At 45.2% G+C, this 144,179-nt stretch overlaps 1 protein-coding gene across 1 annotated transcript; it reads right to left on the bottom strand.

The window, feature by feature from the left end:
• Positions 1–56,360: 56,360 nt before the first annotated feature.
• Positions 56,361–122,932, bottom strand: GFRA2 (GDNF family receptor alpha 2). Its single transcript, XM_040414852.1, has 10 exons — positions 122,733–122,932; positions 104,996–105,211; positions 70,593–70,886; positions 68,968–69,051; positions 66,916–67,255; positions 65,348–65,457; positions 65,124–65,264; positions 61,558–61,733; positions 61,364–61,411; positions 56,361–57,944 (listed from the first exon to the last, which is right to left on the bottom strand). Exons 2-10 carry the CDS (start codon positions 105,051–105,053, stop codon positions 57,822–57,824), a joined length of 1,374 nt encoding a protein of 457 aa, XP_040270786.1. The 5' UTR covers positions 105,054–105,211; positions 122,733–122,932; the 3' UTR covers positions 56,361–57,821.
• Positions 122,933–144,179: the final 21,247 nt, after the last annotated feature.

Here is a 144,179-nt window from a genome sequence, read left to right as displayed (position 1 = left end):
CAAAGACGTTTCTGAACAGCCTTGTAGGAAGTGTAAATGTACGTTAATTGTGCAGTTGCTAAAGCAGGGATCTCACTGTCAGGAGAATGCAGGGATGTATTTTTTTTTTTTTTACCTTCACTGCCTTTTACATCTCTGAATGTGTGCAATAATGTGATAAATAATAAATTCTAAGTAAAAAAAATTGCCAGGGTCTAGGAGTCTGCACAAACGGCCACAATGCCAAGCTGCAGCCAAAAGCCAGTCTACAAATAAATTAACTAATTAACTTGTTATGGACTAGCCGTTATTTTTGCAATTTGTTGCATTAAAAAACCTTTTTCAAAGGAAAAAGTGCTTTTTTGACCCCTTAAGGACTGAGCGATTTTTTAATTTTTACCTTTTCCGTTCTCATAGTCGCATGAGAGCTTGTTTTTTTTTCTTCTTTTTTTTTTTGTGCAGGACCAGTTGTACCATGTAGTGGGAATCTGGAAAAAAAATTCCAAAGGGGGTGGTGTGACGGACCACCTGGTACCCCGACTGGGTACCTCCGTCAGAAAACAGCTTCCCCTCCGCTGGAACCCGAATTCCAGTGTCCTCAGCCCAAACCTGCCTAATAATTGGACAGAGCCAATATGAGGACGCTAAACTCCTCAATCATCAGGCAACACCAATGTTGAAGAGTAAATTGACTTTATTGAAGTTCAACTCAGTATATATACAGTTCAAGAAGTCTAACAACATAACTCACTCAAACACGAACAGCATGCAAACAGACCCCCCCCCCCCCCCCCCCCAGTGTCTTAATGAAAGAATAGGGAGAGAGAAGACACATGTGATGGGATTATCTCCTGAGTGTATCCTAGGGTGAATTACTCCTCGACACCTGAGTCGGCTACTTCTAGAGTCAGCTATCTTAATCCTATCACTAACACAATAGAACAAAGGGACAAATAAACTAACACATTCATTGGGAGTCTCAATGCAGAGTTAACCCTTTTTGTGTTGCGGGATTCACACTCTGCACCTTTAATGGGCAATAGGAAAGATGTGGCCTATAATTCCACACATAAATCAGGGTTAATAGTTCCTTGTAACCCCAAGAGGTCTGAGGGGAGGGGGGTCTCCATAGTTCTGGGTCCATAGTCCGTAGGATGGAGGCTAGCCCTCAGGATTCTCCAGCAGCCCCAGTGACGGTTTAGTCCATCAAATTTCTCCCCTCCCAACAGTAGACTAACCAGGTACCATACCCCCAACTGGTCTGGACCTGTGGTAGTCAGACAAGATAAATCCAAAACCTCTTCCAACTGGTCTGCTTGACTCTGCTGCAAGAGAGTGATGCCACCCACCTCATCTCCTGGGTAAACATACTGCCACTGGGGAGAGAAGTCGGCTACTTCTTCTCCCTGGGTCTCCATCTGCCGCTGGGGAGAGAGGTCGGCTACCTCTCCTCCCTGGAAGGCCCTCTGCTGCTGGGGAGAGAGGTCGGCTACCTCTTCTCCCTGGAACGTCCTCTGCGGCTGGGGAGAGATATCCGCTACCTGATCTCCCTGGGTCTCCATCTGCCGCTAGGGGGAGAGGTCAGCTACCTCTTCCCCCTGGAACGTCCTTTGCCGCTGGGGAGAGAGGTCAGCTACCTCTTCTCCCTGGGTCTCCATCTTCTGCTCGGGAGAGAGGTTGGCTACCTCTTCTTCCTGGAACGCCCTCTGCTGCTGTGTAGAGAGGTCAGCGACCTCTTCGCCCTGGGTCTCCATCTGCCGCTGGGGAGAGAGGTCAGCTACCTCTTCTCCCTGGAACACCCTCTGCCACTGGGGAGAGAGGTCAGATAACTCTTCTCCCTGGGTCTCCATCTGCAGTTGGGGAGAGCGGTCAGCTATCCTCTCTCCCGGGAACTCCATTTGCCATTGGTGAGAGCAGTCGGCTACCTCTTCTCCCTGGAACTCACCAGGCTTCTGGGCAGAGAGGCCGTCTGCCTCCTCATCCTGGAACCCCAGGGCTGTACCAGGTGCTGGGCAGAGGCTTGTGGCACCCTGCCCGGTTGTCAGCGCCTCACCTGGGGACTCAGCGAGCTTTACAACTTCCACAGAGAAGTCAATTAAATCCACACTCTCTGAGCATATGACTTCCACTGGGTCTGAGACACTCTGCTGGATGCGTTCTAGCAGCTCCTTATATGCCTTTCCCAGTAGCCATTCTTGTTTTACCACATACTCCAAATCAGCTCTCAGCTCTTAAACTCTCTTCAAACCAAGCAAGCCTTCCCGATATGCAAAAAGGTCCTCTAGGGCAGAGTCCCCCTCATCCCCAACCTCAAACATATCCACCAGGGTGTCCAACAACAGTCCAGGGTCATAAAAGTTGTAGCCCTCTGGATATTCAGCTGTAAATCCTGGCTGTGTTTGTTCTGCATACCAACGCAGGGCACGATACCATTCATCCAGCTTTACCTTTTGCTGAACCAACTTCAGCCACCCAAATCAGCCACCCAATGCTCCTGAGGCTGCTCACCCAGGATACCCATTCGAAGGCCCATCTGATCCCGAACCCTTTGTGCTGGAAATGGATGAAACTGGGCCCGGTGTGCCTTTGGTAATATTCCATAGAGCTGTCCGTGTCGTCTGCTTGAGGGCGAAGTAGTCTTCCATAGACAGACCCTTTTCTCCCTTTGGACAGATGATCCACAACAATTTGGAGTACTCCACTGCCAGGGTCATGGATGCTTAGAAACATAAAACATAGAATGTGTCGGTAGATAAGAACCATTTGGCCCATCTAGTCTGCCCATTATACTGAATACTTATAATCTTATATGAAGGATGGCCTCATGCCTATCCCATGCATGCTTAAACTCCTTCACTGTATTTGCAGCTACCACTTCTGCAGTTTTCCTCAGCCAGCTGAGAAATAAATCCCAGTGGTGGTTTGGACTGCTCCGTCAGAAAACAGCTTCCCTTCCGCTGGAACCCGAATTCCAGTGTCCTCAGCCCAAACCTGCATAATAATTGGACAGAGCCAATATGAGGACAGGACGCTAAACTCCTCAATCATCAGGCAACACCAATGTTGAAGAGTAAATCAAGAACTGACTTTATTGAAGACCAACTCAGTATATATACAGTTCAAGAAGTCTAACAACATAACGCAATCAAACATGAACAGCATGCAAACAGACACCCCTCCCAGTGTCTTAATGAAAGAATAGGCAGAGAGGAGACACATGTGATGGGATTATCTCTTGAGTTTATCATAGGGTGATCTACTCCTCTACACCGGAGTCGGCTACACCTTTAATGGGCAATAGTAAAGATGTGGCCTATAACTCCACAGATAAATCAGGGTTAATAGTTTCTTGTAACCCCAAGAGGTCTGAGGGCGGGGGTCTCCATAGTTCTGGGTCCATAGTCTGTAGGAAGGAGGCTGGCCCTCAGGCTTCTCCAGCAGCCCCAGTGATGGGAAAAAATGCTATTCCATCATAGTTTTATGAGTTTTGTGTTTACAGCGTTCCCTATGAGATAAAACTGACCCGTTCTCTTCATTCTCCGTGTCAGTACGATTACAGCGATACCACATTTATATAGTTTTATGGGTTTTGTTTTTACGGCGTTCCCTATGAGATAAAACTGACCTGTTCTCTTCATTCTCTGGGTCATGAAAATTACAGTGATACCAGATCTGTATGGTTTTTCTTGCCTTTTAATATAAAAAAAAATGAATAAAAACTTTCCATCACTGTATTTTTTTGCATTTATGTCTATGAAGCTGTATGGGGGCTCATTTTTTGAGGAGTCATGTTGGAGTGTGTCCTTTATATTAATATCATGTTGGAGTGTGTATGACTGGTTTAGCACTGTTTATTCAATTTTTAGTAGCGGCAATTGATGGCCCACATCATAATTGTGCCATTAAATTACAGCATGTTTCAGTATGGAAAACTACAACTCCCAGCAGGTCCTGAAGGTTTGCATCTGACAGGACATGCTAGGAGTTGTAATTTCCAGAGGGGAAGGCAGTAAAATGTGAAAATAATTGTATTTTTTTTAAACAGTAAATACCTTTATGGGAGGAATCTGGTCTTGGGGACTGGCCTGCCTGAGAAACTTTTCTTAGCCTGTGACATCCACCTTCTCTGTCTTCCTCACAGGCAGCTTCTGGTTGATGGGGCACCTGCAGCATCGTCGGGCGCACTACCTGGGGTTTCCTAAAGTGCATATTTGTCGTGACGCCAGTTGCAGTGAAGCAACAAGGGCACAGGACCCCTTTTAGTGATATGGTAGTTCATGGTACCCAGGTGTAGGAATGCCAGAGTGGTGTAAGGTGGCCTAAATGTCCCTTAATGGTGTTACACGTGTCACCGTGCTCCAACTGGATACTCTGGACCCCAGGCCTTCCGAAAGCAGAAAAAAGAGTAGTTGAATTAGGGGATGAAGAATAAACTCGAGTTCAGACCTTGCGATGAAGTTGGGAATAGCTTTACTTGAATAAACGTTCATCAGAAACAGTCTTAAAACTTTGTCTTGGTTCCAGCAGGCATTAACTGTGGCAGGCAAACTCTGCTCTGCTGCATCTGCTGCTCTCTGGCCCTGCTGTACTGACAGGCTGGCTATAGAACTCAGCTTCTGCTGTATGCTGCAACTTAACTTTGTAGTCTGGTCTGTCTCAACGACTTCAGGACTGCCCTAGTTCTGCTCTAGGCTATCCCATGCATCACTGAGTTCTGCTGCTGAATTATCAATGTGGACAGATCTGAGTCTCTTGACACCTTCTGTAGACTGTGGGTTGAGCCATCTGACCAGCAGGTCTAGCTCTTCAGCAGCTTAAATGACAAAGTCACCAATTGCCATTCTGAAGGCACATTTTCAGCCCTGTAGTTCTCAGACTCATCGCCAATCCTTGTGAGGCCAGTTTTACTAAGGCGGACCATATTCTTTGCAATCTCTGACATGTCTGTTTTTTCTGATTTTGGACAGGAAATTGCTGGCTGAGTGGTGCTGATATGGGGCTAGGATAGGCATTCAGTCAAAGAGTTGGTTTACGTCCATAGGTCTAGACACACATGGAATTGGAGCGGTGAGGTAGCCAGGGGTTTGGTGACTTGTTTGCATATTGATTCACACCCGGGCTATTTGTATTATGTGTGTAGGTACGGGGCTATGGTGCACTGTGGTGTGTGATGAAGGGTCAGGATTAGAGATGAACAAATTAATTCGTCTCATTGGCAAAGGTTCTTCACCCTTGAGGGGCTGTCCCCGAAGGTAAAGAAGTGCTTAGTGCAGCGGCGCAGGCATGAGATTGTCAGGGCCAGGTGAGATGTCCGGCCTGGTCAATCAACAGGCAGGTGGGACAGCCCCTCAAAGGTGAAGAACTCTTGTTAATGAAGGTAGTCTGTAAAAACCAAGCATTCCCATACCGGGAGTCGAACCCGGGCGAAAACCAGGAATCCTAACCGCTAGACCATATGGGAAACATGGGTCTTTAGAGATGGCGCCCGCTTATGAGCGCAGTGGACGCCATAGGCGCAGGGTAGCTGGTGTTTTAAACAGCAGACACATAGGGCTAATGTAAGCGATTAATAATAACGTCAATCTCACACATTTAACTCCTCAGATGCCGTGGTCTGGGAGCCATTTGGGAGCTCCTGGACGTTCGAAAATATAAAAATTCTAATCACTCCCCTTTTCCCCAAAATTAAAATAAATGTAAATAAATTAAAATAAATTCAAGAAATAAACATCAAAGGCATCACTGCATGCAAAAATATCTGTACCATTAAAATATAAAAATATTCATCCCATACGGTGAATGGCATTAATGGAAAAAACACATCAAAATTAGTGATGAGCGGCAGGGGCAATATTCGAATTCGCGATATTTCACGAATATTTTGTAGAATATTTGTCATATATTTGCGAATTCGAGATTATATTCTTGATAGCGGAAATCGGCAATGTAATATTTGCGTAATGTGTGCGAAATACGGGCGTGGGTGATTTATGCTACATTTTTCAAGCTGCTAGAAGTTTCCTGAGATTGGAGAAAATGGTTGGCCCGGCAGAACATTACAATAGCTTTATATGCAGATAGAGTGCGCCAATATATTTGCGCCTGCGAATTTTCGGCAATAGTAAATGTTGTTAAGCTGTGATAAAGCCTTTTCATTGGCCCACAAGCTAGAAGAAGGGAGGGATGATCACCTGATGTGTACTGTGTAAAAAAAAAAAAAAAGAATATTCGATTTTACGAATATATAGCGCTATATTCTAAATATTCGCGAATTCTCAAAGTGCCGATATTCGCGATTAAAATTTCACTAATATTCACGCTGAACACTGATCAAAATCACAATTTTTTTTTGTCACTCCACTTCCCAAAAAAATTTATAAAAAGTTATCAAAAAGTCATACACACTTCCAAATTGTATGAATAAAAACTACAGGTCGTCCTGCAAAAAAATGACCCCTCCCACAGCTTCATACACGCAAAAATAAAAAAAAGTTATGGGGCTCTTACTATGGCGATGGAAAGAAAAAAGTTTTTTTTTCAGTATTGAAACCCAGAGAATGAAGGTAACAGGTCAGTTTTACCACATATAAACGCTGTAAAACAAAACCTATAAAACAGTCCCAGCTTCCCACTACATTGTACTGTATGTAACATTAAATGGAAAGCACTATAGAAGAGGAAGAAGGGAGGGCTTGATGATATCTGGGAAAGACAACAGGGAGATCGCAGGGGCAAACTGCACAGTCGAGTCACATTATTATGACCACCTCCTACTTTCGTCATCGGCAGCGTGTAGCTCGTGAAAGAAGCCCCGTGTGGTGAGCTGGCTCGGTGGGTGTATAAAGCGTGTGATAGGCTGTTTGCACACATATACCTCGTTGTTGCCATGGGTAAAAAGGACAATTTATCAGAGTTGCAAACAGGGACACTTATTGGCTTTTGGGCCAAGGGTGTCAGGATTTCTGAAACTGCGCAGTTTGTGAACTGTTCTCGTGCTGCTGAGGTGAAAGTGTATTGTGAGTGGTCAAATGACACCACTGTGAATAAGCAATGTGGAAACTACAAAGGACCACGTGCCATTGATGTGACAGATGAATGTCAACTACGTAGGTGCCTGAGGGCAGACCGACAAACTTCAGTGGAGCAGCTCACCTCCAAACTGAACCGGGAACAGACGGATGCACCGGCAGAAAAGGATTCCATTTTCATGGCAGTGTCAGAATTAGACCTCTGCTGATTGGTTGTCTTATCTGTTTTCTGCTTCATCGAACGTTGGCGTGTCAGGCAAGAAACATCCGAGAGCAAACACCCTGCAACCATTGCTGGAAGAAGACAAGTTGGTGGTGGGTGGCAACGTTATTCAGTTGTGTGCCCATCTGCGCCCCAACTGCCATCTCCTAGTGCCGCCCAGCTCATTAGTATTCACTGCACTGGGCGGCTTTTTTTTCTCCCGACGCGGTGAAATCCCGCGCATGCCCAGTACTATCTTCCTGGCATCAGCCTCATCTTGTCGCTCCGTGCCTGCGCCGGATAAGGTCCCCGGCACCCTCCAGCTCCAGTAGAAGATAGTACTGGGCATGCGCGGGATTTCACCGCGTCGGGAGAAAAAAAAGTCGCCCAGTGCAGTGAATACTAATGAGCTGGGCAGCACTAGGAGACGGCAGTTGGGGCGCGGCTGGGCACAGAACTAAATGAGGGACAGCCCCTTGGGCGCAAAGTAAGGAAATTTGCATATTGATCAAAACACTTTTTATAAGTAAAGGAAAGGCAGCGAGGGGTGATAATGGTATAGTTTAATTTATCATATTAAGACCAATAGAAGAATATATGTCACTTTATAGGCTCTAACGGCCTGTCAGTGTCCCTTTACTGGGGAGGAGGGGGGGCACACTGCCCAACAATGATTTTAATACTGGGGGGCGGGGTGCACTGCCCCCCATTGTAAACATTGTAGAAGGCACCTGACCTCTGACAGGGAGCTGCCGTCCGCGCAATTAACCCCTCGGGTGCCGCAGATGGAAGCGCCCTGTCAGAGGTGCGTCCCCATCACCATAGGAACGCCTCAGGTTTAGAATATACCATCGGATCAGAGTTTTCTCCAATATGATGGTATATTCTAACTTCAAGCCCTGGCTGCACAGGATCTAAAGGGAGGGCGCACGCAATGCCTGCTTGTACATCCTCCGTCTTCTCTATGAGGAGGACACATAGCAACGGGGTTTTCAGCGCAGGTATTAACAGCCAGGAGAGGGAACAAAAATGCAGAAATTGAGAGTTATTGAATACACAGTTAAAAGTTTAAACAGGGGCACCGAGGTGATATTAATCAGCCACATCCTATGCTACAAAAAAATAATAATTGACAGTTATCCTTTAAGAAATTTGAGTTAAGAGCTTGAGTGCTAACCCTGCTACATCTGTAGGTTGGAAGACCAAGACCAAGACCAAATAGTAGTCCCATAAAAAAAAAAATGTAAATACCAAAAATAAAAAATATATATTTACTGTCATTTTCTAATAGTACATTCTATCCAAAGCTTTCAAGTTTAGAGATTTCTATTGACCAAAAAGTAGATGAGTGAATGAAAATCTTGAAGTCTTAGACATGAAATAGGGCACACATAAGGCACACAGCAATACTTCCCCCATATCTGGCATTGAAGTCCTCCGTGAGTGCAAATTCTGCTCATTAAATTGCACATGGATCACACCTAATGTGATCAGTGCAGGGTAACGTCTTCTGTCACCACACATTTGCTGTCATTTTGTCACCACAGTTTAGCCCTGGGCTCCGACGGACCAAATATCTCACCCTGGACGTGCAGTCTAATCAACTGTCCATCTTGATTTCATCCATTCTCCTCTGAAGTCTCCACAACCAATTTCACAGGCTTCAAAATTAAAACCCAGCTGCTTATTTTTCTGGTTTTACAAGATTAAAATACGTATGACCTACTACAATGCATACTAGGGGGGTGGGGTACGGGTGGGGTACGGGTGGGGTTCCCTCCCTCCTCCCTATCATAGCACAGGCACAGCAATGGAGAGCGTGTAGTGCTTGGCTCGCCTCCTCCCTCTTGTGAGCTTGCAGCCCACCTCCTAAGCCATAGATTGTAAAGGAGCCTCACCCCCTGACAGGTTGGTGCAGGGATGCAGTGTATCAGTGTCACTCTGAGGCTGCTATCCAGATAATGGGTGGGTGGTTTATATCTTTACACTAGGTACTATAGTAGGATAGGGTAACCTGATATAGGCCCCTGATCTGCTCCTCTGCAAGAGCTCAGATATATTCTTAGGGGTGTATCCGTCACACACTGTTGTCCACTGCCTCTAATGACAATTGGCTGAATTATGATTTCAGCTCTGGATGACAGTTCAGGATCAGTGTAATAAGCAATGCAAATGTATACACAAAGTTACTCAATGTTGACTAAATTGTCAACTGTGCCTTAAGGTGAAATGCCCAGAATCTCAATGTGTGATGCATGCTTGGATGATAACGCTGGGAGGGTATGGGTTGTCGGAGCATTTTGTGATGCCGGGCAGCCTGCCAGATCTAATATTAGGACATCACTAATAGGCCTTCTGCACTACTACAGTTTAGTGTACTGTCAACACAGTTGGGAGCCTGCCTTTTCTTAGGGGGCTCTGTGAGTTAAAAGGAATCTGTCAGCAGGAAAGTCACTGATAAAACCAGGCACCATGCCTTGTAGTTCTGGCTCAGCTAATATGAAACATTTCACTTAGCGATCTGTTGCTTCATTCTGGAGAAAAATAATCCATGTGTAAAGGAGCAGTTAAGTGCACCGAGGGCGGGCCCATCTCACTCTGTGCAGTCATGCTGCTCCCTCTCCTTCCAGATTGACAGAACCAGGTGAAATGGCTATGCGGGAACCTGGTCCTGTCTGTCAAGATGGAGAGGGAGGGGCTGCCAGAGGAAGCAGGAGGAGCAAGGGTGGCTTGGGTCCGCCCTCAGTGCACTTAACGGCTTATCTCCATACGGATTAAAGGTACTTTTTCTCCAGAATGAAGCAATCAATCACTAAGTGAAGGGCTTCATTACATGCAGTTGTGCCTTGTGCCTGATTTATCAGTGAATTTACAACCCTTTAAAGGGGTTGTCCCATGAAAAATATTCTACAGTTTTCAAACCAGCACCTGAATCTGAATACTTTTGTAAGTGGATGTAATAAAAAAATTTGCATAGCCACTGAGTTATTCAATAAAATGTATCTGTATAGCGCCACCTGCTGCTTGTTCTTTTCCTTATTTCTTTGTCCTGCTCACTGAGAAGGCCGCACATGCTCAGTTTCATCCTTCAACTGCCTCCTGAGCTGTGATAGGGAGAGCACAGACACGCCCCCTTAGCTACAGCAGAAAAGACACTCCCTCTGAGCTGTGAGCTTGGTAAAAATCTTGCAGAGCAACGTATGGGGAGATCTCTGGATCCATGTGAGGTACGGGGCTGGTTCTAGCTTTGTTCGAAAAAGGTTGTCATGTCCTATAAATGGCTGATTTTCACTGTTTACATTAGTGATGGGATAACCCCCTTTAAGGCTAATTTCACACTAGCGTTTGGTGCGGATCCGTCATGGATCTGCACAAACGCTTCGGTTCAGATAATACAACCGCATGCATCCGTTCAGAACGGATCCGTTTGTATTATCTGTAACATAGCCAAAACGGATCCGTCTTGAACACCATTGAAAGTCAATGGGGGACGGATACGTTTTCTATTGTGCCGTATTGTGTCAGCCATTGTGTGTCAGGACGGATCCATTTGCCTCTGCATCGTCAGGCGGACACCAAAACGCTGCAAGCAGTGTTTTGGTGTCCGCCTCCAGAGCGGAATGGAGGCGGAACGGAGGCAAACTGATGCATTCTGAGCGGATCCTTATCTATTCAGAATGCATTAGGGCAAAACTGATCGGTTTTGGACCTCTTGTGAGAGCCCTGAACGGATCTCACAAACGGAAACCAAAACGCCAGTGTAAAAGTAGCCTAAGCTGACCATACACATTTGAAATATGTTGGGTGCACCTGCCAATTTTGGTGGGACCAGCCGACCGTCTAATGTGGAAGGTGCCTTCCAACTTTCCTCTCTCCCATTCACAACACAGCCAAGTGTGCATATGTATGGCGGGATTGGGAGAGACCAAAAGTTCTCTCATGTGGTCAGTGTTTTTGACAGGGGTAGGGGTATATACCCCTGCTCATAGCTGCCGGGGTGGGGGGCAACAATCCACTCTACCTTCACACAGAAGAGCACAAAGTAGGGTCAAGAAAAGCCTCCGTTAGCCACTGCTCAGGTTTTTTGAAGCTATCACCCTACACTTCTAGCGTATAACATCAGCTTCTTCGCTTTCGCGCCCGACAAGCCGACCACATATGATTATACTAAAATGCATCCTCATAAGTAACGGTAGTATTTGCCAATCAGTGTCGGATAACTTGTTCACTTTTCTCCTGAATCTCCAGGAGCCTTTGATTTTTCTTTTTGCATCGAACTCTCCATCCATTAAACATATAATTATGATCAGATCCAGCAGATCCCGGGGGTACGTACACTCTTAGCGTTATCAGATACGAGCTGTGTCAGTAACCGTGTTATGTGGAGTCTAAACATTGCCAGAAATAGCCGTGTTCCTGGGAGTTAGCAGTGACATGGCGGCTGGGCGCGCACAATGGGGGACAGCAGGAGCATCGCTCCGCAGATCAGATGTCAGCAGTTCCCAGCAGTGGAGAGGAGCAGACAGCCGATCAGTGCTAACGTAGTTACATGGGGAGGGGGGGATCCAATGACTAGTAGAAGGTAAAGGGTTTAATTATAGAAGACAGAGAGGTGATTGCACAGGTATGGCGGTATTTCTCCAAGTGTGTGCGTGCAGAAAAGCCTCGTGCCCCATAGACCATTTTTAACGTTATTTTATTTATTATTTCTTGTGGCGTTGTCTCATTTGGGGCATACAGTATGAGCTCCCTGCCAATGCAGAGATGACACCTTAGGACTTGCTGCAATTACAGGGACGGATGCAGTGGACTTGATAAAACATCTTCTTTATTGCAGGTTTCACATTAAAAACCACACATCATCGAGCAGTGTTGACGCATTTCGACCGTACAACGGTCTTAATTATAGATCTATTGTACGGCTGAAACGCGTCAAGGCTGCTCCGATGATGTGTGGTTTTTAATGTGAATACTGCAATAAGGATAATTGGGGTAATTTATCAAACTGGGGTAAAGTAGAACTGGCCTAGATGCCCATAGCAACCAATCAGATTCCACCTTTCATTTTGGACAGCTTCCTTTGGAAAATGAAAAGTGGAATCTGCTTGGTTGCTATGGGTAACTAAGCCAGTTCTACTTCACACCAGTTTGATAAATGAGCCCAAATGTTTCATCAAGTTGTTTTAGACTTGGACCGGCCGAGGATCCATGATGGAACCTACTGATTTACTCCACGTTTAGGTGCTGGATTTTCCCTGTCTTCATTTCATCAAATGGTCACCAATTAATTTGAATGATTACCATGTAACGCTGCCAGGAACATAGGTGGCCCTCTCCATCTTGTCACGATCCTGGATAGCACTCTGTCTTGGCTCCTGGTTATCTTGACTCTGACAGACCATGCCTGACCTTGCCATGGATGGTGCCATATTTTGTTTTTATATATTTTTTTTATTTTTCACAAGAACGCTGCAGACTTCTTAACCTGTTACAGACACAGGGCGTACGCCCTGATTTCCCTGTACGCCCTGATGTCCCGGTACTTAAGGACACAGGGCATACAGGTACGTCCTGTGTATTTCCGATCACCGCCGCGCGGCGGGCGGTGATCGGAACAGAGTGCCTGCTGTAATCATTCAGCAGGCACTCTGGGACAATGCCGTGGGACAGGACCCAGTATCAGCGAATGCAGCAAACCGCAGTTCAATTTTAGACCTGCGGTTTGCTGCGTTTCCGGGTTATTCTGGCCCCCACCCCCTACACACACATTTTTTGGGGTGCAAGCACTTTTTTTTTTTTTTTGTGTGATTGTGGCCGGCACTCTTAGCGTCCGGCCACTATTAGCGCATCGCCCATCAGCGAGTTTGAATCGTAATTTTATTTTTCAGGGTAAGTACGTGAACACCCGTGCCCCCACACACACGCACACTAAATAAAGTTTTCCACACATGCACACACTCCCCTATGGCTCGCCAGACGTTCTCGGCCGAGGAGGCATACGCCCTGCTTGCCTCCGACTCCGAGAGCCCCAGTGAGGACGAGGATGACACCACTTTCCTCTTGTCATCCACGTCCTCCTCATCATCTAGTGATGATGAGCCCCCAAGGCAGTGTAGACGCCGCCAGGCGGAGCCAGGGGACCCCCGTGCTATGGACCCTGTGGCCCACACTAGTATGAGCAGCCATGGGGCTCGTACTAGTTTTCCGGCCCACCAGATAAGTCCACCTGAGCCCCCTACCGGTGAACTTGTCTGGTGTACCCCAGAGGATTTTGAGCCCGTGATTCCTTACTTTGTTGGCCAACAAGGAATCCAGATTCCCACAGTGGGCTTCACTGAATATGACTATTTTAGTTTTTTTTTTCAGTGACCACTTTGTGAATCTGTTGGTGGAGCAAACGAACTTGTTCGCCCAACAGTTCATTGCTCAACACCCGGGCTCCTTTTTGGCTAGGTCCGGTGGCTGGACTCCGGTCAGTGCAGCCGAGATGAGGATGTTTTGGGGCCTCGTGTTGCACATGGGACTAGTAAAAAAAAAACTGTGTCAGGCAGTACTGGTGTGGGGACATCCTCTACCAGACCCAACTCTACTGTATGGCCAGGGCCGTCTTTAATATTGATTGGACCCTGGGCAAAAATTTACTTGGGCCCCCTGGATCCCGCCTTCCCACACCCTAGCATGCAATCACAGCCTCCACCACAACACACACACACAAAAAACCCACTCACCTGGTAGAGTACAGTGATATAAATACTTCCAGTTCTGAAGACTCAAGCGGCTCAGGATCAGTGCTCTGGGCAGCTGGGCTCAGGCTGGAAGTGAGCACCGCTCTGCATGAAGGGGACCAGGGCTCAGTTCACCCTAGCGTTACAGTGCACTCCAGAGTATGCAGTATAGCACCCTATAGTATACAGCAATCCACAGTATGCAGCATAGCACCCTATAGTATACAGCACCCCACAGTAAGCAGTATAGCACCCCACACTATACAGTATACAGCACCCCACACTATACAGTATACAGCACCCCACAGTATATAGTAGAGCAGTATAGCACCCCACATATACAACACCTCACAGTATACAGTAGAGCAGTATAGCACCCCACAATATACAGCACCTCACAGTATACAGCACCCCAAACTATAATCTATACAGCACCCCACACTATACAGCCCCCCACACTATACAGTACAGGAGTATAGCACTCCACAATATACAGCACCCACAGTATACAGCACCCCAAACTATACAGAATGCCGCACCTCACAGTATACAGTACCCCACAGTATACAGCACCTCAAAATATACAGCCCCCCACAGTATAAAGCACCCCACAATATACAGTATACAGCACCCCACAGTATACAGTAGCTTACAGTATATTAGTATAACAGCCCCTGTGGCCTTTTCCTGATGTAATCTTCACAAAAAAAGCTCCACAATTATGGGAAACTTCTCCTGCAGCAACACTCCTGGTAGAGAGAAAGGACCTTTGATGACCTCATAGCCATGTGACCAGTAATATTGCTAGGTTATTGGTCACATGGTGATGATGTCATCTAAGGTCCTAGAAAATCACAGCTCTCACAGTACACTGCCTGGAGTGCCGGCAGGCAGGTAGGCATGGCAGCACCCCCCTGTGTAGCTGACAGCCTGATACCCGGGGCAGTGGCCAGCAGGGCTCAAGAGGCAGCTGCCTTGGGCCCCCCAGGAGCAACTGGGCCCGGGGCAGCTGCCTCTTTTGCCCCTTGTTAAAGACGGCCCTGCGTATGGCCATGTGTTCCTGTTTTGAGGCCATCCGGAAATGCCTGAATTATGCAGATAATGCAGCATGTCCCCCCCAAGGTGATCCTGCCTATGACCGCCTGTACAAAATCAGGCCGGTCATCGATCACTTCGGGGCCAAATTTTTGGAGGCCTATGTACTTGGAAGGGAGGTCGCTGTTGATGAGTCTCTAATTGCTTTCCCGTATTGAACCCCCAGAATGTCCCCCACTCTGGGTGTTAGCGGGAAACTTGTGTGGGACCTTATGCACCCACTGCTAGATAAGGGTAACCACCTGTACGTGGATAACTTTTATACTAGTATCCCCTTGTTCCAGTCCCTCGCTGCCAGATCCACATCCGCTTGTGGGACCGTGCGGAAAAATTAACGCGGCCTCCCTACCCACCCCGTCCAGGTACCTATGTAGTGTCCCACTATGTAAATGTGGGCACTACACAAGGGTCAATATGGCCACGTTATTCTCCACCTCCTGTGGAATATGGCCATTGTATTTTATATGATGTTTTATGTGATTTTCCTGTTTATTTCCTGTATCAGGCCTGTTAGGGGTAGTTCCTCCTCCTAGACAGTAGAGGGAGCTAGGGAACCCCTAGTATATATAGTTAGGCCCAGACTGGAAGGGGGAGGGCAGTGTAGTCCAGGAGGCTAGTGAGTGCAGTCTAGCCTGCCTGAGGTTCCTGAGCAAAGCAAGCTCAGAAGTTTGCCACCAGGAGAGGGTTTTACCTCCTGAGAAACCTGAAGTTCCTATAACAGAGGACAGTGCAGAGCCAAGGTGATTCCAGCCAAACAGAGAGCTGAAGGGCAGAAGTATCTATTTAAAGCAAGGAGACATATACCTGAGGAAGTTTCCCTAACCAAGGATAAAGCCAGCAATAGGGCATACGGGCCTTGGGATAAAGACAGACAGGATTCTGAGGAAAAGTGCAGCCTGATCTGTAAGTGTTTAACCCTCTGAGTATCTTGCAAGAACATTGTGCCTGCCAATTGCTATAAAGCCTAATTACTGCTTACATATGGAACTTTGACCAAAGACTGTAAATAGTTAACTGCTTCAGTAAAAGGAAGTTCACTGCAACGTGTGTTCCTCAATTATTCCTATCATAAATCGGTGTGCCACCGTTACCGGCACTGGCGTCACGAACTTAAAGGGATCTTGCCACCGGCACATTAAACCTGCAACACCCAGGGCACCTCACCTACCATCGGCCTGGTCCCTATATACAGAGAGTGCCCCAGAGGACTTCTGTGCCAGCCTCTCCATCACTGCTGTACGCCTGCCCAGGGTCTTTTTATAAACTGTGAGTAACCAAGAGCAACCCTTTTTTGCCTATTAACCGTGACCTCTCCATCGCAATACCCTGCAGGGCTGCGTACTGCATATTTTGGCATCACGATTAGGATGCGATCATTCCTACGCCATTGTGGAATCTAAACTGTGTGCCGTTATTGCCATAAAGTGATAAAAGCCCTATATGTTTATTTGCAAATTGTGGGGCCAAAGAACTGTGAAAAACCGCAGTGTGAAAATTGTATTGTTGTGGACTGTTTGCCGCTTCTTAAGTCACCGCTTGCTGTCAGTGAATGGACAGCGTTATACTTAACCCCTTAAGGACACAGCCTTTTTACACCTTAGGACCAGGCCATTTTTTGAAAATCTGACCAGAGTCCCTTTAAGTGCTGATAACTTTAAAACGCTTTGACTTATCCAGGCCGTTCTGAGATTGTTTTTTCGTCACATATTGTACTTCATGACACTGGTAAAATGAAGTCAAAAAAATTATTTTTTTTGCACCAAAAAATACCTAATTTAACAAAAAATTTGGAAAAATTTGCAAATTTCAAAGTTTCAGTTTCTCTACTTCTGTAATACATAGTAATACCCCAAAAAATTGTGATGACTTTACATTCCCCATATGTCTACTTCTTGTTAGAATTGATTTGGGAATGATATTTTATTTTTTGGGGATGTTATAAGGCTTAGAAGTTTAGAAGCAAATCTTGAAATTTTTCAGAAATTTACAAAAACTCAATTTTTAGGGACCAGTTCAGGTCTCAAGTCACTTTGCGAGGCTTACATTATAGAAACCACCCAAAAATGACCCCATCTAAGAAACTACACCCCTCAAGGTATTCAAAACTGATTTTGCATACGTTGTTAACCCTTTAGGTGTTGCACAAGAGTTATTGGCAAATGGGGAGGAAATTTGAGAATTTCATTTTTTTGTCTAATTTTTCATTTTAACCCATTTTTTCCACTAACAAATCAAGGGTTAACAGCCAAACAAGACTGTATCTTTATTGCCCTGACTCTGCCGTTTACAGAAACACCCAATATGTGGCCATAGACTACTGTACGGCCACACAGCGGGGCGTAGAGTGAAAGGTGCGCCGTATGGTTTTTGGAGGGCTGATTTTTATGGACTGGTTTATTTACACCATGTCCCATTTGAAGCCCCCTGATGCACCCCTAGAGGAGAAACTCCCTAAAAGTGACCCCATCTAAGAAACTACACCCCTCAAGCTATTCAAAACTGATTTTACATACATCGTTAACCCTTTAGGTGTTGCACAGGAGTTATTGGCAAATGGCGATGAAATTTGAGAATTTCATTTTTTTGCCTAATTTTCCATTTTAACCCATTTTTTCCACTAACAAAGCAAGGGTTAACAGCCAAACAAGACTGTATCTTTATTGCCCTGACTCTGCTGTTTACAGAAACACCCCATATGTGGCCGTAAACTACTGTACAGGCACACAGCGGGGCGTAGAGTGAAAGGTGCGCCGTTTGGTTTTTGGAGGGCTGATTTTGCTGGACTGTTTTTTTGGCACCATGTCCCATTTGAAGCCCCCCTGATGCACCCCTGGAGTAGAAACTCCATAAAAGTGACCCCATCTAAGAAACTACACCCCTCAAGGTATTCAAAACTGATTTTACAAACTTTGTTAACCCTTTAGGTGTTGCACAAGATTTAATGGAAAATAGAGATACAATTTCAAAATTTCACTTTTTTGGCAGATTTTCCATTTTAATATTTTTTTTCCAGTTACAAAGCAAGGGTTAACAGCCAAACAAAACTCATTATTTATGGCCCTGATTCTGTAGTTTACAGAAACACCCCATATGTGGTCGTAAACTGCTGTACGGGCACACGGCAGGGCGCAGAAGGAAAGGAACGCCATACGGTTTTTGGAAGGCAGATTTTGCTGGACAGTTTTTTTTTACACCATGTCCCATTTGAAGCCCCCCTGATGCACCCCTAGAGTAGAAACTCCAAAAAAGTGACCCCATTTTAGAAACTACGGGATAGGGTGGCAGTTTTGTTGGTACTAGTTTAGGGTACATATGATTTTTGGTTGCTCTATATTACACTTTTTGTGCGGCAAGGTAACAAGAAATAGATTTTTTGGCACGTTTTTATTTTTTGTTATTGACAACATTCATCTGACAGGTTAGATCATGTGGTAATTTTATAGAGCAGGTTGTCACGGACGCGGCGATACCTAATATGTATACTATTTTTTTTATTTATGTAAGTTTTACACAATGATTTCATTTTTAAAACAAAAAAAATGTTTTAGTGTCTCCATAGTCTAAGAGCCATAGTTTTTTCAGTTTTTGGGCGATTATCTTAAGTAGGGTCTCATTTTTTGCGGGATGAAATGACGGTTTGATTGGCATCTATTTTGGGGTGCATATGACTTTTTGATTGCTTGCTATTACACTTTTTGTGACGTAAGATGACAAAAAATGGCTTTTTTTACACCGTTTTTATTTTAATTTTTTTACGGTGGTCATCTGAGGGGTTAGATCATGTGATATTTTTATAGAGCCGGTCGATACGGACGCGGCGATACCTAATATGTATACTTTTTTTTTATTTATGTAAGTTTTACACAATGATTTCATTTTTGAAACAAAAAAAATCATGTTTTAGTGTTTCCATAGTCTAAGAGCCATAGTTTTTTCAGTTTTTGGGCGATTATCTTGGGTAGGGTATGATTTTTGCGGGATGAGATGACGGTTTGATTGGTACTATTTTGGCGTACATGCGACTTTTTTGATCACTTTTATTACCTTTTTTGGGAAGTAAGGTGGGCAAAATTTCAATTTCACCCTAGTTTTTTATTTTTTATTTTTATGGCGTTCACCGTTCGGGTAAAGTAACATAACCGTTTTATAGATCAGGTTGTTACGGACGCGGCGATACCAAACATGTGTAGGGAATTTTATTTTTTTCATTTTTAATCAGTGATAAATGTGTTTTTTGATTTTTACTTTTTTTTAACTTTTTTTAACTTTTTTTTTGACCCAGACCCACTTGGTTCTTGAAGATCCAGTGGGTCTGATGTCTGTATAATACAGTACAGTACAATATATATTGTTCTGTACTGTATTTTACTTACACTGAACAGATCTATGCTTTTAGCACAGATCTGTTCAGCACCATGGACAGCAGGACGCCTGAGAGGCGTCCTGTTGCCATGGGAACCTTCCCCGTCTGCTCAAAACTGCGCAGACGGGGAAGGGTAAGCACAGGGCTGAGGGGGGCTGAGGGGGGCTCTCTCCCTCTCCCATCGGGGGGCTGCAAAGGCACAGCAGCCCCCCGATGGGAGAGGGAGGGAGCTCCCTGCGCTGTTAACCTTTTCCATACAGCGGTCCGTACGGACCGCTGTATGGAAAGGGTTAACGGCTGACATCGCATCGCAGATGTCAGCCGTTTATACCAGGGTGCCAGCAATGTGCTGGCACCCTGGTATCCCCACTAGAAACCAACGATTATACAAGGCGAGGCGGGCGGGGGATCGCGATCCCGCCTGCCGCACCGCCCGCCTCCCGCACCGCCCACACTGCCCGCAACCCTCCCCCTGCACCTCCCACCGGGCTAAAATCACTCGGGGGGTGCAGGGGGAGGGATACAGATCTATTTTAGGAATACTAAAGTTTCTGATCCCCGCGGTCAGGGACCGCAGGGATCAGAAACTGCAGAAATCGCAGCAAACCGCAGGTCTGAATTGACCTGCGGTTTGCCGCGATCGCCGACATGGGGGGGTCACGGGACCCCCCCGCGCATTTAGCCTAGGTGCCTGCTCGATGATTTGAGCAGGCACCGGGTTCCGATCACTGCCGGCCGGGCGGCAGTGATCGGAACAACACATGACGTACCGGTACGTCATGTGTCCTTAAGTACCAGGACATCATGACGTACCGGTACGTCATGTGTCCTTAAGAGGTTAAAGATGGCCGCCTAAGCTGACTGGACTATCGGTGCGCCTCGTTATGTCTGTTTGGCGTGAAAAAAAAAAGAGAAGGTACCGCCCCCAGCCTGCGAAAGAAAGGTACCACCCTGTCTGTAAAGAAGATACCGCCTACCTTGAATCCCGGAGCTCAGATAGGCCGCGCCTATCTCCTGACGCTGGGCGTGGGACCTCCGCAAGACGTAATCCCGTGCCTCGCTAGACCTGGACTGCGCATCATCGGAGTAAGTGAACTTTCGGTACGAACCGATTCCTTTATATTTGAGCACCGGGTGAATTCCGATCTTGCTGGAAAGCTGGGGGGAGGTCCCTCCTTAGCAATAAGAGACTTAATCCAGGGGAGAACACATCCGATTCGGATCTTGGCCTGCTCCGCTGCTCCTTAAAGGGCCATACTCACCCCATAGTCACCCTTAGCAACGCTTGAGCCAGCGAAACCCAGCGTGTGTCTGCTTAAATAAGCTACCTCCAGAGACCACGCCATGTCCGCACCTGAAGAAGCGGGGCAGGTGGCCCCCGATATACCTTCTGAAGTGCACGCAGCTGATAACAGGGCGCCTGCCGCTACGGCAACATCTAGCCTGATGCCCCTGACCATGCCATATTATTTTGGGGCCCCCTGGTTCCCGCGATATTCCGGGGAAGCCCATAAATTGAAGGACTTTAGAGACCAGATCCTGGCCTTATTCCGGCTATACCCTATCTCCGCCGAGCAACAAATGGAGATCCTCTTAGCACAGTTAGAAGAGGCCGCCCGCAGGGAGGTCATGTCATGGCCCCGTTCTGAAAAGAATAGCCTGGAACAGATCTTTGATCGCCTCGGCACCACGTTTGTGGCCAGAACGGTGTCAGAAGTTAAGATGCGATTTTTCAGCAGGAACAACAGCCTGGTGAGTCACTCCGTGATTTTGCTTTGTCCCTGCAAGAGACCCTGAGGGCTGTGGTCCAGGTGGACCCCCGGGAGGCTGAGGACCAGGACCGGACTCTGAGAGAGCAGTTCATAGCGGGTGTAAACACTGAGCACTTAAAGGGCCAGCTGAGGATGCTGTCGGCCCAACACCCCAATTGTGCGTTTTTGGACTTTAAAGAGCTGGCCATCAGTATCCTAGGCCAAAACCCGCCCACGGGGCCAGCGGCCTCCCTCGAACCTCAGGCCTGTCAGTCAAAGACTATTAATATGAGGCTGTCCGGAGCCAGTCAAGCCACCCAGGCTCCAGTGACAGATGTGGTGGCGGCATTAATGGAGCAAGTTAACCACCTCACTAAGAGCCTGGAAAAGGTGTGCAGGAAAATAGAGGAATGGGAAAGACCATTGTTATTGGAAGACGAGAGCCCCTTACCTCAAATACTCCTCCCACCTGCATATAAAGAGGTATACTCCAAAGAACCGGATGGACGGCCGAATTAACCGGTCTAACAACCGCAAGCAGCCTGTCTGCCACTATTGCAAAAAATATGGACATACTGAATCAACGTGTTGGCAGTTAAACGGGCCACCCCCGAGGCCGAGGACCGCCCCTCGGGAGGTAGAACAGTAGGTCCAAAATATCCAAGTTGGATGCCTCGATACGTAGGATCTCGTCCAAAGATTAACATATGCATCAACGGGATACCTTTTGAAGCCCTGCTGGATACTGGGTCTCAGGTCACCACCATCCAACGACCCGCCTTTGACCCGCCATTCTCCTCACACAGCCACCGGAATCCTGGCTGGATATCATTGCGAGCAACGGCAAGCCGGTGAAAGTCCATGGGTACTGGGAACCTACCCTTCAGGTGGGAGAAGCCACCTTACCACAGCAAGGTGTGATTGTGGTGCAAGCCGTGATTTTAGGGACTAATCTCTTCAAAAATTGTTACTCCGAGGTACTTGAGGCATTGAACCAATCCATACCTTCAGCTTCACCTGCTTCCAAAAGAGTCATTCAAAAGACTATCAGTGTGCTGTGTGCTCAGCAAAGATTTGCAAATGGAAAAGGAGAGATCTGTACTGCCCGGATCCGGGATAACCGACCGGTAATCCTGCCACCGAATTCCCAGATTATTTTATGGTGCCGCGCTGTGCTAGGGATCCAGGGCCTGGACTATCAAGCCCTAGTGGAGCCTATACAAATTGAGAATCATCCCTTCGTGCGAGCAGCCAAGAGCCTGGTGACCGTATCTCAAGGTAAAGTGCCTGTCCGTTTGATTAATTTTGGTGATCACCCTGTTACTCTCTCTAAGCACTGCCCCGTTGCTCAGCTTTTCCAGGTATCCTTCCAGGATGTTATCCGTCTGCCTGCCAGGGAGACGTTCCAGACCGCACAGAGCAGCAGCGCGCCTGCCAGCGCCTCTTCAGTAACCTGGTGGGAGGAACTTCATGTGGGGAACGAATCCACCCCGAAGGAGCAAATAGAGGGAGTCCTGAATCTGGCGAAAGAGCACCACAAGGCCTTGTCACGACCCTTGGTCATGGTCGTGACTCCTGTAACCTCATGCAGTTGCCTGCGGTCTTGGTGTTGTTGTCAATCACAGGTGAGGGCTATAGTATGTTGCCTCATCTGTGGTTGCCGCTGGCAACATTGTGTATGTGGCAGCAGAGCAGCCTGAGCGGTGCTAGGCAGCTTGCTGCAGTAGGCATGCGGTTGCACCTGGCAACCTCTCTTTATAGGTGTGCCTTTTATCAGTGTGCACGGGGGTTATATGTGTTGTGTGCACTTCCCCTTTAAGTTGTTGTTTTCCCTTCCCTGGTGTTGGAAGGGTTAACCTCCTTCCTAGTGTGTGTGTGCACTGGGTGTGTCTGACTGTGGGTGTGGCTACTTGGCCCTATAAAGCCTCAGTGGAAGGCAGTAGTCAGAGAGGGTGCTTCAGCCATGCTTGCTGGAGACATCCTCCTGCTTATTTACCATCTGCCAGTGAGGGCCACCCTGGTTGTCATAAACATTATGTCTGGTGTTAGTTTATGGTTTATCTGTTATTGCAGCATATGGTTTACTGGGTTCCCGTGTGATTTCTATTGTGTGCTGTGTCCTTTATGTTGGTTGTGGATAGCAGCACTTGCACGTGGGTTCCAGGTTGTGTGTCTGTGGCAGGTAGGTGTGGAACTAGTCTCACTTACCTGTCATTGCCATATGTCTGTTTATGTTCCCCCTTTCTATGTAGCTTGGCCAGTGAGACTCCTGTTTCTCCGTGTCTAGGAGGAACGGGTCGTCTTACCCTGCTCCTAGTCCAGGGCCACCCTGAGGGCGAGCAGGAATATCAGGTTCCGGAGTATGAGCCCTCCTACCTTCAGGGTTGGCTCATATGGATAGGAGACAGGGTCAGAGTTAGGGATGTGTAGGAGGTGACCAGCTCCCTAATTCTCTGTCCTGGCCTTACAGCGACTCCATCTGCTGATACCGCACGGCTGAGGGTTTTCCCCATCCTCAGCCGTGACAGGCCTTCAGCAAGCACTCCACGGACTACGGAGAGGTCAGTGTAATCAAACACACCATACCCACTGGCTCTCATCCTTCTATTAAGGAGAGATACAGACCCATACTGCCCACTACCTATCAGTCCGTGAAGGAGATGATACAGGAAATGAAAGACTCTAATATAATCCGGGACAGTCATAGTCCCTGGGCTGCGCCCCTAGTTCTTGTTCGAAAAAAAGATGGCAGCATTAGGTTCTGCGTGGACTATAGAAAAATCAATCAAATCACCCATAAAGACGCTTATCCGTTGCCACGCATTGAAGAGTCCTTGACTGCCCTGGGGTCATCAGCCTACTTCTCCACTCTGGACTTAACCAGTGGGTACTGGCAGGTACCCATGGCCCCAGAAGATCGGGAGAAGACCGCTTTGACCGCTTCAAGACATTGAAAAATGGTGCCGGGAATGTACTGCCTGTGCCGTCGGGAGAAGTGAACGCCATGACCAGAGAGCGCCTCTCCATCCTATCGTGAGTAAAACTCCCTTAGAACTTGTTGCCATTGATCATGTGAAGTTGGAGCCAAGTCGCTCAGGTTATACTTATGCCATGACCATTATTGATCACTTCACTAAGTTTGTCGTAGCAGTACCTGTGAAAGACCTGACAGCCAAGACTGCGGCAGAGGCGTTCTGGAAGCATTTCCTCCTGCCCAGAGAGGATCCTCACCGACCAGGGGTCTGCGTTTGAATCACAGTTATTCCAAGAGATGTGCCTGCTACATAATTGCCAGAAAGTCCGGACCACCGCCTATCATCCGCAAGGTAACGGACTCTGTTAAAAGATGAATCAAACTCTCATTAAAATGTTGAGAGCAGTACCCCCTGAGACAAAGGGTAATTGGCCTACTCTGCTGCCACAACTAATGTATACATATAACAATACAATTCACTGCTCCACCGGGTACACGCCCTTCTATCTGATGTTCGGCCGTCAAGGGAGGCTACCTGCTGACCACTCCCTGGATGTACAGGTGCCTGATGTCATCAATCCACTACCAAAGACTGATTGGGTGATGGAGCATCAAAGACGTCTCCTTAATGCTAAGGAGATTGTTCAGGAGCGCATGGAAAATGCCCGAGAGCGACAGCAGAGAGACTATGACCTGGCTGCTCATGCGGAACCTCTAGCTTTAGTAGACATGGTGTGGCTGAAAAATAACCACTGAACCAGTAAATTGGACAGTAAGTGGGAAAGGACTCCCTCCCAAATTGTACATAGCAATCGTTTAAAACCCTGCATAGAAGAAGAAATTGCAGCAGGAGACATTGAGCCGGAGTCTCCTGAGCCCGAGTTGCCAGTCCAACCTGCTGATCCTATGCAGGCTGTTGAGAACCTGATACATGACAAATAGCCACTTCATTGGTTCCTCACACCCTGGTTGAACTTGGTGGTACCAGCTCCAGTTCCTGCTAGTCCTGAACCCCAGGGTGACCTATCCCAGAGTGTACCTGAAAGAGCTCCAGAGCCTGTGGACTCCTCTGGCCCTCCTGAACCAAGGCAGGAAGAACCTCTGCCAGTAAGAAGGTCCACGCGGTCTACTAAGGGGCACCCACCTGTGAGATTCGGAGACTACATTGTGGGCCAGAGTAGCCCCTCCCGGGAAACCCCTGTTTAATTATTTATAAGACCCGGGTACGGACTCATTTTGTTCTTTTGAGCCTCCAGGAACTTATGTTATTGTCATCATTTTTATTATTATGGACTATCCTGGTTATCTCTGATACGCTGTACAAGCTTAGCGCCCCTGTTCCCTATTCTATCCTGTATGAAGAGAACGACGCCCCTTTTCACCGCACTTGTTCTTTTGTCAGCGGAGCTGCCTGATATATTTAAACTGCAAAAGTTGTGTTTGTAGTGTATGCCTGTTTTCCATTTTGTCTTTCAGGTTGCAGTTTCCAGCTGGCGGGCCCTTTGTGTTGCGCCAAGGACGGGCAACGTCAAAGCAACGGGGTATGTAGTGTCCCACTATGTAAATGTGGGCACTACACAAGGGTCAATATGGCCACGTTATTCTCCACCTCCTGTGGAATATGGCCATTGTATTTTATATGATGTTTTATGTGATTTTCCTGTTTATTTCCTGTATCAGGCCTGTTAGGGGTAGTTCCTCCTCCTAGACAGTAGAGGGAGCTAGGGAACCCCTAGTATATATAGTTAGGCCCAGACAGGAAGGGGGAGGGCAGTGTAGTCCAGGAGGCTAGTGAGTGCAGTCTAGCCTGCCTGAGGTTCCTGAGCAAAGCAAGCTCAGAAGTTTGCCACCAGGAGAGGGTTTTACCTCCTGAGAAACCTGAAGTTCCTATAACAGAGGACAGTGCAGAGCCAAGGTGATTCCAGCCAAACAGAGAGCTGAAGGGCAGAAGTATATATTTAAAGCAAGGAGACATATACCTGAGGAAGTTTCCCTAACCAAGGATAAAGCCAGCAATAGGGCATACGGGCCTTGGGATAAAGACAGACAGGATTCTGAGGAAAAGTGCAGCCTGATCTGTAAGTGTTTAACCCTCTGAGTATCTTGCAAGAACATTGTGCCTGCCAATTGCTATAAAGCCTGCATGTTACTGCTTACATATGGAACTTTGACCAAAGACTGTAAATAGTTAACTGTTTCAGTAAAAGGAAGTTTTGGTTCACTGCAACGTGTGTTCCTCAATTATTCCCATCATAAATCGGTGTGCCACCGTTACCGGCACTGGCGTCACGAACTTAAAGGGATCTTGCCACCGGCACATTAAACCTGCAACACCCAGGGCACCTCACCTACCATCGGCCTGGTCCCTATATACAGAGAGTGCCCCAGAGGACTTCTGTGCCAGCCTCTCCATCACTGCTGTACGCTTGCCCAGGGTCTTTCTATAAACTGTGAGTAACCAAGAGCAACCCTCGTTTGCCTATTAACCGTGACCTCCCCATCGCAATACCCTGCAGGGCTGCGTACTGCACCTATCCCCAGGGGTGAGACCCGTGCCCTTACCAGTGGAAACCTGTTGCTGGTCAGATATAAGGACAAGAGGGATGTCCTTGTACTGTCCACAATTCATGATAACGGCATCACCCCTGTCCCTGTACGAGGTACCGCGGCAACGGTCCTCAAGCCCGATTGTATCGTCGACTACAATCGGTATATGGGAGGAGTTGATCTCTCTGATCAAGTCCTCAAGCCATATAACGCCATGCGCAAAACCCGGGCATGGTACAAAAAAGTTGCGGTCTACTTGGTGTAGGTTGCCTTGTACAACTCTTTTGTGCTGTCCCGGAGCGCTGGCAACACAGGGAAATTCTTCCAGTTCTATGAGGCAGTCCTCAAGGCCCTGATATTTTCTGGCCGGGAAAGAGCAGGCCGGAGTACCTCGGGAAATGGAGGCGCCCGGATCGTCCCTGGCCAACACTTTCCAGGTGCGATCCCCCAAACTTGAAAGAAGGGACGGACCCAAAAAAAAGTGCAGAGTGTGTCACAGGAGGGGGATACGGAAGGACACCACCACTCAGTGTGATACGTGCCCCGATCATCTGGGCCTCTGCATTGACGGTTGCTTCAGGGAGTACCACACTTCCATGGAGTACTAAATTTATAATCCCCTTCCCCAATTTTAATTCTATTTAGCCACTGACAATCGCCCATAAAAAAATAAAAAATAAAAAATAAAAACTATGGCTCTCATAACCTAACCCCTCAGATGAACACAGTCAAAAAAATTAAATAAAAATGGTGTTAAAAATGGCTTTTTTTACACCATTTTTATTTAATTTTTTTGACTGTGTTCATTTGAGGGGTTAGGTCATGTGTTATTTTTATAGAGCAGATTCTTACGGACGCAGCAATACCTAATATGTCAATTCTTTTTAATTTATTTAGGTTTTACACTATACAGGGAGTGCAGAATTATTAGGCAAGTTGTATTTTTGAGGATTAATTTTATTATTGAACAACAACCATGTTCTCAATGAACCCAAAAAACTCATTAATATCAAAGCTGAATATTTTTGGAAGTAGTTTTTAGTTTGTTTTAGTTTTAGCTATTTTAGGGGGATATCTGTGTGTGCAGGTGACTATTACTGTGCATAATTATTAGGCAACTTAACAAAAAACAAATATATACCCATTTAAATAATTTATTTTTACCAGTGAAACCAATATAACATCTCAACATTCACAAATATACATTTCTGACATTCAAAAACAAAACAAAAACAAATCAGTGACCAATATAGCCACCTTTCTTTGCAAGGACACTCAAAAGCCTGCCATCCATGGATTCTGTCAGTGTTTTGATCTGTTCACCATCAACATTGCGTGCAGCAGCAACCACAGCCTCCCAGACACTGTTCAGAGAGGTGTACTGTTTCCCCTCCTTGTAAATCTCACATTTGATGATGGACCACAGGTTCTCAATGGGGTTCAGATCAGGTGAACAAGGAGGCCATGTCATTAGATTTTCTTCTTTTATACCCTTTCTTGCCAGCCACGCTGTGGAGTACTTGGACGCGTGTGATGGAGCATTGTCCTGCATGAAAATCATGTTTTTCTTGAAGGATGCAGACTTCTTCCTGTACCACTGCTTGAAGAAGGTGTCTTCCAGAAACTGGCCGTAGGACTGGGAGTTGAGCTTGACTCCATCCTCAACCCGAAAAGGCCCCACAAGCTCATCTTTGATGATACCAGCCCAAACCAGTACTCCACCTCCACCTTGCTGGCGTCTGAGTCGGACTGGAGCTCTCTGCCCTTTACCAATCCAGCCACGGGCCATCCATCTGGCCCATCAAGACTCACTCTCATTTCATCAGTCCATAAACCTTAGAAAAATCAGTCTTGAGATATTTCTTGGCCCAGTCTTGACGTTTCAGCTTGTGTGTCTTGTTCAGTGGTGGTCGTCTTTCAGCCTTTCTTACCTTGGCCATGTCTCTGAGTATTGCACACCTTGTGCTTTTGGGCACTCCAGTGATGTTTCAGCTCTGAAATATGGCCAAACTGGTGGCAAGTGGGCAGTTATTTTGCGCCTTGGTTTTTCCACACGCTTCTTGCGACCCTGTTGACTATTTTGAATGAAACGCTTGATTGTTCGATGATCACGCTTCAGAAGCTTTGTAATTTTAAGAGTGCTGCATCCCTCTGCAAGATATCTCACTATTTTTGACTTTTCTGAGCCTGTCAAGTCCTTCTTTTGACCCATTTTGCCAAAGGAAAGGAAGTTGCCTAATAATTATGCACACCTAATATAGGGTGTTGATGTCATTAGACCACACCCCTTCTCATTACAGAGATGCACATCACCTAATATGCTTAATTGGTAGTAGGCTTTCGAGCCTATACAGCTTGGAGTAAGACAACATGCATAAAGAGGATGATGTGGTCAAAATACTCATTTGCCTAATAATTCTGCACGCAGTGTAATATCCTTTTTTAAACAAAAAAAACAAAACATTTTGGTATCTCCATAGTCTGAGAGTCAGTTTATTTTTTATTTTTAGCCTATTGTCTTAAGTAGGGGCTTTTTTGCGGGGTGAGAGGACAGTTTGGGGTGCATATCACTTTTTGATCGCTCGCTATTACACTTTTTGTGATGTAAGGTGACAAAAAATTGCTTTTTTTTGTCACCTTACATCACAAAAAGTGTAATAGCAAGCGATCAAAAAGTGATATGCACCCCAAAATAGTGCCAATAAAACCGTCCTCTCATCCCGCAAAAAATTAGCTTCTACTTAAGACAATAGGCTAAAAACTAAAAAAAACTGACTCTCAGACTATGGAGATACTAAAATGTTTTGTTTTTTTGTTTAAAAATATTAGGTATTGCTGCGTCCGTACGAATATGCTCTATAAAAATAACACATGACCTAACACCTTAAATGAATACAGTCAAAAAAATAAAATAAAAAACGGTGCCAAAACCGCTATTTTTTGCCAAATTTTCTTTTTTAATCCATTTTTTCTATTAACAAAGCAAGGGTTAACAGTCAAAGAAAACTCTATATTTATTGCCCTGATTCTGTAGTTTTCAGAAACACCCCATATGTGGCCGTAAAATGCTGTATGGCCAAACGGCAGGGCGTCAGATTAGCAAAAAATGGCCTGGTCCTTAAAGTGAGAATGAGCCCGGTCCTTAAGGGATTAAACAGCTGATCGGCTGACCCCCACAGATGAGATACTAATGACCTATCAGACACCGTCTGATTATTCAGGTTGTTTCCGACGTCTCTATACTGTCACAGCCAGACAGTTGAGAAGCGCTCACAGGAGCTTTTCAGATCCTCCTCCTTGAATTTCTTTGTTTTGGTTTAGTTTCTCATCTCGTTAGTCTATCTCAGCTGTCATGCAGTCGTACTGATTGCTTCCCTTTAAATTCCTCCCCATAATGCAGTAGTGTGCGGCTGATACAACTTCCTGGAGTGTGTGTGCATGCTGTTCCCAGTCGTCAGTCGTCTGCAAGTTAAGTGCTGTTTATGTATTTATGATTTTCTCTTTTCTGGATCCAGGTGACCCTGACTCCCTCCGTGTCAGTGTAGGGAGCCGGTGGTCGTGTCCCCTCACTATTGTAGGGTCTTCAAGTAATAGAGAGCCGAGGAACGTGGATATGCGTCCATCCACCTTTGGGGTGTTCGCATAGGCTGAGCAGTGAGGGAGAGCGGCAGGTCTATTGCAGGGGTCTCCCTTTGTTCCTTAGTTGTGGATCCAGAGAGACATTGTTATATGGTATTGTCTTGTTTCCTGTACACCATCCGTGACATTATCAGCCGCCAAAACCGTCTCAAGCATGGATCCGGTTTCACTTTTGGCTGAACGCTTTCAGGGTCTTGCTTTGGAGGTAGCTGATCTCCGTAAGACCTTTTCTCAGTTTCAAGTGACCGGTTCAGCTTGCGTTCATGGAGTTTGTGCTGAGCCTAAGATTTCGCTCCCCGATACGTTCTCCGGGGTAGTGAGAATTTTGTGCGTTTTAGAGAGGCTTGCAAACTCCATTTTCGCCTTCTTCCCCATTCTTCTGGTGATGAAGAACGGAGGGTGGGGATCATTATATCGCTGCTCAGGGGTAACGCTCAGTCCTGGGCCTTTTCGCTGCCGGAGGGGGCACGGCCCCTCCGTTCAGTGGATGAATTCTTTTTAGCCCTGGGTCAGATATATGATGATCCGGATCGTATTGCTCTGGCTGAGTCTAGACTACGTCTGTTATGCCAGGGTAAACAATCCGCAGAGATATACTGCTCAGAATTTCGGAGATGGGCAGCAGATACGGGTTGGAATGATGCTGCACTCCGAAGTCAATTTTGCTATGGTCTTTCAGAGGGATTGAGAGATGCATTTGCCTTTCATGAAAGACCTACCTCCTTGGATTCTGCTATGTCTCAGGCTGTTCGTATTGACAGGCGTCTTAGAGAGAGAGGAGAGATCTCTCCTTCCTGTCATACTCAGTCCCGGGACAGTGCAGCGGTCTCATTCTGTGCACAGGGGTCTCAGTCGCTGTCAGCCCCTTCTGAGCAGGAGCCCATGCAGCTGGGGTTGATTGCCTCTGACAATAGAAGATTCAGCCCGCAGGGGAGGGTTTGCTTTTGTTGTAGAGGTATAAATCATCTGGCAAATGTTTGTCCCTCTAGGAGATTCAGGCAGTTTTCTGGGAGTAATAAAGAGACAAAAAGGAAAAAATCTTTTAAAAATGTTCCGTCTGTTACTATTGGCAGGGTTGAGGCGGAAATTGAAGGTTTCCCTTTTGCTTGTAGTTCCCGTTTTGTCCTGCCTGCTAGGGTGGCGCTAGAGAGCAAGAGCATTTTTTGTGAGATTTTTGTGGATAGTGGAGCAGCTGTCAACCTCATTGATAATCAATTTGCAATAACTCATGGTTTCCAGGTATGCACTTTGGGAAAAGATATTCCTGTTTTTGCTATTGATTCAGCTCCACTTTCTCAGAAATCATTAAAGGGCATAGTTCACAATATCCGTTTAATTGTGAGTGATGCTCATGTTGAGGATGTGTCATGTTTCGTCCTTAGCGGTTTGCCTACTCCTCTAGTGTTGGGGCTACCCTGGCTCACTAAACATAACCCCACCATTGATTGGCAAGCGAGGCAAATAAATGGTTGGAGTAACTTTTGCAGAGAGAATTGCCTCATAACATCTGTTTCTGAGGTTTCTACTAAGACTGTACCACCTTTCCTCTCTGAATTTTTGGATGTCTTCTCTGAGAGTGGAGTTCAGGGTTTACCTCCGCACAGGGAGTATGATTGCCCTATTAATCTCATCCCAGGCGCCAAGCTGTCTAAATCTCGTTTATACAATCTCTCCCAACCTGAGAGGGTCGCTATGCGTGCTTATATCTCTGAGAGTCTGAGAAAAGGACACATACGACCCTCGAAGTCACCTGTTGCCGCTGGTTTTTTCTTTGTTAAGAAAAAAGATGGTTCTTTAAGACCTTGTCTGGATTTCAGGGAGCTGAACAGTATCACTATTCGTGATCCTTATCCGCTTCCTCTGATCCCGGACCTGTTTAACCAGGTTGTTGGGGCTAAAGTCTTTTCCAAATTAGACCTAAGAGGGGCATACAACCTGGTTAGGGTCAGAGAAGGAGACGAATGGAAGACGGCTTTCAATACCCCTGAGGGCCATTTTGAGAATTTGGTTATGCCTTTTGGTTTGATGAATGCCCCAGCCGTTTTTCAGCATTTCGTCAACAGCATTTTTTATCATTTAATGGGAAAATTTGTATTAGTGTATTTGGATGACATTTTGATTTTTTCTCCTGATTTCAAGACTCATAAGGAACACTTACGTCAGGTCTTGCTCATCCTGCGGGAGAATAAATTATACGCGAAACTGGAAAAATGTGTGTTTGCGGTTCCAGAGATCCAATTTCTGGGGTTTCTTGTCTCCGCTTCTGGTTTTCGCATGGACCCCGAGAAGGTCCGCGCTGTGCTTGAGTGGGAGCTTCCTGAGAATCAGAAGGCGCTGATGCGTTTTTTGGGCTTTGCTAATTATTACAGGAAATTTATTTTGAATTATTCCTCTGTTGTTAAACCACTCACTGATATGACCAGAAAGGGGGTAGATTTTTCTTCCTGGTCGGTAGAGGCGCATAAGGCCTTTTCTAATATCAAGGAAAGTTTTGCTTCCGCTCCCATCCTAGTACAACCTGATATTTCGTTACCCTTCATAGTTGAGGTTGATGCTTCTGAGGTAGGGGTGGGTGCGGTCTTGTCTCAGGGTTCCTCTCCTGCCAAATGGCAACCGTGTGCCTTTTTCTCAAAGAAACTCTCCTCCGCAGAGAGAAATTATGATGTGGGAGATAGGGAATTGTTGGCCATCAAGTTGGCTTTTGAGGAATGGCGCCATTGGCTAGAGGGAGCCAGACACCCTATTACCGTGTTTACTGACCATAAAAATCTGGCCTACTTGGAGTCAGCCAAGCGTCTGAACCCGAGACAGGCCAGATGGTCTTTGTTCTTTTCAAGGTTTAATTTTGTTGTTACGTTCCGCCCTGGGGTTAAGAATGTGAAGGCAGATGCCCTATCACGTTGTTTTCCGGGAGGTGGGAATTTTGAAGACCCGGGTCCCATTTTGGCTGAAGGTGTGGTGGTCTCTGCTCTTTTTCCTGAATTGGAGGCAGAGGTGCAGGCAGCCCAGTCAGAAGCTCCTGATCTTTGTCCTCCTGGGAGGTTGTTTGTGCCTCTCGCTTTGAGACACAAGATTTTTAAAGAACACCACGATACGGTCCTTGCTGGGCACCCGGGGGCAAGAGCCACACTGGATCTCATTGCTCGGAGATTCTGGTGGCCTGCGCTTCGTAAGTCGGTTGAGGGTTTTGTGGCAGCTTGCGAGACTTGCGCTCGTGCCAAGGTCCCTCATTCACGGCCATCAGGTCCTCTCCTTCCTTTGCCCATTCCTTCCCGTCCTTGGACACATCTGTCCATGGACTTCATAACGGACTTGCCTCGTTCCTCGGGGAAGTCTGTGATTCTGGTGGTGGTGGACCGTTTTAGCAAAATGGTGCATTTTATCCCTTTTCCTGGTTTGCCCAATGCTAAGACGCTGGCGCAGGCATTTATTGACCACATTGTCAAATTGCATGGGATTCCTTCAGACATAGTCTCTGATAGGGGCACGCAGTTTGTTTCCAGATTCTGGAAGGCTTTCTGTTCTCGCTTGGGGGTTCGGTTGTCATTCTCTTCTGCTTTCCATCCGCAGTCGAATGGCCAGACAGAGCGCGTCAATCAGAATCTGGAGACATATCTGCGCTGTTTTGTGGCGGAGAATCAGGAGGATTGGTGTTCTTTTTTGTCCCTTGCTGAGTTTGCTTTAAATAACCGTCGTCAGGAGTCCTCTGATAAGTCACCATTTTTTTGTGCATATGGGTTTCATCCGCAGTTTGGGACTTTCTCGGGAGAGGGCTCTTCTGGTTTGCCTGATGAGGACAGATTCTCCTCGTCTTTGTCATCTATTTGGCAAAAGATTCAGGATAATCTAAAGAGCATGAGTGAGAGATATAAGCGTGTGGCGGATAAGAGACGTGTGCCTGGTCCGGACCTGAATGTTGGTGATCTGGTGTGGTTGTCTACCAAGAATATCAAATTGAAGGTTCCCTCCTGGAAGTTGGGTCCTAGGTTTATTGGGCCTTACAAGATCCTGTCTGTCATCAATCCTGTTGCCTACCGTCTTGATCTTCCTCAGACTTGGAAGATCCATAATGTTTTTCATAAGTCCTTATTGAAACCTTATGTTCAACCTATTGTACCCTCGCCTTTGCCTCCTCCTCCGATTATGGTTGATGGAAATCTTGAATTTCAGGTCTCTAGGATTGTGGATTCTCGTCTTGTCCGCGGTTCCCTCCAGTACCTCGTTCATTGGGAGGGTTATGGTCCTGAGGAGAGGATGTGGGTCCCAGTGACGGACATTAAGGCCTCTCGTCTCATCAGGGCTTTCCATAGGTCCCATCCTGAGAAGGTGGGCTCTGAGTGTCCGGAGTCCACTCCTAGAGGGAGGGGTACTGTCACAGCCAGACAGTTGAGAAGCGCTCACAGGAGCTTTTCAGATCCTCCTCCTTGAATTTCTTTGTTTTGGTTTAGTTTCTCATCTCGTTAGTCTATCTCAGCTGTCATGCAGTCGGACTGATTGCTTCCCTTTAAATTCCTCCCCATAATGCAGTAGTGTGCGGCTGATACAACTTCCTGGAGTGTGTGTGCATGCTGTTCCCAGTCCTCAGTCGTCAGTCGTCTGCAAGTTAAGTGCTGTTTATGTATTTATGATTTTCTCTTTTCTGGATCCAGGTGACCCTGACTCCCTCCGTGTCAGTGTAGGGAGCCGGTGGTCGTGTCCCCTCACTATTGTAGGGTCTTCAGGTAATAGATAGCCGAGGAACGTGGATATGCGTCCATCCACCTTTGGGGTGTTCGCATAGGCTGAGCAGTGAGGGAGAGCGGCAGGTCTATTGCAGGGGTCTCCCTTTGTTCCTTAGTTGTGGATCCAGAGAGACATTGTTATATGGTATTGTCTTGTTTCCTGTACACCATCCGTGACATATACATGAGCTCTGCTACATCGGCCCACCAACTCTGCTACATTGCCCCACCAACTCTGCTACATCGGACATCTAGCTCTGCTACAATGGCCGTCAAGCTCTGCTACATAAGCCCTCCAGCTGTACTACATCGGCCCTTCAATTCTGCTATACCAGTCATCTGGCTCTGCTACACCTGTAAGATAAGCCATGCTATATCCGAGTCTACAGTCTGGTTACTCTAGCAGTGCCAACAGCTCTACTACACCAGCGGCGATTAACCCCCCTGCTCCACCACACCAGCGCTGCCTATCCATGCTACTACCGGATAAACAGAGTTTTATAAAAAGTATTTCTTGCTTTGCTGGTAGGTTTATCACAATTGCTCGCCAATTAGATGAAGAGGAAATGAAAATTAGATCCTACAATATTATCGGGCAGATTATGCAGGAGCAGATGCTGCAGGAATGATGTTATATTACTCAATTAATAGCTGATGATTCAATGAATTATCGCACCCTCTAGAGCTAGATCATTCATAATTGGAGAAACAAAACCACAATAATTAGCTGAACTCACACAATCAAAATCTAACGACAGCCAAGATTATAATACAGCTAAATATAGAGATCCCACGGGAAGTGGTAATTTCAGTAGTAAATTCAGTGAAAAAACACAGCTTGGCATATGTAACAGAGACAAGATGTTCTCCTGTCCACCTCTTTGCGCCTGTCCATCAAAGGACATTACTTGCTGTTTCAGCAACCACATAATCCCATCTGTTAACTGTCCCAAGTGGTGGTCACAAGCAATACCATATTTTTCAGACTATAAGACACAGCGAACCATAAGATGCACCTAGGACACAGAGGAGGAAAATATAAAAATATATCAGATCAGACCCCCAGCAGACCTCCAAGCTCCATCAGATCTCAGATCCACCTGAGTTTCTTCCAAGATCAGACCCCCATTCCTCCTCAGATCAGACCCCCAAGCTCAATCAGACCTCAGATCAGACCGATAGCAGACCTCTGTATTAGACACCATTCCTCCTCAGACCTAAGACCAGACACCTATCAAACCCCCAAGCTTCATCAGACCCCCAACCTCCATTAGACCTCAGATCAGACACCCATAAAACCTCTGTATCAGACCCCCATTCTTCCTCAGATCAGACCTGTAAACTCCATCAGACCTCAAATCAGAACCGTGTTAGATCTCTGTCTCAGACCCCTATTCCTCCTCATATCAAACCTCGAAATCAGACGTCAGATCAGACCCCCAAGCTCCATCAGACCTCAGATCACATCTCTGTATCAGACCCCCACTTCTCCTCAGCAGGGCCGGTTCTAGGTGAAATGGGGCCCTGGGGCGAAAAACAATAAGGCCCCTCCCCCATGACACTTGATCACTTTTACAGAAGAAACTATATATTGTGGGGCGCAGTGTATGCTATATGTGTATAACATAAACATATTTCATATGAAAACTTACAGTTACTTGGCTTGGCCCTTGGGGATCTCGAACACCACTTCAACACTTTGGCCGGGGGCTCGGCGGAGCTGATGTTGTGTTTTATCCTAATGAGAAATATTTCATAATAAGGATTTGGAGAATGGGCAGAGGGATAGCAGAGCAGAGAGAGGCTGTGCTGCTACTATGGGGTCATACCATGGGGGAGTAATAAAGCCCACCATAATGCCCCCCCCCCCAGTGGAAATAATTCTCCTTTTAATGTGACAGTGCAAAAAATACCCCCTTGTAATGCCCCCAGTTGAGCTAATGTCCCCATAGTGCCCCCATAATAATACCCCTATATAGTGACCCCGGTAAATGCCCCCAGAGTGCTCCTCTCCCCCCTTCCTCCTAATCCCCCCCCATAATGTACCAGTATAAAATGCCCCATATATAGTGCCCTAGTAGATGCCCTCAGTGTCCCCCATAATTTGTAAGTAAAAAATACACCTTCATAGTGCCCCCGTAGATGACCCCATAGTAGATCTCTCCCCCCTTCCCCATAGGAAGTGCTCATCTCCGTGTGACACTGACTGTCCTGCCTATAGTTAGTTGCGGGCCGGCGGGGGGGGTCCCCAAGGACTCGGGGGCCTGGGGGAAATTGCCCCCCTTGCCTCTATGGAAGCGCTGGCCCTGCTCCTCGGACCTCACATCAGACTCCCCCAAGCTCCATTAGACAAAAAAATATATATAAATGAACTTACCTTTCCTGCTCTGGACTGCGCACTTGCGTTCATTGCTCCCTATTTTATCTTATTGGAAAATATATGGTAATTCATTATATAGGGACCTGAAAGAAAAGAGGGCATGGTGCTCCTACCTGGATATCCAGAACCCCAAGCGTTGTAGTCTGGAGCAGTGCAAATAGGGTGGTGGAAGAAGTGGGTGAAGAAAGGAATTGAGTCCAGACTTGTATTGAAGTAATTAAACACAGCTTTACTTGGCAAACTTTCATCAAGGAACAATCTTCCAACTTTTATCTTAGTTACCAGCAGGCTTTGGCTTAAGTTCTGGCAAGCGCACACTCTGCTACAGCTCTGCTACATCTGAACTCTTTCGGCTTTGCTATGTTAGCTAACTTAGATAGGTACTTTTCCTTCTGCTTCTGCTGCAACTTCTTTCTTTCTATCTGACTCTATCTTTCTCTTTGTCTTGTCTTGTCCAGGGAAACTTTCCTCCTGGCTTCAGAAGCTTGTAGCTGGGGGCTCTGGGCCCAGCAGAGCAGACAGTGCTCTGCTGGCCGACACACAGCCTACTTCTTACAGGGGCTGCTCTCAACACAACCTGTCTCCAAGGAGGGGAAGGCTAGACTGCCTTCACTAGCACTGAATTCCTCCCTCTCTAGAGAGGGGGCTAGAATGGAAGAAGGGCTCCACTCTAGGTAACTCAGCTCTGCCAGAAGTGCCGCCATCTGCTGGTGAACCAGGCAGATTACATGTTAAACCATTGCAGAATCATAAATATATGTACACACTGTGCAGGACATAGCATTATTTGCATGAGATGACACAGGATCAACCATTACAGGAATAGTGAGGAGCGGCAGGGGCAATATTCAAATTCTCGAAATTTCGCAAATATATTCGCCATATATTTGCGAATTCGAGAATTCGAGATTATATTATCGATTGCGAAAATCAGCAATGTATTATTTGCGTAATGCTGCGAAATACCGGCGTGGGTCACTTATGCTACATTTTTCCTGGTCACATGACCCTCAATCTTTTGCCTGGTCACATGACCCTCAAGCCATTTTATGGACAGGGCCTCAGTCCAGACAGCACAAAAGACTTTGCACCTCATATAATACAGAAAAAGGGTTCATGCACATGACCGTATTTATTTTGTGGTTCGCAAAAAATGCGGATGACGTCCGTGTGCATTCCGTATTTTGCGGAATGGAACAGCTGGCCCCTAATAGAACAGCCCTATCCTTGTCCGTTATAAGGATAATAATAAGACATGATAAAAAAAATTTGCGGAACAGACATGCAGACAAACGGAAATAGAATGCACACGGAGTAACTTCCGTTTTTTTAAATGAATGGTTCCGCATAAACGATACGCAAAAAAAATCCAACTGAACAGACACAGAAAGAAAATACCTTCGTGTTCATGAGCCCGAAGACACAGAATTTCAACAAAGGCTATATTAGAAAGAGCCATATAATCATCTCACAAACACATTGGTCAACAGTAACCAGAAAGTAGCCAACCCCTTTAATGACCTTTCCTGAGGATAGGTCATCAATACCAGGAGCTTGGAAAACCCCTTTAACACTCATACTGATCGTTCCATAAAATATTCAGCTACTCCCTCTGGATCTTCTGTAGACTATGTATGGTATTAAGTTGGCTTGGCTCACACCTGAGCAATCTGTAGCTCTTTATTACTTGTCTGTTTTTGTAATTATTGTCAAGGGCTTGGTTAGCTACCACTGAGAGCAGTAACTGACTGTATCGTCGAAAATTAATTGAATCGTGCAGCATTTTAAATGAAACATCTGTGCATAACGTGATCTATTATCTGTGTAGGCCATCTTCTGGCATTTCTCCCAGATGTAAGTGGACCAGGTCCAGGAGAGATTCCATAAGGGTGGCTGAAGGGGACGAAGATTGGCTAATCCCCAAGGATCAAGAAATAGACTTTGAGGGATAAGTAGCTCTGGGTATCTGGGTTCCTGCCAAAGTTCCTCCAAGACAAAACACATGGCCTATGTGGAGATGGTCTGCTCTTTTTCAGCCCGGTATTCCTAATGAAACTTATCCTCTTCTGCTTCATACAGAGCTTTTTGACTTGTATACAATGAAAAATACACAGTGCAGTCAATCTCGCACAAGGTGGGTTCTCAAAACATATCTCTTCAGTCAACATAGGACGCAGGGTCTGCATGAAAGTAGAATGTAGACTTTACTGGCCACAGTAGAAACAGTAAATTAAACATTCTCATAAATTTAACCGAACAAAAAACAAAAGTTAAGTAGATCCAGGAAAGTCCTTTATATGGAAATGGGAAACTGCTCCGAAGATTTATTAATTTACACCCCCCCCCTTCTCCCTTCACAAAAGGTTCAGAGGGTCTACATTAACTAATATTTTACTTATTTACCAATTTGTAGAGGTCTGTCCACCATACAGTAACCGTGCTTTCCAGCGTCTGGAGTTTGTGGACATTTGCCCCTATTGCTGCTATGCAAATCCATTAACTTTACGAGGAGCAATGGAGCCAAAACCCAGCTGCTGGTACTAGGCAAGTATGAACCCCATCACGGGTCAGCCACTTATTGTGGTTTGTTTAACTCTTGGGTAACCCCTTTAATGCACAGCCAGTTAATATTGAGAGACTTACAGAAAGAAGCTAGTAATTTTCCATTGCTGTTATAAGGGATTATGAACAGTCATACACAGGGAAGTTTTGACCATCTGGTATCTCTCTGACAGTTGTTTACGTCTGGAAACTGGTTAGTCATTCCCATTGACTTGTATTGAGGCACAATACAAGTCTATGGCAGCCGTGAACTGCAACATTGTTTCAGTTAGGCCGGATGCACATCAGCACTATTTTTTTTCCGTTGTTCTGCTCCATTAGAGGCTGTCCTGAACGTAGTTGTACACACTCCATTGACTACAATGGAGTCCGTTCAGTTTCCATTTGGAATCCTTTATTTTACAGGATGAAAAAGTCTGCATTCTGGACTTTTTTATCCAGTATTTTAAATGGAATCTGCAACGGAGGACTCGAGCAGAGCTTCCAACACGCATGTGAACTCGCCCTTAGGCTCTGCTTTTCCAGCTTCACCCCTCCCACTAGAAGGTTGTAAATCAGTTAGAAAGCCTCTAGTTGTCTGCAGATAGGTAACAGTGTTCAGTAGGATGGACTCTGCCAGACTACACAAGTAACCAGAAGAAGATGTTGAGATGGGAATACTCTGCCACAGACCCTGGTGTGACGAACCCCCAGTATTCAGGAAGAGTATGTCCGCCTCTGTATTCTTCCTTACTCAGGAGATATTGCAAACCGCTGGTCTTTAGCTCCCAGTTTTCCCCAGTCACTTGTCGAGACTCAGTGTAGGTGAAATAAAGTCTGCATTATTGAGCAACTTATATACAGAAAGTGATCAGATGAAACTGTAATCCCATCACATCCCCCTTCCCCTCCCCAGACATTCTGTCTGTACCACACCACAGGGGTCCACCTGCTAAAATAGCTCCAGACAGCCCTAGCAGGAGCCTGGCCAAAATGTCATTGTCCTGAGCTCTTTCAGAGTACAGTGGGAGATAGATAATGATGGGGGGGGGGGGGGGTGCTGACAGTCTTTTGATAACAAGTTACACAGTATAACATAATTACACATATCCAACACCAATACACATTTAACTCAAACTGATGACCATGTCGTCACATAACTCCCCCAAGTTAAAGGATGGCAGACCCGGTGAGACCCTCTACGGGTCCACTTGGGGATGTCCATGTTAGTCACCCTTCCAGTTCTGTTTGGTGAGATTGTCCATCAGCATTCGCAATGTGTTTCCCAGACCAGAATTTAGATTGTGCCCCGGACACCCGGTTCAACCAAACAAGGGGGATCTGCAAAATCCTAGGTTGTTAGTTGCTAGGAAGGAGGCTGGCCCTCAGGCTTCTCCAGCATCCCCAGTGACGGTTCAGTCCGTCACATTTCTCCCCTCCTAACAGTAGACTAACCAGGTACCAGACCCCCAACTGGTCTGGACCTGTGCTAGTCAGACAAAATAAATCCAATACCTCTTCCAACTGGTCCGCTTGACTCTGCTGTAGGTGAGTGATGCCACCCACATCATCTCCAGGGTAAACACCCTCTGCCGCTGGAGAGAGAGGTCGGCTACCTCTTCTCCCTGGGTCTCCATCTCCCGCTGAGGGGAGAGGCCGCTACCTCTTCTCCCTGGAACACCCTCTGCTGCTGGGGAGATTGTATTGGCCGCCTTCTGTCAATTTGGACCCACCATTTTAAGTTCCCAGTCCGCCCATGGTTGCAAGACTCTCCTTTCCAGAGAATTTACATTTAGAGGTCCAGGGGTCACTGAGCCCTTTTTTTCTACAAAACAAGTAGGGGTCAAACATCTACATAGCTCTTCAGTTGCAGATGATACGGCGTAGTGGGGTGACCCGGTACAAGTATGAGACCTCGGGTACCAGGTTGGGGGTGTCATGGTGCATAAACCCGCACTAGAAGCAGGTTCCAGTTTAGATTTTTGCAATGGGATCCATTCTTCTTGTATCTAATGCGGTATTACTTGGGCGTTGAATAGCACTATTATGTGTTCAATATATGGTACTTTTAATGTGTTGTATTGAAAGTTTGAAATGTTGTTTCCTGTGAGCAATTTACTTTACTACGCTATACTGGTTTCCAGTACTAGAGAATTTACATATTTATGCACTTTGCAGTTTAAGACAGAATTTTCCTTTCAGGCATAGAAACATTTGCAGACCACCCTGCAGCTGATGAGTACCCCCACAGTGATCATTGGCCCTCTAGCTCCCCTAGTGCCACTGTACATAGATACTAGCCTAGGGAATGGCGAGGGCAGACCAAAACTGCTTACTGTTAACTCCTTCATGCCCAGGCTGACCGTATCTGGTATATGCTCTCCACAGATATTTTCCATTTCTTCCATGTCTTGTTCCTGTGACCTAATAATGCACTGGAAACCCAATTATCATGACTAATGACTGAAAGCCTGATAAGAATCCACGGTTAATTAAGATAAGATTAAAATAGAAGAGGATGGAATCGGAGCAAGTTAATTCTGAGCTAATTGCTTCTTTTCTCCAAAATTGCAGATGTAGCAGAGCTGAGTTTCTTAAGGGCCCTTTACACAGGCCAAGAATCCCAAAGATATTCGCTAACAAGTATTCATAATAATGCTCGTTAGCGATTATCTGGTGGTGTAAATGCACCTCCGATTATCAGATCGGTGGGGGTGCCGGGTGTCAGACCAGACACAGTGCATGAAATACAATACATAATAGTTTCATAGCAATATTAATAAGGGGGTTGTCTGGGCTCTTACTGCTGATGACCTATCCTCAGGAAAGGTCATCAATATCAGATTGCAATGCGGACACATATGAACATGGGACCAACACAGATGTCTTCAGCAAGAGCACATGTAACAGGTCAGTCAATTTCATAGCTACAAATCCGCTGACAGATGCCCTTTAAGTAATTAGATTTTTTGTGAAAAAGGGCTTGTGGGGATTCGCTCTGGTAGTTAGGACTAGCGGATGCAGTATAGAGGCAAAGTACACAGTTCTTGAATCAAACAGCGGTATTTATTCACACATGAGCTCCACTGTCAGAGGGAGGTAAATCCACCACACCTGGCAGTGCTGGCTGGTTTTTATGCCTGGCAAACCCGTCCTGGAACATGGGGAGTAGTCACCCACCCAGCACTTTGACTACTCCCATAAGAGCCGTCCCGGATCAGCTATGACAGCCATGCTAACTCTCAAGGTGTCAATTAGCAATAGCTGCTGCTGACACATAAAATACCGGTTCCTACTTCACCGAGGTCGTGAACCTCGGTGACACATACCTTCAATCCACTATGATTCCAGGTACCTGCTTACATACCTTCCCCCTTTGTTCAACCCTTAGGGGGTGAACACCTGCCATACAGTATACCCGGGACCGGGCATCCGCGTTTCCTTGCAACCGGCCTGCCCTGTGTTCCACGGAGAAATTAAAGTTCTGTAAGGACAGGAATCACCTGGTGACTCTGGCATTTCTCTCCTTGGCCTGGCTCATCCACTTGAGAGGGGAGTGGTCAGTCACCAGGCGGAACTTTTTCCCCAACAAATAGTAGCGGAGAGACTGGAGTGCCCACTTGATAGCCAGGCAGTCTCTCTCTCCATTATACTATACCTGGTTTTGACTTCCTGAGAGAGTACAGCACCGAGGCTTACTTAAAGAGGCACCTGTCTGTACCACGAACTCCCTATTGAAGTCGGGCGTCACCAAAACCGGTGACCCGCACAGGGCCGACTTGAAAGTGGAAAAAGCCTCTTCCGCCCGCTCATCCCAGCGAACCATCACTGATTTCCGTCCCTTCAAGAGCTCTGTCAAGGGCGCGGCTATCGTGGCAAAGTGGGCAACAAATCTCATGTAATAGCCTATCATTCCTAGGAACGGCTTTACTTGTTTAGGGTACTTTCACACTTGCGGCAGGACGGATCCGACATGCTGTTCACCAGGTCGGATCCGTCCTGCGGCTATTTCGCCGTGCCGCCGGACCGCAGCTCCGTCCCTATTGACTATAATGGGGACAGGGGCGGAGCTCCGGCGCAGCACGGCGGTGCACGGCGAAAGGCCGCCGGACTAAAATTACTGTATGTCAGGCTTTTTAGTCCGGCGGCTTTCGCCGTGCACCACCGTGCTGCGCCGGAGCTCCGCCCCGTCCCCATTATAGTCAATGGGGACGGAGCGGCGGTCCGGCGGCACGGCGAAATAGACGCAGGACGGATCCGACATGGTGAACACCATGTCGGATCCGTCCTGCCGCAAGTGTGAAAGTAGCCTTAGTGGTGACAGGTCGGGGCCAGTTTCTTATCGCCTCTATTTTGTTTACTTGGGGTTTGATCACTCCACGCCCCTTGACATAACCCAGGTATTTTGTCTCCTCTAACCCTATTGCGCATTTTTTTGGGTTAGCGGTAAGTCCAACTTTTCTACTACAGCCTGCACTTTGGGCAGGTGACTTTCCCAGTCGGTACTGTGGATGACAATATCGTCCAGGTAACCTGAAGCGTACAGACAATGTGGTCACAGCACAATGTCCATTAGCCTTTGGAAAGTGGCGGAGGCGCGATGCAGACCAAAGGGTAACACCTTATACTGGTACAGCCCCTCCGGTGTGATAAAGGCAGTTTTCTCTTTGTCAGCCTCCGTTAAGGGCACCTGCCAGTACCCTTTCGTGAGGTCCAAAACAGAAAAATACCGGGCTTGTCCTAACCTCTCAATCAGCTCCTTTACCCGGGGCATGGGATACGCGTCGAACTTAGATACCTCGTTTAATTTTCAAAAATTGTTACAAAACCACAACGTCCCGTTCGGCTTGGGTATCAGTACTATAGGGCTGGCCCACTCACTTCCAAACTCCTCGATGACGTCTAGTTGCAGCATCAGTTGTACTTCCTTAGAGATGGCCTGTCGCCGGTACCCGGTATGGTTTTAACTGGATTTTGGCCTGAGGCTCAGTGACAATGTCATGCTGGATTATGGAAGTACGTCCAGGAAGGTCTGAGAACACATCCGTGTTCCTGCTGACAAAATCCCTGGCCTCCTGAGTCTGTTCAGAGGAGAGGCTGTCAGCAATCTTCACTGTGGCAACCGCTTCCCTTACATCAGACTAAGGGGCAGGAACCTCTCCCCCTAGAAAACTTGGCCGCAGGCTATCATCAGTACTGGTCTCCCTATCCTTCCACAGTTTGAGTAAATTCACATGGTACACCTGCTCCGGCTTCTGCTGCCCTGGCTGGTGTACCTTGTAGTTTACTTCTCCAACCTTTTCGAGTACCTCGTAGGGTCCCTGCCACCTAGCCAGTAACTTACTGTCCACTGTCGGTACCAGAACCAAAACCTAATCTCCGGGGTTAAAGGTCCGGACCCGAGCCTGCCGATTATACACCCGACTTTGAGCTCGCTGAGCTGACTCCATATTTTCCTTTACCAGCGGCAACACGGTTTCCATGCGTTTCTGCATCTGTATTCAACAACACTTTTATATGGTGTGGGTTATTGCTCCCACACCTCTTTGGCTATGTCCAACAGACCACGTGGATGTCTGCCATATAGTAGTTCGAAGGGCCTGGGGCATTTCTCGCACTGCGAACATAAGATAGAGCAGAAGGAGGTCCCAGTCCTTTCCATCCTTAGCTACTACTCGTTTTAACATAGTTTTTAACGTTTGATTAAACCTTTCTACTAGACCGTCAGTTTACGGGTGATAGACGATGTCCGTATCTGTTTGATATTCAGCAACTTACAGAGCTCCCGCATGACCTTGGACATAAAAGGAGTCCCCTGGTCAGTCAGAACCTCTTTGGGTATCCCCACTCAGGAAAACATCTCCATTAACTTTTTTGCTATGAGTTTGTCCGATGTTTGTCGCAGTGGCACCGCCTCCAGGTACCGAGTGGCGTAGTCCAGGACGACCAAGATGTGTTGGTGCCCCCTGGCGGACGTCGGTACTGGGCCTACAAGATCCATAGCGATTCTCTGAAATGGTACTTCGATAATCGGGAGGGGCACTAAGGGACTGCGGAACAGGTGATGGGGGCTAGTGGTTTGGCAGGTCGGGCAATACTTACAAAAGTCATCCACTTCTCTAAAGACACTGGGCCAGTAAAACCGTTGTAGTATCCGGTCCTGTGTCTTCTGCAGTCCCAGATGACCCCCGAGAACATGTTGGTGGGCTAACTCTAATACAAGTTTTCGATAGGCCCCGGGCACCATCAACTGTTCAACAGGTTCACCCCGCAGCTGGTTTACCCAATATAGCATATTCTGGTGGACCACAAAACGGGGAGACATCGACTCAGCCCCAAGTTGTTGGGGTACACCATCAAGTATTACCACATTCTCCCAGGATAGGGTTGGGTCTAGGCGTTGGGCTGTACCGAAATTCTCCCCGGAGACGTTGAGGTCTGCCAACCCAGGACCCGGTGGCAACTCCTCCAAGTCTCCCACCATTACCCTAAGCGGGGTTGTCTCCCCCTCTTCCACCGAAGTGGCGGTCACCCCTACCACTGGCCCTTCGGCCTCAGGTTCCCAAGGTTCTGGCCGTCCCCCTGAACAAGGCCAATCTCTTGGGCTTATTCCTGTCTCAGGAGTATCCGTAACTCTCACAACCGGCCATAGGGCAGGGAAACCTGGAAAGTCTCTCCCTATTATGAGTTCATAGTGGAGATTTGTGGTGACTGCCATTTCGTGGGTCCACCTACCAGCCACCGTGGTTAGAGACACCAGTGTGGTGGGGTAGTCTTTTAAGTCTCCATGAATGCCCATCACCCCAACTTACCAGCCAGTATACTCAGCGGACCGCACCAGGGTAGCCCTTGTCAGGGTCACCAAGCTCCCTGGATCCAGCAGCGCCTCCGCTTGAGTGTCTCTCACTTCAACCTGACACAAGTGGTCTAGAGCCTCTGGGGTACCTGTGGCACACAGTTTCCTAGCATATAGCGATAGTCAGTAGCCACAATTAGTGTCCATGAGCTCAACCCGTTGAGAACACTCAGCCCTGGTGTGGCCAGGTTCCTGACACTGCCAGCAGATTAACTGAGTCCAACCCAAAGGGGGAACCTCCCGGGGGATTTCATTGGCTCATACCGGTGGGCCTGGGGTGCGGAGTTCTGGAGTTTGCCTGCCCTCCTCCCAAAATAACCCCCCTTGAGATTCTTGGTGGCTTCATAGCATTCCACCAGGTCCACCATTTCCAGGGCATTTCCAGGAGATACCTGGCCGATCCAGTGCTGGAGAGGGGGTGGCAGCGCCTTCCAGAATATGTCAGCCAATAGTCTATCCAGCATAGTCGTGGGACTCAGCACATCAGGCTGTAGCCACTTTTGCAAAAGGTGGAGTAAGTCATAATACTGGGGTCTCGCGGGCTCAGCCGGCTTAAACCTCCACTGACGTACCCGCTGGGCCCGGACCAACACATTCACCCCCAGTCTTGACAGAATCTCACCTTTTACCTTCGGCCGCTTGATCATCCGGCAAGTCAAAATACACCCGCTGGGTGCCAGGAAAGGAGCGACAACCTCAGCCCACTGGTCTCGGGGCAGCTTTTCCCTGGTGGCCACTTTCTCGTACATCGCCAGGTAGGTTTCGATGTCATCTGCGGGGGTCATCTTAGGGATCGCTGCATGGACTTCTTTCCGGGCATCGTGGACGCTTGGGGTTGCTCCTGCTGTCTGCAAAGCCATCACGTGTTGTAGCAGCAACTGGTTGGTCTCTTGCTGCTGCTTATTAGCCTCCCGTTCATGCAGGTTGGTCTCTCGCTGCTGCAAATTAGCCTCCATGAGGGCCTTTACAACAGCCTCCATTTTGTTGTGGGTCATGGGTTGAAATACAGCTGGTTTGATGTACGACATACAACTGTGCCCAAAAATATATCGGCATTCACGCCAGCCTCACTGGGCTTGCCCGCATCCTCCACCAATTGTTGGGATTTGCTCTGGTAGTTAGGACTCGCGGATGCAGTATAGAGGCAAAGCGGTGTTTATTCACACATTGGTGTATAACAAAATGCAGATAAGCTGTATCACAAAACGCAGGTGGCTTGGTGTTTGTTCACACACAAGGAAAGTCCATAAACAAAAAAAGTCACCTTTTCTCCTGGGTGTTAATTCACACCCTATTAGCAGTTCAGCCTCATCAAGTCTATAGGTGGCCTTTTCGCCCTTAGAGGGACCTGAGTCCTCCAACCCAGCTCAAACCTCAAATCCCAGCACAGCCCTCAGTTCACAGCACACAGACTCCTGAGCTCCACTGCCAGAGGGAGGTAAATCCACACACCTAGCAGTGCTGGCTGGTTTTTATGCCTGGCAAAACCTGGCCTGGAACATGGGGAGCAGTCACCCACCCAGCACTTTGACTACTCCTAGCAAAAGCCGTCCAGGATCAGCTATGACAGCCATGCTAACTCTCAAGGTGTCAATTAGCAATAGCTGCTGCTGACACATAAAATACCGGCTCTTACTTCACTGAGGCCAGGAATCATGGTGACACATACCTTCCATCCACAATGATTCCAGTTAACTTCTTACAGGTTTTACTCTTTTTTTTTTAGAACTACTGGTCTTAGTTTGAATTTGAAATTTTTCATTTTTACATGCTAAGTTTTATTTTCAATTACCTTCATAAACTCTAAAAAAGTATTCACTTTATTCTACCATTTCTTTTTTTTTCTTTTTTTATTTTATTTTAAAAGTATTTTATTTTACTCTTAAGAAAATATACATTGTAACATAACACCAACAGTGGTGTAAATCGGTACCTTTTTTACCATTTCTATTTCTTATAATACATACCATGGTCTAGTAGGGAATATTACATAACACACTGTTGAGAGTTCTTTATCATTTATTTTTTATTTAGTTATGCTTTATTCTCACACAACTATATTTGATTCCATGCAGGGGGATCTTTTTAATGTGCTATATATTGGGGTAGCTACCAATCAGATTCCACCTTTAATTTTTTACAGCTCCTTTGGAAAATTAAAAGGAGGAATCTGATTGGTTGCTATGGGCAACTAAGCCAGTTCTACTTTACACCAGTTTGATAAATCTCCCCTATTGTATTTACCGATAAGTCGGGGTCTGATAGCAGGCCAAGTTATAGGGAGAAACAATCCTGCTTTTGCAATAGCTGTCAGAATAAGAGCTGTACTAGGACCTATAGTAATGCCTCATTCACACGTCAGTGTTTGGTCAGTGTTTTCCATCAGTGATTTTGAGCCAAAACCAGGTGCGGCTCTAAACACAGAACAGGTGCAGATCTTTCCCTTATACCTTATGTCTGTGGAGGCTCCAATCCTGGTTTTGGCTCACAAGCACTAATAAAAATCAGTGACCGAACACTAGCGTGTGAATAAGGCTTTAAGGCCTCTTTCACACATACGTCCCGGATATGCTCCGGATGCGTCGCGTGTGCATTGCGGGAAAACCGCGTCAGTAGGCACGCAATTGCAGTCAGTTTTGACTGCGATTGCGTTCGGATGTTCAGTTTTTTCCTCGCGAGTGCAATGCGCTTTGCACGCACGTGAGAAAAAACTGAATGTAGTACACTGAAGTTCGGGTTTGCGTTAGGTGTTCTATTCATTTTATTATTTATAAAGGAAAATAATAGCATTCTTAATACAGAATGATTACTAAAATGTTGCTTGAGGGGTTAAAAAAATAAATAAAAATTAACTCACCTCATCCACTTGTTTGTGCAGCCGGCATTGTCTTCTTTCTTCATCTTTCAGGACCTGCAAAAGGACCTTTGATGATGTAATCGCGCTCACCGCGTGGTGAGCGCGGTGACGTCCGCGCAGGTTCTGCTGAATCAAGATAAAAGATCCTTCTATCTTGAGTATATCAGATATAAATCGCCATTAGTTACTTTCTTATTAGTGACAATTAGTATTTGTTAGGAAATATTAAAGTCCCTGCTGCACGTCACATGAAGCTCCCAGTGTAGCAGAGTAACTTCACCGATGAATCCTTTCCTGTTAGTAGAAAGTAAGTATGTCGGAGGATCTTACAGTACCCTCTTCATATGTTATAGTTATTGCAGCGTCCCACTACGTGTGTGTGGGCACTGTTTAAAAGCACTTTTGACCTTGAAACTGTATTATGCTGTATTGTGTGACTTTGTATTAATGTATCTGCAAAATCCCTGTTACCAGGCAGATTAGATGCTTTTTAATACCACGCCAATTTGTAGTTTGTATTTGGAATTTTTGGAGGCGTAGAAACTCCTAGTCTGAATGTGCCTTTATTCCCATCCACAGGCAACATTCTGGTGCACATGTGAGGCCCGGGCTATATCAGCCAGTCTTGGGTGGGGCTCAGAGCTCTCTGCCTCTTCCCATTGTATGCATGGTCACATGCTGGAGGTTACTGGGAGATTGCTTTGAGTCGGACCTTGCGCACCTGTAATTCGCCCACTGGCTACTGGTATTGCCCATACGGCCCAGGTAGGTTTAGTGTTAGGTTCCCGAGCTACTTCAGAAACCTTGGCGCACTGGCTCCTGGTATTGCCCATACGGCCCAGGTAGGTTTAGCGTTAGGTTCCCGAGCTACTTGAGAAACCTTGGCGCGGTGCTCGGGCTCAGACATGTCCTCCAAGTAGGATATGTTGGCTAATTCTCAATTTTACACCAGTACGAGGGTTAGTAAGACCGCAGAGTGCACCTGTATTTGTTTTTATGTAATTTATACATCCCACCACTAGATGGGGATAAAACTTAGGTCATATATATACCTAGGTCAGGCCTAGTTAGACAGTGGAGACAGGTCAGTGTGGAGATCAGTGAGTAGTAGACTGATGCTGAGAGTGAGAGAGTGCAGATCTAGCACTTCTGCTCTGATGAAAGTTTAGTCCAGAAAGGGACAAGGAAAAAGGACTTATCTATCCAAAAGATAAAAGCCACAAATCAGGCATCAAGGACCTTTGGGATATTCAGGTGAAGGATACCATAACCTCCGGCAACCTCACCAAATTGCACTGATACAGAAAATATCTGGCTAAGTCCAAGTCAAACCTAAAAAGCCTAGAAACAGTGGATTTGCAGAATCAACTCTGTTAACATCAAGAGACTGTATTTTGTACTGCTGCAGCCAAAGTCATCAACAGTAAAAGTTGTGAGTTGCATCTTACCACTGTCTACCTCATTATTACCACTATTGGTTGTACCACCATTAGCGCCACGACAAAAACCATCAAGGGACTCAGCCGCAACAAGCACCCTAAGCACCCCTAACATCAAGGGCACCTCAACCACCATCTTGGCTGATGCTTCCTACCACAGAGCGTGCCCCGGAGGATTTCGTGCTGTCCACCTCAACACTGTGAAGCCAGCCCAAGGAGGCTTTCTGCTAACCGTGAGTAAACTGATGAACTGTGTGTTATACTATTTGACCCCTCATCGGTCCACCGTGCACCTCACGTGTTGCCCCTGCGCTACTGGCTGGCTGCATTATCCTCTGTATTAGAGACCACAAGTCCCAAAAATCCTGAGGTAATCAATAGAGCAGTATATTTGTATATATGAGCGTTGTACAAAACATTCCGGTTACGTTACCGCTCCTAATGTCTGCGCCGTGGTGTAGTCTATTCCCCGCTGTGTTTGCTGGCCGAGTCAGATGGCGTCCCACGTGAGCGGGAAGCAATCTCTGTGCTTTATCACCGGGTCCTAGAGTGGGTAGGGTACCCCCTTTTTCTTCCAACCCTCATGATTACCAGCGCTCCTTCCCCCTTTTTCTTCCAACCCTCATGATTACCAGCGCTCCTTCCCCCTTTTTCTTCCAACCCTTATGATTACCAGCGCTCCTTCCCCCTTTTTCTTCCAACCCTCATGATTACCAGCGCTCCTACCCTTTTTTTCTTCCAACCCTCATGATTACCAGCGCTCCTACCCCCTTTTTCTTCCAACTCTCATGATTACCAGCGCTCCTTCCCCCTTTTTCTTCCAACCCTCATGATTACCAGCGCTCCTACCCCCTTTTTCTTCAAACCCTCATGATTACCAGCGCTCCTTCCCCCTTTTTCTTCCAACCCTCATGATTACCAGCGCTCCTACCCCCTTTTTCTTCCAACCCTCATGATTACCAGCGCTCCTTCCCCCTTTTTTTTCCAACCCTCATGATTACCAGCGCTCCTTCCCCCTTTTTCTTCCAACCCTCATGATTACCAGCGCTCCTACCCCCTTTTTCTTCCAACCCTCATGATTACCAGCGCTCCTTCCCCCTTTTTCTTCCAACCCTCATGATTACCAGCGCTCCTTCCCCCTTTTTCTTCCAACCCTCATGATTACCAGCGCTCCTACCCTCTTTTTCTTCCAACCCTCATGATTACCAGCGCTCCTTCCCCCTTTTTCTTCCAACCCTCATGATTACCAGCGCTCCTACCCCCTTTTTCTTCGAACCCTCATGATTACCAGCGCTCCTTCCCCCTTTTTCTTCCAACCCTCATGATTACCAGTGCTCCTACCCCCTTTTTCTTCCAACCCTCATGATTACCAGCGCTCCTTCCCCCTTTTTTTTCCAACCCTCATGATTACCAGCGCTCCTTCCCCCTTTTTCTTCCAACCCTCATGATTACCAGCGCTCCTACCCCCTTTTTCTTCGAACCCTCATGATTACCAGCGCTCCTTCCCCCTTTTTCTTCCAACCCTCATGATTACTAGCGCTCCTACCCTCTTTTTCTTCCAACCCTCATGATTACCAGCACTTTTAAGCAAACATTGAAATATGCAATTTCCAAGCTTATCTGACACTTTATACATCATGGATATTATCCCTTCATTATTGGAATGAATGGTAAGTGTTATGTGAAAAATCGCACCAAAAACGCATATGTTTTTTTGTATGTATATCTGCATAAAGTGATACTAAGTGTTGATTTATCATCTCTTATCATATATATTTTTTTTATATAAATGGCCATTTTATTTACATTATTGAATTAACAATTGATCCATACAATCCAGATCATGGTTTGAAGATAACCTTATTTCAATTGGACTTCTTTGAGATATATGTTACCCTATATAAAGCAATGAATGTGCCATCACTGCTCACCACTGAGGAAGGAGAATTTATCTCCGAAACGCGTTTGGTGTTTTGTAAGCAGTAATCTGACATCCAACCAGATTCCTGAAATTCCTTAAAGGGTTTCTATCACTTGGTATGACATAATTAGCTGTCAGACACTAGCGATCTGCTAGTGTCTGCTCTGGCCAACCATCCTACTATAATCACTTGTGGGGCAGCGGTTTTGCTAAAAAACTAACTTTTATAAATATGCTAATGAGCCTCTAGGTGCTATGTGGGCGTCATTAGCACCTAGAGGCTCCGTCTACCTTCATACACAGCCGCCGCCCAGCGCGTCCCTCCAGCCCGCCCATGTCCTCCTCCGTGTGACGCAGCGGCCGAATTCTCGCGCATGCGCCGTGCGCGGCTGTATTCGGCGCATTTGAGATGTGAGCTCGGAGCGGTCAGACATTCAATGCGCATGCGCCGAATACATCGGCGCATGCGCATTGAATGTCTGACCGCTCCGAGCTCAGACATCTCAAATGCGCCGAATACAGCCGCGCACGGCGCATGCGCGAGAATTCGGCCGCTGCGTCACACGGAGGAGGACATGGGCGGGCTGGAGGGACGCGCTGGGCGGCGGCTGTGTATGAAGGTAGACGGAGCCTCTAGGTGCTAATGACGCCCACATAGCACCTAGAGGCTCATTAGCATATTTATAAAAGTTAGTTTTTTAGCAAAACCGCTGCCCCACAAGTGATTATATTAGGATGGTTGGCCAGAGCAGACACTAGCAGATCGCTAGTGTCTGACAGCTAATTATGTCATACCAAGTGATAGAAACCCTTTAATACATTGTAACATTTATGTTACTAAGGACTACACCCTTTTTATCAATCCTATACAGAGGGTGTTACCCTACCCGCTCTAGGACCCGGTGATAAAGCACAGAGATTGCTTCCCGATCATGTGGGACGCCATCTGACTCGGCCAAGAAACACAGCGGGGAATAGACTACACGGCGCAGACATTAGGAGCGGTAACCGGAACATACTAACTTTCTACTAACAGGAAAGGAATCATCGGTGAAGTTACTCTGCTACACTGGGAGCTTCATGTGACGTGCAGCAGGGACTTTAATATTTCCTAACAAATTCTAAATGTCACTAATAAGAAAGTAACTAATGGCGATTTATATCTGATATACTCAATGTAAAGTCACATCCAGTGTGGTATATTATAGGATGCAAGAATATCCGTACACCTGAATATATGATCTTGTGATATTTTTGATGATATATTGTACTTTTTTTTATATATATCTGATTGTTGCTCTTATTTGAGATACTTACTGATTACTCACCCGCGCTCCATTGTAAATCTCCACAAGGCAGTATCTCAAATATTAGGATATTTTTATTGTTCTTATTTTAGTTTTTTAGAGGGTTTTATATATATTAATAAATGTTGTACATTTTTTTGACCTTTGGGCTTTATGTCTATTCCATGCAGCACCAGATAGTGAGTGCCAACCATTATATATTATCTACTATCCTATATGAGCTCCCATGGTCCTGGCCACTAGAGAGGCCGGCACATTTTCCTATACAGTAAGTGTGGAAGTACGACCACCACTGATGGATCGCAGGGTGGTTGTAACCATGGAAACATCCCGTGTATAATGTGATAGAAAAATGACTCCCGCCAGCAAAGGAAGCAATATGGACAATCACAATACATTAGTAAGTGGTTTGTATTAACGTTCTCTACATGATAAATGCCACTTGCTGAAGTTAGACAACCCCTGTAAATTTAAAGGGGATTTCCAGGTCTTCAATATTGATGACCTATCCTCGCGATAGGTTATCAATATCTAATCAATGACAGTTCTACTTCTGGCGTCCCTGCTGATTAGCTGTTTGAAGAGCCCACAGCTCACCAAGCACAGCGCCATACATTGTATAGTGGCTGTGCTTGATCTTGCAGTTCAGCCCCATTCAATACAATTATACGGAGCTGCGCCTAGGCCAGGGATCAGCAATCTCCAGCACTCCAGCTGTCCTGGAACTACAACACACATACAGTTTTAATGCAGCTGGAGTGCCGGAGGTCGCTGATCCCTGGCCTAGGCCATGTGACTGATGAACGTGACATCACAGCCGTGCTCACTAGAGGGTCTTCAAACAGCTGATAGTGGGAGAGGCCAGGAGGCGGACCCCTACTGACCGGATATTGGTGACCTATCCTGAGGATAGGCTATCAATATAGAAAATTTGGAAAACCCCTTTAACTATTTGACTGCCCTAGATCACAAGGCATTCAGACATTAACGACTTCACTCCGCTAGACCACCAGGGATCTCTTCATTTAACCCCATCACCACCACCAGAGAAATTTGCATAAAATGTCCATAAAATAAAAGAAATGATACCATACTGTTTCCCGCCATTCCCCTTCAGATGCCTTCTTGTCCTCCGCCAGTCTCTGTCTTCACATTCACTGGCCGTCACAACGACCCCCCTCAGTGATTGGCTTAGCGGTCATTCCTGTGCGTCAAGAGGCACTAGGAGGTGGGCAGGGAAGTGTCAGGATGGGAGCGGCAGGGGATTGTGGGGTGAGTATTCCTGTTTGTTATTTTACACCATCCTGAGGCAAAGCCCTCGTAACCCCATTAGTGCCCTAGATCACCAGGGATGCTAACACTAACACCTGTACTGCCATAGACCACAAGGCATACAGACACTAAAGGGATAGGTCATTAAAGGGGTTATCCGTGGCTGGAAATGCCCCCCCCCCCCCCCCCCCCCCAATATGCTGGGCCCCTCACACACAATATCCTTACCTTGCTCCCTGCGCCGCACCTGGTCCCCGCATGGCCGCCGTTACTTCTCTCCGTGTTGGGGGGAAGAGCCAATGGCAGGCGATGATGGGGACGAGCCACCCTAGCATCGCGGGTCACACTAGGGAGGCTCGTCCCCTTCACCACCTCCCATTGGCTGCTCCCCCCCGACACCTAATGTTTTCATCCGCACACAGGGAGAAGCAGCAGCGGCGGTGCTGGGACCAGGAGCGGGGAGCCAGGTAAGTAAAATCAGTGTGAGGGGCCCGAGCGTATGGCTGGGGCATTTCCAGCCTCGGATAACCCCTTTAATATCTGCTGGATTCTGGGTGTCAGACCCCCACCAATCAGCCGTTTGGGGGGCATTGGGTGCTAGCAGTGTACGTAGCGGTGTCGGTTCTCTATGGTATGGATGTCCATGCTGATGACTACAGGCTTTTAATTACATCTGAGGCTGGATGTCTCTCGGCAGTCTCTTTCTCTCCCCTTGGCAATGTCTAACCGCTTTTTTCTAGTTCAATAATAAAATGAATGAGACTTTGGGTCAATACATTTTAATTCCTTAAATGAAGAAAAATGCAGAATTGCAGAAGGAGTATAAAGATATACTGTACACGGATCCTCTTCGTATTATTCCTTCTGCCTGGCTTTGGTCAGCACGAGTCACTACGATTGTAATATTTCTTCAGGTGACAGAAAATCCGCTCCGTGATAGTCTTCTTCGATGGATTCGTCCCAACAGGAATTTGCAGAGTGTCGCTCCACTACGGTCCTGCAGATCATTTCTCCTTTATCTCGCCATATTCATTTTTATTCTATTTATACATATATTTAAAGAGGAGCTGTCGTCTCTCCTGACGCTTCTCCCTTCTAGTAAATACTTGCATTCTACATACTATAATAATAACGGCTTTTCTTAGAGCTCTGGGAAGAGCTGTTTCTCTCTTATTCCTCCTAGAAATGTATGAATAAATTGATAAATAACTGGGTGTTACCATTCCACTTGTCAAAGAGGTATAAATCTCCATAGACACACACTGGATGCACTGATTAGACAGTGTCTGACTATGTACGGACACCCCCCTCCAGGGACACGCCCCAAGCTGGTAACTCCCAGGAATAACAGCTTAGACACTGGATGCACTGACTGGATAGTTTCAGACTGTGCAGAGAATTCCCCCGCCCCAACTATCCAACTGGTAACCCCCAGGAATAATAAGAAATACAACTGGACTGTGTGAGACTAGTCAGGGACACGCCCTCGACTGGTAACACCCAGTATTTAACAGAGAAGAAACTGGATGCGCTGATTGGACCATGTCAGACTGAGCAGAGACACGCCCCCAACTGGTAACACCCAGTATTAACACATGAGATTCTGACAGCACTGATGGAATAGTGTCAGACTGTGTAGGGACACCCCCCTCCAACTGTTAACACCGAAGAATAACAGAGGGGACAATTGGACTCTGTCAGACTGGTAAGGGACATCCAAGTATAACACAGGAGACCCTGGACAGTGGCACACCCTCAACTGGTAACACCTAGGAATATTAGAGGAGACAACTGGACTGTGTCAGACTGGTCAAGGTCACCCCTCCAACTGGTAACACCCAGGAAACCCTGGCAGCACTGATTGGACAGTGTCAGACTGTGCAGGGACACGCCCCCAACTGGTAACACCCAGGAATATCAGAGGCGTGGCACAATACAGAGGTCTAAGAAAAGATGCTTCAGCATTGTTATTACATGGGCAGTACAAGTATTTACTAAAACAGACAAGTCAGGAGAGGTCCCCGATCCTTATTACATCCCATAGTTGTATCTAACCCACCAATAACTTATGTATCTAGAGGCAGCCGTAATGTCCAAGCACCCGGCGGGTATCAGTTCAGCACCGCTCTTCTTTCTGCGTGTCACAAGCTTTCTGGCTTGAACCTCTTTATGGAAGGTTTGGTTGGGTCATTATCTACAGGTTTTCAGTCCATGTCAGAGCCTCTCAGAAGAGAGCGGTGAAGTATAGCGCCACGAGGGTGGACAGCACGCTGGCATGGTGCCGAGATATCCCCGAGCGCCCTTCATCTATCCTTAGGTCCGGTACAAGCTCCGCGTTGAGCTGTGACTGCAAAATAGAGCACATGAATAATATAAGTGTGACCGTCCCCATATGAGGTGCACAGCAGAGCAGGATCAACCCACTTCAGCATCTAGAGCTGTATGGTGACACAACAACTCATCGCACATAGTCGTCCTGATATAAACAATGTGACAGAACTGCAGCAATTGAAGTGTGAATGGAATCTGGAAATGACAAGGACGCTGGCAAGTGACAGCGTGTTCAGCATCCAGAAGATTGCTGTGTGGGTATGGATGTGGGTACAGCACAGAGGGGTATGGTGAAGAAAAGAGAGCTGGTGGTCTTGTACCCCACCCTCTAAGTATAAATTAATGAAAGTAGTCTAGGTCCAATAGCTAGGCCAGATGTTGTACCATGGCCAGCCGACCCTTTATATTACCCGTTAATGTGTTTTTATTTTTATTCTATGGAAATGTTATTTTATTGGTTTGGTATCTATCATGTAAATCACAACTGCCCAAAAAAATTGTTGATTTGTGGCCAATGGGCTGAAGAGCATCAATCCTGTTTTCATATATTAATGACCTATCCTTAGGACAGGTCATCAATATCAGTTTGGGGGTCTGATATGGGGTCTGATCTGAGATCTGATATGGGGGTCTGATCTGAGGATCTGAAATGGGGGTCTGAACTGAGGATCAGATATGGGGGTCTGAACTGAGAATCTGATCTGAGGGTCTTATCTGAGGATCTGAATTGGGGGTCTGATCTGAGGATCTGATCTGAGGGTCTGATATGGGGTCTGATGGTTGGTCTGATCTGAGGATCTGAAATGGGGGTCTGAACTGAGGATCTGATATGGGGGTCTGAACTGAGAATCTGATCTGAGGGTCTTATCTGAGGATCTGAATTGGGGGTCTGATCTGAGGATCTGATCTGAGGGTCTGATATGGGGGTCTGATCTGAGGTCTGTGTGGTACTAGTATTTTTAGGGTGATTATCTGTTTGTGCAGCATAGTATTGGGAGCACAGCGGGCACAGTTTTGGGGGTGGCAGGGTGGGATGTTGAGAAGGAGAATAATGTAAAAGTAGGAGGTCACTGGATGTAAGTAGGGTTGTCACGATACCCAAATTTTGATTCAATACCATAAAAAAGTATTGCAATACTCGATACCGCGCGAAAATAATAAAAACACAAAAAAAGCCATAATAGAACAGCCCTACCCTATTTTTTGGGGGGGGACGAGGTGACCCAAAAAAATTTAAATTGCGTGTTTTTTATTTTTTCTGTTACGGCGTTCACCGCATAGGAGATATTTTTAAATATTTTAATAATTCTGACTTTTTTGGACATGGCAATATGTAATATATTTTTTTATTTATTGTGTTTATATTTTTATATGTAAAATTAGGAAAGGGGGAGAATTAAAATTGTAATATTTTGGGGGAGGTTAAACTTTTTTTTTTTTACTTTTTTTTTTTACTAACTATTAGCCCCCTTAAGGGCTAGATCCCTTGTCCTATTCACCCTAGTAGAGCTCTATTAGGGTAAATAGGACTTTACACTCTCCCTGCTGCCCTGTGCATAGTACACACAGCAGCAGGGAGCTTACCATGGCAGTTAGGGCTTCAGCAGCGTCCTGGCTGCCATGGTAACCGATCAGAAACCACTGCACCAGCAATGTATGAGGAGGGGGGGACCCTGGGGCAACTGCCACCAATGACTATAATACTGGTGGAATGCATTGCGGTACCTGAGGGGTTTATTGCCGTGGTTCGGTGGATCGCAGCACACAGTCATAGAGGTCGGGTGCTGGGTATAGGATATGGCCGGCAACCACAGCCTACATTTGTATTCAGGCATAAATTATATGCATTGGTGGCGAAGTGGCCACGTTCCCTCCCTTCCTACTCCTCTCTGTTCTCATTGGTGGCAGCGGCAGTCGCACACAGTGGGGAGAGAGGGAAGGACTACCTCCTTCTCCACTGTCCCGTCCCAGGATAACATGGTGCGCGCAGAGAGCAGCGCGTGCCATGTTCTTTTAGTGATACTAGGCTGCACACCAGCGCAGCTTAGTATCAGTAAATTGCAAATCCCGGTATCAAATTGATCCGGGTACAAAAGTATAATTTGGGTATCGATAATTCGATACCCGTTGCAACCCTAGATGTAAAAGGTATGTAGTGCTGTATTACTCTGTATGTTTTGTAACACTGTATGTAATATTTTCCAAGTATGTCTTTAATTAACAGTAGGGCTGGAGGGAAGGGGTTAGGTTGAGAATTTGGCATAGGGGGTTTCAATTTTTGCCTCTGGCCACAAAGCAATGAGGGAAGGGGGTCCAAGCTGAACCCTTGCACCAGGGCCCATGAGCCTTTAGCTATGCCCCTGTGGAATACTATAGTGTACTATGCTATTCTACGCCTTCTTTTGTGGTATACCAAAGTACCTGATGAAAGCCAAAAGAGTACTATTTTGGCTTCCATCAGGCAAATGACCTCCTAAGGACATTCTTAGTATGATCTGAACAGTTCAAACGAAAATAATAAAGTTCATGGAATGGAGGATAAGGAAATAACACTGAGATACTGTAAGTTTAAAGAAAAGTGCATAAATATATAGAAAAGGCTCATCAAAATTAATAAACCATTTCATTTGAAGATGCCATACGACTCCCTAGCGTAGTGGTTGTCTCATTCAATACTCAAGATCTCCTAACAGAACGTGGCTTCCACATTACCAAGGCCGTGCCCAGCTGCAGTAGATAGTAGCTTGTGCAAGAGAACATCAGTAAAGATTTCAGTTACAAGTCCTTGAAGAACATGCACAATTGGTAGATCTTGAGTACCAGCTTTGGCCACTACTGACCTAGAGTGATGAGAACAGCACATTTTCTGAAGCAGATTTGGATGATTGGGCAAAACATTTGAAAGACCCTGGATGTGATAGGGTTGGACTGGCCTACCAGAGTACCAAAGGATCCTACGATGAACCCAGGCTCTGATGTAATGGTGGACACCAAAGATCCAGTAGAAAAAAAACATTTGGAGCTATGTCTATGGATAATCATTTGCCTCTAATGTCTATTTCGTTGATTCAAAACTTATTAGACTTTATTGATGATATACGTGTTGGGCCCTGAGAATAAATTCCTTTAAGTGGTCCAAAGAACCCCAGTCCGACACTGAATGAGACTATAGAACATTAGATGAGTGATAATGGAGTTCATGTCAATACATACAAAGTGAAACGTCTCCCTCTTTGGGAAGGCCAGCCCCTTATCCAGACCACCATGCATTACATACAATAGCCATGATTAGCCTATGCACCTAGAATGAAATTTAAATGAAACTTTGAGTGGTCATCTCAAAGAGGTGCCAGGGAAGAGGCCTACTATATTATATATATATACCGGATACGGTATATGTTGGATTAGAAGATGGTAAAGAGGAAGGCATAATACCTCAGAGACACAGATCCTGAGGTGGGGTGAGCTGTTATTCTTCTTGTCCTGTAATAAGAAATCGCACATGTCACCTGCAGGTCAAACACTCCTATCATGTACTAAATAAATAGTGATCTCACAGGCCGTCCAACTACTGTCTATGTCATCAGAGCGGCCGATCAACCACGTAAATTACAGGTTTTGGTTCTTACTGGGATGGAATCACAGATGTCAGGGTTCATCTCGTACTGTGTGTTACTGTCACTCTGGTTGTCTGGAAGGACGTGTCTTTTCTCACTCCGTGGAGAGATGGTGGTGAGGGGAGGTCGAGGGATGTTCTGCTTGTGGACAATATCTGTACCATTGCCAAAAGCATAAATGGCATTTCCTGAAGGCATAAGACAACATTTTAGAATCTGTCTCATCTATCTATCATCTATCTATCTATCTATCTATCTATCTATCTAATATCTATCTATCTATCTATCTATCTATCTCATATCTATCTATCTATCTATCTATCTAATATCTATCTATCTATCTATCTATCTATCTAATTATCTATCTATCTATCTAATATCTATCTATCTAATATCTACCTATCTAATATCTATCTATCTATCTATCTATCTATCTATCTAATTATCTATCTATCTATCTAATATCTCATTATTTATCTATCTATCTCTCTAACTCATATCTAACTATCTCATATCTATCTAATATCTATCTACCTATCTAATATCTATCTATCTAATATCTATCTATCTATCTATCTATCTCTCTAACTCATATCTAACTATCTCATATCTATTTGTCTCATATCTATCTAATATCTATCTATCTATCTATCTAATATCTATCTATCTATCTATCTATCTATCTCATAGTCTATCTATCTCCTATCTATCTATCTATCTATCTATCTAATATATCATCTATTTATCTATCTATCTATCTATCTATCTATCTATCTATCTCATATCTATCTATCATTCATCTATCTATCAAATCAAATCAAATGAGCTTTATTGACAGGACTAAATTCATTTTAGCATTGCCAAAGCAAGTGGGAAATAAGTGGGTAGGGTTGTGGGATGGGGACGCATTCAGGGTGGGAGTACAGGAGTCCATGGTATATCAGGCTCCTCTCAGTCCATGGCAGGCAGTAATATATTGTGCTGTTGTGGCCGCTGTGTTCTCCTCTTCCCCCAGCAGTATGGAGAGTCTCTCTTCCTCCTCCATGGAGGAGAAGTCTGGACAGAGATCAGACAGTCTCCTGAAGTGAGTCTCCCTTACTGCTGAGTATTTGGGGCACCGCAGCAGGAAATGAGCCTCATCCTCATCCATCTATCTATCTCATATCTATCTATCTCATCTATTTACTGTATCTATCTATCTATCTTTGGCTACATGCACACGAACGTTGTTTGTTTCTGTTTCCGTTCCGTTTTTTGTGAGGATAGGATGCAGACCCATTAATTTCAATGGGTCCGCAAAAAATGATTATCTGTGATAAATAGATATTCTGCATTTAAAGGGGAAATCACCAAGTACTGATGATGGGAGATCTCACCTCTATATGTGACAAATAGGAAACCTTTCACTGGGTTTCCCCTCTAAAGCACTTTACATCAGTATAAGAAATAGGAGATATTTTATACAGAAACAGCGTCACGTCTCTCCATGGGCCTCATTCATTTGAAAGCAGTGAATACCACATACAGCCTGTACACATGTTTTGTGCTGTTTCTGTAGAGAACAGCAGATCGTAATCCGAGATAACCGCTTTAAAGGGAATCTGTCCCCCCCCCCCCCCCCCCCGATTTTGGACCATTATCTACACCAGTGCTTCTCAAATAGTGGGGCGCGCCCCCCAGGGGGGGCGCCAGGCTCCGTAAAGGGGGGCTCGTTCAGGGCGCCGGGCGGCCGACAGCTCGCAGTGTAATATGCGGCAGGGAGATGAGCGCTTCCATTGTGGAAGCGCTCATCTCCCTTCCTCTGATCAAAGGCCGGCGCAGGCGCTGGACTCGATGTACGGAGCGGGGGAGGGACTGGGAGGAGGAGCTGGGGGCCGGCAATAGCGGTGGGGCGGTGCGGTCACTGTACTATAGCCCCACCCCACCGCTCCCTCCGGTATACTAATATAAAATGTATTATTTAATTAAAAGTTATTAAACATGCACCCCTCACTCCTAATAGTACCGTATATCCGAATTTCTTCTGTATAATGCCGGCAGGCAGGGCAGGCGGCCGGCGCGTCCCTCAGTGATGTCACGTGCCTGCGCCGCCTGCTTTATGAATGAAGCAGGCGGCGCAGACAAGTGACGTCACTGAGGGACGCGCCGGCCGCCGGGCACATGGAATCTGTGGATGGCACAGTTAAGGGGTGGGGGTCTGTGGATGGCACTGTTATAGGCTGGGGGGGCACTGTGGATGGCACTGTTATGGGGTGGGGGGTCTGTGGATGGCACATATATAACAGTGCCAGCCACAGATCCCCCTGTAACAGTGCCAGCCACAGATCCCCCCATAAGTGTCCGTCATCCACAGATCCCACCATAAGTGTCCGTCATCCACAAGCGGCGTCCCACACGGCGTCGGTTGCCTAGCAACTCTACGGCTGGAGAGAGGGAGCCCCAGTAGCAGTACTTATAACACTTTTATAGACAAATGACACTATTTACAGTCGCGCGGGGGGCGCAAAATGTTTTCTTATTCCTAGGGGGGGCATGACAGAAAATAATTGAGAAGCACTGATCTACACTAATACATGACTAGTCCCAGCCCCCCTCCCCCGCACGCTGTCAGCGCTCAGAGCTGCAGTGAAATACACAGTCCGGACTGCTGTGGTACTCTGACATAATGAAGAGGACTCCTATGCCCATGCCCAGCAGTCCTGACAATGTATTTCAATGCAGCTCTAAGCGCTGACAGCGGGGGTATCGGGGGCAGTAGGAAAATAAAAAATAGTCATCCGCCCTCTTTACCTGCAGTACTACTCATGTATTACTGTAGATAATGGTCCAAAATTAGGGTAACAGATTCCCTTTAATGGGGTTTTCAGAGAGTTTTATACTGATGACCTATCTTCTGGTCATACAGTATCTCATCGGTGGGGGTGCGACACCCAGGACCCCCACCAATTAGCTCTTTAAAGAAAGAACCAGCGCTCTCAGTAGCACCACAATGGGGTTGAAGTGTGCCAAGGCCATGTGACCGATGAACGTGACATCACACGGTCTATGCTAAGCTGCAAGAAGGCCAGAGCACTACAGCAAGCATCGGTACCTTCTCAAACAGCTGATCGGCGGAGGTCCCGGGTGTTGGACCCCTACTGATTAGATACTGATGACCTATCCAGAGGATAGATCATCAGTATAATGCCTCATTTACACGTCAGTGTTTGGTCAGTGATTTCCATCAGTGATTGGGAGCCAAAACCAGAATTAAAATGCCAATTAAACACATGCCACACTGGTATAAATAGTTTAAAAAAAAAATAAGGCTGTAGGCCATCAGGAGGTCCATCAGCATGCACGGCTAATCTTGCCATGAAAACTATGGAAAATGTGACACTATCATGATAGATCTCATTAGAAGTCAACAAGATCTGTCTACCTCTTGGATCCATCATTTGAAACAGTATCATGCCATCCATTATCAACAAAACATGATGCCAGTGTAAACACAGCCTAAATAACCAAGACAATACAGAATATTGTGGTCCATATCTCAATCTCCATAGGTCCACGGTGTAGCCATCCCCCTCACTCACGTAAGCAGCGGTTCTGTGTAAACTCCTTCAAGTACAGGTCACACATAGATTCCTGGTCACCACTTCCGCTACAAGAGCAAAAGGGTCCTATGGAAAGTGAATGAGGATCCGAGTCCAGGAAGTTCAGAGCCACATCATATCCTAAGGGAAAAAGAACAATGATGGATGATAAAAAATTCTTAAGTGACCACTGGAGAAGGAGCAGGAAGAAGCCAGATAGTTACCGATCAGCCCAGCATACGCCCCCAGACAGGCCGCATAGTTATCGCGCACACAGCCGCTCACAGACTGAGGGGAACTCTGGCAGTTAGTCACAAAATCTGCCAACCTGGACCTACACAACACAAAAAATCAGAATAGATAATAGATATGAGATATATCCTAAGAAGGGTATTGAGATGTAAAACATCAAGCCTACTTTATCTTCACTGCTAGGAACCATGTACTAGACAACACATGCAACTTAATGGCCGGAGTGCTTACTTTATGGTGGTTATGTCAAAGAGGACCAAAGAGGTTGTCTACTTTAGAAGACATATTCATAGATTACAAAGAGCATCTCACTCTCTGGAGGACCATTCCTGTCCTACATTACCCAGACAACCCAGTGATTCTAATGGACACTTTGTAATGCTTCATTTGACCTGTGGTGGTGCTGAAGAGAAAGTGAGCACTTACTGCTGGGTTTCCCACAGATTAGAGCTAATCACTGGAGATCCCAGCAAGAGGACACGTTGTGATCAGATGATTGTCAAGGGTTTGTCCAAAGTGGAGAACCCCTTGAAGCGATACGGTAATCTAATGTTTGAATTATGGGGAACAGCCGTTTCTCTACCAGGTCTTACATATTAAGATGTTGGAATTTAGTGATCATTTATGCCAGAAAACTGTTGTAAGTGATGATAAATCTGCCGGGGCAAGTAGCCCCTCCTGTACCAAACCCTCATTTCGGAAGGTGGTGAGGGTGGAGTGAAAAGGTCACAAGTCTGAGGGTTTGTGACTTTTTTACACCAGTTTTGTGGTATATCAGCTTCATAAATGACTCCATTGTGCTTGTAGGCAATCCCACTGCATGCACTCTGAATGGATGGTACTTGAATGTGCAGGCTAAATAATACAGCTGACTCCCCATTCTAACACTAGGAATCAGAGAAAGGAGGTGTGCTCTGTCACACTATCACCCTGCACAAAACAGTTGAGGGGTGCCAATGGCTTGCTATAGGAGCCTGGAGCCTAACAATGACCTCCAGGTCTCCCATTTACAGTAACCTAATAGCCATGCCAGAGACAGTGCATAATAGACTGCCTATCAGTTTTAAACTGACAGGTATAATACACTGAAATACATAAGTATTGCAGTGTATTATATCAGCGATCTGGATAAGTTCGGATCCCCTGGTTGTACTAAACTAAAAAGGTAAAAATAACGCTCAAAAAAGGTTTTAGAAAAATGGGGAGGGGGATTAAGTGAAAAAATAAATAAATCTGTCCTGTAAAAAGTCACCACATCAGACAACCCTTTAAGGTAGGAATGGATGGTCCTCCAAAAACTACATCTTCCATCATTCCCAGACAGCCTACATCTACCAGGGCATGCTGGAAGTTGTGGTGTTGAAACAGCTAGAGGGCCACGCATTTGATATCCTTGCTTTAAGGAGTTAACGATTGACAGGAAGTATACCAAAATTCCTATTCCTTTGATTATTTCTTCAAACCCATTCCCACACACCAGTGACATTTACACATGCATGTGAATAATGTCAGACCCCTTGTGTACAGCATGCCACCTTACCTGCATACTGGGTCCTGTCTACAGGTGGACCACACCTCCAAGCAGTTAGGAACATCAGGAAGATTGAAGGAGCAGCTCGGGACTATAGTTTGGCGGCGTCTCTCAGCACAAGGCTTGTCCGCACAGGGACAAAACAGAAGGGGGTAGGTCAGGTTTGAAGGGATACGCTCCATGAAAGTACGTAGGCTCTTGTGGCACTTGCGACGAAAGCATGGAGCATTGTCTCCTGTGTTGCATACCGCAATGAAAGTGGAACGTAATCTCTTACAGGTATCATTCACATTACAGAATTTAGCGGCATCCAAGCAGGCATTTTGCTTCATGATAGATGCTTCTGTGCCTGTGGGGTATAATACAAGAGAGATTCTTCATAATAAAGAAGATAATTCCTCCATATCTACATAACATCAAGACCTTACCTTAACTTCATCATAATCTTTGTTGTTATCACTATGCACACACCTTCAAATGTGGTTGTCTTCACATGGCCCTGATTCTTGTGTCAGAACCTGGGTCCACCAGAGGATGCTTAGCTACTCTGATGGAACAATCCAACCTTGCCCTCAGGCTACAGAAGCCCCATTTTGCCATTCACAAACTGGAGCTCATGTATTAACTGTGGTGCAATAGCAAGCCCTTGTTGCAATGCCACTACTAAGGTCTCTCTTAATATGAGGCATCGATTGAGCGAGACAGAGTTTTATCTTCTAGAAGTACTGAATACTGGAAGGAACCAGGTATCTGAAAAAGTGCAGAACTTTTCATTTAGGGTACTTTCACACTAGCGTTTTTCTTTTCCGGTATTGAGTTCCGTCCTAGGGGCTGATCAGTTTTATCCTAATGCATTCTGAATGGTGAGCAATCCGTTCAGTATGCATCAGGATGCTGCAGTATTTTCTCCGTCCAAAATTCCGGAACACTTGCCGGAATGTCGGATCCGGCATTATTTTACATTGAAATGCATTAATGCCGGATTCGACCCTAAGTGTTCTGGAAAAACGGATCCGGTTTTGCGGTCTGCGAAGACCTTTAAAAATGTGAAAAAGATAAATACCGGATTCGTTTTTCCGGATGACAACCGGAGAGACGGATCCGGTATTGCAATGCAATTTGCATACTGATTGCCGGAACCGGCAGGCAGTTTCAGCGCCGGAACTGCCTGCCGGAATCCAGCGACGCTAGTGTGAAAGTACCCTTAGATGCTGTTTTTAAAAAACTGGAGTTTAAAGTGTACCTCCAATTATAAACAATGGTCCATAAATCAATGATAGTAGTGAAGATAAGAAACTTTATGATTAATGTTATAAGAGAAATGTGCCTCTTTCTCCACTTTTCAGGCTCCTTTGCTCCCCTACCTCCTTAACTGTTAACTCATTCTGATTTCACTGATAAAATCAATTTTCATACAGGAGACAGCCTTTCAGAGATTAGATTACATGTTGCCCATAGAAGAGTAAGAAGAGGCAAGGGAGAGGATGACGCAGCTGCAGGGAGAGACACATAGAAAAAGCTGCTGATTATGCTACTGATTAAGTTTTCTATCTCACCCCAAGTGCTGGATTCCCAGCTACACTGCTCAGTTCTGCTGTATAATGTCCTCCTGAAAGACAGGGGAGCAGGATCTCCTCTTTTCTATGTGCCTTGTATCTAAGACATCATAGCAACTAGTGTCTTGGTCCTACTCCCTCCTTCTGCCTCTGCTGTCCATAGATTTCTATGGGCAACTGTAATCTGATCACTCAATGAAGCTGAAAAGCCATCTTCTCTCTGGTTTCTTATCTATGCTTGTTTAGAGGTACACTTTAAATAATCTACATGGTTCACACACCATATTTTCTAAGAAAATTGCTTCAAATTTCTGTGGTTCAGAGATACATAATCCACATGTTCCTTTAAGGTCATTGCTCTTCACTGTTTTCCAATCCATTAGTTGATACATGTGTGATTCTTGCATCAGTCATGATTATCAGATTTGAAAGCTTCGGAGCAATTTAATGTTGAATTAGATGCTTTAGTAATTTTTATACGAGGGGCCCCTTTACTGTCACTCACCAGAGTTGATCGATGCCAGGCGAAAGATGTCTGATAAACGGGAGGTCATTGGTTCATATGGCGACGTTTCATAAAATTCATCTCCTGGGAAGGCAAGTTACAATTATTTTGTTTTTTTACAATAGTCAGATGATGAATGTACAATATGTGGTGACCTCTTCTCTCCTCTGCAAATCTCCCTACATTTCCAAACATTTCCCTTTCCTGTCCCTCTAGAAATCATCATCTTTTTTATCCTTGACTTTCTGGTTTCTACAGGCCTATGGATATTTCATCCATGACTATGAATGATATACAGAGAAGTGAAAGAACTAAATCATTCTACACTGAGACCTCCTCATTGTGACATTTAAAGCATATCTTAGGGATATGCCTAAAATGGCTATCTTTATTGCAGCCAAAAACATTTCTCATCTATCCACTGGATATAACAGGTGATATGTGTTAGATTGGGGAGTGGACTGATGAGATGTACAGCCTCATCCCCTGCAGTAGCCCAGAACATAGTTAATGAAAAGGGTTAATTGTGCCTATTATATGACATTGCTAAGTTTAATGTTGTGATTTGCTATGTTTGTATATCTAATGGCATTGTATGGACAATTAATGGTTAAATTCTTGGCTGACTGTGCTGGGTTGCCAGGATATGAACCTAGGTCTGCCCCCTGATTGGTGATCTCTAGTTCTGCATAAGGAAAAGTGAAGACATGTGCAGTCTCCTCGGAGCTAGGGCTGAGCTCAGTGAACGATCATCTTTAAGACTTATACAGCCAAGTTCCTGAGAGAAGGAAGTTAGAAGGTCTAGAACCCACAAGGCAGTGCATTGGAGTCAGACAGCAAGGTATTATGCATGTTTATGGCAAAGAGACCTTACTGTTGAGAGAGGGAACATTTCAAACGCCCCCCTCCACACTCTGAGATGGTTTGGCCCACCGTATCTCAAATCTGCACCCCTCGGACGGGAATTGCTGAAGTTTACAACCCTCATTATTACAACCCTCATTATTTCTATTTATTATTTCACCTACTTACCTGCCTTGCATCCAGGCAAACAAACAATGCCAAGGGCACCCTAACTACTACCAAGCAGGAGCTGAAGAAAGGGTGCACCCTCTAGTCACTGCAAGGTCTCAGGGGACACCAGTGTGGAGATGGCCACGGTGATCTGTAAGTACCACTGCCAGCTCATAGCAACTACCACTCCCATCTTCCACCATTTCCTGATGGGTCACTGCACTGCACAAATTGCACAACCACAGTAAGAGAGAGCTTGAATGGAGCAGTGGAATATGCTCTGCAACGCTCTATTCAAGAGGACACTGCGGATGCCACCATTGGGGGCCCAGCAGTTGGACCCCCATCCATTTAACATTTATCTACGATCCAATGGATAGGTGAAACATGTTTTGCATAGAATACCACTTTTAGGAGTGCTGTAACTGACTCAGGGGCTACAGACCTCCATTGGCCATGGGCACTGCCCTAATGCTTAAATGGTCACCCAATCCCTGTAGGCCATACAGAACATCTCTCACATGGTTTTTGCATGGTTCATCATAATGGCATAAACAGGATCAAATCAAAACAATTTTCATCATTTTTAGGGGTTGATGACTTCTTCTCACCATCTGTCAGACCAGCATGGATCCCCCAGTAAACTTGAAGACATTGAAGCTCCTTCTTCATTCCCCTTTGACAGCGACACATATAAAGGGCACTCTCCTGAAGCACTTCCAGAGCAGTCTTGCATTCCTGGCTGGATAGGAGGACATCACGGTCCCTCCCCCCTAGACACTGCCTCAATGTACGGAGTCGGGAGCTGCAGGACTGGTCGCTAATGCATTGCTCATTCGCTTGGATGCAGTCTGTGTGAGGCCAGGAGGCCGACGGAGACCCAGATAGAGTGAGGCTGGTCTGAGCTGGGAGGAGATAAGACATTAGTATTGGTGAACTGTAAGATATCGGATCTTCAACCGAACAAGTGAAAAGCCTTTAGACCTTTCCTTATAACATATATGGTAAGTTTTGTGGACATAACACCCAATGGGTAAAAGTTTCATTCTATTCTGCATGAACAGCATAATATTATTTTTAAAGAGATTGGTCAGGAGCTCCAAAAGTGATATGTGAGTCAGTTCCTAGAGAGGGTGGTCAATGCTATCTATTTTCCTCAGACCTTTTTGTTTTGCTGCTTTTTGGTTCCCTATTAGAGCTATGATGTGTGACTACAGTTTAGTTTCAGTGTTTTCAGGGAGTCTGAGGTAGTCTGAGACACGCCTCCTGTCTCTTCATTGGTTCAGGCTGCTGCTCTCTTCCTCCCCCTGCAACTCTGCCTCCTCTGATTGGCTGCAGTGTATAAACACAAGCCCAGCACATGCTCATGAGGAAGTCAGTGCATGGAGAGATGATTTACAGTAAGGGCAGCATGATCATAAAGTACTTATTACCAAACCACCAATGAGATAAAGATAGCGTTAGTTCAAGGGAGCCCGGAGGGTTGGTGTAGTACAACATAAAGAGGTATTCCAGTTTTAATGATAACATTTATTTACATAGAAAATAGGATGTTGAACAATTTTCTAATATACAACATCCACTTAAAATTTCGCTCACGGACCTTCAATATTTTATCCACGTAGAAGCCTCTCCCTAAAGAAAAAAATAATGTTACGGCCGGTTTTAGTCCTGTAAAATGGATCCCTAGGAGAGCTGGATAGGACTAAATATGGCGTCAGCCATGTGAACCGTCATGTGACTCTAACAAGTATCAGGTGACCTCGCTTGGGGGTTGTCCGATTTCCGATATTGATGACCTATCTTTAAATGGTTGGGGTCCGACTTCCAGCCCAGACTATTGGCCTGAGCACTACAGAGGGAATTATAATACAGGGGGCACTACAAGGTGTCATTAATACAGGCCAGAGCACTACAGGGGGCATTATAACACAGGATGCACTACACAGGGTTATAATAATACAGGGGGCACTACAAGGGGTCATTAATACAGGCCAGAGCACTACAGGGGGCATTATAACACAGGAGGCACTACACAGGGTTATAATAATACAGGGGGCACTACAAGGGGTCATTAATACAGGCCAGAGCACTACAGGGGGCATTATAACACAGGAGGCACTACACAGGGTTATAATAATACAGGGGCACTACAAGGGGTCATTAATACAGGCCAGAGCACTACAGGGGGCATTATAACACAGGATGCACTACACAGGGTTATAATAATACAGGGGGCACTACAAGGGGTCATTAATACAGGCCAGAGCACTACAGGGGGCATTATAACACAGGAGGCACTACACAGGGTTATAATAATACAGGGGGCACTACAAGGGGTCATTAATACAGGCCAGAGCACTACAGGGGGCATTATAACACAGGATGCACTACACAGGGTTATAATAATACAGGGGGCACTACAAGGGGTCATTAATACAGGCCAGAGCACTACAGGGGGCATTATAACACAGGAGGCACTACACAGGGTTATAATAATACAGGGGGCACTACAAGGGGTCATTAATACAGGCCAGAGCACTACAGGGGGCATTATAACACAGGATGCACTACACAGGGTTATAATAATACAGGGGGCACTACAAGGGGTCATTAATACAGGCCAGAGCACTACAGGGGGCATTATAAAACATGAGGCACTACACGTGGCTATAATAATGCAGGGGGCACTACAAGGGGGGTTATAACTCCAAGAGGGCATTAGAACTTCAGGGGGCACTGTTGGGTGGCTTTTTAAATACTGGAACTACTACAGGGAGCATTATAAATACTGGGGCCACTACAGGGGGCATAACAAATACTGGGGGCACTAGGGGAAATTGTAACTACTAGGGACAGGGGGCTTTATTACTTCTGTGGGCTCTATAGGGGTGTCTTATAGAAGGACCTCATTACTGCTGGGGGCACTATGGCGGCACTATTACTACTGGGGTCCTGTGGGACATTATTATTAGGCACAATATGAAAGTCATTGCTGCTAATGGGGGCACTCTTGGGGAGTATAATTGCTATTGGGGGTACTGTAGGTGGCACTATAGTATTAGGGGGTAGCAGCAGGATGACAATGTTGGAGGGGGAGGATGATGTAAAAGTGAGGAATCTAAGATGTCTGTGTGTCAAACTCTGCAGAGACGAGTCGCGGCAGAAAGAAGTTGTCATGGCGGTCTGGTCCAAATAGAGAAGATGAGGAAAGAGAACATCTACATCAGAGGAGATGTCACTGGGTGTAATAGGTATGTGGTTCTATATTCTATTAACAATAATAATATATCATGTCTGAAATTAACGTGGCCCTTCAACACCAAACTGTTTCTGTGTGTGGCCCATTTATCCAGCCGAGTTTGGGACCCCTGGTCTAGACCCTAAGTTCTGATATGTGTGCTCCAGGGGTTACGTGCCATGTCTCTGGGGGTAATTGTACTATCTTTAGGCTGTGCTTTTAGTAAGTGTAGCACAGGGTATGCTCATAGGGGTAATTTATTTGAGTAGAGGGTAGTTGGCATAAGAACTTTAAGGAAAAAACGGCGTGAACTATAATACAAGGAGGATTTTTTTTTCTTTGAACCAAACTTTCATGCAATAGAAAGCTGTCCGGTTCTATCGTAGTAAGTTGTTTTTCCGCAGTATAATGTCTACTGCAGCCTTCAGTAGGCATCATATCATGACTACACTGGGTTATACACATTGCGTAATTCAGTGCATTTATATGGCAGTATAGCCCAAGGCCAATGATGAAATGCCATCTTTATAGCTGCCCTATTAGTTAACATGAATACGTTAACAAGCAGCTCAGTAAAAAAATAAAAAATCCCATGACTTCTATCGTCTTCTGGAGAGAACCTTATAACCATATATTCTGAAGCCATCATCGCTGGCCATTCTTCTTACCATATTTATCAGGATTCAACACAGCTGACGACACTCATGTGCTAATCACCAGTAGTGGAAGAGAAGATCTGGGATATTTGGTATAGTTCTCAGTAACTGGAGTCAAGTATTGAAGTAATTGACAGCACCGTGTTTCATGACCAAGACACCTCCACCCGAAAGGTGCCCATACACATTAGAACCTGATATGACCAACAAATTTGACTCTGGACTAGACCTAGGGGCATTATCTTAGTGGTCCCCTGGTATTCATCATTTAAACCTATACTGGGATCTAGACTTTGCTGCAGGGAAGCCACCAGGGCATTACCTCCTGGAATAGTGTGGTAGGCTGCTGACCCACGAAGATCAGAGGCACCAGTTTGTGAAACCGAGGGAACAGGCAATACACACTGATAGAAAACAAGCAGAGGTCAGGGCTGGCAAACTTCCTGGGAATCTGTGAAACAATCCAAACATCAGGGCAGGCAGCACTGGATCGGTACGGCGAACAGGCACAGGTCAGGAGACAGACAGACAAACGGATAATAGCTCTTTTACAGGCTCTAGCTAGCTAGATGGACCTAGAAAGATGTGTGGAGACAAAGACACAGACAAGGACTGAAGGAAACAGCCAGGTATATGTAGAAGCAGCTGATTAGTAAACTGGAAACAGCAATGCAGCAGCTCACAGAGCAGGAGAGGATTAACCCTAGCATTTCTGCATACAGCGGTACAATAAATACAAGCCCTAATTCACACACAAGAAGCCGATGCCTGCGCACACAGGACAGCAGCAGCCATGAACCGCCATTGTCACAGAACCTACTGCCCCCAGCCAATGTGTAAGGGGGTGTAATCCAAGCAGAAGGTTGGTGTGGTTGGATCAGGCATGTTGGATCTCTACATGCTCGATCCAGGAGATAATCCACTGTCAGGGGAATTTACAATGTTTACAAGGGAGTCAGGTGGAATAGCTGTTGACTGAACATCCATGATAAATATGAATAAATGAAAATAATATACCATATAGTACATGACAATCACTTTCTAAAAAACGTTAGAACCAGCCCTGTACCTCACATGGATCCAGATATCTACCCATTGATTGCTTCAATTGCTCTGCCACGTTTATATCAGTGGGCATGTCCTTTTTTTGCTGCAGAGTGGGGGGGGGGGTGTCTTTTCTCAGTGGGTGTGTCCTTTCTGCTGCAGCTCTCTCTTTCCCTGTAACTGTCACCTCTATAAGAAATTAGGGTAGGTGGCAGTTGAAGTACGGAGTGAGCATGTGTGTCCACCTCAGTGAGCTGGACGGGGAAATAAGGAAAAGAACAAACAGCAGGTGGCGCTATATAGGGAGATTTTATTGAATAACTCAGTGGCTGTACAAATATCTTAATTACATGCAGTTACAAAAGTATTTAGATACAGGTGCTGGTGTGAAAGCTATAGAATATTTTTTGTGGGGACAACCCCTTTAAATATATATCCCCCTTAACCTGCTATGACCTGCATTTAATATGTAAGCCAGACCTAGTCTCTTAATGTCTCATGTCAGTCCCCCAGGACTAATTAAACTAGGAGGAATCTCATCTTGTGCCATCTAACTAGTATTGCGCTGTCATTGAGTGGATCCCTATGGACTGTTGGGAGACTGTAGACATACATGAAGATGGCCATGCAGATCCATTATAATATAACAATTATCTATCACACAGCCAAGACATGATGGGTTGCTCAAAACATACATTTAAAAAAAAAAAAAAAAACATAAAAACCAAGTACAGTATCATAAAAACGAGTAAACGGGGGCAAGCACAGAAGACCTGGATAATAGATGTGATTTATGAGCTATACTGGAGACTATTATTTTCCACGCACGATCCACTTCATTCTACGCTTTTCTCAGAAATGAATGCATCTCCAAATATTAATATTAATGGATATTTGCTAGCATTACATTCCTGTGCAAAATGTCCATTGCAATACAACACAAGTTATATATAGGAGCGGGGTCCCTTATTCAGGACCCCCATCTATTGACCAGAACAGAGAGCGGCTACAAAGGGCGTCATTGTCCAGGGGCATTATTATTATAGGTGAGAACATTCATGGACCCTGGAGATTGAGGGGGTCTAAGAGGATATCAGTAATATAAATGACGGCTGCAATTTGTGGTGATGTGTACAGTATAAGTGCTGGGAGGCGTGTATATCCCACACAGATACCTCAGCTGGGTGAGATATTTAAAATCCAGAAAGCTGCAGTGGTTTCAGCAAAACGTAGTTTGCTCAGACAGTTTTGTCTAGATGTTGTTCTGGGCTGGATTTCATGTGGACTGGGGGATAGGGTTGGTAGTGGGATCTGACCCTTCCACTACGTGTATTGTCTTTTGCCGGAGGTCATCGCAGGTGAGGCCTGCTGCTGTAATCAAGGAGGGATAAAACAACCCTCTGTGTATGACTTGGAGGGAGAAAGGCTGAGGAAGCCTAAGAGGCTCTGTGTGGTCTCAGCCAGGAGGGCTGAGGGGCCACAAGGCTTTGTAAAGCGACGCCTAGCGATGCCTACAGAAAGAGGGTCGCACGGTCAGAGTTGGGAGGACTTCTGGAGCATCTCCCCCCAAGGGTGCTGGTGTGGTCACAGCCTGGAGACTGCTGGACCGTATATGGCTGAGGAAGCCGGATCTAATCTCGTGTGTGAACGGCGGTCTATAGGTGAGGTAGAGACAACACGTGTATTAGGTAGAGCCCAGACGGGCAGGTGTTTATTTTCGATGTTTATGTGTGTGATGGTGCTGAAGTGCCAAAATAAAGCACCTTTTGGACTTGAACCCCGTTGTCAGAGGAGAAGTCTGTGATTGCGACCCCCTAAGAGAGAGAGCGATCCCTTGCACATTTTTAGGTCCTTGTTACAGCCCGATACTGCCTCTGTCTCTGGAGGACCCGGCACGTCTGTCCCTTACATAAACAGCTCATTGATTTTAGCAGGAACTGTGTAATACTTAATTTCCCCTGTGGTGGCACTGCAGGGAAATTGATCGCTGAGGGTCCTAGCAGGAGGATGCGCTCTTGTCCAAAGTAGACAACCATTTTAAAGAACCATTGGGGGTCATTTATTAAACTGGTGTAAAGTACAACTGGCTTAGGTGCCCATCGCAACCAATCAGATTCCACCTTTCATTCTCCAAAGGAGCTGTCCAAAATAAAGGAGGAATCTGATTGGTTGCTATGGGCAGCTAAGCCAGTTCTACTTTACACCAGTTTGATAAATGACCCCACATATTTTCAGATGAAGGGAGTGATTTTCCATGGGCACAATTATTTCCATTGTTGTACAGTATGATGATTCTTCCTATCTTGATAGATTTTTGGCAATTGTTTTTAACCATTTATACACAGTTAGGCCTCATTTATCAAAACTATCTGCCAGGAAAACTGGCCTTGTTGCCCCTAGCAGTCAGTCACAATGCCGCTTTCATTTTAGGTAAAATGAAAGCTGCGTTGTGGGTTGTTGCTATTGGCAACAAGGCCAGTTTTCCTGGCAGATAGTTTTGATAAATGAGGCCCAGTGTATTTGTTCTTTTTAGGACTATTGCACTATAAGCATGAAACAAATAGTAAAAAAAATTAAATATACAGTATATAAAATTTATCATAAATAAATAAATCATATAGAAAACACTACGAACAGAACTTATATTTCTGTCCATTTCTTTCTAAAGTTCATTTTCATATATAGGTGGTCATTAATGGAGATTTTTCTTGAAATCCCCCCCAAACCACTGGAGGATGTGCCCAATTTGCACCTTGTCATAAATTACCGTATTTTTCGCTTTATAAGACACCTGATTATAAGAGACACCTAGGTTTTAGAGGAGGAAAATCAGAAAAAAATATATTTTTCATCAGACACAATCTTCATCAGACCTCCATATCAGACCCCCAATCTTTATCAGATCTACAATTAAACCTCATTCTTTATCAGACCTCAGATAAGACCTCCATTCTTTATCAGACCTCACATCATACCCCCAATCTTTATCAGACCTCAGATTAGACCACCATTCTTTATCAGACCTCAGATTAGACCCCCTATCTTTATCAGACCTCACATCATACCACCAATCTTTATCAGACCTCACATCATACCCCCAATCTTTATCAGACCTCACATCATACCCCCAATCTTTATCAGACCTCACATCATACCCCCAATCTTTATCAGACCTCATATCATACCCCCATTCTTTATCAGACCTCAGATTAGACCTCCATTCTTTATCAGACCTCAGATTAGACCCCCATTCTTTATCAGACCTCACATCAGACCCCATTCTTTATCAGACCTCACATCATACCCCCATTCTTTATCAGACCTCAGATTAGACCCCCATTCTTTATCAGACCCCAATCTTTATCAGACCTCACATCATACCCCCAATCTTTATCAGACCTCAGATTAGACCCCACAATCAGACCTCCAATTTGTATCGACCTCAGATCAGACATCCAGTTTGTATCAAACCTCAGATCAGACCCAAAATCCTCATCAGACCTCAGATCAGATATAAAATAAATAAATGAATTTACCTCTCCTGCTCTGGATGGCGCACTCTTCCCGCACTCACCACTCCCTGGTCTTCTGCCGGGCCGCGCCTACATGTACTGCGTCTTGAAGCTCTGTGCAGTCAGGCCTCAGATGACCAGGGAGGGGTGAGTACGGCCAGCGCTAGCAGCGCTACAGTCATTAGCTAACAAAGTGCAAAACAGTGATAATAATGTGACATCAATGACAAAAATCCTGGACTACCTCAGATATAATGCGTAGATCTGGAACATAAAAGCATTAAATATAACTGAACCATGCCATGATGCAGACCCCCAAAAAAATAGAAAGCCTCACATGTGCGCTGTGGAATGATCCCCACACGTATTGCTGATATCACAGCTTCATCGGGGTAAATAAGCAATGGAAGATGTCCCATATCTATACCAATAAGAGCCAGACACCTACAGAGGGTGGTGGGCGTACAACATGTGCTTCGTGGCTAGTGTTATTTCATTATAGCTTTTTTTTTGTTTGTTTGTTTTCTACTTTTGCTTCATTTTTTTCCTGAGACGGGGACTGTTACAGCAGCCTCAGTTCAACAGGAAAAGAGCCCGGATAATGCAACAGTCGTGCCGGATCTGCCGCTATTACAGGCAACACTGATCACCCGCCCATGGTCAACTTGAACGATATTCAGCTGCACCAACCCAGATCACCCCTACGATTTTACCTCTACCAGAATTGCACTACACAAAGTGCAACCAAACCAAGGTGAGTAGTAACCACTCACCCTGGCTAGGAGCAGATAACAACATATCTTGTCCACCACCACCTATGAGCGACTTCTCCCCTTTTTCTTTGGCCATTTAATCTCTATTCAAAGATCGAGAGGGCAGAATCAGTAACAACGTTCACCCTCGGCGTCCTCTACTGGGAGCCTGGCGGCCTCTGCACCTGGACGACTCTTCGGGAAGCCGCTATTCTGAATCACTGTTTTTACGTCACTCTGCAGAATAAACCATAATGGTGGTTGTTAAGGGGTTAATTAGCAGCGACATTTCGAAGTTGGTTGGATTCTTGTTCGTACCGAAGGAAAAAAAATAATTGTGCCATGGACATAATGACTATCATTAACGATTCCAGTTAACGGTTGGGCTGTTGATGATTCCAGTTCCGTCTATGACCAGATACAAGATAATTGCTGCCCCTTCCAGTACGGATCACAACCCCCATCGTCTCTGGTGTCCCTGTCCTATTTTCCTCTTTTGCTATTTCATGGTTTTTCTCCATTCCCTTTCTCCTCCGTTGCTTTTTTTTCCCCTCTCTAGTCAAATGCCTGTGGCTTTCCGCCTCTCACCGCTTTCCCTCGGTGGATGTGGCTTTTGCTATTTAGTCACCGAGGGGACAAAATTCAATTTGATAACTTTGCTAATCCAGCATTTAAGAAACTGCTTTATCAGTTACCCAGGGAGGAGGGGAAGCACGCCATCGGGGGAGAGCTGTGCAGCATCAGATAGGAGGAGGGGGATGCAAGGGAACGCGTTGGAGGAACGGCTCATGTTGGGAAACATCACAGTCCATCAAACGCATCAGGCTGAGATTTTGATTTTCACATCAGAGGCAAGCTGGTTAAGGTCTTATTGATCGAAGGAATTGTGAACTGCAGGACCCTACGGGCAATAACCTAGAAACAGGGGGTACAAAGTAATGACAACTATAGCTTTGAGCAGGAAATTCTCCTGAAGGGGTTGTCACTTCTCTTCCTTCACGCAGTGGTGTCACGGGTGATCGGGGTACTCCTAACCTAGAGCAGTATTTTAGGGTTATGAAAAAGGGACAAGTTCTTTTGGTGTCCGAGGCAGGGGGTCCAGAATAGATCCCACCCCCGTGGACTATCAGTGAGCCACCATGTGCACGTTTCGCCCTGCTGAGCATGCAAGTCCTATTTAACGGGATTATCCCATGGAAAGTATAGATAGATAGGTAACAAATGTCGGCTCACTGGGCATCTGACGCTGGGACCTCCAGTGATCCTGAAAATGGTGGCCCTTGAGTCTCTTCTCTGAATGGTACTGCACATGATGGTCCACTGCTCCATTACCTTCTAAGGGACTGAAAAATCGTTGTCAACATCATATGAATGAGCACTATTCCTTCTTTCCGATTCTAGGGATCACTGCCAGCAGTGGTCACTGGAGGTCCTATGCTGTTAACAGGTTATATATACTTTTCTTGGTGTAACCCCTTTAAAGGTAATTGCTCCTCCTTTCATGACGCCCTAAGCAGCTGCCGCATCTGCCTGACCCTTACGTGTCAGCAATTGCTACACCTATGGGACCATAATGAGGAGGTGCTGCTTTTTGTAGGGTATATTCCCTAATCACCAATGTATAAAAAGGAAAAATTGGGACATTTAAGCCCTTCCTCTTTGGGCCACCCCAAAAATACCAGAACACTCAGTACACCCAACTCTCCTTATATAAGAACTGGACATTTGGTGGGACAGTTCAAGGGATTGTCCTACCAAAATTGGGTGGGGCAAATAAGAAGTGGAGCAGTTGCCCATACCGACCAATCAGATTGCTTCTTTTATTTTCAAAGGCATCTCCAGAAGATGAGAGCTGGAGTCTTATTGGTTGCTATGGGCAACTGCTTATTTTTTCTTTGCACAAGTTTATATAATTTTCTCTCATTGAATTTGGACATGAAGACAGAGATTAGTGAACCATCACCACAATACAACATTTGTGTAAAATCAATACTACTAAACTTGTCATAGACCTTCGATGGAAACCAGTACTGGGTGGACAGGGGCGGCGTACAGAGCTACCGCAAAACCAATGCAAAATCTCTAACAGGGCCCCCAACCTACCATGTATGATTTATAATACTGCCATCTTTTTTTGGGCCCCCTAAGGGCCCAGGTGTGACTGCTATCTCTGCACCCCCTACAGTTGTGCCCCTGGTGGACCACACTTTTGGTCATTACCATTAAAACCATATAAAAACGTACCCAGAAATACTGCTGTCAATAAGAGGAGGTGTATTGCAGCCAGAGCAACCACCATGGGGGAGGGGGGTTTGAAATGTTGATACTGATGACATATCTTCAGGATCTGATCGGTGGGGGTCTGGCACCGAGGACCCCCACCGATCAGCAGCTTGAGAAGGCACAGGCTCTGCTGTGAGTGCCGCGGCCTTCTCCCAGCTCACCAAGCACAGTGCCGTACATTGTATAACAGTTGGGCTTGGTATCGCAGCTCAGGCCCATTGAAGTGAATAAGGCTGATGCCTGTGCCGTCCGGTTCAGTATACGGTGCAGGCGCAGTGAGTGAATGGTGCTCGCCGGTTGTCACCTTCCTCACTGCGCCGAATACTGAACGGCGCGAGATTTACACTGCAGACAGGGCCGGAGGTAGGAGACAAATGCTCCCTGGCCCTGTCAATCTAGTGTATCAGGGCGTTGGATCAGAGGTGGGAGAGCGGAGCCTCTAGGAGCAGGGGCATATTATAAAAGTTAGTTTTTCTCAATAACGGCGGCAGGCAATGAGATGGCGCTAATAACGTTATGTTCAGCTGACATTAGCACATCGCTATAATGTCAGCCAGCTTAATACCCATTTTTCAGGTGACAGAAACCCTTTAAAGGTGTTCTCCAGGCTACAGATATTAATGAGCTATTAATATCAGATTGTTGGGGGTCCAAGACCTTCCCCCATCTCCTCGCCCCGATCAGCTGTTTCAGGCTGTCATGGGGATGGGGACAAAGCAGTGTTCGGAGCTGGAGGAAGAAGCGGCTGAGCTTCAATGCGACATTGCCGGCAACTACACATTGTACGGGGCCTTCTGCTTCTGCTCCATGAACTGTTAGTGCCTGAAACAGCTGATCGGGGCGTGTTCTGGGCGTTAGACCTCCACCGATCTGATACTGATGACCTATCTGGAAGATAGTTCCTCCATATCTGTAGCCTGGATATCTGTACCCCTTTAAATGAGCAAACCATTGATCTAAATGGGAATCCACACTGTTATTCATGCGGCCAGGATTTTTCTGCACACAGATATGGAATTTGCACCATGGAAAAAAATGGCCAATTATTGCTGTGGTTTCCATGCACAAACAGTGGTATGTGGTCACGTGCAGATCTGTATATAAAAGTAGTCGTGTGGTTGTCAGGTAAGTTGTAGGGGCCCGTCCCTGATCTAGTCATGGGACACTTGGTCTATGACAAGCGAGGACTCTGGGAGCGAGGTTGTTAAATTCTAAACTCGAGAACCTTCTACGTCCACCCTTCACTGGTCTGCAGATGCATTGTTCTGTCTCCTCGCAGAACATGTGCAGTGTCCTCCTGAAACACACTGCTTAAGGCTACATGCACACGAACGTATTTTGTTTCTGTGTCTGTTCAGGTTTTTTTTGCGGATAGGATGCAGACCCATTCATTTCAACGGGTCAGCAAAAAATGCGGATGACATACGGACGTCATCCATTTTTTTTTTTTGCGGATCCGCAATTTGCGGACCGCAGAACACATACGGTCGTGTGCATGTAGCCTAATATTGTGATTGTGTTTCATGAAAATGTGCTTGTGCCTGAGTTTCCATAAAGTTGCACAAACCTCCCAGGGCTGACTCCGCATCTATGCATTATGTTCCAGGTCCTCTCCATAATGTGCATCTATAATAATGTTTGCAACTGTTTATAACATGTAATATGCCTGGTTCACCAGCAGGTGGTAGCAAACTCGGCTGAGCTGTAATTATGTAGAATGGAGCATTTCATTCTAACACCCTCTGGAGAGAAGTGGGCGAGTCCTATTTCCTGCAGGAAGGGTGGGGACCAGTTAGAACTGGTTCTAGTTCTAGTGGTTGTGTGTGCGCTGGTAGGGACTCCATGTTGGAGCTCACCGGATTCTACCACATCCCTTGGCTGAGCATAAGCCCGACCAAAGAGTGAAGCACAGCATCACGAAGAAAGAAAAGACACTAATTAAGCTTGTCAGGACAGCAGAGTCAGATATAGCAGAGTTGAGTTTGCCTGCCCTTTTAATGCTAAAGCCTGCTGGAACCAAGATAAAGCCTGAAATCTGTTTTGGAAAAACATTTACTCAAGTAAAGCTGCCATTGAACTTCAAGGTCTGGACTCAATTTCTTCCTTAATACATCAATTATTCCCTTTTTTTATTGCTTCGGAGCCAAAGCCTGGGGTCCAGCAGTATCCAGGTAGGAGCACCGTGACACACATAAAGAGACATTTGGGCCGCACCATTACACTACTCGACATTTCCTACACCTGGGATGCGTTATATAGAGGGCCCTGGGGTGTGGCTGCCCGTTGCACATGTACCAGCCCATAGAAGGGAAAGATTATAGAAGATCCAGGCAACCCAGAGAGGGAGTGAGAATATTGGCAAAGGAAGGAAATTGTCGTTTATCAGGCTCTAGACTCCTTTGCATTTGGGGGAGAAATTCTAAGCTACCAGCCCACCATAACCAAAGACAGAAAGGCCACCTGTCAGGAGATAGTATTCCTAGAGAGGATACAGAAGTGTATGACTATACAGTACAGCAGCCTCCCAGCAGAGCGTGCAATCCTCTCATTAATGCTATGCAGAGCGTGGCCCCTGTGCTTGGTGCTGGCTACTAATGAAGTCCTGTGGGGACTCCCAGCTCTGATAGAGAGAATGGGGGCAGTGTCTGGACAGATGTGGGACAGTCCATGGGATCGGGAGGAGGAAAAAGATTTAGACTTTAGAGGTGACTTTCACTAACTATTGCTAGAACTGAAATCTCGCCTGTCACATGCAGACGACAACTCAGGATCTATTTGTGTTAACATGGAGAGCGGCACAGCTCAAGGACAAATTCAGCTCTGCTTCATCTATGCATAGAAATATATCTGTATTTTACTCTTGGACCATCTTCTTTTACAGCTACAATATCCTGTGGTTCTCTCTATGGTATATTATTTATATTCTGCTTTCTCCATCTGTTTTAGGTAAAGCTTGGTACCAAACAATATGACCGCCATTACAGCTCCTATGGCCGTTCAGCAATGGGAGAATGATCAGCACATATTACCAAACATTCAGTAGTCGGGAAGGCTGAGTGAGGGCAGAGCTAGGCACCAGAGGCATGTGACCCATCAGCACCCCCGTGGCACCTATGCTGAGTAGAACACAGAAAAATTGACATAAAGGGGCGATTCAAATATTTACTGCAGATTGGACGGAGTCTGAATATGATCTAACAAAAATATCACTTAAGGGGGCATTGAGGATAAGCATCTAATCGTAGGGGCATGACCACCATCAAACATGTGTGACCACTCCATTCATACCCCCAGGAACTGGTATGGAACCATCATATAGTACTCTAATTCTGTCACCACCAGGGGGAGCTCACTGCATGCTGATTTATCATTGAATTCCATTTCAGCTTACTTCATAATAATGTATATATTATGAAGTAAGCTCCCCCTAGTGGCAGCTGCAGACAGGTTTTTATTTATTTATTTGGAGTTCTGTACCCCTATAAAGTCCTGCCTTTCCGACCACCATTAACCCCTCCACTGTCATAAAACAACTGGAATATTGGATATTAAACATTATAGATTTTATATTATTTATATGAATCTATAGCTAGCAACGTTACTCCTTCAATATTAACCTTTCATTACCCTAGACCACCATAGATATTAGGAGGAAAGTGGGTGCTGGGGAGCAGGTAAGTATAATCTATATGAGGGGCCTGGGCATTCTGGGGGTCATTATAGGGATTGGATAACCCCTTTAATCTCTAGCAAGCAACGTTACTCCTTCAATATTACCCATTCATTACCCTAGACCACCATAGATGTTAGGTGTTAACTGCTAAACCACTGGAAGACTTTTAATAATCTGAATTTTCCCCACCCCTCTACAAACAGCGCCACACCTACCTACAGGTTGAGTCTTGTAAAGTAGCTTAGCTCCATTAAATAGAAGGTCCAATAAATACGGACATGGCCGTGCGCATGAAGCCTAAAGGGGTTCTCCAGAACCCAGTGGGAGCCATTTACCTGCCTTAATAAATCCTGTAGAAGAAAGTTTCCAACATACTTACCGTTTAGAAGTTGCGTGGATTGTCACATAATTTCCACAGCCTAGGTTGCAGAAGGTGCTGCGGACATGGCCAGAACCATTTGTGTCCCTGGCGCATGCGCAAAGTCCTCAATCCACCTCATCTGCTCACGCACCAGGGAGACAAATAGTCTGGCCCCATCCATAGAATCTCCCCCATCCTGTAGAAGACTGAAGGACGTGAGGTCAACAGATGTAGGATTTCCAGAGAGGTTCACCACGTGACCGGGTTCCAAAGTGGAAAGTTTCCTCTGCAGGCAAGATATGATAAAGGGTTTGTCTCACCTCATACATTGGTGGCATATTACTAGGATATGCCACCAATGTCAGACAGGAGCGAGGCCCACCTCTGTGAGCCACACTTGTCTCTAGAACGGAGCCCCCAAAGTGACTGAGAGCGGGCCACGCATGCGTGGCCACCCTGTGGGAGTTCCGACAATAGGCGGGCGCAGGCTCAGCTATTTCTGGCAGTCCCATAGAAGTGAATGCAGCGGTGGGCGCGATGCTCAATACAATCTCCATTGATTTCTATGGGAATCCGAAAAAAGCTGAGCGTGCTCACTTGGCTAATTTCGGATCTCCCACAAAAGTGAGTGGAGAGCATGCCGCACATGTGCGCCGCGCTCTTGTTCACTTTGGGGGGCCCCCTTCTAGAGATACAGTAGACCTCTGGTACCTGCACTGATCTGATATTGGTGGCCTATCCTAGCAATATGCCACTGATTGGTGAGGTGACACAGCCCCTTTAATTAAGATGCGCTTATGAGCCCTGCGGGGTTCCAAAAACTGCTTTAAAAGGGTTAAGCTGCAATACCAGACCTGACCTGTGGACAGGTGTGGTGCTATTTCTAGAAAAAAATTGCCATGTTTTTCTAATCCTTTTAATAGGGGTATTCCAGCTATTAAAAAGACACCAGTATTAGGAGTGGTACCTAGCAGGTAGTATCCTATTACAAATTTTGCATTGGGGCCTAGAAGGGGTTGTACATTATTATACAAACTGTGCTTTTTTTCTTCCAGAAACAGCGACATACAGTACCTGACCATGGTTGTGTCTGGTATTGTAGTTCAGCTCCACTGAAGTGAATGAGGCTGAGTTGTAATACCACAAACAACCTGTGGACTGGCGTGGCGCTGTTTCTCGAAAAGGTTTTGTTTTGTGTTTGCCCGATACAAAATTCTTTTTAATATTGTATAATTTTTATTTTATAATTTTGACGTCTCCAAACATAAATACGGTTCCATCTTAAAAATTATTTGTGTCTTTTTATGTTTTATACAAAATTCTTTTTAATATTGTATCATTTTTATTTTATAATTTTGACATCTCCAAACATAAATACGGTTCCATCTAAAAATGATTTGTGTCTTTTTATGTTTTGTTTTTTTACAGGGTGTCACATAAAGCTCCTGAGCCCCCCCCCCCCAAAAAAAAATAACAAGACCCCAAACAGTTAATTGCTATTCAAAATAGCCCTTCTTTTATGTTGTACTAGGGCCCTTGGGCTCCTCCAGGGCCCAGTAGCAAATGTAACCTCTGCACCACTCGTAGCTACGCCACTGTTCATATTTCCTTTTTAATGAACAGAAAGTAAAGATATAGTCGGGGACAAATGTTTCCGGGGGCAAAAATAGGAATCTGGGGCTGTCGCTATGAACAGAACGACTTAGAAAATTCAATAATTGCCAAAATTCCAAAAACGCTAAATAAATGTGGCATTATGTATACCATTATTAGTCATTTCCTGTGAAGATGCTAATTACATAGAATTCCATGGTATGACTAGATAAGTACTCGTGGCTTTAGGGCCCCTGCATGTGGCTCTTCAGATGCAGATACTATGGTGAGAGAGATGCTATAGCTATACTCGCTCTGGGTGCCTGGCTAAGGACCAGATCACTTGAAATTGACTCCAGGCATATCTCTAGAAAGAGAACCATCAGTCCATTGACTAAAGTAGGTCTCATCATCTTGGCAGCAAGAAGAGCACCACCACTCTTGCCATCAAATGTATGGAAGCCATGATAGAACCTTAAAACTGCAGCATGAACATAAACTATCCTACACAAGTGTCTTACAGAGGCAAGGAGGTGGTGACGCTGGAGAGTCAAAGAGGTGGTGATGCTGGAGAGTCAAGTCAAGCTTTCAGCATCCCAATCTTGCCCCATCTGGCTAGATTGAAGTCCTTGAGTACAGGGAACGTCATCACAAGTCTGACTGAAATCCTGTGCATGCAGTGTTCTCTTCTACTTTCTGCGCATGCACAGGGATACTGGGTGTACTTGACCCAGAAGCCCTTCAAAAGCCAAGGCTAGTATGCACTGCTTCTCTGCACATGAAGTTGAAGACAATGGTGAACCGACAGGACTTTGGCTGAGCTTGAGATGATATTTCCTGTCCTCGAGGACATTAGTCAAGCCACACTGGATGGGATTAGGGTGACTCCCTAGAGTCTCCACTTCCTTGACCTCAAACAGGTTATTTATATATAACGGTTGTGGACATCAAATGTGCTTTTTACCAAAATGAGCCATCTTCTTGGGCTACTAAGCATGGCATGGTTGGGAAGTGGTGGCTGTTTGGGGGCCAAAAGCTTCTGACAGGTTCCCTTTAAGCAGGTTGTCCACTTTTTAAAATCCCCTGAAAATAAGCTGATTATATGGATGTCCTGCTGCTGGGACCTACTGTAAATTACAGGTGACCATTGCAGCAAGTAATCAATTTCCCTGAAGCGCCTCCACAGGGGAAATGAAGTATTACATCATGTTGTCATATCTTATTTCTTTCGCATACAACAATAACTTTTTCCCAGTGTTTAAATTTTGTTTACGTTGTGGGTCTTGTTATTTTCATGACCATACTAAAGAAGTGAATCCACACCCTTCAGTCAGTATAGAGTTGCCGAACTGAAAACTTTCATGGGGCTGCTTTTTCCAAAGGTGTGTTGAGCACCGATGGTGTTGACTTGGCTAAGGGATGGGGGTGTCAAGTTATATCATAAGGATGAAGGAGCTAGAGAGGTATTCTAGGATTTTACTTTTCATCCTTCAGGGGTTGAACTTGATGGACTTATATCTTTTTTCAACCGTATTAACTATGTAACTACTATTGATGACCTATTGATAGGCCATCAATATTTAATCACCGAGGTCTGACACCTCTCTCCCCCGAAGTAGCTCTGGCACTGGAAGTTAACTCCGGAACTACACAGCTCTGGCCATTGTGTAGTGAACTAAGCTGGTGACTACAGCGTTCCTCCCATTTACTACCCCTCGTGTTCATCTAGATTTCTCAAATTGAGACTGAAGCAAATACAAGTGTCTTTACTGTGGTCAGCCCCATGCTGAATTTCTGGGACAGATAAGACAATAAAAAAGACTGCAAAGCCCTTCATCTAGATAGCAAAAAAAATTAAAAAATTTGGAAAGTTACGTCAATAATAGGACAGAGAGGCAGGAACTTCCAGAAGTTTTTGCCATTATAGTAAAAGCACAATATATTTAGCTATTTCAGGAACAGTTATTTTTCCTGGTAGATTGTATTCTCTTGGTCCCTGCTCAATTTCTTCCTCTTCCTGGCAAATAGAAGGATCTTGGTACCTGTTCACCATCTTCCTCTGCCTGGCAGATGGCACCAACTTAGACCCCTTTCATTATCATCCACTCTCTGGTAGATGAGAACATCTTGATCCTTGGTCACCATCGTCCTCTTCTTGGTAGAAGGAAATATCTTGATCTTGATGCGATGATCTTGGTCCTTTATTAAAGGGATTCTCCGGGAATTAAGAAACTAAAAATACTTAAATAGTATTTTATTATAAATATATTCCCAAATACATTTCATTAGTTATAATAACTCATTTTGTCTAGGGAGCAATCAATAGGAGAAATAAAATGGCCACCGTCCTATTAGTACACACAAATCCTATCCTAATCACACAGGAGGACAAGTAACATCAGGACACTGAGGTAAAGAGCTGCCTCATCCTCCCCTTTGCTTCATTTGTCAGGGATTATGATCCTGAACACAGCTGGGAAGATCTTCAGCAGAATCTCTGTAGGAACAGAGTTCATGAGGAGACATGAAGTACAGAGAGGTTGGACAGGACAGACTGTGGTAATGGAGACTGCATACAAGAGCTGCTGTTCATCAGCCACAACCACACCTCCTCTCTGTACTTCATGTCTCCTCATGAACAACATTCCTACAGAGATTCTGCTGAAGATCATATTAAACTGTATTCAGGATCATAATACCTGACAAGCAGAGAGGAGGATGAGGCAGCTCTTTAGCTCAGTGTTGTAAAGTAACTTGTCCTCCTGTGTGATTAGAACATCATCTCCTGATGATTGCTCCCTAGACAAAACAAGCTATTATAGCTAACGAAAGGTATTTGGGAATATATTTATAATAAATAAATATTTAAGTATTTTCAGTTTCTTAATTTCCGGAGAACCCCTTTAACATCTTTCCACTTCTTGTCATGTGCCAGAAACATTGTCCCTGCTCTCTATCTTACTTTCTCTGGCAGATGGGAACATCTTGGTTCCTTAGTTGGTTTTCACCACCACTCCTCACCACACTTCTCACTCTCTGGTCTTTCTTACCACTCCCTGCCTTACAAGGATTCACTCAAAGAAGAGCTTAGAGATGTGAACAACACTTCAGGAGTCAATAACATTAGTGCATGTCCTAACTAGTTAGAAGATTTAGGTTATTGATAATTAGTACTTTATGCTAATATCCTATTCTCATTACTAATGATGGGAATGGTGGTGGATGGTGGGTGATTTTCTCACTACTTAAGACACTATGAATAATGTACTATCTACACAAAGCTCACAGTTTAAATTAGCCATTACAATTAAACATTAAAAGGGGTGTCCTTTAGACAAAGCTCAATGAGAGGGTTCCTACAATTACCTTCAGCTATGGAGGAGATGTTTCACTCCTTGATTCTAATGGTCAAATTAAAGGAAAAGGGGGTGGAGCATGGCATGGCATTCTTTGATTCGCTTTGTCATGCCCCACCCTCTCACATCCTGCATTGGGTAGAGCATTAGGTATAGGTTTTGTCTGGAGTGTTCTCTTAAAGGCATTTTCTGGAACTTAGAGTTTGATGATCGGGCTGGAGTTGGCATTTCTGGGGCCCCAAGCAAAGTTATGTCTGGAGGCATCACACTACTGAACTCTGCCCCTTCACTGTCCAGGCTCCTTACCCATCATCCTTCTAAGTTCCACCTCCGACAGCCCACTAAGCCTCAGCTTAGCAGTGCAACTTGGGCACCTCTCTGATACTGCTCCACACCCCTTGCCACCTGTGCAACTGAACCGGCTGCACAGATGGTATATCCACCCCTTTAGTCGTTTTTTTTTCAGCCAACCAGTTGAAGCCAACAGGGGGCCCCCTGATCTCTGGGACCCCAAGCATTTGCTTGGTTTGCATGGTGGTAAAGTCTGCCATTGTTGATGATCTAACCTCAGGATAGGTCATCAATAGTAGATTGGTGAGGGTCCAACATCTGCCACCACTACCGATCAGCTGTTTCAGGCAGAAGGCTCCGTTCACTGTTTTCACTTGTACAGAGACCTGGTGGACCAGGAAGAGTCAGAACGTGGAAGTGGTGGATCTGTACGGTGAATATAACTTTTTTTTAAATTAATTCATTGTATTATAAGTTCGTTTTTTTAACGTAGCTGGATGGACAACCCTTTTAAGTGTATTCTCACTATACAAAGTAAAGTACTGGAAGGGAACTGTTCCATCTCTGTCTCTTTGTTGGGAATTACAAAAGCTTGTCCAAGGCTTGATTCAATATTAACAGACACAAAAATAACAATTTAAAACTGGATCATGAAAAATCCTTCCTGTGTGTGGATATTGCTGTTGCATGCTTGTTATGGCACCCCCTACTATTGTATTGAGTCCCTCTTAGCTTATTGATTCTTATTGGGTGGTCTGCAATGTTCCCTCTCCGGGTGCTGCTCCCGTTAAAGGGCTTCTGTCAGCAGAAATAACAGTATTAACCTGGCTGACATTGGCCATGTGCTAAAGTCAGCTGAACCTAAATAGCCTAGTCCTGTTTTAATACATGCCCCCATTAATGCAGAAAACAACTTTTATTATATGTAAATTAGCCTTGCACCTGCTCCTAGAGGCTCTGATCTCCCACCTCTGTCCACGCCCTCCTAGACTTCATTGACAGGGCCAGGCAGAGTTCACGTCCTCCTGCCTGGCCCTGAGTGCGGGTGAAATCTCACGCTTGCGCCGTGCCGTTTAGTATTCCACGCAGGTGTAGTGAAGGAAGGAAGCTCGCCGGCTGCCGACTTCCTTACTGGGCCGAATATGTCAAAATACACCCGCAAAAACACACTCTCTGCAGAGCGATGCTGGCTGCCAATTTCCTTACTGCGGCTGCGCTGAATATGTCACAGTACACCCAGAAGAAGACACTCTCTGCAGAGCGATGCTGGCTGGTGTCTTCTTTCGGGTGTACTGTGACGCATTCGGCGTAGGCAGCCGGCGAGCATCCTTCCTTCAGTACGCCAGCACGGCGCAAGCGTAAGATTTCACCTGCACTCAGGGCCAGGCAGGAGGACATGAACGCTGCCTGGTCCTGTCAATGAAGTCTAGGAGGGTGTGAACAAAGTTGGGAGAACGGAGCCTCTAGGATAACGCCCCCCCCCCCCCCCCCTTCCTGCTCCTAGAGGCTAATTGACATATTATAGTTCTTTAATGAGGCATGTATTAAAACTAGACTAGGCTATTTAGGTTCAGCTGATGTCAGCCAGGTTAGTTCTGGTATTTCTGCTGACAGAAGCCCTTTATATATTTCCCCGACATAAATGAGGCTGTTCCCGTAATTTCAGAGTCAGATTTGCTGCAAAGGTGCCGCAAGTGTGTGTGCAAGGATTAGCCCTGTTGCTATTCAATGGGTCTAATCCTTGGGCCTCCGATCTGAAATAAGTGACATTCCACTTATATCCGTGTGGGTTATTCTCCTCCGCACAGCCAGAAATCCGCACAGACGTTTTCCTGGAATGGAATTATGGAAAACCCCATTCACATGTATGCGGTGCAGAATGTGGTTGGATCTGGTGCCTTTCAGCGCAAATCCAGCGTAAGCGCCATTCAAATGATAGTGTACAGTGCCCTAATAATTAGCTATGAAGCCGCCAGATATGCCGGGCCACACAGCATCCAGGCAAGTGATATTATCCAGGTCTGAAAGCAGTCAAAGCTGTTGAATACATTCCTAGTGGTCTAGGTCAGTGAGGGTATTATATATATATATATATATATATATATATATAACCCAGAGGGGTCTGCAGCTTTGAAGGGGTTAATGTCTCTATGCTTGGTGGTCTACGAAAGTAAATCAGCATCGCTGGTGAACTAGAGCAGTGGAAAGGTTAATATCAGTTTCTCTGGTGGTCTTAGGTAGTGAAGGGGTTCATGCAAGGATAACAGCGGGGAAGTGGTAAGTGGCAGTATATGAAGGGGGTTAATGTAAGGATTCCTGGTGGTCTAAGTCAGTCAAATGGGTATATTTTAAGATCGCTGGTGGACAGCAGTGGAAGGGTTAAAGCTGCATGCCTGGGGTCCCGTGGTTATTCTCCATGGCTCCAGCATTGTCCAGGCTGTAGCACAAGCTGAACGCCAATAGTTTCCTCCCTGCACTGATCACAGAGATAAGGGTGAAGGGGCACAGAGAACCGTACTGCTGCTCAGTTCTCTGTATGACCGGGCTGATCATTGAGGAGCAGAGCAGTAGACTTTCCCCAAGCAGGGTTAGCTTCTAAGCTAATTTCCATTTTAAAAAATTATGTTTTGTTCCATGCGGACAAAGAAATGTAATATTTAAAGGGGTTTTCCGGGAGTACAACACTGATGATGTATCTTCGGGATAGGTCATCAATATCTGATTGGTGGGGATCCAACCGTCACCAGCACCAATCAGCTGATTGAAGAGGCCACAGTGGTATGGTGAGCATTGTGGCTTCCACACAGTATACAAAGCATAGTGCTGCCGTACATTGAATAGTGGCCATGCTTGGTAATGCGCCTCAGGCCCATTGAAAACCCTGCACCTGTAGAAAACCTGCAGGCAGGGGCCTAACTACCATAGCGGCAGACCATGCGACTGCTATGGGGCCTAGGGCAAGAGGGGGCCCAGTTGGGATCATCTCCTCTTTTACTGGGGGTGAAAACTTGGTCAGGACTCTACCCCCTGAAGGAACAACTTTTATCAAACGAGGCAGTGGAAAAATGGCCCAAGGGTCATTGAAAGGGGTTCAGGTGGAAACCCTTCTGTCCTGGTTTGATCCTTGCTAAGGGGCCCTTACTTCTCTATGTACGCCACTGCCCGCAGGGCATCTGATCTCTAGTAATGGATACAGATCAGGGCTAGGAACTCACTAGTGACTAGAGGCAGCCACAGGGACAGATCAATATAATGCAATGGCCTTGCAAACAGCTCCTCATATCTCAGTATCCAGGAACCCAGCTTTACATAGGAAAATCTTAGGTCAGGGGGTCATAGCCATTAGTAAGGTTACAGCCATGGCGGCTTTACCAAATACGTCACATATACTGTGCTCTTTCATGGCCTTTATACAATCTATAGACTGCAATTACTATTGTATATTAGGGAATATGACCACATATGGCAGCTGTCTATTATGGTAGTCACTTACTATGGTGGTGGGGGCTATCTGATAATGGAGCATGGAAGCTACAGGGGAATTAAATTCCCCATAGATTCTGTTAGTTGACGCAGTCTACCGCCCTGCAGCAGAATATAGGATAGTAAAAAAGATAGAACATGTTCTATTCTTCTCTGTTTTGCGGACAAGGATAGGCATTTTTACAATGGATCCGCCCAAAAAAATGGATTCAGTACGGATGTCACACGGACGTCATCCGTATTATTTGCAGATCTGTGTTTTGGGGACTGCATGGCGTATGCATGAGCCCTTATTCTGAGGTAAGGCCATCAATATAAAAATCTCAGACAACCCCTTTAATCCTGCTTTACATCAGAAATGTGCAATGCTTTATTTCACCTATGGTGGCGCTGCAAGGAAGTTGTACATTTGGTTCCAGGTTCCCTGTTTACAGTTGATCACTGTGGGTTCTAGCAGCGGGAAATTCTTTATCCAGCTAATCTCTGGAAGAATCTTCTAACAAAACTGATTGTGCAAAGTGGACAATTCCTTTAAAGTAAATATCCAGCCTTGAAAAACTTTATGTTTTTCTAGATTCATAATTCTGTGCTATCCTTATAGCAGAGCTTGGTTAGTCTGATCCAGCACTCCAAAACCACAGCACAGACAAAGATTTAAAAGATAGTATGCTGAATGCCTGCAGTCACCACTAGGGGGAGCTTAGGAGTTTACTGCATACTTAGTTATTATAACAGTATGCTCCACTGCTCCCTCTAGTGGTGCCTGCAGGCAGTCAAAATATCATGTTTTAATCCTATGTCCATGCAGTGGATTTGGAGCTTCTTATCAGAAAAATAGAATTAATTAGCACAGAAATATGGACCCAAAACTTAAATGTTGATACAAGATGGTGATTCACTTTTTATTTGTACTTATAATCAGTGATAGAGCAGCATTATCAAAGAAGATGAGCTTCATGGTGAAGAATAATAAAAGCAGCAAGAGACTCCATAAGGAGCAGATATTACAGACACCGCAGATCCACAGAAAGGATATTACAGTCATATATACATTGAACTGCTCATAAAAAAGACGTATAGCGAGCGAGGGGATGAATAATTTATCCCTGGCCTCTAGTGGGGATGAATACTTTATTCCTATGACCGACGGACAACACCATGGGAAATGCAACATTACATCAGAAAGCATAAATTTTAAATTCATCAAAGGATACATCACTTTTCTGGACTCGTTTATGGTGCACCCTGATGGGTTAACACACCCCTAACTTGTTTTCCCCATTTCAATTTGATGATCCCTGGGTTGATCCTTTACACTCTTCCTGATTAACTAACATGCTCAGTGGCTTCCCTGTTCCCTTCCCATTAATGCTGGCATAGTGATTTCATAAAGAAGAGGTAAAACGGCCAAGACACCTTTCATTCATTTATCCATACTTCTAAGTTCATAGAGGTATGTAGCTATATCTCTATCTAGACAGCTGTCTCATGTCCCTTATATTATAAACAATGATAAGCAGTGTGTTCTAGTGGTGATATATAATCAGTTCCCACCTCTCCTGTGTTCTTTCCTGGTCTCATACTATAAACAGTGATAAGCAGTGTTCTAGTGGTGATAGATAATTAGTTCTCACCTTTCCTGTGTTCTCTTCCGTCCTTATACTACAATCAGTGATAAAAAGGGTGTTCTAGTGGTGATATATAATCAGTTCTTACCTCTCCTGTGTTCTCTCCTGTCCCTTATACTATAATCAGTGATAAGCAGGGTGTTCTAGTGATGATAAATAATCAGTTCTAACCTCTCCTGTGTTCTCCTCTGTCCCTTATACTATAATCAGTGATAAGCAGGGTGTTCTAGAGGTGATAGATAATCAATCCTCACCTCTCCTGTGTTATCCCCTGTCCTTATTCTATAATCAGTGATAAGCAGGGTGCTCTAGTGGTTATAGATAATCAGTTCTCACCTCTCCTGTGTTCTCCTCTGTCCTTATACTATAATCAGTGATACGCAGTGTGTTCTAGTGGTGATAGAGAATCAGTTCTCACCTCTCCTATGTTCTCTCCTGTCCCTCATACTATAATCAGTGAGAAGCAGGGTGTTCTAGTGGTGATAAATAATCAGTCCTCACCTCTTAGCTGCTCTTTCCTGTCCTTATACCATAATCAGTAATAAGCAGGTTATCCTAGTGGTGATAGATAATCAGTTCTCACCTCTCCTGTGTTCTCCCCTGTCCTTATACTATAAACGGTGATAAGCAGGGTGTTCTAGTGGTGATAGAGAATCATTCACACCTCTCAGGTGCTCCTCCCTGTCCTTATACCATAATCAGTAACAAGCAGGGTATCCTAGTGGTGATAAATAATCAGTTCTCACCTCTCCTGTTTTCTCCCCGTCCCTTATACTATAATCAGTGATAAGCAGGGTGCTCTAGTGGTGATAGATAATCAGTTCTCACATCCCCTGTGTTCTCTCCAGTTCTTATACTATAATCAGTGATAAGCAGGGTGTTCTAGTGGTGATAGATAATCAGTTCTCACCTCTCCTGTATTCTCCCCTGTCCTTATACTATAAACAGTGATAAGCAGGGTGTTCTAGTGGTGATAGATAATCAGTAAAATCAGTGATACTCAGGGTGTTCTAGTGGTGATAAATAATCAGTTCTCACACTTTTCTTTGTTCTCTCCTGTCCTTATACTATAAACAGTGATAAGCAGGGTGTTCTAGTGGTGATAGAGATCAGTTCTCACCTCTCCTGTGTTCTCCCCTGTCCTTATACTGTAATCAGTGATAAGCAGTGTGTTCTAGTGGTGATAGATAATCAGTTCTCACCTCTCCTGTGTTCTCCCTTGTCCCTTATACTATAATCAGTGATAAGCAGGATGTTCTAGTCTTAAAAGATAATCAGTTCTCATCTATCCTGCAGTCTCTTTTGTCTCTTATAGTATCTTCATGCTGCTCCAAGGCCCTTAGTTACAATGCCTGAAAACTGTTCTGCACATGCTCATCAGTTAAGACCAGAGGGGGAAGGTCACTACTGGGCATGCCTGCTGTCATCTCAGAACTGCTAGACAGAACAGGAAGATAAAGTAAAAAAGTTGCGATTTCCAGCTCACCATAGACGAGGATGCGCGGAACAAGACCGGACCAGCCTTCTATGTAACATACGGAAGAAATTAGTCCCAGCATCCAGAGCTTCAAAAGTTTTCTTCGTCTTTATTCGGATTCATAAAAAGGAATACATCCAGTACACACCTCACCCACCACCGTAGATGGTTAACATGTTTCCAGCTATTCAGTTCTTAATCATAACCTTAGATTATGATTAAGAACTGAATAGTTCGAAACATGTTAACCAACTACGGTGGTGGGTGAGGTGTGTACTGGATGCATTCCTTTTTATGAATCCGAATAAAGACGAAGCAACCTTTTGAAGCTCTGGATGCTGGGACTTATTTCTTCCGTATAGAACAGGAAGATACCATTAAAGAGGTTGTCTGTACAGGCATGATCATCTGTTCTGCTTGTGGAAATGTTCTGTGTTGGGACTCTGGGGCCACAGACAGAGCTCTGATGACTTACTTTTTGTAAGGCTGAAGGGTCTCTCATAGCTTGAGACTCTCTTAATCCTTTAGGAATTCACCTACATTATTGCCTGCTCTGAGGTCTGTCTATTGGAAAGAGCTTCCTCCTCTGGCTGAGCTCAGTGGACATTGTGACACTGCCGCATGTTAGCTGTGGGCCACCTTCCATATTTTCTGCTAACAGTCTGTGAGCTAATGCGTACTCTTAAATCCACTGTATGGGTCTGCAAAACCACTCATCTGCCAGTGTTAAATCCTTGGTGAACATTATGTGGCACATTTATTAAGACCGGCTTTTTATGGTCTTAGTTTTCCCCTTGCGCTCCCGTTAGATTTGTCTAATTTATGACGAAGTGTGCGACTCACTATAAATAGCCTCATCTGTGGCAGTCCTTGCGCCTGGCATAAAAATTACGCCAGCCATAGTTTTTCGCTAACGTTTACTCCCTATCCCTCCCCATCACACCCAACTGGCAGACACAGCGTTAAAAACAATATTTCCTTGCATGGCCGGGTAAAAAGGGGGACTTTTACGCCTAAAATAGTGTGGAAGGATGGCCCATTCATAGCAGCAGAAGGACATGCATAGCAGCTTGGCCCACCACAGAGATGGGCAAGGCGTGGTGCACATCACCTGCAACGTTTCAGGGGCAAGCCCCCTTTCTCAAGTGTGCATGCAAAGGATTGTTAACCCCTTATATAGGGCTATACTCATGATGGAATACACAATACACATGATCACAAACATGATACATGAGGTGAAGGATGTGACAACTGTTGAGCGCAAAGCCATCCGTTTATTTCAGCAGCAAATGAAGATACCACAGGCTAGAGCTGAGGATGCAGAGGGCTCTGACCCGGCTTGTTCTGTCGCCACTATCCTTATCCTCGTGCTTTGTTATAGAGAGGGCACACAGCATCCCCAACAAGTCCCGGAGCGCCCCTTTATTATGACAGTCCTGAACTATAGGGACAGAGATGAATTCCAGTGGTTGCTTGTCTTTCTACCCGATTTTAATGCTGAAGTGCAACGTAGATGGAGGCAGTTTATTCAAGTGTGTACTCAACCGCAAGACAAAGGCATCAAGTATGCACTGCTAAATCCAATAAGACTGAGGGTTCTGGCTGGAGATAGGACACGATTCTTCACTACTCCGTAGGGGGCTCTGGTTGGGTCAACAGGAGCAGACCAAACAGTCCACGCATTATCCTTGCTTTGGGCTGTGCAACCACTCAGCGCCCTTGGGGCCTATTCCCGGTGGCTGTTTTCTAATTTAGCAAAGTTGTTCTTGATGTGTTCTATTCCCTTTTATCTATGCTTCCTTATGCAGGTTTCCGGATCCGTCTACAAATGGTATCCGTTTGCAGACAGAACTGCCTGCCGGAATCCAAGAATGCAAGTGTGAAAGTGCCCTAAGCCTTGATTTCATGAAACAAACTGAACTTTGGGCAACTGTTGCAACGTACCTGTTTTTGTGATAACAAGAACTGCTCAGTTCTTAGTTTGGGATGCTATGCTCAAACAAGTTGGGATGATTTGGGCACAGTGGGTAGAGTTTTAGGTTTCAACCAATTACGTGTGTCTGTATGCGAGAATGCTGTGCCTACACCGTCAGGATAGTCCACCCTCTTGATTACTTGCTGAGCAATGCTACCTGTAAAGTCATTTGGTGGACTGTCTGGGACCTCAACAACAAAATCAAAGGGTCCCTAGTGTCTAACTATCTAAAGGGCTATGCCCCTGATATTATTATTCTCCAGGGAACTCACTTGTGAAGGCAGAGAGTAAAGTCACTTAAGAAGCCGTGGATGGGTTATGCATATCAAGCCGTGGACTCTTAAGGGAGTATCTCTCTTGGTTTCTAAGTCCCTCCCATACTAGCTGGGCTCTATACATATAGATGGTTCGAGTATATTTATTCTTCTACATGCATGTATTCGAGTTCAAGATTTTTTAATAGGTGGGTTATACGTCCCTCCACTCTTTCATACGGGGTTCTTGATGAACTCATGACGAAATTAGAGTTTTCCCCTTCTGCACCACTTTTCGTGTCAGGTGACTTTATTGCCATGCTGGACCATATTTGGGGTCATTTACATCCTCCATTAACTCATAATATAAATCCTTAGGGTACTAGGTGAAGTCTAATAATCTACATCCAGATTTGCAGCGATTCTCTTGTCAATCGGCATCAACTGATTCCTTCTCAAAGAATTCTCGAGAAATATTAAACTTATGTGACTGCGGTCAACCACCTCCCAAGAGATATCATGGAACATACACTCTTAAGGCACATTTGCAGGAGTCGAGGAGCAGCCAAATGTCGGGCATGCTTCCCGACAGTAGGCTGCTCATTTAGTGGTCGCGAAGCTCTGTATTGACATGCAATCGCCTGTCCCAGCTGCATTGTTTCTGGGCAGCAGATCGCTGCTTAGATGGCACAATCTGCTGCCCAGAAATGATCATTTAGATGCCTCCATGAACGACAGGATCATCCAATGAACAAGCGTATCGTTTGTTCATCAGGTGACCGGCTGCACTTTTAGACGGGCAGATTGTCGGAAACTAGCGTTTGCAGGAACGTTTGTTCCCGATAATCTGCCCGTCTAAATCAACCTTTACTAGTATTGGCGACGCAGCCAATTGACTCTCCCAGTAGGCAGTGGCAGCTGGACATTCTGCCTGTTGTTAGTAAATGCGGACAGAATATGGACGACTATTGGCGGGACAATTTGGGAATTTAAAATCCGCTTACCAAATAGGACGCTTTTAACGCGGTTATGTGAGGGGATCTGATTAATGCAATTAAAATCTTTTGGCTCAGAAACAGGTAGTGTTTTCAGAGAGATACAAATATGGTAGGGCCCTCTCATTTTTGGCCAAAATAGAGTCTCCTCAAACTTTTGTGGCCAGTATTATGACTGATCAAGGTACTTCAGCAATTCGTGTCCTATTACTCATATTTATACGCCTCTAAGTTCTCCCTCTAACAGAGGCAAATGGACTCCTATCTATCTGGTGTGCCCCCAACCTTGTCAAGAGAAGATCCGACTAAACATGAGAGGAAACAGCAACGACTTTTAATGTTTTACACCAGAAAGGTGATACTTCTAAATTGGAAGCCTTCTAAGGCTCCATCTGTTGCCCAATGGATAGAATTGATAAAAGCAGATTTAGGCTGAGTTCACACTTCACTTATTCGGTCAGTTATCTCCATCAGTTATTGTGAGCCAAAACCAGGTTTGGGTCAAAAACACAGAACAGGAGCAGATCTTTCCATTATATCTTATCTCTGTGGAGGCTTCACTAGGGGTTTTGGTTCACAATAACTGATCAAATAACTGAAGTGTGAACTCAGCCTATGCTGCTAGGGGGGTCCTGGATCAGTTTCTTGGGAACCAAGCGGAAAAGTCCACTGAATAGATTAGTAGACAGCGGCTGTAGTGTACAGTATGTGTGTTAGAGGGACACGTCCATTCTCATAGGAAGCTGAAGGTCATATCATTGTACGTTTCTTTTCAAAAGGGGGCTCATTTTTTGCTATGGAGGGATGCAACGTTCTGAGACTTTTTTTGAAGTGTATTCTTTTTCTTAAACATTTTTCTTGTAATTCTTAACATTTCAATGAAAAGAAACTGTTCAGCCACACGGTCAGGTTTCCTGATGCAGATTTGGCCAAAACCAGGAGTAAATTCAAAAAAGAGAAGTCATATCTGTCCTTTATACTCTCTCTCCTTTTATGATCCACTCCTGATTTTGGCTTTCAAAACTGCATCAAGAAACCTGACCGTGTGGCCGTACCCTTAAAAAAAAATCTAACCACATAACAATATAACAATTAACCCTTTGCTGTTACCCTGTTTTGTGAAAAGTTATTTATTCCCAGACAAATACAGCTACACTTTTTATGTTTCTTATATTCCCATATACTCTCTGCTTATCCAGGACATACGTTTAGAGCTTTTCTAACTTTTTCTAAGGACAAATCCATAGATTTCTTACAATTATTAAGTGTATAACGCTGTTTTAGTGCATTACATATTTTCTTCCCGGAATTTAGAAAATATCAGGAATTTCAAAATTGTATTCCAAGGTCTCCCTAAGTCTCCTGATTACTTACAGTACATGATCGGCAGAAGTTACCATTTTATTACTTAAGAAGGAGTCGGAGCTGGAGTCGAATTGTGATAAAATGCAGGATTTGGAGTCAGAATTTTGGCTTACCGACCCCACAGCCTTGCTAGAAGTTAATTGTGAAGGCATTAACTACAATATGCTATATATGTGATGAACTATTTCCTAAGCAGGGGTGAAAGGGGTTAAAAAGAGCTAAATGCAATGCATCCTGGGCGATACAGGTCCTTGATGAGCTGCTGCCCCCCACCCCACACACACAGGAAGGGAAGCAAGTCTGCCAGATATGCGAGTAACAAAAAAAAAAAACACCTTAAATTCATCGGATAACCTCTTTAGGCAGCCATTCAGGTATTTGTTACGGGGCTATGCATGTTCTTGAGCCTGATTTCAGAGGTCAAAATAAACCAGTTTAAGGATGTCAGGTGCATTTCAGAGTCCATGTCCCACCGCAATAGTCAATCCTCCCATGACACTAAAAGCCGGACTGACCACCATAAGTACAACAAAGGGAGCTCCGACTATTATCATCATCCGAAAGTGGCCTATGGCTCTGTTCACACTTGGGCCATGGTTTCTTCAGGACAGTTGTGTCAGATCTGTTTTCTTGACTTACATTGGGTTCATTAGATGTCGGTCTGGGTCCAGGAATTTCCCACACCAATTCTCGGGATCAAACTTGTGGAAACCCCTGATCACAGCGACAAACCCGATCACAGCCGCTGTCTCCTTGGTTGGTAAGGGCAATGGCTTCACATTATGTGTCAGGTTTATAGATACTTCACTGTTTGTAGGATCTCAGGATTTATTGGCCATCTCTTTTTCACATTATTGACCAATATATATCTATTTCAGACATGTGTACGTGACCGACAAAACCAACATGTTATATGTGAGAAAATGTGTGTTTCTGAGAGTGGTAGATGGATGGATAGAGAGATAGATAATATAAATATGCGATGATAGATAGATAGATAGATAGATAGATAATAGATAGATAGATAGATAGATAGATAATAGATAGATAGATAGATAGATAGATAATTAGATAGATAGATAGATAGATAGATAGATATGTGATAGATAGATAGATAGATAATTAGATAGATAGATACATAGATATTAGATAGATAGATATATAATAGATAGATAGATAATAGATAGATACAGAGATAGATAGATAGATAATAGATAGATAAATAAATAGATAGATAGATAGATAGATAGATAGATAGAAGATAGATAGGAGATAGATAGAGGATATATAGATAGATAGATAGATAGATAGATAGATAGATAGATAGATACAGAGATAGATAGATAGATGGATAATAGATAGATAATAGATAGATATATAATAGATAGATAGATAGATACAGAGATAGATAGATAGATAGATAGATAAATAGATAGATGATAGATAGATAGATAGATAGATAGATAGATAGATAGATATGAGATAGATAGATAATAGATAATAGATAGATAGATAATAGATAGATAGATAATAGATAGATATGACATAGATAATAGATAGATATTAGATAGATAGATAGATAGATAGATAGATAATAGATAGATAGATAGATAGATAGATATGAGATAGATAAATAGATAGATAGATAGATAGATAGATAATAGATAGATAATAAATAGATAGATAGATAGATATGAGATAGATAAATAGAGAGATAATAGATATTAGATAGATAGATAGATAGATAGATAGATAGATATGAGATACATAAATAGATAGATAGATAGATAGATAGATAGATAGATATGAGATAGATAAATAGAGAGATAATAAATAGATAGATGAATTTCAGCTGCATGAAAGTACTGAATAACATACATGACTATACACATATAGATACACAGGTTCCTAACCTGCCCTGTATGCTGTATAATTGTATAATTACATACACAACAGGTTCAATTAATACATGATGTAGTCGTCTGCAATTCTAATCACATATGAAGCTGGATTTGCTAATCACTAGAATTCTGATTACTTTGCCCCAAAATTAAATATAGATACCAGGAGCATAAATCCGGCACATTTCCGCAGCCCCTCACCCACACTAGTCACATACATCCACCCTTGGGCTAAATACAGAAATTGTTGGCATTCAAGCTATGATTACAGTTATACAAAGGTCACACTATGGAATCTAATATTATACAGCATGGATAAAGTTCTAGTAAATGTCAGAAAGAGAGAAACAGATATAGTGAATGGAGGGACGTGTGGATAGATGGAAATGAATCAAGTGCAGACATAGAAACAGAGAAAGATTAAAAGAAATACTAGGATATTCAATAGTATATAATCCATGGATAAAGTTATATACATACTATATACAGAGGTTTAAATAAACTGAAATATGGCTAGATAGCTAAAAAAGAGAGGAAACTGTAGTTTGATATAAGAAAGAAAGAAATATGGATTTGAGATAGATAGATAGATAGATAGATAGATAATATAAATATGTGATGATAGATACTAGATTAGATAGATAGATATGAGATAGATAGATAGATAGATAGATAGATAGATAGATAGATAGATAGATAGGAGATAGATAGATAATAGATAGATAGATAGATAGATAGATAGATAGATAGATAGATAATATAAATATGTGATGATTGATAGATAGATAATAGATAGATGGATAGATGGATAGATAGATAGATAGATAGATAGATAGATAGATAGATAGATAATAGATAGATGGATAGATAATATAAATATGTGATGATTGATAGATAGATAATAGATAGATAGATAATAGATAGATATGAGATAGATAGATAGATAATATAAATATGTGATGATAGATAGATAATAGATAGATAGATAGATAGATAGATAGATAGATAGATAGATAGATATGAGATAGATAGATTATATAAATATGTGATGATAGATAGATAATAGATAGATAGATAGATAGATAGATAATATAAATATGTGATGATAGATAGATAGATAATAGACAGACAGACTATAAGTTCTGTATAGCACCCACAGTAAACTTTGACTCACCCAGGAGGAGCAGGCTGTACTGGAGGGGAGCCCTCAGCAGCATCTTCATGTCTCCCATGGACCAGACCCTACTGACAGGAGCCCTGATGTCCCCGATGCTTCTCCAGCCCCTCTGCAGTGTCCCCTCTATGTGCGGGATCCTATTTCAGACATCCTGAAAAGAGCTGATGGCAGGGAATCCAGGAGAGCAGAGATGCTGAGTGCAGGGTTTATCTCCTGAAAGAAGAAGGAGAGGAACAGGGGCAGAGTTAGTGTGTGATGGGGAGGAAGTCCAAGAGGTGCTGCTGACTGGAGAGGAGGGGAGAGGGGGGGCAGAGAGAAGTGCTGAGGAGACAGGCACACAGGGCTCTGCATGGAGCTGCCATCACTTTGTCATGTGCTATCTATGGGTCTATGTAGGACTGCAGGTAAACTGTCCTGAGGGTTAAACTGACCATAGATCTGTCAATCTGCCCCCTACAGGACTAGCATTCCTATACTCTGATGTGTTGGGGTGCTGGTCAGAGCACACTGCAAGAGAGGAAAGAACCATCAACAACTAATGAGACATATATGGGTAATTCTGAATGACAAACTCAGCTCTACTATATGTAGAGAGCACATGTCAGATGTAGCAGTGGTGAGGTTACCATTACTGTCTTTCCATATATTAAAGGTGGGATCATATTTTATCTCTCTGTTCATTACCAGGTTGGGAAGGTATATGGGATATGTAGATATTTGAATTTTTCTGTGTATCTGTTGAATTCTTGATTTTTATTAATCTAATAACAAAATTGTATTACAGGGTTATTATAATGAACAGATCAGCCCAAAAGGATTCACAAACAAATTCAATTCTGCTGGAAGATGATGAAGGATATAAGTGTAATAGGAGAGTGTATATGGCGACACAGAAAGAATAGGAGGTTAGCAGAGTGACTGAAGATTACTAACAGGATAGGTTATGAACCCTATTCACATGCAACAAAAACTTTCTGGCTGGATACTGGGTGCCGCTGCAGAAAAGAAGAAGATCCGCCATAGATATACGGATGTCCTTCCTTACCTTTCCTCTTGAGAACTGTTGCACAAGATGACAGTTTAGAATAATAAAAAAACACATGATTTTGTGATATTCTGTCACTAGATGTCTATCCTATTGTACATCAGTCTGTGTGGCCACCTAGTGGTTGTGATATGAATTGCAGCTGTGTAGATTTCTTTCTGTTTATGAGTGTAAGCACACATCCACAGCAGAAACTCAAGCCTCTCTTTTATAGAAATATCTCATATTTGTAGCCTCATGCACACGACCTTATATATTTGGCATATGCAAATGAGCCTCTAGGAGCAACGGGGGCATTGCCATTGCACCTAGAGGCTCTGCTCTCTCTGCAACTGCTGCGTCCGCTGCACTTTGATTGACAGGGCCAGGCAGTGTAAACGTCATCACTTCTGGTCCTGTCAATCAAAGGACAACTGCCGGATCCTTATCTCCACTAACATCTGATGTCAGGGGAAGAGTTGGAACATCATTCATATAAGATGCTTGGCCGTCCTGATGACATTTGTGTTAGAGCTGTAATTCATTTAAAGGGGTTATCCCATGATTGATGTAAAAAATGAATATCACACATTACAATACAAATCGCTAGTCAGACCACACATGGAGTACTGTGTACAGTTCTGGGCTCCTGTGAACAAGGCAGACATATCAGAGCTGGAGAGGGTTCAGAGGAGGGCAACTAAAGTAATAACTGGAATGGGGCAACTACAGGACCCTAAAAGATTATCAAAATTAGGGTTATTCACTTAAAAAAAAAGACAACTGAGGGGAGATCTAATTACTATGTATAAATATATCAGGGGTCAGTACAGATCTATCCCATCATCTATTTATCCCCAGGACTGTGACTGTGACGAGGGGACATCCTCTGCGTCTGGAGGAAAGAAGGTTTGTACACAAACATAGAAGAGGATTCTTTACGGTAAGAGCAGTGAGACTATGGAACTCTCTGCCTGAGGAGGTGGTGATGGTGAGTACAATAAAGGAATTCAAGAGGGGCCTGGATGTATTTCTGGAGCGTAATAATATTACAGGATATAGCTACTAGAGAGGGGTCGTTGATCCAGGGAGTTATTCTGATTGCCTGATTGGAGTCGGGATGGAATTCTTTTTCCCCTAAAGTGAGGAAAATTGGCTTCTACCTCACAGTTTTTTTTTTTTGCCTTCCTCTGGATCAACTTGCAGGATAACAGGCCGAACTGGATGGACATAGGGATCTTTTTCAGCCTTATATACTATGTTACTATGTTACACGATCTAGTACATGACATTCTCTTTCTAACAAAGCTAGAACCAGACCTGTACCTCACATGGATCCAGAGATCTTACCATTCATTGCTCCAATTGTTCTACTATAGTAATATAGTTTATAAGGCGGAAAAAATCCCTCTGTCCATCCAGTTCAGTCTGTTATCCTGTAAGCTGATCCAGAGGAAGGCAAAAAAAACTGACTCCAATCAGGCAGTCAGAATTGCTCCCTGGATCAACGACCCCTCTCTAGTAGCTATAACCTGTAATATTATTACACTCCAGAAATACATCCAGGCCCCTCTTGAATTCCTTTATTGTACTCACCATCACCACCTCCTCAGGCAGAGAGTTCCATAGTCTCACTGCTCTTACCGTAAAGAACCCTCTTCTATGTTTGTGTACAAACCTTCTTTCCTCCAGACGCAGAGGATGTCCCCTCGTCACAGTCACAGTCCTGGGGATAAATAGATGATGGGAGAGATCTCTGTACTGACCCCTGATATATTTATACATAGTAATTAGATCTCCCCTCAGTCGTGAATAACCCTAATTTTGATAATCTTTCAGGGTACTGTAGTTGCCCCATTCCAGTTATTACTTTAGTTGCCCTCCTCTGAACCCTCTCCAGCTCTGCTATGTCTGCCTTGTTCACAGGAGCCCAGAACTGTACACAGTACTCCATGTGTGGTCTGACTACTGATTTGTAAAGTAGTAGGAATATGTTCTTATCACGGGCATCTATGCCCCTTTTGATGCAACCCATTATCTTATTGGCCTTGGCAGCAGCTGCCTGACACTGGTTTTTACAGCTTAGTTTGCTGTTCACTAAAATTCCTAAGTCATTTTTCATGTCAGTGTTACCGAGTGTTTTACCATTTAGTATGTACGGGTGACTTGCATTAATCCTTCCCAAGTGCATAACCTTACATTTGTCAGTGTTAAATCTCAGCTCTTTTCCTGTGACTGCCACAGCTTTTAACAGAAAATATGTCTGGTTGCAGTTTAAGATGTAAACAGAGCACGTGCGACCACCCAATGGGTTGGACAAGAAAACAGAACAAGCAGCAGTTGGCGCTAGAGAGATACACTTTACTGAATAGCTCAGTGACTACTGTATACTACGTTTATAATTATATGCAATTACAGAAGTATTCAGGTCCAGCTGCTAACAAGGATTAAACAGCGGCATGTTTGCGCGGAGCGAAGCCTTTGTTTACTGTACTCTGCATAATGACCGGCGCCATCTAGAGTGTCCCGATAGCGTGACGCTTCCAGTGACATGCAATATGTCTCCTACTCACTGTCATTATTCACTCTGCATTGTTTATGGAGAGACCCAGGAGGATTTGGTTTTAGCCCAATGTCGAAATAGTTTTATTAGAAAAACACTTCAGTGTCATAAACAGGAATCATTATATTAAATGCGGTAAAAAAAAAAAATAATGGCCGACATTTACTAATCTGGTCCAAACTGTAGACTGAGTAAACGTGCCAAACTCATCATAGTGGATGATGCAAGATGATACATCTGGTGCATCTCTAGGCTGTCTAGTTTCTACCACCGATCCGCTGGCTTATCTCACACTGGAAATATGTCCCTACACACCAAAATGTTGTCTCGGAGTAAAAAAAATCTGTAACAATGGGCCAGAATCTGCCCCAACCGACCATAATTTAATTGCCAAGCTAAAAATGTCTCCAAATGTGCCAAAATTCTGTCCCCCACACAAAAATCTGTCCCAGTGTGCCAAAATGTGGTCTACAAGCCAAATATATACCCCAATTGGCCAACATTTTGTCCGCAAGCCAAAAATGTTTCCCAAATAATGGGGTTCACTGGGTTCTGACCAGGTGTCCCTTATTTGAAAAGGAGAAGTAGGCATGAGGCATCACAGATGTGAACAGAGCCTGAATGAGGATTTAGGGAAGGGGAGATAGTAGACAGATATATATTAGATAGATAGATAGATAGATAGATAGATAGATAGATAATAGATAGATAGATAGATAGATAGGAGATAGATAGATAGATAGATAATAGATAGATAGATAGATAGATAGATAGATAGATAGATAGATAGATAGATATAGATAGGAGGATAGTTGAGCTTAAATGGAACCTGTCCAGTGGTATGCCAGGGGGGCATTGGGGGGGAGGGCATAGCAGCAATCTAGCCGTGCATATCCGCAACTCTATAGGGTAAAAAGAGGTGACAGAATCCCTTTAAGTATCACTATTAAAGTAGGGATCCAACCGATCAGTTGGGACATATCTGGGTTGTGGGTCTGTATTGTGCTTGAAAGAATCTCACATGATGTCGGGGGAAGGGATAGCAGGATGGCCGCCTCTGTGGGGACACAAGTGACACAAAGGGCTCATTGACGTCCCCTAGTGAATCACAGCGAGCTCCATGCTACTTTGTGGTTTGACTGATCTGCATCTTCCTGTGAGATGGAAGGAGGAGGAGGAGGAGGAGTGATCTGGAAGCAAACACGGCTTCTTCTGTCTGAGTAAGACCTGTGTCACCGCTCTGTGTCTGAGCCTGACCTTTTGTCACCATACCAGTGTCAGCCACTGACTGATTCTCTATAACTAAGTTAGATGTGGAACATGTCGGAGGACAGTGACATTGTCACCTGCTCTTCTGGTCGTGATGTGACAAGCATTGGACTGTGTTTGATGGAAATAGTTCTTTGCTCTGACATTTCATTTCAAACAAGGAGCAGATGGACCAAACCATTAGGGGACCACCACTTCACCTTATACTGAACCTGGGGTCAGATTTGCCTTTTCTTTATGCTGAGTTCTGAAACATTGAGGAACATTTATCAAACTGGTGTAAAGTAGAACGGGCTTAATTGCCTATAGCAACCAATCAGATTCCTCCTTTCATTTCTCACAGCTCCTCTGGAAAATGAAAGGTGGAATCTGATTGGTTGCTATGGCAACTAAGCCAATTCTACTTTACACCAGTTTGATAAATCTCTCCCATGCATACTTGTGAGGAAATGTCCCCACAGCTTTAGACGCTCTCTCTGCCGGCAGATTAACATGGCCGCACACCTCGCGTGGCCTCAAAACTCTTGTGCATGAGCCATTACTGCGAGTATCAGCGCATGGGTAGATGATATGCCCACGAGTCCGCATCAGCAAATTTGCATTAACAGCACGTGCACAATCTCATATTTGTTGTTGTAGGCATATTGTGTAACACCCCAGAGTGGTGTTACCACTTCTGCACCCTGCTACTGTCTTTATTGGTCATGTCATCTTGTGTATTTATCCCAGGTTCTCCACAATGTGCATTCCTATTTTGTTATGTAACTGTTATGTTCATGTAATGTGCCTGGTTCACCAGCAGGTGGCAGCAAATACTGCAGAGCTGTATGTAGATAGAATGGAACCTTCCATTCCATTCTAACCCCCCTCTGTGGAGATTCCCCCTATTTGTTGCTTTGGAGCCAAAGCCTGGGGTCCAGCGGTATCCAGGTAGGAGCACCGTGACACACATAAAGAGACATTTTAGTCCGCACTATACAACTCGGAATTCCTACACCTGGGTCTCTCGTTATAGTAGGGCCCTGGGGGGAGGCGCCCGTTGCAAATTTTGGCGTCACAAAACAGGATCTACTTATGCGCCTAGAAGGCCCCCTCTATCTGTGAATCCCCCTACTGCTGGAGCGTGTGAATCTACATCAGTTGCAGCACTGTGGCAAAACAGGGTTTAATTGGCCATCTTGGATTTGGACATCAGCTCTTGAGAAGGAAGACATCCACCCAGCAAAGGGGAGGGAACCAAACAGCCCGCCTCCACAGAGGAACCATTCTTACAGCAGAAGGAACTAAAGTGTTCAATGCAAGTTCCCAGGAGGACAAAGAAATCGACTGCACCCGTACAGGAAGTGGAAGCAGCGGCCATTTTAGAAAAGGGAAAATACAGTTCCTTCTTCGCTGGGTCCATTGAAGCAACGGATTGGCGCAGCTATAGCCAGTGTGACCAGCCGGTCATTATCAGAGTTTTCCACCAGAGGTCTTTATGCAGCACGCCAGACCTGCAGGGTATAGCGACAGTGAGGTCACGGTTATGGGCAATCGAGGGTTACTCACTTTTTGGAGTAGAACCCTGGGCAGGCATGCGGCAGTGAATGAGAGGTAGACACAAGTTCCTCTGGGGCACACTCTGTATGGAGAGACCTGACCTGATGTTGGGTGAGGTGCCCTGGATGTTGCAGGTGTTTTGAGTGCCTGAGGCAAGGTCCCATTGTGTGCCTGTAACGGTGGCACACCGATTTGTAGGATTATTAATAGAGTACACAGTTGGTAAACCAAACGTTGCTTTACTTTAGGAAACAATCCAACTTTATACAAGTAATTGCAGTAGATGATAATGCAGTTCTTGACAGTACAAATGCACAGCAGGTTTACTTCACAATATGGCAGGTAAAATCTTGCAAGATACTTGGAGGGTATACAGTTAATGCTTTGCAGTACAATGCTGCTCTATCCCCTCAGCTATTCAAGCTGGCTGGATCGCAAGGCCTGGATGCCTAAGTGCTGGCTTGAATCCTTGGTAAATATAATCCTTCCTCCAGTATTGGCGCTTGCTTTATATTAAACACTTCTGCCCCTCAGGTTACTTAGCTGAACTTGTGTAATTGTCCTTGCTGTGAGGGATACTGCAGGTTTCTCCCAGGAGGTGGATCTCCTACTACTGGGGTAATCTTCTGAGCTAACTGAGGCTCACTTTATCTACAGGCAGGCTAGGGTTCTTCACTAGCCTCCTGGACGTAACTAGCAGCCAGGGCTATCAAGCTGCATGTCAGGAGGAGGCCCTCAGCATATCTCTGGCTGGTGCCTTCTCACTTCTGTCTCCACAGACTCCTGACTATGATCTAACTCCTCCCTGTCTGGGCCTGAACATTTATACTAGGGGCTCCCCATCTCCCTCTAGTGTCTAGGATGCCTAACTACACCCTAATAGGCCTGCTATGCATGACACAGGGGAAACATTGCATATAAAAACACATAGAAAATACATTAACATACATGGTCAAATATAATATTACTGTCCCTTGTGAGTAGAAGTAACACGTGAACCAATTGACTCTTGTGTAGTGCCCACGCCTACCTAGTGGGACACTACAAGTGGAGCTCCACCACAGTAGCCAGCCTGGCTTACAAGAGGCAGCAGCAAAGAGGACTTCAGGTACCTCTTCTAAGGAGCCCCTCCATTGGATCCTGAAGAGAAAGCATGGACTAATGGGAACCACATCTTGGACTACTCCTGATGGGTGAGGACGACTTGGCTATTTTGCTTGTTTGTTGCCCATGGTTTGGTCCCCATCCAGATGGACATGTTTGTCAGGACTCCCCCTATCTTCAGAAACATTCCAAGTTGCGCACATATGTGCTCAATTCCTTTGCCCCCCGCCCCCCTTTCTCAGGTTAAGCTAGAGGCCCCTTTGCCCAAAGGGTTCTTATTACTATTGCTGCTATTTTCCCTTATATCCTTGTGGATTACAAATAATGACATTATTACCTCATGTGGATTACAAAGGACTTTTGCACTACTTGTTCCAGTTTGGTGCATTTGATCTGCCAGCACTAAAGGAAAAGACTCCAATGTGAATTTAATTGCACTATACTGTTGCATCATGTGTTTTTGCACTAACCTTTTTAAAGTTTCAGCACCGTTCAAGTATTTAGCCCATTGTATGTACTCTCCTACAGGTACCGCAATGTGACCAAGTATGCACCTTTAAATGGACCTTGGACTTTATGTAATTAGCCAGATAGCTAGCGTCCTTACTTTATTGCTCATATGGAATGCCTCTGAGGATGTCAATATACGCCACAAGCAGGTCTAACACCGTCAAGGGTAACCCCACTGCCTATATGTGTGTGTAGAGGGATTAACCCTCGTGGGAATTCTGTGAGAGAACCAGGCTCCTCCCCCTACTTTGGTGTGTCCTAAGGCTTAGTGCGCAGCCTTATGGATATGTATGTTTAGCTACCTGTTCAGTCATCAAGATGACAAAGCGTAAAACATTATAAGGCCTTGGTGCTAGGAAGGGAATACAGGATGAAGCCATCCTTCTAATAGCGGTTGTCTCATAGTATCGTGGAGGGATTACAGTATATGACACCCCCACGCTTCATATATGACTATGGACCAGTCCTGTGTAGAGTATTTGAGCGCATAGTGCAGTATTTTGTGGTTCACTGGTTATACCGAGAGGGCAAACTGCGAATAGACACCCTACTTATGTGGGCAAGAACCTAGTGGTAACTGTCTCTATGTCAGTCAATGCATGTTCTTATACAGCACTTTAACCTTCCTTGGGTACCTTAGAGCACAACCTAAGCACAATCTGCGGATGGCTGGGTTTTAAGTAAGGGGGAATGTAACACCCCAGAGTGGTGTTGACACTTCTGCACCTCGCTACTGTCTTTATTGGTCTAACCTAATGTCATCTTGTGTATTTATTCAAGGGTCTCCACAATATGCATTCCTATTTTGTTATGTAACTGTTATGTTCATGTAATGTGCCTGGTTCACCAGCAGGTGGCAGCAAATACGGCAGAGCTTTATATAGATATAATGGAACCTTCCATTCCATTCTAACCCCCCTCTGTGGAGAAGTGGGCTAGTACCACTTCCTGCAGGAAGGGTAGGGACAAGTTCTAGTCAGTCTAGCTTACCTCCTGCTATGGGACAGGTGTGCAGGGGCACCTTAAGCTCTGCTGGCCATGGAGGCCAAAGTTTGAAGCCTCAGGAGCCAGGAGGAAAGTTCCCTGACATCACCTAGAGTCAGACTACAGAGAGGAAGTGCAGAGGAAGCCAAGTTACCTATTCAGCTTATCAGTACAGCAGAGAGAGAGAGAGGAGCAAGCAGAATTATTGAAGAAGCCTACCAGTTTAACGCTAAAGCCTGCTGGAACCAAGACAGAGCTTGAAGATTGTTTTGAGAACGTTTATGCAAAGTAAAGCTGCTGCTCAACTACATACAAGATCTGGACTCTAGTTATTCTATTATTCCCTCAATTATTCCCCCTATTTGTTGCTTTGGAGCCAAAGCCTGGGGTCCAGCGGTATCCAGGTAGGAGCACCGTGACACACATAAAGAGACATTTTAGGCTGCACTATACCACTTGGCACTCCTACACCTGGGTCGTGAGTTATAGTAGGGCCCTGGGGCGAGGCGCCCGTTGCACATGTGCTGATAATCACAGATACTCACACGACTGCGCAAGATGTGCGGCCATGTGAATCTGCCGGACAGTGAGGAATCGTCGTAGAGGGACAGTCACTCACAGGCCAAGAATTCATTCAGATAAACGAATCAATTCGTACAAATCAATTCGCTCATCTCTAAAGTGTATACATCTGTATATGCAGGGAGCTCCCCCTAGTGGCAGCTACAAAAAGACTGAATTTTGACATTTAAAATTGACTAAACACAACACATGTATAATCACCAAACCTTGTGCTTCCTATTCCTTCCTCATTGGCTCTATTTCTCTGTTCTGGTCCCCCCACCAGATTATTTTTAAGATGGCTGCCACCATCTTGTACTTTCCCATGCAGAACACTCTAGGAAAGTGTAAGACACGCCCCCTCAGATGGACCAGTAACAGTGGCGTAGACACTGTGTCCATTAGATGGCACTGAAGGGAAACACTTACGTTACCATGGAAACACTTAGGTGAGCATATATTTTTATGAAAACTATTTGAAAAGCTGCTTCATTTTTCATGTTAGATTGAAGACACAAAAACCGAAGCCACTAGGATAGGCCATCAAGGTCAGATAGGTCAGGGTCCCTCAGGGTCCCTTTAATGTTAAAGGGATATTCCTATCTCTGACATTGATTGCATATTTTTAGAATATACCATCAACGTCAGATAGTTTCGGGTCTGACCTTAGGGACCCAATCCAATCTCAAGAACAGGCCCCCTAAAGTGAAGGAGGGCACACCGTGCAAGCGTGGCCACTGGCCCATTTACCGCTATGGGAGTGCTGAATGTAGTCGACCAAACACACCATTTATCGCCATGGGAGCTCAGACGAGCACTGTCTTGGCTATTTCCAAGTGTGCTTGCTCAGCTATTTTCTGAACCCCCGTAGCAGTGAAAGAGAGTGGCAGCGCTTGCACAGTGTGATCTCCTTTACTTTGAGGGGCCAGTTCTTGAGATAAAAGAGGTTCTCAGAGGTGGGGCCAACCTATCTGATATTGATGGCATAGCCTCGAAATATGCCATCAATGTCTGAATTGGGAATACCCCTTTAACATTAAAGAGTCTGCCTAGAGACAGGTATTTAAATCTAAGGCCCCTTTCAGACGTGCGTTCCTCCCGCAGCGAGTCCACATCGCAGCACCTGGTCTGACCTCCCATTGCTGCCGGGGGTCACATAGCATTATATTGATTTATGATGCTATATAACCCTTACAGTTCTAGAATGTATTGGATAACACTGGCAGCATTATGCCCGTGTTATCCAATACATTCCAGAACTGTAAGGGTTACATAGCATCAAAAATCAATATAATGCTATGTGACCCCCAGGCAGCGCTGGGAGGTCAGGCCGGGAGCTGTGTTGCAGACTCGCTGCGGGAGGAACGCACGTCTGCAAGGGGCCTAACTGTGTGTTTCATATAGGAACCTTCTGTATTTATTTTAGAGCTCATGCAACATATTTTCTTTCTGTGTCCGTTCTGTTTTTTTTTTTTAGGACCGTATGCGGAACCATTCATTTCAATGGTTTCGTATAAAAAAACGCAAGTTACTCCGCGTGCATTCTGTTTCCATACGTCCATTCTGCAAAAAAATATGTCCAATTATTGTCTGCATTAAGGATAAGGCTAGGACTGTTCTATTAGGGGCCAGCTGTTCCGTTCCGCAAAATACGGAATGCACACGGACGTCAACCGTATTTTTACGGATCCGTTTTTTGTGGACTGCAGAATACATACAGTCGTGTGCATGAGCCCTTATACTGAATATTTTATCCCTCGAAAGGTGATTGAATGTTTATTTTCTTTCCATACATGAAATTGACCTCCATGTGTCTTACTGTGACTCACATCGTGACATTTAATTAATACAAATATTAGCTGTTGACCAAATATAGTGGATTTCTTTATTGACTGTAGATTTCTGTAAACCTGTCTGTGACTTTAATGAACGCGGAAAAGCAATTACTTATATAAAACGGCCATTTCATCATAAGTCCATCCTGTACACTAACGTCATCTGGTTCACTCCTTTTATCATAGCCTTGGATTTAAAGGGACATTCCCATTTCGTTAACATTTTGTTAACATCAAACTTTGACCATGTCCGTATTTCGGCCTGCAAACCACGGATCCGCAAAATACGGACACCTTCTACGCGCACTGTGACTGTTCAAAGAGGGTATGTTCTTTAATATGTGAAAAGACCACACAGATCCGCAAAAAAATATGCACTTGCGCATGGCCCCATAGAAATGATCTGATCCACTTTATTAACAAAGAAGTCGGATAAAGAAGGTAGACCAGGTATGACTTTTCATTACATTTTTTTTATTTAAAAATGTAAATTCTTTCTTTGGAAATTTGGGGCGTTGTGATTGACACTCACGTACTCAGAATCTGGGTGGGGCAGGGAGGCCCATATTAAGTTTTGCTGTGTTCGCCCCGGATTATATGGGAATTATATAGCAGTATCATGTGGGATTTTTAAGTGAGTATTATTTGGGTGCTATATGGTGGTATGATGTGGGCTGTATATGAGGGTATTGTATTGGCACTTTATGGTTTTAAGTGGGGCTGAAATTACAAGGAAAATGGCAAGCGGGTGAGGTAGTTGGACCCTTTTTGGTTGCCCATGGCCTCATTTTCTATAAAACTTGTCCTGCATCTCAGAAGATGATTTTTTCCGTATTTCCCCTTTAAGGCTATCCACATGCACTCAATTACACCCTAAATTTTGACCTTTACCCTGACACTTTGGTTTATCAGGCACTTGGCTTTGCCTGGAGGTTTCTTTTCTATTATTCTGTCAAAAGCCAAGAAGTTCATTTGGTCTTTTAATATCAGAGTTAACAAGATCTAGTTATTCAAGGAACAAACTGGGTGACAGCTATTTGTGGCATTGACCCTAGCTCAACGTCAACCACAATCTCTACCCCTTTCGATTTATCAGAGTACCATGGAAATCTGCCAAATGGAGAATGCAAGGCCGGGAATTTTTGTGGGTATAATTTCACAGAATTGCTCTTGTTAGGTTTACAGAGACCTCTTCTTATCTCCAGATTATGTGGGGTCCCTAACTGGCCAAAATGGTAATAGTGGTGGGAGAAGCTTAGCCGTAGACTAAGTTCATAGGCCCCGACCCCCACATGTGATAGAACATGCTCCATGTACCTCTGATTTCATAAGTCACATGTCAAGATGGTGGCGTGTTCCTTTGTGTGATATATTCCCAAGATATTCTCCTCTGGAAGCAACACAACAGTGCAGTGCTTCATGTAGGCACCAAACGGCAACACATGGAACGCTTACTCAGGTGACAGCTGTAGTCCACCACATGAGTGCAATGGTTGAAAATGTATCCATGGTTTTGAGGCATTTTTTTGTCTTTAAAAACTCTGATTTGGCAAAAAAAAAGGTTGCAAAAGTTGTAAATTTTCACATCACACTGTGATCGCCTCAAGAAATTGGGCATACCAGGAGTGGGTATGGCCTAGAACTTTTAGACAGAATTCTTAAAACTAGAATATGGAGCAAATCTTGATGCAAATCGACATCTGCTCACAACAGCCATAGGCCCACATTAAAGATTAGTGCCTCATACGCACGTCCTAATAAAAGATTGTCGCAGTGAATTGCATCAAATGTATTAAATGGTGCATGACTCTTTTTGGACTATGCTAAAGTCAGAAAATAAAATTCATGGCCGCTATGAAGAGAAGTAGATTTGCGCCAATTATACTCTATTTCTGGCTGTAGTATTAATAAATAAAAGTGTAAACCACGCCTCTTCCCTGAGATTGATTATCAAACAAGGCATAAAAAGTGAAAATTTTGTGCAGTTTATGACTTTTTCAAAATGTTTGCTCAATTTGCCACCTCTTAAAGCCAGAAAACCGCTGCAATGCTGTTTATAGATTCTCATGTTCCGAGGACAGTCCAAAATGCGCTAAATTTATTCAATTTAATACATTTGGTGCTAATCACTATGCAATGAAACAGCAAGTGGGTCAATGGGAGTGGGAGCAGTGCTGCAGCAACCAGTGGACTGCGCTGTAGTTCCGTTGCTGACTTTCAGAACGGCTGATCGGCGGGGGCAGAGGTTGTCGGATCCCACTGATCAGATATTGATGGCGTATCTTATGGATATATAAAAGTACTGGACAACCCCTTTAGTGCGGCAGATCACGGCTATGGAGCTGTAATTTTCTTTTATGTATCGCTTAACATGTACTTAAAATATATAAATAATAGACACTTCTAAGAGGGAATTTTCCCTGTATGGTTAGTAAGCTCATGCACATTTGCTTTTTAGCCAAGCGTTCCTCTTGGCAGTCATCCAGAAATACATATTAACTTAAAACACAAAGCCACAAACACCACAGAGCACTAAATCTCACCAAACTGCATAGTGCTGGGATAGGATATGAATATAGGAACCAGACAGACACCTCTGGGAGTCTAGGAAAAAAATGTATGGAGAATGATCTATAGGGTGCCAGCAAGGGTGGGTACTGAGCTCTCAATTTCTGGACTAAAGATAGCACTCTCAGCAATTTGATTGCTTTAAATCTAAATTAAACATTGTCTTGTGTCCATAGCTACAATGTACAGTCGTGGCCAAAAGTTTTGAGAATTACATAAATATTGGAAATTGGAAAAGTTGCTGCTTAAGTTTTTATAATAGCAATTTGCATATACTCCAGAATGTTATGAAGAGTGATCAGATGAATTGCATAGTCCTTCTTTGCCATGAAAATTAATCCCAAAAAAACCTTTCCACTGCATTTCATTGCTGTCATTAAAGGACCTGCTGAGATCATTTCAGTAATCGTCTTGTTAACTCAGGTGAGAATGTTGCCGAGCACAAGGCTGGAGATCATTATGTCAGGCTGATTGGGTTAAAATGGCAGACTTGACATGTTAAAAGGAGGGTGATGCTTGAAATCATTGTTCTTCCATTGTTAACCATGGTGACGTGCAAAGAAATGTGTGCAGCCATCATTGCGTTGCATAAAAATGGCTTCACAGGCAAGAATATTGTGGCTACTAAGATTGCACCTCAATCAACAATTTATAGGATCATCAAGAACTTCAAGGAAAGATGTTCAATTCTTGTTAAGAAGGCTTCAGGGCCTCCAAGAAAGTCCAGCAAGCGCCAGGATCGTCTCCTAAAGAGGATTCAGCTGCGGGATCGGAGTGCCACCAGTGCAGAGCTTGCTCAGGAATGGCAGCAGGCAGGTGTGAGCGCATCTGCACGCACAGTGAGGCGAAGACTTTTGGAAGATGGCCTGGTGTCAAGAAGGGCAGCAAAGAAGCCACTTCTCTCCAAAAAAAACATCATGGACAGATTGATCTTCTGCAGAAAGTATGGTGAATGGACAGCTGAGGACTGGGGCAAAGTCATATTCCCCGATGAAGCCTCTTTCCGATTGTTTGGGGCATCTGGAAAAAGGCTTGTCCGGAGAAGAAAAGGTGACCGCTACCATCAGTCCTGTGTCATGCCAACAGTAAAGCATCCTGAGACCATTCATGTGTGGGGTTGCTTCTCATCCAAGGGAGTGGGCTCACTCACAATTTTGCCCAAAAACACAGCCATGAATAAAGAATGGTACCAAAACACCCTCCAACAGCAACTTCTTCCAACAATCCAACAACAGTTTGGTGAAGAACAATGCATTTTCCAGCACGATGGAGCACCGTGCCATAAGGCAAAAGTGATAACTAAGTGGCTCGGGGACCAAAACGTTTACATTTTGGGTCCATGGCCTGGAAACTCCCCAGATCTTAATCCCATTGAGAACTTGTGGTCAATCCTCAAGAGGCGGGTGGACAAACAAAAACCTACTAATTCTGACAAACTCCAAGAAGTGATTATGAAAGAATGGGTTGCTATCAGTCAAGAATTGGCCCAGAAGTTGATTGAGAGCATGCCCAGTCGAATTGCAGAGGTCCTGAAAAAGAAGGGCCAACACTGCAAATACTGACTCTTTGCATAAATGTCATGTAATTGTTGATAAAAGCCTTTGAAACGTATGAAGTGCGTGTAATTATATTTCACTACATCACAGAAACAACTGAAACAAATATCTAAAAGCAGTTTAGCAGCAAACTTTGTGAAAACTAATATTTGTGTCATTCTCAAAACTTTTGGCCACGACTGTAGATCTATGCGTCATGGTAACAGACAACAAACCATGTGTAGTGAGATCCTGCAGTCATACTCTCTTCTATCTGTTCACTAATTCTTGCCAAAACGACCAAATGTAGGCAAGGAAGAAGCAGGAGATAGACAGAAAAGAATATGACCGTCAGACTACACAGAGGTTGTTGTCTGTTACCATGGAGACAAATACGTCTTGGCTATCTTCACTATCTTGGCTATCTTCGGAAATTTCCTAGGAATGAATGGAAAGCACACCAAGCAAGAGCAGCCACCACTCCTTTCCCTTCTATGGAACTGACGGAAATAGCCGAGCCAGCGCTCAGCTATTTATATCACTCCCATAGAAGTGAATGAAGGGTGGCCGTGAATGTGGGGTATACTAGTTCACTTTGGCTACTCTGTTCTGGAGGTTGGTGTGGGTCCCAAAGGTGGGAACTGCACCAATCTGACACTGGTGGCACATCCTAGTGATATGCCACCGATGTCTCAAGTGAGACAAACCCTTTAAATACTGGTAACTCTTGCTTCAGTCATGGAGGTAAAATATTGGTTGGATTTGGATAACTGCAGCCATTTGGTGCAATTAAGGAGATGTGTTAAAACAGCATTGTAAGTGTCAGACAATAGATGTCAGACCCTTCCAACCCTATTTAAGCTTGGTTTCTCAAATTTAACATAAATAGATTCTTTCACACCTCTTTTGAACCACTGCTCCTCTTTGTCTAAGCTGCAAACCTCACTGTCATTTGTACCTTCATCTTCAAGGGTTTCTCCGGTAATTAAGAAAATTAAATTAATGAAAATGCTTAAATATTACTTTATTATAAATATATTCCCAAAAACCTTTAATTTTTTATAATGAGGTGTTTTGTCTGGGGAGCAGTCATCAGGGGAAATAAAATGGCCACCGTCCTATTAGTACAATGTGATTCACAACACTGAGCTAAAGAGCTGTATCATCCTCCTCTCTACTGTGCTTGTCAGGGATTATGATCCTGAATACAGCTTGTAAGAACTTCAGCTGAATCTCTGTAGGAATGGAGATCTTGAGAAGACATGAAGTACAGAGAGGAGCTGGGGATGTGGATAATGAGCAGCAGCAGTTATATGCAGTCTCCATCACCGCAGCCTCACAATACCACAATCTGTCCTGTCCGTCCTCTGTACTTCTCCTACAGAGATTCAGGTGAAGATCAGCTATATTCAGGATCATAATCCCTGACAAGTAGAGCAGAGAGGAGGAGGATGCAACTCTTTACCTCAGTGTTGTGAAGTAACTTGTCCTCCTGTGTGATTAGGACAGGTTTTGTGTGTACTAATAGGACAGCGGGCATTTTATTTCTCCTAGTGATTGCTCCCCAGACAAAACGAGCCATATTTTGGGAATATATGCATAATAAAGTAATATTTGAGTATTTTCTTTTTCTTGATTCCCAGAGAACCCCTTTAAGGACAAAGGACACTTTTGATGACAGAGAGGCTGGCATCTAAGACCTAGAGGAGGATTGGTTCAAAACAGGTGTGAAAGAATTATTTGTTAAATTGGAGAAAACGATCTTGAATAGAGGTGGAGAAAGGCAACATCTATTGTTCGCCACTTACCATGCTGTTCTGACACCTCTCCCAGGGCAATTTAATCACACCTAAGAGTTCCAGTCACGCAAATGCACTCAATATCTTACCTCCATGACTGAAGCATGAGCCACCCGTATTCAATTTCGGAGAATTCTCATACAAGCCATTCTAATTGAGAAAGCCAGTCGGATGATAAGCGAAACAGCTTTAAGAAAAAATACTTATTACTACTGATAATGCCATCATATAGTATCCCTTCAACAGGGGCATCCACGGGTCTCATCACAATGACTGGCTGCTTTAGCTGTCTGCACAATGGGTGTAACTATAATGCCCTTCATCCTAGGAACATCTTTCTTCAGTAACATAATTTCAGAAAACACATTCAGTTTTTCTTCATATGTGTTAGATGAGGCAAGAGTCCAACTGCAACAAACCAAAAAGTTCCTTGATCAGCTCACCTCACTGTGCATGATCAACCAAGTCTCCAAAAACAGCAAAGTGTGAATGAAGTCCAGCACAATCCTCTTCATAAAACCATTGTTTTAAAAAATGTCATCCAAGCAATATTGGAGTATAGCAGAAGCATGTGAAGCCGGAGGGATCCCCCATCGACATGTTTCGGACAATTCTAGTCCTTAATCCTAATCTGCATGCTATATCTTTTCACCCACATTTATGTGCACAAGGCAGCAAACACACCCTGAAGTATTGGAATGCAACAATCTACACCTGGGGAGAGTCACCGCCCAGCCCACACATGTACAGTGATAAACAGATAAAATCAATTTATCCCAAAAACATTAAAAAAAAGCAATTCAAACAGGGAAAAAAGACATGACAGAGGGTGAATCATCATAGTAATAATAAATCAGACCTGTGATTTCAACCGTATCCAAAACACCTCACAATTCCGAAGCACTCGTCTCCAATCTCCTCCTATCACCGGTCTATTAACCCATTCTTTACTCTCCAAATTACTAGAATGCACATTCAGAAAAAGTTTACACACATGTGATGAATTCAATGTTTCAGAATCTGAGTCTCTCAAATGCTGTGGTACATCCAATATAGTATTACAATGAATACATTGTTTTATATTGTAATATTACATTACCCTCTATTATGTCTTTTTCCTGTTTGGATTGCTTTTTTAATTTTTGGATTTTATCTGTTCATCACTGTGCATGTGTGTGCTGGGCGGTGACTCTCCCCAGGTGTAGCCTGATGCATTCCAGCACTTCAGGGTGTGCTTGTGCTTATAAATGTGTGTGAAAAGAAATAGCACGCAGGTCATGATTGAAGGTAGAGATGAGCAAATTTTTCAAAAATTCGATTCGCCGGTTCGCCAAATTTTTGGGGAAAAATTTGGTTCGATAAATTTGCGATGAATTACGTTAAAAAAACGGCTATTTCCTGACTGCAGAGAGCCTTTATAGTGGTGTACAACACTGTGCCTTGTAGCAATACACATAGAGAGTCTGCTTTGGTAGTGAAATAATACTGTGAGCCAGTATGACATGCAGATGACAAGCGTCGCTCTTAGAATCACTGCACACTTCACTTATTTGAGCAGTCACGGGGACAAAACTGACCCAATAACTCAAGTATGAACTCAGCCTTACAGGTCAATGTTAGCGCCAAGAAGAAGCGCACTCCTTTTACACCGTCATCAGCTGATTTCACATAGATGTCTACAGACCCTGTTCTATTAAACGCTTGTACAAGTAGAGCCTCCCGACAAAGTGGAGAGGGTAGATGTAAAAAAATAAATAAAATGGAGACAGCACGTCCAAAGAAATGGAAATTTATTCCAGATGCAACGTTTTCGGCTTAGTGATAGCCTTTGTCAAGCATAGGCTATTACTAAGCCGAAACGCTGCATCTGGAATACATTTCCATTTCTTTGGACGTGCTGTCTCCATTTTTTATTTTTTTTGACATCTACAAGTTGTTCGTTGGGGAGCATTTTACCACCCCCCTGGAGACGAGCACCTGCTGCATTGTTACTAAGGAGTGCTGTTCACCCGTGTTTTTGAGAGTGGAGAGGGTGTCAGCAGTAAGTTTGTGTCGACATCACTGATTATTTCTCCCTTCCTCTGATCTGTCAGAACACTAACCCAGAAAAAACAGATCCTGTCTGTGGGCTATAAGGCTTCACTCGGTCAGCATTTGGTCAGTAATTCATCAGTATTGCTCATGCCAAAAAAAACAGAAGTGAATCCAAAACAGAGATGACACGTAAACGGAATATTTGCATGTCTTCTGTGTTTTGTACCCACTCCTTCTTTTGGCTACCAAATCATAAGCCAATTCTGATGGGACCATACAGGCCTTACAGCTGCTACACAGACAGGATCCATTGTGCGTCTCATTTTTCCTTCCTTCTGACAGATCAGAAGAAGGGTCAAATAAATGATGATGTCAGCCAAGCCAAAAATGCTAAATAGTGGCCCAGTCATGAAGTGTGTAAAGTGGGAACAGCATGAGAAGTCCACAGAGTGGCCCTATGACATAGTGGTGAGGTGTAAGCAGCATGAGGAGACCACAGAATGGCGCAATGACAGTGTAGAGGTGGCGGCAGCATCAGGAGGAGGCCACAGAGTGGCACAATGACAGTGTGGAGGTGGCAGCAGCATCAGGAGGCCACATAGGGTAGCCACTGGCTTTACCCAAGAAAGCCAGACCTCTCTGTCCACGCCCCCAAAGTGATACACCACACCCACCTCCGTGAAGCCACGCCCCAACTCTGTAAAGCCACGCTCCCACCGCCGGCCGGGGAGAGGGAAGAAATTTCTGTGGGGAAGGTGAGCTGGGGAGGCCGGAGTGCTTCTCTCCCCCTCAGTCAGCAACACGGAGCCATGTCTGCGGCTCTAGTGACTGAATGGGGGCGAGAGAAGCCTTAGTCAGTTGCTGCAGCTCACTCTCAGACAGCGCAGTGCTGCTGTCTGAGCATGAACTACTGCAAGGGTGGACATCCCTGTGTCCATCCAGGCCCTGTGCCGGACGTAGGACAGGGAGCCATAAAACTGGGCTATCTGGCCTAAAACCGGACGTCTGGCCACCCTAAGGCCACAGAGTCGCACAATGACAAAGTGTGGAGGTGGCGGCAGCATGAGGAGCCCACAGAGTGGCCAAAGACAGAGTCTGAAGGTAGCGGCAGCATCAGCAGACCACAGAGTGGCCCAATGACAGAGTCCAGAGGTGGCGGCAGCATCAGGAGAACACAGAGTGTCAAGGTGACATAGTGTGGAGGTGGCAGCAGCATCAGGAGGCCACAGAGTGGCACAATGATAGAGTCTGAAGGTAGCGGCAGCATCAGCAGACCACAGAGTGGCACAATGACAGAGTCTAAAGGTTCCGGCAGCATCAGCAGACCACAGAGTGGCCCAATGACAGAGTCCAGAGATAGTGGCAGCATCAGGAGACCACAGAGTGGCAAGGTGACAGAGTCTGAAGGTAGCGGCAGCATCAGGAGGACACAGAGTGGCACAATGACAGAGTCTGGAGGTGGTGGCAGCATGAGGAGACCACAGAGTGGCACAATGACAGAGTCTGAAGGTAGTGGTAGCATCAGCTGACCACAGAGTGGCTCAATGACAGAGTCTGAAGGTTGCTGCAGCATCAGCAGACCACAGAGTGGCCCAATGACAGAGTCCAGAGGTGGTGGCAGCATCAGGAGACCACAGAGTGGCAAGGTGACCTAGTGTGGAGGTGGCAGCAGCATCAGGAGGCCACAGAGTGGCACAATGACAGAGAGTGGAGGTGGAGGCAGCATGAGGAGATTACAGAGTGGCCTAATGACAGAGTCTGGGGGTGGCGGGAGCATGAGGAGACCACAGAGTGGCCCAATGAAAAAGTGTGGAGGTGACAGCAGCATGAGGAGACCTCAGAGTGGCCCAATGACAGAGTGTGGAGGTGGCAGCAGCATGAGGAGACATCAGAGTGGCCCAATGACAGAGTCTGTACGGGGCGGCAGCATCAGGAGACCACAGAGTGGCAAGGTGACATAGTGTGGAGGTGGCATCAGCATCAGGAGGCCACATAGTGGCCCAATGATAGAGTGTGGAGGGGGCGGCAGCATGAGGAGACCACAGAGTGGCACAATGACAGAGTCTGGAGGTGGCAGCAGGATCAGGAGGCCACGGAGTGGCACGGTGACATAGTGAGGAGGTGGGTGGCAATACCAGTACCCGATGAAGATGGTGGGTGAAAAAAGGAGCACTTGGCATCAGATGTGTGGCATCAGGCGGATGGCAGCATCAGAACCCGCTCTGATTCCACACTACTGGTCGGGCAGGACAGCTTTTCCAGGGCAAACTCTGCTAGTTACAGCGACAAATCCAGTTTGGCTGCCCAGTAGTCCAGCGGATCTTCAATGTGGGGTGGCAGGGTGCTATCCAAGTATGCCACCACCTGCTGGTTCAAGTCCTGCTCTATATCTAGCTGCTGGTGAGTAGTTTCTTCACTATGCGGGTGAAGGAAGCAGCTCATCAGGCTGCTGCTGATGGAGCTGGTACTGCTCCTGCCACCCCACCCCTTCCCAGCAGTCATGGCAGTGGAACGTGAGCGCAGAGGGCCCCCCCAGGTCAGACCTGCAAGAGGATAGACGATGGCGTAGATAGGCAGCGGCCAACTCACTGCATAGGATGTCTCTATAGTAGTTCAGTTTGTCCTCTCTCTCAGCGGCTGCAAAAAGACCCCCCATTTTGGACCGATAGCAGGGAATCCAACAAGGTGGAGAGCCAGAAGTCATCCCTGCTGAATGGTGACAATTTGGCTATCATAACCCAAGCAAGTGAGCATGCAGCGGGCCATTTGTGCAAGTGATTAGGAGGGACTCCCTGCCTCCATCTCCACTGCATGCTGCCACGGTGTGCCTGGGTCATCTGGCTCGTCTTCCTCATCTCCCTCTTGCTCTTCCGACTGCTCCTGCTCCTCCTCCCCTGTCACCTGTTTAAAAAAAAAAAAACATGGAGCCACATCGGAGCCAAGGTTCTCCCAGGCCACTGTATGGCGACGCTGCATATGTTGACGCAGAGCCGTAGTGCCAACATTGGCACCCTGGCCACGTTTAACCTTCTGCTGTCACGGCCACGGTTTTGGCCGTGACTCCTTGGGAGCCGCATACAGTTGCCCGCGGTTTGGGTTGTTGTTTCAACCGCAGCTTGAGGCTTGATGTTGTTTGCCTCAAGTACGGTTGCAGCGGACAACAGGTATGTGTGCGGTCCCTTTGGAGTTTGTGTGCGTGTATGTATGCACTGTTGTTTGTCTGTGTGCACTCTGTGTATTGTGTGGTGTGCACGGACACCTTTCCAGCACTGTGGTTGCCCGTGGCAACGTTTGGTGATGTGTACATGCGGTGGCAGTGTCTCGGCCTTGGGGCTTACTCCCAGGACACGGTTGCCACCCATGTCGTTGCCTGCGGCAACAACCACAGTGTGTTTGTCGTGTTGGACACTTTCCCTTTAAGTTGCTGTTTTCCCTTTCCTGTGGTGCTGGAAGGGTTAACTCCCTTCCCAGTGTGTGTGATGTCACTGGGTGTGTCTGACCGTTGGGTGTGGCCTCTTAGGCCTATAAAGCCTCTCACTTTGGCATGGCTCAGTTGGTTGCTTCAGTCATGCTTTGCTGTTGCAGCCTCCTGTGATTTTCCATCTTCTTGTAAGGGCCACCCTTCCGGTCATAAGTTCTAATACCGTGATGTGTTGTGAAAACTAATATTTGTGTCATTCTCAAAACTTTTGGCCACGACTGTATGTGTGCACAGCAGACTTCAAAGTGGAAGGAGCATCATATGGCTTTTGGAGAGCGGATTTAGCTGGAATGGTAATTGGGAGCTATGTCGCATGTGAAGACACTCTGAGATGGCCCTACAGTGGAAACCCCCAAAAAGTCACCCCATTCTGGAAACAACACCCCTCAAGGAATATTCCAAGGTGTGTAGTGAGCACTTTGACCCATCGAGCGTTTCACAGAATTAGGAAACGCTTGGATGTGAAAATGAAAAATCACTATTTTTTCCTAAAAAAGTTGCTTTACGCCCACATTTTTGAATTTCACAAGGGGTAACAGGACAAAATGCACCCCACATTTTGTTCCCCATTTCCCTCCGAATACGCCAACACCCAATATGTGCTCATAAACTGATGTATGGACGTATGGCAGGGTTCTATAGTCAAACAGCTAGATATGGATTTTGCTGACCTGAATTGGCAGACTTGGATTTTAGCTGCCATGTCACATTTAAAAAATTTCCAGAGATCCCAGAAATGAAAAATCCCAAAAAGTGACCCCATTATGGAAAGAGCACCCCCGTATGGACATTTTAAGTGGTGGAAAGGGTGCTTTTACCAAACAGGTGTCTCACAGAAGGCAGAAATACTAGAGAGAGGATTTCAAAGCACACATTTGTAAAAATGAAAAAGTACTAGCAGACCCCAATTTTTCACCTTCACAAGGGGTTAAAGGAGAAAATGCACCCCAGTATATGTTCCCCATTTTCTCCCCATTTTGCTAACACCCCATATGTGGTCGTGGCCTGCTGTATTGGCGCACAGCAGGCCGCTACAGGCAAAGTACAATTTGCAGGCCTGAATTGGCAGACATGGATTTTAGCTGCCATGTCGCATTTAAAAAATTTCCAGAGGTCCCCAGTAATAAAAAACCACAAGAAGTGACCCCATTTTGAAAAGGGCACCCCGGTACGGACAGTTGAAAGGGTACTTTTTACCAAACAAGTGTCTCACAGAAGGCAATAATACTAGAGAGAGGATTTCAAAGCACACATTTGTAAAAATGAAAAAGTACTATCAGACCCCAATTTTTCACTTTCACAAGGGGTTAAAGGAAAAAATACACCCCAGTATATGTTCCCCATTTTCTCCCCATTTTGCAAACACCCCATATGTGCTTGTAGCCTGCTGCATTGGCGCACAGCAGGCCGCTACAGGCAAAGTGCAAAATATGTTTTTTGCAGGCCTGAATTGGCAGACATGGATTTTAGCTGCCATGTCGCATTTAAAAAATTTCCAATTCATGTCTGCCAATTCAGGCCGCTACAGGCAAAGTACAATTTGCAGGCCTGAATTGGCAGACATGAATTTTTACCAAACAGGTGTCTCACAGAAAAGATTATGTATTGGTTGTTGGAACGTGGGTATGCAAGTGAGGAGGACTAAATCAGAGATATGGAAATATTACAGGGAGCATAAAGGATGAAATTAAAAATCCATGGATGTGTGGTAGGTTCGGAAGCATTCTTTCATGCAGAGGCCAGGTTTATCAGGGCAGGTGTCGCACTGATAAATGGTGCAAAAAAAGGGGGTTAGTCAGCACCTCCCAGTGCGTCGCTGCACGCCGCCATGGCAAAGACCTAGAGGAAAAAAAGAGACAATGAAGCAGCACCCTGCAAATCAGATAAAGTACAATAATGCTAAAAATTATAGTGCTAATGCTTACGCTTATTTATAAACTGAGATGCTTGGCCAATGCATTTTGTACAAAACCATCTGAGCCCATCTGCCGTACGTCAAGGCGATCTCTGTTAGACGGGTCCTAACTCTAAATACTACCTGTTATGCGCCATAATGGCCGCCATAAAGTTCAGGGAGTGTTGGATCCACATGCATGCTGGATCCACTCTGCTTTTTACCATTTTTGGTGCCATAATGGCCTCCATTACAAGGGATGCAGGTACCAACATGCATGCCGAGCCCACTCTATACCTTTCCTTGTGCCAGACAGCTTCCAATGAATGTAGTGAGAGCAGGCTACAGCTTTATACTGAAACTAATTAAAATCAACATACACTCACCTAAAGAATTATTAGGAACACCATACTAATACGGTGTTGGACCCCCTTTTGCCTTCAGAACTGCCTTAATTCTACGTGGCATTGATTCAACAAGGTGCTGATAGCATTCTTTAGAAATGTTGGCCCATATTGATAGGATAGCATCTTGCAGTTGATGGAGATTTGAGGGATGCACATCCAGGGCACGAAGCTCCCGTTCCACCACATCCCAAAGATGCTCTATTGGGTTGAGATCTGGTGACTGTGGGGGCCATTTTAGTACAGTGAACTCATTGTCATGTTCAAGAAACCAATTTGAAATGATTCGAGCTTTGTGACATGGTGCATTATCCTGCTGGAAGTAGCCATCAGAGGATGGATACATGTTCTCATTCTGTTTACGCCAAATTCAGACTCTACCATTTGAATGTCTCAACAGAAATCGAGACTCATCAGACCAGGCAACATTTTTCCAGTCTTCAACAGTCCAATTTTGGTGAGCTCGTGCAAATTGTAGCCTCTTTTACCTATTTGTAGTGGAGATGAGTGGTACCCGGTGGGGTCTTCTGCTGTTGTAGCCCATCCGCCTCAAGGTTGTGCGTGTTGTGGCTTCACAAATGCTTTGCTGCATACCTCGGTTGTAACAAGTGGTTATTTCAGTCAACGTTGCTCTTCTATCAGCTTGAATCAGTCGGCCCATTCTCCTCTGACCTCTAGCATCCACAAGGCATTTTTGCCCACAGGACTGCCGCATACTTGATGTTTTTCCCTTTTCACACCATTCTTTGTAAACTCTAGAAATGGTTGTGTGTGAAAATCCCAGTAACTGAGCAGATTGTGAAATACTCAGACCGGCCCGTCTGGCACCAACAACCATGCCACGCTTAAAATTGCTTAAATCACCTTTCTTTCCCATTCTGACATTCAGTTTGGAGTTCAGGAGATTGTCTTGACCAGGACCACACCCCTAAATGCATTGAAGCAACTGCCATGTGATTGGTTGACTAGATAATTGCATTAATGAGAAATAGAACAGGTGTTCCTAATAATTCTTTAGGTGAGTGTATGTGGCAGACAGGCTAATCAGGAGTGCACTGATAAATGGTGTCCTTTCGTATTCCCCTTTTGTAACAAACCCGACATCTTTTTTGGGTCTTTCCCCTCTTTGCTGTTTGTGGGACTTCACCAGGGAAATGTTGTCCTGGTACAACACGGGCACCATGACCTCCTGAAGTACTCAGCCCTCCCCTTCCTGACTTTGGAAAATTAGGGCCTTGATTACCACCTCTTGGAACTGAAGGAAAGTTCCTGTCTGGCCTGCAGTTCTATGTAAAATGTATGCATTGTACATTGCCATCTGTACAATGTGTACAGCAAGCTTTTTGTACCACACCTTAGTTTTACGCATGGCACTGTAGGGCTTAAGAACTTGATCAGACAGATCAACCCCTCCCATGTGCCTGTTGTAATCAAGGATGCAGTCAGGCTTGTTGACAGGGGTAGTGGTACCTCGCACTTGGGCAGGAGAACTGGTGTTTGTGTGAATGGTGGTTAGTACAAGGACATCCCTCTTGTCCTTGTACAGTCCTGATCAAAAGTTTAAGACCACTTGAAAAATGGCAAAAAAATCATATTTAGCATTGCTGGATCTTAACAAGGTTCCAAGTAGAGCTTCAACATGCAACAAGAAGAAATGGGAGTGAGACAAAACATTTTTTGAGCATTCAATTTAATGAAAAAAAAATAAGGGCCTTAATTTGGGTCAAGGATCGTCCAGTGTCTTGACCGACAGCCAATTGGATCCTCCGGCTCAGTGCAGATGACATTTTTTTGGGTCTTCCACTTGACTTTTTTGTTCCATAACCCTCAGGATCATTTAAGGAATTCCAAATAACTATCTTACTGCGTCCCACCTCAGCAGCGATGGCGCGCTGTGAGAGACCCTGCTTATGTAGTTCAAAAACCCGACCACGTTCAAAAAGGAAGAGTTTTTTTGCCTTTGCCATCACAACGTGTGACTACCTGACAGAAAATGACAATGAATCTTTGCACAGATTTGGCCTTTTAAAGGCATGTGGTCCTAAAATTTTGATCAGCTGAAAAACAGCCTGTTTCAGTTTATTCGTTGTTTTCATTAAATTGAATGCTCAAAAAATGTTTTGTCTCACTCCCATTTCTTCTTGTTGCACGTTGAAGCTCTACTTGGAACCTTGTTAAGATCCAGCCATGCTAAATATGATTTTTTGCAATTTTTCAAGTGGTCTTAAACTTTTGATCAGGACTGTACTTAGCTGCCAGCATGTTCTCATGGAGGAGAGCCTTACTGTCTAGAGTTGAGCGAACCCGAACTGTAAAGCTCGGGTTCGTACCGAACTTTAGGGTTTTCGGCACCCGAACATTTACGTAAAAGTTCGGGTTCAGTGTTCGGCGATTTTTATGGCAAAGCAGCCAATCAAAAAGCGTCATACTACTTGCCTCAAAAGGCCATCACAGCCATTCCTACTATTGGCATGGCTGTGATTGGCCAACTGCAGCATGTGACCCAGCCTCTATTTAAGCTGGAGTCACGTAGCGCCACCCGTCACTCTGCTCGGATTAGTATAGGGAGAGGCTGCAACTGCTGTGAGGGAGAGATCAGGGAGAAATCTTATGAAGATTCAGAACTGCTTCTTTACTCAGCGATCTACAGAAAATGTGTTTTGTGGGTGCAGTGCACAATTTTTTTAAGCCTGCCCTGAGCCAACTACTACTGAAAACGAACTTTTTTTTCTTCAGTTAGTCAATATCAATACATAATCGGCAGCCATTTTATCCAACGATAGTGCACCAGCACAGGCTATCTGCATGTCTGCAAGTCCAGAAATACAGCTTTTTGCTTACTGGGGTGAAAAAAATACATCTGTTTCATATAGTGCACATCTGGGATTAGACGTGCATAAGTGATTGTCACATTTAGGCCAGAAATACAGCTTTTTGTTTAGTGGGGTGAAAAAAGTACATCTGTTTCATATAGTGCACATCTGGGATTAGACGTGCATAAGTGAGTGTCACATTTAGGCCAGAAATACGGCTTTGTGCTTACTGGGGTGAAAAACCCTCTGATATACTGCACATCTGGGATTACACGTGCATAAGTGATTGTCACATTTAGGCCAGAAATACGGCTTTGGCATACTGGGGTGAAAAAACCCTCTTATATACTGCACATCTGGGATTACACGTGCATAAGTGATTGTCACATTTAGGCCAGAAATATGGCTTTGTGCTTACTGGGGTGAAAAAACCCTCTTATATACTGCACATCTGGGATTACACGTGCATAAGTGATTGTCACATTTAGGCCAGAAATATGGCTTTGTGCTTACTGGGGTGAAAAAACCCTCTGATATACTGCACATCTGGGATTACACGTGCATAAGTGATTGTCACATTTAGGCCAGAAATACTGCTTTGGCATACTGGGGTGAAAAAACCCTGTGATATACTGCACATCTGGGATTACACGTCCATAAGTGATTGTCACATTTAGGCCAGAAATACGGCTTTGGCATACTGGGGTGAAAAAACCCTCTGATATACTGCACATCTGGGATTACACGTGCATAAGTGATTGTCACATTTTAGCCAGAAATACGGCTTTGTGCAAAATGGGGTGAAAAAACCCTCTGATATACTGCACATCTGGGATTACACATGCATAAGTGATTGTCACATTTAGGCCAGAAATACGGCTTTGGCATACTGGGGTGAAAAAACCCTGTGATCTACTGCACATCTGGGATTACACGTGCATAAGTGATTGTCACATTTAGGCCAGAAATACGGCTTTGGCATACTGGGGTGAAAAAACCCTCTGATATACTGCACATCTGAGATTACACGTGCATAAGTGATTGTCACATTTAGGCCAGAAATACGGCTTTGGCATACTTGGGTGAAAAAACCCTCTGATATACTGCACATCTGGGATTACACGTGCATAAGTGATTGTCACATTTTAGCCAGAAATACGGCTTTGTGCTTACTGGGGTGAAAAAACCCTCTGATATACTGCACATCTGGGATTACACATGCATAAGTGATTGTCACATTTAGGCCAGAAATACGGCTTTGGCATACTGGGGTGAAAAACCCCTCTGATATACTGCACATCTGGGATTACACATGCATAAGCGATTGTCACATTTAGGACAGAAATACGGCTTTGGCATGCTAGGGTGAAAAAAGCCTCTGATATACTGCACATCTGGGATTACACGTGCATAAGTGATTGTCACATTTAGGCCAGTAATACGGCTTTGGCATACTGGGGTGAAAAAACCCTGTGATATACTGCACATCTGGGATTACATGTGCATAAGTGATTGTCACATTTAGGCCAGAAATACGGCATTGGCATACTGGGCTGAAAAAACCCTCTGATATACTGCACATCTGGGATTACACGTGCATAAGGGATTGTCACATTTAGGCCAGAAATACTGCTTTGGCATAATGGGCTGAAAAAATCCTCTGATATACTGCACATCTGGGATTACACGTGCATAAGTGAGTGTCACATTTAGGCCAGAAATACGGCTTTTTGCTTACTGGGGTTAAAAAAAACCTCTGATATAGTGCACATCTGGGATTAGACGTGCATAAGTGACTGTGAAATTTAGGCCACAAATACCGCTGTCATATAGAGTTTAAAAAAAATAATTGAGTGCAATACCCTACATAAGGGTTTTTATTGACAGTTAATTATTTTTAACAGACTTAACCACTTTTTACTTTGCTTGGTGAACGCTAACTATGAGGCAAACATCTAATAAGGGACGCGGTCATGGTCGTGGTGGTGGTGTTGGTGGAGCCTCTGGTGCAGGGAGAGGACGTGGCCATTCTGCCACAGCTACTTGTCCTACTGAACCTACTACCTCAGGTTCCAGTAGCCGCAAGAATCTACAGCGATATTTGGTCGGGCCTAATGTCATTCTAAGAATGGTAAGGCCTGAGCAAGTACAGGCGCTAGTCAATTGGGTGGCCGACAGTGGATCCAGCACGTTCACATTATCTCCCACCCAGTGTTCTGCAGAAAGCGCACAGGTGGCGCCTGAAACCCATGCCCATCAGTCTGTCACATCACCCCCGTGCATATCGGGGAACCTGTCTGAGCCTCAAGTCATGCAGCAGTCTCTTATGCTGTTTGAAGACTCTGCTGGCAGGGTTTCCTAAGGGCATCCACCTAGCCCTTCCCCAGGGGTGGAAGACATAGAATGCAGTGACGCACAACCACTTATGTTTCCTGATGAGGACATGGGAATACCACCTCAGCACGTCTCTGATGATGACGAAACACAGGTGCCAACTGCTGCGTCTTTCTGCAGTGTGCAGACCAAAAAGGATGTCAGGGAGGAAGACTGGGTGGAAGACGATGCAGGGGACGATGAGGTCCTAGACCCCACATGGAATGAAGGTCGTGCCACTGACTTTCAGAGTTCGGAGGAAGAGGCAGTGGTGAGACCGAGCCAACAGCGTAGCAAAAGCGGGAGCAGGGTGCAAAAGCAGAGCAGCCGTCGCCAAAACAGTTCGCCTGCTACTGGCCACCGTCACCAGGGACCGAGCACACCAAAGGCAGCTTCAAGGAGTTCCCTGGCATGGCACTTCTTCACACAATGTGTTGACGACAAGACCCGAGTGGTTTGCACGCTGTGCCATCAGAGCCTGAAGCAAGGCATTAACGTTCTGAACCTTAGCACAACCTGCATGACCAGGCATCTACATGCGAGACACGGGCTGCAGTGGAGTAAGCACCTTCAAAACCAAGAAATGGCTCAGGCCCCTCCTGCTCCCTCTTCTGCTGCTGCCTCGGCTTCTTCCTCCATCTCTGGAGGAACGTTGGCACCTGCCGCCCAGCAAACAGAGGATGTGCCACCAACAACACCACCTCCGTCACCAAGCATCTCCACCATGTCACACGGAAGAGTTCAGCTCTCCATCTCACAAACCTTTGAGAGAAAGTGTAAATTCCCACCTAGCCACCCTCGATCCCTGGCCCTGAATGCCAGCATTTCTAAACTACTGGCCTTTGAAATGCTGTCATTCAGGCTGTTGGAGACGGACAGCTTCAAACAGCTCATGTCGCTTGCTGTCCCACAGTACATCGTTCCCAGCCGCCACTACTTCTCCAGGAGAGCCGTGCTCTCCCTGCACAACCAAGTATCGGATAAAATCAAGTGTGCACTGCGCAACGCCATCTGTGGCAAGGTCCACCTAACCACAGATACGTGGACCAGAAAGCACGGCCAGGGACACTATATCTCCCTAACTGCACACTGGGTAAATGTGGGCCCCAGGCGGAGAGCTGTTTGGCGCACGTCCTTCCGCCGCCACGGATCGCAGGGCATCATTCTTTGCCTCCTGTTGCCTCCTCTTCCTACTCGGCTTCCTCCTCCTCTTCTACCACCTTCTCATACGGTCAGCGACACACCTTCACCACCAACTTCACAGCCAGGGGTAAACGTCAGCAGGCCGTTCTGAAACTAATGTGTTTGGGGGACAGGCCCCACACCACGCAGGAGTTGTGGCAGGGTATAGAACAACAGACCGACAAGTGGTTGCTGCCAGTGAGCCTCAAGCCCGGCCTGGTGGTGTGCGATAATGGGCGAAATCTCGTTGCAGCTCTGGGACTAGCCAGTTGGACGCACATCCCTTGCCTGGCGCATGTGCTGAATTTCGTGGTGCAGAAATTCATTCACAACTACCCCGACATGTCAGAGCTGCTGCGTAAAGTTCGGGCCGTCTGTGCGCGCTTCCGGTGTTCTCATCCTGCCGCCGCTCGGCTGTCTGCTCTACAGCGTAACTTCGGCCTTCCCGCTCACCGCCTCATATGCGACGTGCCCACCAGGTGAAACTCCACCTTGCACATGCTGGAGATACTGTGCGAGCAGCAGCAGGCCATAGTGGAGTTTCAGCTGCAGCACGCACGGGTCAGTCGCACTGCGGAACAGACCCACTTCACCACCAATGACTGGGCCTCCATGCGAGACCTGTGTGCCCTGTTGTGCTGTTTCGAGTACTCCACCAACATGGCCAGTGGCGATGACGCCGTTATCAGCGTTACAATACCACTTCTATGTCTCCTTGAGAAAACACTTAGGGCGATGATGAAAGAGGATGTGGCCCAGGACGAGGAGGAGGAAGAGGGGTCATCTCTAACACTTTCAGGCCAGTCTTTTAGAAATGGCTCAGAAAGAGGATTTTTGCAACAGCAGAGGCCAGGTACAAATTTGGCCAGCCAGGGCCCACTACTGGAGGAGGAGGAGGATGAGGAGGAGGATGGGGATGAAGCATGTTCACAGCGGGGTGGCATCCAACGCAGCTCGGGCCCAGCAGGTTTTTGGCAATGTATGGCAGGGATCAATATCTCTTCTGCATCTAGCATGTGCCTGGAGAATATGGCAGGAATCTGTCTTCTGCTCTGTCTATCTTCTGCTTGGTATGGGACTGACTAGCTGAGGAGGAATTTGGCTTCTCCTGGTCTCTGGATAGTTACTCACAGTTATGCTCACAGGGAATGGTTCGTCCTGGAGTTCTGGAGGTGCTGCTTGCTTGTCAACCAGCTGAGGCTGAAGGCTCAGACTGGGGATGAAGATCTTTGGTCTCAGCCGAGACTAGATTCTGGCCTGGATCCCTATTTCTGGGAGCTCCTACCAGCACAGCCTTCCCCTAGCCGGGGTGGCTGGCACACTAACTGTAACTTCCTTTCCTCCCCATGAGGCAGGATGTGGGAACATTCCACACCTCCTCAAAGAAGGGGGAGCTAAACTGGAATGTACTATTCCAGTCTAGATATGCTAAACTGAACTAAGGTCCTGCTAAACATTGCTGCCACCTGCTGGTGTACATGAAAATTACAGCAAATTACATTTAACAAGCTTAGAAAATGCACATTTGTGAGGAATATTAAATAAAATCACATTAGATGACAAGGCACATGTTACCAACAAATAGTAGCGGGGGAAAATAATTTAGTAACATAACTCTGGGATATTACAGATGCGCGACTACAAGCGCACGCTGATGATAGCATTACCACCTGACAGCGGGGGCACAGTGGAAGCACAAGGCGAAGGCAGAGGAGGAGGAAGAGGTCGCCTACGCAGCTGGGGCACCACCAGCACCTGAGAAGGCAGGGTTAGCATGGCCCAGATGTGGAAAAGCTTTGTCAGCCTTGGAGGTGCTGACCTGCCCTGCAGACAGTATATAGTGTGAACGTGTGTTTAGCACGGCAGAGAGCATTATCACAGGCCGCAGCCAATGTGGACAAGCTTACGTTTATTAAAATGAACCAGGCATGGATCCCACAGGACTTGTCCGTACCTTGTGCAGAATAGACATTTATACCAGCCTCAACCATCCATTCTTGTACTCAAGTGCACTTATTCTTTGTTTTATTTTGTTATATGTCCCAATATTTTGGGGGATACCCCAATAAAAAAAAAAATAATAACACAAATCAGTGTTGGCTACCTATTCCTCCTTCACCACCTCTTCCACCTACACCGCCACTTCAACCTACACCGGCACATCCACCCATCCACCGCCTCCTCAACCTCCTACTCCTAGATCCAGATTGTTATTTTACATTTTTCTGTATTTTATGTTATTTTAAGTCATTTCCCTATCCACATTTGTTTTCAGAACAGTTGTCATGCTCTTAAGCACATTTTGATGCCTTTTGCAGCCCTCTAGCCCTTTCCAGGACTATTTTAGAGCCATTTTAGTGCCCAAAAGTTCGGGTCCACATTGACTTCAATGGGGTTCGGGGTCAAGTTTGGGTCCCGAGCCCGAACTTTTTTTTTCAAGTTCGGCCGAACTCGTCGAACCCGAACATCCAGGTGTCCGCTCAACTCTAATACTGTCACCTTTTCGGAGTAGTTGCCCTACCAGGGATCTAGGGATTTCCGCACTGTGCCGCAAGCCACAGTGCCTCGGGCTTTTAGGGACATGAATAGGGGGATGCTGGTATAATAGTTATCTACATAGAGGTGATAACCAATATCCAGCAGTGGGTGCAGTAAGTCCCACACAATCTTGCCAGTAACTCCTAGGACGGGGGGGGGGCATTCAGGGGGTTGTATCTGGGAATCTTTCGCCTCATAAAACCGGAACCTGTAGGTGATCCCAGAGGTACTCTCGCACAGCTTGTACATTTTTATTCCGTTCCGTGCCCGCTTGCTGGGCAGGTACTGGCGATATTTAACCCTTCCTTTAAAATGTACAAGGGACTCGTGTATGCTAATTTCTTTTGCTGGGGTGAACACCTCTGTAAATTTGAGTTGAGGTGCTCCAGAAGGGGTCTTATTTTAAATAGACGGTCAAAATTTGGGTCATTTTGGGAAGGGGGCACTGTGCATTATTATTGTAATGTAGGAATTTCAAAATGGATTCAAATCTTGAGCGGGACATGGTCATATTGTAATGTCTGCTGCATTTACAGGGGTCCAACCTAGGAGTCTAGCATATGAGGATGTTGGGTTTTGAGAAATAAACTGCTGGGCGTACAAATTTGTTTAGGTCACGATCAAATTTATTAGATCGTCAGAGAAATAGATTTTGAAAAAATCTATTTCTGTGAAGCCCGTGCAGTCAATCTGGATTCCAGAGTTTCCCACAAACTCTGGAATTTGGGGCTCATAATCCTCAGGAGGTGTGAACCATAGGGGATCACTGGGGGGGGGGGCTACTTCATCTCTCCTGGGGCGTCTCCTTGAGGGTCCCTCATCACCGGATGACGATGATGATGAAGGAGTTGAGGAGTAGAGGAATGTGGCATCCTCTTCTCCCTCACTTGCAGACTCCGTTTCAGAGGCAAGGATGGCGTATGCCTCTTCAGCGGAGTACATTCTCTGGGATGAATTGGACATTTTTATTTTTATTGGTGTATGTAAAGTGAAAAGTGTCAGGGGGGTGTATGTAGTGATTTAACACGTGAGGGGACTTGGAATGAATTAATTAAAATAAAATTTATGATAAAGAAAAAAAGAGAAAGAAAGAAAAGAGAAAAAGATAAGTGAAAGAATTAGATAAAGATGTTGAAAAAAAGGCTCCAAAAAAAAAAAGGCACTAAACCTGAGCACACGCAGTCAGTAATTGACAGTACTGACCGGCGCTCAGCAGGTGCAGGACCCACGCACGCAGACGGCACGTGTGTGGTTCAAAAATCGAAACTAGTACTAACTAAAATTGACTTTTATATATATATCTATATGTGTATATATATACATACACATATATATATATATATATATAACTAGCTAGCACTAACTGATTTCGTTTTTTACACACACACAAAAAAAAAAGGCACTAAACCTGAGCAGACGCAGTCAGTAATTGACAGTACTGACCGGCGCTCAGCAGATGCAGGACCCACGCACTCAGACGGCATGTGTGCGGGTTCAAAAATCTAAAATACTACTAACTAAAAGTGACATATATCTATATATATATATATATATAACTAGCTAGCACCAAAAAAACACAAGTGCTGATCAGCATTTGCCAGTCACAGCTCGCACACTGAAAAAGTGGTGCAGAGCCAAAAAAAAGCCAACAAAAAGCCAAAAAATGCCAAAAAAAAAAAAAAAAGGACAGAGAGGGGTGTGAAGAGGGAGGGGGGGAGGGGGACAGGGACAGGGAATAGGGATCTGAAACAGCTGCATATGAGCCAAAGATCACTACAGCTGTTCCAGATGTTGTTCTTTTTCTTCTTCTTCTTAATCTTCAAAGCACTGAATGGAAAGCACTGATGTATGTGGTAGTACCACAAGTCCCAGCCGACAACGAGCAGCACAGAAGGGCACAGGTCCTCTCTGCAAGCAGTCACCAAGCTAGAATGGCTGCCTGCAGAGAGGCACCAACGGTTCTTTCTGCTGCATAGCGCTGCCATTGGCTGGAGCGTTGTTCCAGCCAATCGCAGCGCTGGGAAGGGGACATCAGTGTCTGATGTCCCCTCCCTGACCTCGGAGGTGACATGGGATGATGTAATCAGCCCCAATCACCTCTGTCCCAGCCACCAGCAGCACCACAGATTGGATAATACTTGTATAGCACTGCCATAGGCTGGAGCGTTGCTCCAGCCAATCGCAGCGCTGGGAAGGGACACCTGTGTCTGGTGTCCCCTCCCTGACCTAGAAGGAGACATTGGCTGATGTCATCAGCCCCCTCCCACCTGTAGCCGAGCCCCGCTGCAGCTCCATTCATTGCCGGCGCTGCGATGGGCTGGTCTTCACTAGCCAGCCAATCGCAGCGATTGGGGCTGCAGGGGGGGGGCGGAAAAACTCCTCCTCACCTTCATCTAAGATGGCTGACTGCCGATTAGTGCAGTCAGCTTACTCTGGTCACCGCGCGATTCGCCGCAGTGACCGGAGTTATCCATAACGTACTATTACGTCACGATGCGGTAAGTCACCGACTTTCATGACGTACTAGTACGTCATGTGTCGGGAAGGGGTTAAAAGGAATAACTGCACCGCTGAGTGGCAAATATATTTTTTCTTTTTTCACTAAAACACCCCACAAAAGCATATACTACAGATAGAGGAGGAGCAGGAGATGGTTGCCTCCGCTACAGAGGGTAGTACCCATGAAAGTTTAATTCCATCTGTTCAGCGTGGATGGGCAGAAGAGGAGGAAGAGGATGAGGAGATTGAGAGTCATCCTCCTGATGATGACAGTGAAGTCTTGCCTGTTGGGACACACATGGCTGACTTTATGTTATGCTGCCTTTCCCGTGACCCACGCGTTTTACACATTTTGGACAACACCGATTACTTGTTGTTCACCCTTCTCAACCCCCACTACAAAGAGAACCTCTCATCTCTCATTCCTGTGGTGGAGAGGACGAGCAAAATGGTGCAATACCAGAAGGTCCTTGTGGAAAAATTGCTCAAAAAATTTCCAGCTGACAATTCTGGTGGCAGAGTACGTAGTTCTTTTGGCAACCGAGGAGGGGAGACGAGGGGAACACACAGCAGTTCCAACAGAGGCAGGGCAACACTCTCCAAAGCCTGGGATAGTTTCATGACACCCCGCCAGCACCCTCACCCTGTTGCGCGGCCTAGTATCACAAGGAGGGAAACATTTTGGAAGATGGTGAAGGAGTACGTAGCAGACCGTGTCAGCATCCTCAATGATCCCTCTGTGCCTTACAGCTACTGGGTGTCCAAGCTGGACACGTGGCACGAACTGGCGCTCTAAGCCTTGGAGGTGCTGGCCTGCTCTGCCCCAAGCGTTTTGTCTGAGCGTGTGGTTAGTGCTGCTGGGGGCATAATAACTGATAAGCGCATCCGCCTGTCAACTGAAAATGCTGACAGGTTGACTGTTATAAAAATGAACAAGGCCTGGATTGCCCCTGACTTCTCTACTCCACCAGAGGAAAGCGGCTGAGCATAAAGGCACTTTAAATGTGTTTTTTATAATGTACTGAATACACTGTATTCCCATGCACCCCTTCCACCAGAAACAAGGGTATATGGTTCAATCTTCCTTTTCTCGTCCGCCTCCTATTCCATCATATCAACATGCTTATTAGTCTGCCCTCGCTTCTAATGTTGTAGAGGGTCAGCTCATCTGCAGGCCCTTGCATATAATGTTTTAGAGGTTCAGCTCACCAGCAGGCCCTTAACCATAATGTTTTACAGGGTCAGCTCACCAGCAGGCCCTCACCTACAATCTTTTAGAGGGTCAGCTCACCAGCAGGCCCTCACCTACAATCTTTTAGAGGGTCAGCTCACCAGCAGACCCTCACCTACAATCTTTTAGAGGGTCAGCTCACCAGCAGGCCCTCAACCATAATGTTTTACAGGCTCAGCTCACCAGCAGGCCTTCACCTACAATCTTTTTAGAGGGTCAGCTCCCCAGCAGGCCCTCGCATATAATGTTTTTGAGGATCAGCTCACCAGCAGGCCCTCGCATATAATGTTTTTGAGGGTCAGGTCACCAGCAGGCCCTCAACCATAATGTTTTACAGGGTCAGCTCACCAGCAGGCCCTTGCCTATTATTTTTTCAATGGTTAGCTAAGCAGCAGGCACTCGCCCATAATTTTTTCGATGCTCATATCAGAAGAAGGCGCTCGCCCCTAATGTTTTAGATGGTCAGCTAAGCAGTAGGCCCTTGCCAGTAATGTTTTAGAGGGTCACCAGCAGGCCCTCGCATATAATGTTTTTGAGGATCAGCTCACCAGCAGGCCCTCGCATATAATGTTTTTGAGGGTCAGGTCACCAGCAGGCCCTCAACCATAATGTTTTACAGGGTCAGCTCACCAGCAGGCCCTTGCCTATTATTTTTTCAATGGTTAGCTAAGCAGCAGGCACTCGCCCATAATTTTTTCGATGCTCATATCAGAAGAAGGCGCTCGCCCCTAATGTTTTAGATGGTCAGCTAAGCAGTAGGCCCTTGCCAGTAATGTTTTTGAGGATAACCAGCAGGCCATCAATCATAATTTTTCAAGGGTGTATGAGGCCCTCCTTTATGTGTAATAAAGGGTGTATTAGAGTGCCGGTTCCTTGTAATTTTTGAAAGCCCTTTCACTTAGTGCATAGGCGTTATGAGTGTAGAAGTCCCACTACCTGAACAATTGTGAATGTGGCCCTCCATTATGTGATATACAGGTTATATCGGAGTGCCTCTTCCTTACCATTTTTGGCAGCACTTGCACTTTATATACAAGTAAATATACAGGAAAGAATGTTTCCTAACAATTTTTCCTCTAAAATCAATTTTATCTTTGGTTTTGTGCGTATTATTGTCAGTCTGTAAAAGTGGCGTACTACTCGGACAACATCGTTCCCAACAGCAACCTGGGAGTCCAAGATGCATCCAGACATCGTGCCAATGCTGTTCCCGAACCATTTCAGTGGTGTTTCCATAAATTTGTGACCTTTTCCTATGAACCAGACACCCTCCCACTTCAGAGCAAGAGGTGCCTGGTTTAATGCTCGGGTTCTCCCATTGACTTCCATTGTGCTCGGGTGCTTGGTAGAGCACCCAAGCATCCCAAGGTGTTCGAACCGAGCACCCGAACACCCGAGCACTTTGGTGCTCGATCAACGCTTATTAGTATTTTCCGAAATG

Source organism: Bufo bufo, chromosome 1 (genome assembly GCF_905171765.1).
Source record: "Bufo bufo chromosome 1, aBufBuf1.1, whole genome shotgun sequence".
Taxonomy (NCBI): Eukaryota; Metazoa; Chordata; class Amphibia; order Anura; family Bufonidae; genus Bufo; species Bufo bufo.
This window is presented reverse-complemented; position numbering and strand designations above follow the sequence as displayed.

Coding starts and splice junctions, on each gene's coding strand:
- GFRA2 (XM_040414852.1), bottom strand. CDS start 105,053: ATGGGAGACATGAAGATGCTGCTGAGGGCTCCCCTCCAGTACAGCCTG. Junction 69,052..70,592: donor CCATGCTGGTCTGACAGATG/GTGAGAAGAAGT, acceptor TTGCCTTCCCAG/GAGATGAATTTTATGAAACG. Junction 65,265..65,347: donor GGCGTATGCTGGGCTGATCG/GTAACTATCTGG, acceptor TTTTTCCCTTAG/GATATGATGTGGCTCTGAAC.